The 144,179-nt window shown below is 36.2% G+C and overlaps 1 protein-coding gene across 1 annotated transcript; it reads right to left on the reverse strand.

The window, feature by feature from the left end:
- Positions 1-4,420: 4,420 nt before the first annotated feature.
- On the reverse strand, positions 4,421-69,060 carry PJA2 (praja ring finger ubiquitin ligase 2). The gene is made up of 10 exons (XM_012790252.2): positions 68,912-69,060; positions 49,593-49,710; positions 48,203-48,403; positions 45,887-46,919; positions 33,019-33,201; positions 28,690-28,875; positions 22,650-22,761; positions 11,096-11,210; positions 10,576-10,697; positions 4,421-7,084 (listed from the first exon to the last, which is right to left on the reverse strand). The coding sequence occupies exons 2-10, from the start codon at positions 49,621-49,623 to the stop codon at positions 6,959-6,961; spliced, it is 2,109 nt and encodes a 702-aa protein (XP_012645706.1). The 5' UTR covers positions 49,624-49,710; positions 68,912-69,060; the 3' UTR covers positions 4,421-6,958.
- Between the last annotated feature and the right edge of the window lie 75,119 nt (positions 69,061-144,179).

The raw sequence follows: 144,179 nt of genomic DNA on the forward strand, positions 1-144,179 counted from the left end.
TTCCATTTCCTGGGTAAAACCACATTGGATGCTTACGTGTGAATGCCACAGAGCACAGGGAGTAAAAGGGAAAGGTAATAACAAAGCACAGGATACAAAGTGAAATACTGTGAAGTTTTGCTTCTCTCCATTCTACTTGGTCCCATCTCTAGAAAATTAATTCTTTTTAAACTTCCCTGGTTGTGAGAAGTTTCATGGACTGCTGGAGACCATAAGGCATATAATCTTCTAAGAGATCCTCAACCTATAAATTTATCAACACAGCTATAGATCCTTTGGGCTTGAGGGCAGCTTCTGGTAAAGCCACCTTGGGGCAGCGGGGTCATTCAATATAAATGTTGTTTCTAGCTTGGGCAACTGCAAAAGAGCCTCTAGCCTTCCCCAGGCCAAGACGAAACCCTTCCGATTGAGTGATTCCAGCTGTGTTGGGGGTGGGGGACTTACAATAGTCTCTTCACTACAATGGACATCTCAGGAGGCCAGGATTTTGCCTACCTTGTCCATAGGTTTATTAGAGGAGACACTTGGTACACATTTATTAAATGGAAAGCAGCTGTGAGTTATCCTAATATTTAATTTGATCGGTTTGGTGAAGGTGTTTTTCAGCAGATTCAGAGAGGATGCCAGTTTGATATGTACTAATGTGCTATTTTCATAAGCTCAGTCCTTTAAAATGTTTGAACATTTTCTTCCAGGTACTATTTATTCATTTAGATGTGGGTTGTAACCAAGGTGTTCTCTTATGCATAGTTTCGTCATCATCTAATTGAGGGTAGGGCTTGCTTTCCAGACAAGTTTGATTCTGTAAACTCCCCATCCCTATCTGTATCTGCTTTAAATGTTATTTTAAACTGAAATAAATACTCTGACATTCTAGAATGGCAGCAAATCTAGGATACTGCAATGCAAGGGTTGGGGAATGCTTGGTTCAGGTCAGGAGAAGGAGTTATTTGTTGAGGCTAAAGGTCAGTCAGTATGAGGGTACACAGAGAACCCCCTTCTAACAACTCTCTGTCTTCCAACAATCCCCTTCTGGGGATTATTGAAAGTGGGTTCTTTTAATAAGAAAATGGGACTAGACAAATAAAACTAGGGCTTGGCTTAAATGGCTGGAAATAATTTAAAATTTAAGGATTGAAATCAAAAGGCAAGCCTCTGTCAAGTGCCTATTCCTACTGACAAAACAACTTGGAGGTAGGTTCTGTAGTTTCTGGAGCATCTGCAATTATGGAGGGCAAATGTCCATTGCTTCTTGAGGAAGAAATCCAGAGAGTTTTGAAAAGGGCAGTTTAAATCGCCCATAGACACGTGTCTGCATTAGTTAGGTCTCATTGGTTAAAGAGACAACAGGATGCTACACACCTATTAGACCAGAGACATAGTCTCTGCAGAATAGTTTAAGGATTTCAAATTATCAGGCAATGGTAGGAAGTTCTCATCAGATGTTATTGATGACTAAGAAACTTCACTAACCAGGACCACATTAGAATATTGGTCAGCAGTGCTAAAATGTCTATTAATCACGTTAGCAAAATAATATGACAAGGAAAAAAATATTTTTCGGAATTTCCAACAGACCCCAATTTTTCCCATTAAAAAAAAATCAGAATGCACCTCAAACAACTTACTTAAATAATAGCACTACTCGTATAGGCTGCTCCTACCGTAGAAGGCCGCAAGAAGCGGAAAGAACTCTCAGTGCTTACCTAAGAGCCTCTTTGACCATCTCTGGGACTCATTTTTTTTTATTTGTAAATTAGGACAAAATAATCAACCCCGGAGATTCACTATGAAGATCAGCTAAGACAGAGAACCTAACACAATGCCTAGTATTTAGTAAGCACTTCATAAATAGGAACTATTATAATATAAAAATATATTTTTAACAATGAATTTTATTAAGAATTGCTGTTATAATCAAAAGAAAAGAAATCATAGTGACTGGTAGGATTTTTCTTACTGACAGTTAAGAAATAGTATCTTTCTACAAGGATAAGACCTCCTCTCCACCAATTTTCACTATAAAAACTATATATTGATCATATACTAAGAATATAAGAAATAATAAATTGCTGCCTCTCTTTATTAATATGTTAGTCAGGCCTGTAGCCTTTTAGTAAAATTTGTATTAAGAAAATTATATTTTATTTATTCTGATTTAATAAAGTTCCCTTGTCAAATTCTCAACTCCTGAGAAGTGATTAAGATGTTTTTAAGATTTTTATCTGAACTGTTCATCAATCTCCAAAAAGTAGTACTAAAAACAATAACGGAAACCAAGCACAACGTATTTCTCCATGACTCTGCAAGTCAATGAAAAACATTTTTTTCAAACCTTTATCCATGCACAGATAGTAGTACTGAACCTATAATTTGGATTCATTACTTTATGGAGAAAACAGAAGCAGAGTGATTAAGTGACTTTTCAAGGTCATATTATTTTAAATATCACAATTTTTGAGAGGGGGAAAAAGGCAGATTCCAAAAGTTATTAAAATAAGCTTGACATTGATCACTCATAAAATTCTAAGGCAGATTATTAAACAGATGGCATGTGAGAAGTTAGAAAAGGAGGTAGTATGTTTTCACTAAGAATGAGGCATTTCTAGCTAACTTCATTTCCTTTCTGATTTAATATACTAGCAGATTGGGTTGCTCCCAAAGACGGTGAATCTGACTGCCAAACATGACCAAATTTTTATGGTGTACTTTTTAGGAAAAATGAAGAGACAGGGGTACATGAAGTGACTGGTAGTTACTTCAACAACTGTAGCCAAAGTACTAATTCATGGATCGGTCACCTGGATGGCAGTCTGCATTCTGAAGAGGGTCTGTATTCTATCCTGTTCGAGTCAATATTTATCAGTAAAAGTCACTAAATACCAAAAACCATGCTTTATCAAAATTGGAACTGACACAAAGCTAAAAGGAAGAATCCAAATTCACAAGTACCTTTAAAAATTAAATTTCATGAGGATGAATGTTGTCCTTCAATTAAGGTTAATAAGAAATTGTATAAGATAGGTGTGGACTTGCTTACCAGCAATGCCTGTGAAGTTCAGCAAGAGACAACAATTTGACACACTTGCCTAACAATGACGGTGGTAATAACAACAACATATACCAAACATAACAGCCACATGAGGATCACTTTGAAGTTGGCAATAATGCCCCCAAATTCTGCTCTGTTTATATCACAGAAGACTTGTGTTTAGTTCTGAGCAACATATTTGGAGAGGAACTGAAAGAGCCAACCTGAGGCTGGTCTGGAGTAGGTATCATGTAAGATCTCAGAAAAGTGTGAAACCAGAGGAAGGATATGAAGAGAAGGCCATACAGAATAAACAGGACTTTTCTGTCTAGTTTCACATGTGTGCTATTTAGAGAGAAATTTGGGTGAAATCCATCCCTTGTAGGGGTAATGAATAGCTCCATCCAACAGGGGCTGAATGAAAATTATGATGCAATTATAAAAGCATCTATAGTAGAGATAAATACTGTTGCTGATTCTAGCTCTGTGACTATTTTTCTATCATATGTTTACTCTATTAGGGCAGAATCAAAATTCTAAACAAAAGGATTACTTTTCATCTCATTCAGTGTTATATAATTCATAACTTATCAGCCCCCAATTGGCCCTTTTGCAATGAGGTGGGGTTTTTTTGGTTTCTTTTTGAGACAAGAGTCTCACTCTCTTGCCTGGGCTGGAGTGCCATGGCGTCAGCCTAGCTCGCAGCAACCTCAAACTCCTGGGCTCAAGCGATCCTACTGCCTCAGCCTCTCAAGTAGCTGGGACTACAGGCATGTGCCACCATGCCTAGTAATATATATATATATATATGTTTTTAGTTGTCCAGCAAATTTCTTTCTATTTTTTTAGTATAGACAGGGTCTCGCTCTTGCTAAGGCTGGTCTCAAGCTCCTGAACTCAAACGATCCACCTGCCTCAGCCTCCCAGAGTGCTAGGATTACAGGCGCGGGCCACCACGCCCGGCCTGCAATGAGGTCTTTGAACCCTTTGGGAACCATGCTGAATCTTGCTAAACAGTTATATTTAATAATAGTCCCATGCCTGATTTGGAGAAAACCACTGACATAGGACAGGCTCCCTTACTGGAACTTTGAGAGTTTCTACAGTCGAGAGCTGGTGTGGAAACCAGGCTCTGCTGAAACCGAAAAGATTGCTAAGAATGTTAGGCAGGAGAGGACACGGACTCAGAGCCCCTCCAGCAGCAGGAAGTCCACCAATCACTTCTGTATGACTCTCTGTAGGGCCTTCTTAAGTCACAGTTCAAGGACTTTAAATAAAATCATGTGCTCAGGAGCCTATTGTGGACTTCCTTAATATAGCTGTCCTTTGCCATTAACTCCAAATCCTTCAGGGGTTACATTACAGAAGTGATATGATTACACAATTAAATATTAGAAATGACCACCAAGTATATCCTGTTTATTGTTTATGATTTACACGGAAAATGATGGACTGGGGTTGTAGAACAATAAACCAATCATTACATTTAGACCTGGGCTTTTGAAAAACTTGCATTCCATTTTAACAGTTCATATATATTTAACAGCTTAAATAAAAATTCAGATCACAAATAATCTTAAGAGTTAGTTAGCTTAGAGATAAACAATTAAGAAACACAAAAGAAAACCACATGAATCTACCTTTAAATATTAGCATTCATATTACAAGAAATAAGAAAATATTTAAAAAAATAAAATTATTAGGTCAAGTCACAACATAAAATAGAGAAATAAGATAAACAACATTTCATTAATATTCATACCTATTTCTAATTTACCTTCATATAGTCTTAACTTTTTCAAAAGGATCCAAGATATGATCAAATAGCATTTTGGTGTTTAAACTTCTCAGCCTCAATTTATACCAGCTTGCTACCACAAAAATCCTAAAACCTCAATTTTCATTTTTTAATTTAAGACAACTCTTACTCAACTTTTCTCCTTCATAGCAGCTGTTTATAGATAGTAGGGAGCCAAGAATGAAGGACAGTAACAGATGGAAAGCAAAAAGTACAACAGCTATCTTAAGTTCAGCTTTCAACATTGCTGGTTGAGTTTGGAACCAAAACCTCTTAACAACTGGCAGATAATAGCTAAATCTTAACAGGCAAAGAAGAAATATTTTCTTTGGGACAGCTGCTATCTAGGAGAAAAAAACCAAGGTCCCTTAATACTGCCTAAATATAATGTGTGGCTTATTATAGAGAAATCTTTAGCAATGTAAGTTTAACCAGTAAGTGTCACAACTGACCAACTACTTGAAAAGAAAAGAAACAAACAAAAAATCACACTAGCCACGAATTTCCACAATATACACATGAGAATTAATTTTAATCTGATTTGACTCCTTGACACTAACTGATCATCAATGAAAAATGGTATGGAAAGATCACAGAGTAGAAAACAAGCAAAGATTAGTTTATACAACAGTGACTATATACATCAGAAGGAAAACATGCTAGCTAATGCAACATTAAGGCCTGAATGCTAAGCATTTCCAAAGTCACAGAAGCCCCAAAGAACCCATAAATTACAAATTCACCACATTACATGCATGCAATGTTCACTTTTGTTTTACCCATAAAAGGATACACAGTATTTTGCTGTAAATACCAGACACATTTACAATATATGCAAAAATTAGAATGCAAGTGTTATGTTTCTTATATTTAAGCCTCAAATATGCCAACAGTGAAAATTCATTTATTTTTAAGAATGGAGAAAAGAGACAAAATATAAATACTTAGAGAAATAAGATGTAATTCTGCATTTGGGAAGCCATATAAATATTCCTTTTATGTGTCCAAACTAAATTATCAGTGGACCAATTGGATGGATGTACACTATGTGCTTTACTATTTTACTTGCTCAAATGTGACATTCTAACAGCCACCATTGCCTAGTGTTGATATCAAATCACATTTGTAAGTAAACTATTTGGTTCATGTTTCCACATACTTGTCTGTATGTGTGATCACATAAAAGAGAAGCTGTGCATCTTAGTTTGGGGTTATATAGTTACAAAGACGACCCTCTATACATTTTTAGACTTTCCAAAATACTGCAGAACTAAAATTACCTTAAACTAACTATATCTAATACTTATTAAACAAATGTGCCATGAGTGTTCTGGACTTTCAAGTATAATTTTAACCAAGGAAAAACATGTGAGATAAGAGGTTAGAAAGGGTTTCATAAGGCCATCTAATTCATCTCATTGTACCAAGCACTGAGCACACTAGAGTCTTCATATGCTTTACTAACTTTATGTTAAGCACATCCACTGTTTTATTAAATAATTTATTTTACCACCTAACCATTTGGGGGGGGGTTATGTTTAAGATTTTAAAATTTTGTGATGTTCTGGCCAAAATTTTAGCTTTTGTTTGGCATTTGGAAAAGTTCTAATTTTAAACAAAGATGTAAAAGTAGACACCTTTCTAAAAAACTTCTCAGTATTATGAACCAAGAAGTCTGATGTAGCAAAAGCAAAGGGACCAGTGAAAATGTGTGCTTTAGAATTTGTTTTATTTCCAATGAAACCAAATACTTCTGTTGTGATCACAACCTTCACATTTGATGCAGACAGGAGAGCTTAATTATAACCACTTAGTGACAGTATTATAGATAAAGCCAATGTCTGCCACATAGATGATTACTTTTTCTGGAGAGAGTGAACTGATAAGCTTGACTTTACAATTAATTCAACTAAAGAAAATGGATGCACTGCTTCACTATTCAGCTTGAAAATGTTTAGTACTCTGCAAACTTAAATTTAGTTTAGAAAGGTTAATATTTTCTTTCTAAACTATGGCATATACTATATATAGCATTTTTAATATATTTATATATAATAATTTGCACATCAGCTTTAGAAGGAATTTGCAGATTTACTTTGATAGACTGATCTCATTTCAACTGTTAAAGTTTAGGGCGCTTGTGCGGTACTGTTATTTGAAGAAGGGGCATCAGGATCAGGCTCAGAGGAAGCAGCTGCAGATGATTCAATAACCGCAGGTGGGAAATGACGGCGGCACACAGGGCACGTTCCCGACTGGAGGGAGAAAAACAAGTTAACAGCCACCAGAAACATCTTAACTGCCATACAAGTAACTTAATAAAGAAAAAAATTGTATCATTATCCTAATAACAAATCAAGTATCTTAAAAACACAAACCAAATAAACTTCAAACCAATACAATACAGAAAGACAAAATTTTGGTGCTATTTCCTCTGTGCCCCCAATAAGACTAATTTCTTTGAGAATAAACAATGTCTCTTAATCATGTTTGTACCTTTAAGGTCATTCATCTTTCATTTTTATTAAGTTTTTTAAGTTTATTAAGAGCCTCCACATTCACACTGATGTAGTGGTAGAGGCTGAGCAAAAAATCATGGTGCATGTCTGCACAAAGTCAGAGTTTAGCTCAGCAATGATCTGAATTTAATCGTTATTATTTAATCTATTATGCACATATTAGAAAAATCACACACCTATTTAACTCACACCTAATCATTCCCCCATTGAGCTTCCTCCATTATACTAAAGCCTCACTTTAGTGTAGCACAGATTTGTCAAAACAAAGGGACCTCAGACCTTCTTGATAAGCTATGTAATTTATTTCTAAAGAGATAAATTAGATGCCTTCTAAATGATAAACCAATTAACAATAGACCTGGGAGAGAACAAGAACTGTATCTTGGGAACCTTCTCCCCAGGGGAAACCAGGGAAGGCTTCACACTAAGCAGCTGCCTGACAGGAAAGAAACTGAAAAGGTAATATTACCTTGGATTAAGAAAAGTCAAGTACAATTCAATGCTGTAATTCATAGATAATGTTTACAACTTAAGAATTCAATTAAACAAACATTCACTGTGCACTCACCATATAGATTGGGCCCTAACAGCAACATTTTAGAGTTAAACAGATGACTATGGTCTTGGTCAAACACATACCAGCTGTGTAACCTTGGATGAATAATAATCATTGGAAAGTGGGAATAAGGATACCAGCATATCCTAGAGTTACTGTGAGGATTAAATGGGAAAATATATAGGAATCATCCATCAGTGCTTGACACACAGCAGGCACAAAAGCCACTGCTTCTGAAGTCTCTGAAACTATTGTGGGAATTAAAAAAAAAAGGGCATATTAATGACAGAAGAGGTGGAGTTTAAGCTGGGCCTATCTAGATCATCTAATCTTACAGATGGTATAGGGGGAAGATCATGCCAGGTGTCATGAGCAAATGTACAGAAGAGTAAATCTGAAGACACAGACTGGGGTCTAGACCACAGAAGGCTTTGAAAGCCAACACAGAAACTCTGTACTATTCCACAGGTGACTGGAAGTCTTGGTCTCTCTCTCTCTTTCTCTCTCTCTCTCTCTCTCTCTCTCTCTCTCTCAATTATGAGAAAGGAAGTAACATGATCAGAACTACATTGTAGAAAATACCTTCAATGGAGGTAAGGAAATAAAGTAGGTAACTATAATAGTAGTTAAGGCAAGGAGGGTTGCAGGTCTGATGTGTGGGAGTGCAAGTGAAATGAGGGGATGCACCTCATAGACACAGGCACACGCACAACTATTACGACTTGGTGGCTCTGCATGTTCTGCATGCCCACTAATCTTAACAGCACTTACTTCTATGACTACCACCATCTTGTGCAGGCACTCAAAGTTCTTTTCTACTGAATTTTAACTTTAATTATTAATAAGCTTACCAATACTTTTCCTACACTATGTGTTTATTGTTAATATGTGCCAGGTACTATATTTAATTCATTATGGACTATTTACTTCAATCTTTATAAAAACCCTAGAGGTGAGTATACTGTGTGGTACAGCTATCTAGGCTATATCAACATAATGCCAAATAAACAGGTTAAGAAAAATTATCTAAAACACTATTTCCCAAATTATGTTATAAGGGAGGGAAGAGATAAAAGAAAGCAGTGTTTTAAAAATAATTCAGAATCCAGTATTACACCTTAGTCCAGAATGCCAGGAAGTTTCATGAGACTTGAAACACATATGATCTCTACACAGGCAATACTTATCAAATTGTAGGTACTACTGCCAGGTACTATGGGTTATCTCATTTAGTTCTCACAACATTACTTGATACATATCATCATCAGTATCATTTAACAAATGCTATAAAGTTAAAAGCAAAAAATTCCAGCAGTAACCAATTACACAACTTTTGGCCTCGACTCAAATGAGCATAATATTGCAAAAATGTTTTTATGTATTCCACCAATCTAACTCTAAATATATTCTAGAGCAATCCTCTAAAAATTATGGGTACATTTAATGTAATCACAATTAGAATTCTAAAATGAATTCTTTTTGGGGAGAGAAGCAAATAAATAAAATAATTTAAAGCTCATATAGAAAAAAAAAACTGCCTAAGAATAGGTATGAAAAAAATATAGAAAAAAATAGCATAATCCTACGAAAAATAATTTAAAAAAACCTCAAAGTATAAGAGTTTAAGCAACTGAGAAAAAGTGTGGCTATATATATTCCTGGATGGAAATACTGTTGGCAAGAGGAGTAGTGAGGAAGAAAGGGGAACTGAGAAGTAAGGAAACAAAAGACTGTAGCAAATAAAAAAATATGCAAGTAATGTTTTATAAAAGTAGAATAAAAACTACAATACAAATTGAATATGCATACAGACATAAAATAGAGAGTAACATAAAAAACGAAATGATATATCTGATTTCATAAAGAAACAGTGAATATTTCTATATTGTAGTTCAAAGATTTTAAAAAGAGTTTAGAGAAGGATGAAGTGATAGTAGGAGAAGAACAGCAAAGAAAGAAAATGGGAAGAAGAGAAGGGAGGAAGGAAAGGGGAGCAAAAAAAGATGAAAAGAAAGGGAGTAGTTACAGAGAAGAGAGAGTGCTATATCCATGAGTAAATAAGCTGAGAAAGTGATTTGGGAATTCCTACTGAGCTGGATGGTAAACATCCTTTATGCAAAGTTATAGAGTTCACAGAGCAGATTTAAGTAAAACTCTTATTTAAGTAACTCAAATATATTTAAATCTACTGGGTAAAGATTTAAAGAATATATAAAAATTAGAATAGCAGCTACTTAGCAAGTTATTAAATATCTCTCAGACACATTTTCAGAAACATCAACCCTTATTAGTGGAATACTTGTATATTGTTACAGTAGGTTTGTGTCAAAGGCTTCTTTGCTTGAGATAGTTTAGCAAACACCAAATTTCAGTATAAGTACAGTTCTAATTGATTTTATTTCCAAATCATTTTTTTCAGATATTTGAATCAATTCCTAAATTAATTAAAATTTTATTGTCTTTGTTGTTTTTTAGACAATGTAAATAAAGCAAAATAGTTCCATATGATCCCTGATCCATAGTCATTAAAGGCAGCCAGTTTTTCACACTGTATGGAAAAGTGCTACACAGATATAGTTGAATAAAATAGGCTTAAAAGACACTACTATTATTAACTTGTAGGCCAAACTATTAAAGCATTAATTTTAAAGACAGTGATTCTAAAACTCACCTTCTGTAGCCAAATTGAGACACAAGGTTTGTGAAAGAAATGATGACAGGGCAACTCTGTTGCTATATCATCCTTAATATATTCACTGCAACAGATTGGACAGCACTGCTCCTGACCAATAGCTGAAATCAACAAGTATTTTAGATGTATCAATCACATAAAGTCCAATTTTTAAAAAATTGAAAATCAACATATTATGCTCATGGATAATATCTATGAAAGACAAAAGAACCAGACTTTGATTAATTAATTGGCAAGTATGTTTCTAATACATGACAATTTGAAATTTAATGAACACTAACTACTTTTATAGAAAAGCTGACTGGGAAACATTTGTCTCAGCCTATCACTTGATAAATTCAAATACTTTTCTACTAGTTGAAAGTCTGTCAACAACAGGTTTCCATAGAAAATCTAATGGAAGTTTCTAATAGTCCAGTATTTCATCTTTTAGGTACATTGATAATATACTTAAATATGCAACATGTCCTTTAACATCTGAGATCAACTTTGCCCTTACCAGTGTGATCTTCAAGAACAAGGGTCTCTGGAAGACCATCAATGCTTTCCTTACTGGCTGGTGGATTGGCCACCTCAACATCTACTGCGAGAGACTCTAAATGTGCCAAGGCAGTCTGAAAAGGAAAAGTTACAGTTCTTTGTTAGAAAAAACTTTGAAACAGTAATAGAAAACCATTTCTTAAAGTATTTGCCAAAGTTATATCACCATTATTCTCTTCCTGTTTCTTTTGTTTCATCCAGTCCCTTGCTCTTTTTCCTCTTCCCAAAGGAACTGCCACAATCACCATAAAACCAAAACATCAAACACATTTACACACATAGCCCAACTTTTCACAAGTAAAACAAAAATCTGTCTTGTCTCAATAATCATCTACTTGCCCATCATATTTCTATTTTCTGAGGAGTGGTTAATTCTTCCAACTATGAGTTCCTGTGTGGGATCAATAATATAAAAGAAAGTAAACACTTTAGATAAGTTCATTTCATTAAAATACGTCCGAGGTTACTAAATGTTCACGGTATGGAAGCAAATAATGCACTCCTGACTGGCCATGTCTACTACTGGCACAGACTTAGCACATCCGCATTACCAGTTCACAAGTATTACTAGGTTATTTGGGTTATGAACTTCATTTAGGGGTTCAAATGCCTGTATAAAGTCACTGTTCTAAGGAGGATAGAAAGAACATCAGATCATATGACCCTAAAGGCAATCACGGCAACAACAAAAATAAATAAAAGGGACCTAATTACCAGTTCACAAGTATTACTAGGTTATTTGGGTTATGAACTTCATTCAGGGGTTCAAATGCTTGTATAAAGTCACTGTTCTAAGGAGGATAGAAAGAACATCAGATCATATGACCCTAAAGGCAATCACAGCAACAACAAAAATAAATAAATGGGACCTAATTAAATTAAAAAGCTTCTGCACAGCCAAGGAAACTATCATGAAAGCAAACAGACAACCTATAGAATGGGAAAAAATATTTGCATGCTACACATCCAATAAAGGGCTAATAACTAGAATCTATACAGAACTCAGGAAAATCAGCAAAAAAAAATCAAACCACCCTATCAAAAAGTGGGCAAAGCACATGAACATAAGCTTTTCAAAAGAAGATAGACTGATGGCCAAGAAACATATGAAAAAATGCACAACATCTCTAATCATCAGAGAAATGCAAATCAAAACCACAATGAGGTATCATTAACTTCAGTGAGAATGACTTTTATCAAAAAGTCCCCAAACAACAAATGCTGGCATGGATGTGAAGAGATAGGAACACTGCTGGTGGGACTGACAATTAGTATAAGGTCTATGGAAAATAAAATGGAGATACCTCAAAGAACTAAAAACAGAACTACCATTTGATCCAGCAATCCCACTACTAGGCATTTACTCAAAGGAAAAAAAGTCATTTTATAATAAAGACATCTGCACTCAAATGTTTATAGCAGCACAATTCATAATTGCAAAGATGTGGAAACATCCCAAGTGCCCATAAGTACATGAGTGGATTAATAAAATGTGGTATATGTATACCATGGAGTACTACTCAACCACAGAAAACAATGGTGAACTAGCACCTCCTCCATTATCCTGGATGGAGCTAGAGCCTATTCTTCAAAGTGACGTATCACAAGAATGGAAAAACAAGCACATGTACCCACCATCAAATTGGTACTAACTGATCATCACTTAGGTGCACACATGGAAATACTATTCATTGGGTGCAGGGCAGGTGGGTCGGGGAGGAGAGGATCAGTAAATTCAGAACTGATGGGTGTGGAGCATACTGTGGGCTCTGGCTTGGACAGTGCAAAGACAATATACGTAACCTAAATATTTATACCCCCATAATATTCTAAAATTTAAAAATAAATAAATAAGCAAATAAAATGGTAGCAAACCAAATCCAACAGATTATCAAATAAATAATCCACCATGACCCAGTGGACTTCATCTCAGAGATGTAAGGATGGTTCAACATACAAAAAAATCAATAAATGTGATTCACCACATAAACAGAAGCAAAAACAAAGGTCATCTCAATAGATGCAGAAAAAGCTTTTGACAAAATCCAGCACCCTTTCATAATAAAAAACCCTCAACAAACTAGGCACAGAAGGAACACTCCTCAAAATTATTAAAGCCATATACGACAAACCCACAGCCAGCATCATACTGAATGGGGAAAAGTTGAAAGCATTCCCACTACTAATCAAAGCAAGATAAGGATGCCCACTGTCACCACTTCTACTCAGTATAGTGCAGGAAGTCCTACCAGAGCAATCAGGCCAGAAAAAGAAATAAAGGGTATCCAAATTGGGAAAGAGAAGGCCAAACTATCGCTCTTTGCTGAAGACATAATATACCTAGAAAACCCCAAAGAATCCACCAAGAATCTCCTGGAATTGATAAATAAATTCAACAAAGTCTCAGCTTACAAAATCAATGTATACTTATCAAGCATTCCTATACACCAATAACAGTTAAGCCAAGTGTCAAATCAAAGACTTAATACCATTCACAATAGTGACAAAGAAAATAAAATACCTAGCAATACACTTAACCAAGGAGGTGAAATATCTCTACAAAGAGAACTATGAAACACTAAGGAAAGAAATTAGAGGCCGGGCACGGTGGCTCATGCCTGTAGTCCTAGCTCTCTGGGAGGCCGAGGGGGGCGGATTGCTCAAGTTCAGGAGTTCGAAACCAGTCTGAGCAAGAGCAAGACCCCGTCTCTATTATAAATGAAAAGAAATTAATTGGCCAACTAAAATATATATATAAAAAATTAGCTGGGCATGGTGGTGCATGCCTGTAGTCCCAGCTACTCGGGGGCTGAGGCAGGAGGATCGCTTGAGCCCAGGAGTTTGAGGTTGCTGTGAGCTAGGTTGACGCCACGGCACTCACTCTAGCCTGGGCAACAAATCGAGACTCTGTCTCAAAAGAAAAAAAAAAAAAGAAGAAATTAGAGAGGACACAAAAAAATAGAATAACATATCATGTTCATGAATCAGTAGAATCAACAGTTATTAAAATGTGTACACTACCCAAAGTGATTTATAGATTCAATGTAGTCCCCATCAAAACACCAAAGTCATACTTACCAGATCTAGAAAAAAATAATTCTACACTTTGTTTGGAACCAGAGAAGAGCTTGAATAGCCAAAACAATCATAAACAAAGAGAACAAACCTGGAGGTATCACCAGACTTGAACTATACTACAACACTGTAGTAACCAAAACAGCATGGTATTGGCATAAAAATAGAGACATAGACCAAGGAACAAAACAGAGAACCTAGATAGACAAACATATACATAGAGCCAACAGATCTGTGACAGAGCAGAAAAAAATGTATACTGAATAAAGAAGCCCTATTCAATATATGGTGCTCGGGATACTGGATAGCCACATGCAGAAGAATGAAACAGGATCCATGTCTCTGACCACTTACAATAAATAATTCAAGATGGATAACAGACTTAAATGTAAGGCATGAAACCACAGGAATGCTAAAAGGAAATGTTGGAAAAACTCTTATAGATATCGGCCTAGGCAAAGAATTTATGACTAAAACCCCAATGGCAATCAAAGCAACAACAAAAATAAATAAATGGAACATGGTTAAAAGGTTTCTGCATAGCTAAGGAAATAATTAATAGAGAAAAGAGACAACCTACAGAATGGGAGAAAATATTTATAAGCTATAACATCCAACAAAGGGCTGATAACCAGAATTTAAAAGGAACTCAAGCAAATTGGAAAGAAAAAAAAGTCATTAAGAAGTGGGCGAAGGACATGAACAGAAGCTTTTCAAAACAAGATAGACAAATAGCCAATAAACATAGGAAAAAATGCTCAACATCATTAATCACCACAGAAATGCAAACTAAAACCACAATGAGATATCATCTTACCCCAGTTAGAATGGCTTTTATTAAAAAGCCCAAAAATAATAGATGCTGAAGAGAAATGAACCCTTACACTCTGTTGGTAGGACTGCAAGTTAGTACAAACTCTATGGAAAACAGTATAGAGGTTCCTCAAAGAACTAAAAGTAGATCTACCATTTGATCCAGCAACCCCACTACTAGGTATTTACCCAAAGGGAAAACAGTTATCTTATCAAAAAGATACTTACATTCCAGTGTTTACTGTAGCACAACTCACAACTACAAAGATGTGGAATTAACACAAGTGCTCATCAATGAGTGGGTTAATAAAATATGATATATGTATAATATGTACTACTACTCAGTCATAAATAAGGATGAATTTAGGCCTTTTGCAACAATTTGGATGGAACTAGAGACCATTATCCTTAGTGAAGTATCTAAAGAATGGAAAAACAAACACCACGTATACTCACTATTAAATTGGGGCTAACAGATGAGCACACACTTGCACTTAGCAAAGTGAAACCCAGTGGACATCAAGCAGGTAGAAGGAGGGGGAGGGGATGGGTGAAAACTTACTTAACAGGTACAATGAACATTATCTGGGTGATGTGCACACTTAAAACCCTGACTCAAGCATAACAAAAGTGATATACATAACCCAAAACATTTGCACCCCCTGTAATATTTTGAAATAAAAAAAAGAATGGAAAAGCAAACACCATACATACTCACTATTAAATTGGAACTAACCAATGAGCACAAATGTGCATAGAGGGAAGTCAGTGGAAATCAAGCAGGAGGGAGGAGGTGGAGTGGATGAGTGAAAATCTACCTAACAGGTACAAGGAACGCTATCTGTGTAATGGGCTTACAATCCTACAACACTTACAATTCTAACTCAAGCATAACAAAAGTGATCTATGTAACCAAAAAATGTTTATACCCCTGTAATAATTTGAAATTTAAAAAAAAAACACCAAATTAAGTGAGATAAGCAAGTCACAGAAGTATAAATACTGTAAACCACTTATATGAGGTATCTAAAGTAGTCAAATTCACAAATACAGAAAGTATTGGTGGTTGCCAGGGGGTGAGGAGAGAGGAAAATGGGTAGTGTTGTTTACCTTATACTCTTTGCAAGAAGAATGTTTAAAAATTTTAATGTAAATGGAGTCACAGGGTAACCAATCTACCTTCCCAGTGATCTCTAAACCCACCTTCTTTATCACACGCAGGTAAAAAAAAAAAAAAACAACTTCAAAAGTACTTATGATAGATATATTAGGTCATTAAATATAAAATGTCCAATTTCGAATCAAAAGTGCAGTTTATTATATCTCAAACAACAAACAGTACATTTAATCAAAGTATGTGCCTAAACTATCAACTCAGTTTTGCCATCTGTAGCTTGTTTATGCCAGTGGCGAAGAAGGCTAGAGCGCTAGTGGCAATGAAATTACAAAAGGCATTTTCCACAGGCTGTTGAGAATTGAATATTTTTCCTTGCAAGAAGTGGTCCAAAGCCTGTTAAGAAGTGGTAGTCAGCTGGTGCAAGGTCTAGTGAATACGGTGGATGAGAGCAATTTTCCAAGTCCGGCTGCTATAGTTGGAGCAGCACTGTTTGTGCAACACGTGGTTGAGTGCTGTCTTAAAAGAGGATTGGCCTGACTCTATGGACCAATCTCAGCTGCTTAATCGCAGGCAGCCTCATTTCATCCAACAGGTTGCAGTAGACATCTGCTGTAATTGACCAGGTTTCATGAAGCTGTAGTGAATAATACCAGCGCTGGACCACCAAACAGACACCATTAGCAATTTTGGTGAATATTTGGTTTTGAACTGTGTTTTGGCACTTCATCTTTATCCAAACATTGTGGTGAACGCTTGCAATTGTCAAAAAGAATCCATTTTCATCACTTGTAACAATATGTAGAAATGGTTCGCCTTTATGTTGTGACAGCAAAGGCAAGGTTCAAGATGATTTTTTTTCTGACACTTAATTGATGTAGAACTCACCCATCCAGCTTCTTTACCTTGCCCATTTGTTTAAAATGGTCCAATATTGTTGGAATAGTAATGTCAAGCCCTGCTGCTAATCCAAATTTACTCAAATCCAAATTTACTATTTTTGTGAGCTATGTGAAAATCTGGGCTATTTAAATATTTTCCCTTCTAGCAACTGGCATGTATAGGTTGAGATGCATTTGTTTCCACTATAGCTTCAGCTCATTATTATCTTCCACCTTTGTCTCAGGTTGCCCACGTGGCTCATTTTCAAGATTAAAACCACCAGAACCTAACTTCTCAAACCATCAACGTATGGTGCGTTCATTAGCCACATCCTTACTAAACACCTTGTTGATATTTTGAGCTGTCTGCATTGCATTGGTGCCATAACAGAACTCATATTTGAAAATAACATGAATTTTTGACTAATTGAGGGTTTCATAAAAATTGCTCTAAAAAATTTGAAAGATAATAAGCCAAAACATGTATTTGAAAGACTGCAGATGCACCTTCGGAATAAACAAAATAAGAAGTGCCAAAGTGAAATATCAGAGATATGAACTGTCAAACTTAGTACTTAAGGAAATTGGACATTTCATAATAATCCCAATTTTTTTTTCTTTCTCCTTTTTATTTCTATTTCATATACCAGTTGTTGGATATTAGCTGCAATTTAGTCTTTATATAAGAGAATATTCTGTGTGACTATGACTGAATTTGTGGAGTGATTAGCAGAGCTAGTGATGAATACAATGACTGTTAGGACTATATATCTGCTCAATCTGGGGAAAGGGTGAAAACCTTTTCATTTGTAAGAACAGCTATATCTTGTTAGGTAGAAATACAGTTGTATTGTTGGTGGAAGTTCAAATGTGCATAGAAAGGTGTATATGGAAGCCAAGTCATCAAAGGGATGGACTATTCCAGTTGGAATTATTGCTCCTCAAATCCAAATTTACTATTTTTGTGAGCTATGCAAAAATCTGGGCTATTTAAATATTTTCCCTTCTAGCAACTGGCATGATACTGAGCTTTGTTCAGAGAAGTGCTGAAGAGACACTGCAGGAGGAAAGGGCTTTGCTTTGGATTTCAGTGTGTGTGACAGGTTTCTGTGACATTCGTGGCTTTCTCTAGCACCAGACCCCTGTGGTGGGCATAGCTTCTCCAGCAGCCAGCTCTTCTAAAGCATGTGGGCCAGCAGCACTCAGTAACCAGCAGCTTCCCCCAGCATCCACTTAGAGTTCTGCAGCAGAATATTTCTAGTTAAACATCTCCCCATGAATAGCTTTCCCCAGCACCCTAGAGGGCTGATTTCCAACAAGTTCAAGAGGACAGGTTTCTAGCAAGTTCTGCCAGCACAGCACCACACTGACTTCTGTGCCATACAGTGAGAGCCACAGTTGCACCATTTCCATCAAGGTCTAGATCTCAACCCTGGGGTGGACTAGGGATGCTTCCTTGAGTATTCTAGCTTAGCCTGAGAGGGGGTGGCTATTCCTTATATGTGCTTATCCTATATTCTTTAGAATTAACTTTATTTCCTTCTAGCCAATCTCTTGTTACTCTATTTCCTTGTTTTAGTTAATAATTCTTTATATTAAATTTTCTTATCACAACATAGGAAATAGAAGGCAAGATACTGCTATCTATCCCTTTCATTCTCACATAACTACAATCATGAATCTCCCCTAATTTCCTACATATTACTCAGTATAGAACCAAACTCATCTGTGCTACACATAAACAGAAAAAAGGGATACATTTATAGTAACTTTCATTTGGGAAGGTTATTCCAGGCTAACTATGCTTTGACACGTTTGTTTCAATGGGTTCATTATCCCTTTCTGATAATTACCTGCACATCTGCAGTGCTAATAAACACCAGAAATTTCATATATGTAAAAATAATTTATTGCCTTGATACTGACATGTATTTAGGATGATTTGGGATCACTTATAAGCAACAAGGGCAAAAGAGACAATTTTATAGCCACTTCTATGAAAATGTATAAAAATACAAAAATTTGTCTATATCTTTAGGCAGTACAATATATGTTCAAAAGTTAGTGCAACTAACTAGAAAGACAACTAAATAGCCTAACTAACCCAACCTGGAATACGTCTAGGTTTAAAGTAGCATAATCCTTTGCCAACATAAAATTTAGTTTCTAAAGAATAAAATACAATTTAGTTTTTAAAGAATTAAGATTTATAGAGAATGATTTATAATGAATGATTTAATACTGGTTTTTAATGATCACAACTGAATCCATATTTGTTGGATGAACACCAATTGGTTGACTGCTGATTTGGATATACCTATGACTATACCGTTTACTGAAAGCTTATCTCTGTATCAGATATTTTGCTAAATATTTTTTACACAATCTCACAGTAACCCATGAGATAGATTTGCTTATTCTCATTTTGTAAATAAGCAACCTGAAGCTTAGACAGGTTAGTGAATTATCCAAGTCACATACAGCCTATCTAACACAAAAGCCCAGGCTCTTAACTTCCATGTTATTACCTTCCTAGTGCCTATATCTCAGTGTATATGAGGTGCTGTTAAATGAGTTTGTAAAGCCTTTCCAAGGGGTCCATGGGTACAGACAATCTCAAGGAAATCAATTTCAGTTAACTTTCTTAAGTAATCTTTCCTCTTATTGATCTGTATAAGAATGCACCGGCAGTCAAAGTATTATGCTGGTTCTCTGTTCCTGCATTTCTTTTATACTCATTTTTCTCCCCACTTTTATTTTATAAATAAAAGTGTACTTCTTACCCATTCAGAGAGGCGATCTAAAGTACTGGGGTCAAAGTGAACTCTAATGACTGAATAATAAATCTTTTAAGTGGCTTCCAATCCTTTGATTTCAAAAAAGTTGAAGGAGGGTCTAAACAACTTAAGTTGATGTGATTTTTGGCAAACATCTCAGAAGAACTCAGTGACGCTGCTATGGTAAACTCCTTTTACTCTATCAATTTATTTGTGTGAACAAAATTTTTCAAGCTTACATTCATAAAAATGAAGAACAGAAATAAAATTTATCAAAAAAAATCTATAATCAGGAAGTGGGCAGCAGGAAGGGGGTAGGAGGGGAAGGGTGTGTACTTACACGGTGGGTGCAGTGTGCACCACCTAGAGGCTGGACACACTAGAAGCTCTGGCATGGGTGGGGGAGGGGCAAGATATGTAACCCTAACAATATTTGTACTCCCATAATATGAAGTAATAAAAAATTAATAATAAATTTTAAAAAGGAGAAATAAAATTTATCTTGAAACGTATCTCTAGGAATAAATAAAATTCAAAGAAATTGGGAAGGGAAAAAAGCCTCCATCTCATTAAGAGATGCATTTCTAGTAAAATTTTATGTTTAAATACTTAATCAAAATTTTTAATAGTTTATCTTTGATCAATTGGATACTATTAACTGTAACTCAATTTAAACTAATTTTTTTACATTAAAAAATTTAAACCTTCTTGAAAAGAAGTGGAGGTAAACAATATTACTAAATTTATGCTAAAGATATTTAGATGTCAACATAAGTAAGTGCAAAGGGATAAATATATTTTCAAACTTTGTTTTGAAAACCAGAAAACTTTAATACCATTATTTCAAAAAGTTAAAGATGGTCCATAATGTACCCTTGTCCTCACTCAAATATTATATGAGACAAATGTATACTGCCAATATATTCGTCAAAAGCCACTATCTGAAAAAAAAAGATCAGTCTAGTACTAGAAAAATAATCAATGAAAACTACTTCCAAAAAGGGACAGAGTTGCTTGAGAAACAAATAAAGGCAGGCAATTTGTTTTATTGTTTTTGTTTCACTTAAAGAATGTCAGTGTTAAATCTAAAAGGAAAATCATAAATTATAATTTATTTCAGTTGCATTGTTTTTAAATAATTAAATAAATGCATACTAGACATGGAAAAACAGATTTCTGAAAAATGATAGGAAGATGGAAATATATCAATTTTCTAGGGGTTGAATGTCTCAATCAAATTCAAATAAAATAAAGCAGAGCACTAAAATGTTAGGAAGCTGTGAAACTGTGGAGAAAGAGAGATGCTTAAAGCCATTAAACAGAGGCAGAAGGATAGACAGGTAAGAATAACTTTAAAAATGGCAGTGTTGGCAGAAAGCAGCAATGTACAGGGCAGTAAATTCCCTGGACATACTATCCTTTTGCTTGCTTCTTGTCTTTGTTCATTCTGCTAGTGCCTTTACTTAGCATTGCCTCCCATGACCAAACTCTCTGGCTCTTCTTTTAAGATGTCAATCAAATGTCACATTTCCTACTAGTAATTAATAATAAAACTTATTTTCATCTCAACACTTCTTCATATTGTAGGAAATCATAAACCACTAGCATAAGAATTGAAGATGGTTTAAATAATGTGAAATCAGACCCTAGAATCAATGTACTCCATTGTGGTCAATCAAAACATATTTAGCTCAAGGAAGTTAGTGATCCTTAATCTTTATATATTACATTTCAGATGCAAATTATCATGCTGTATCATTATTTTGTATGTGTCAGAATTTGGCAAGGCAAGTTAAATAATCTAGTAAAAGTCCTAAGTATATCCTATCTCATGATGTTCTGACTTTTTTCCTAGTAATACTATAGTATTACTGCTATCGTCATTTTGATAAAAATATATATAGTATAAAGAATAATTGAAAGCAATGATCTCCATGGAAGATTATATTTGTAAGATAAGGGATGCTAAAGCAGAGCTAATGTGTGTTTGTGTGCACACATATGTACGTGTGTGTGTGTATGTGTAGATAGACAGGTATCTATCATCTATCTACTATCTAATTTATCAATCCAAACTAGACATTCTAATCTCAAAAAATTTAGAGATAAAGTATTATGCTGCTCCTGAAAGTCTTTATTATTAATTTTATTGTCTCACCTTTGGCTCACTTACCAGTTATTACTGTTCCTCTACTTTGGAAATCACTTTGACATAGGGATTTAAAGAAAGACATCTTATAATGAAATCCACTAGCACAGTGGTAGTTCTCAAACTTGACAACACTTGGGCTTTTAACCTTAGACAAATGCATTTAAAAACAAGTTTTTCTGTTTCAGTCAAATAATGAAGACAAGAAGACACCTAGGCAGCAAAATGTACCACATATTATTATAGCATGTGTGGGGATGAGAGGGAGTAAATTTCCGAACTGCATTAGGCAGAAAGACAGTATTTAGGAGCCATGAGAGCAAAAAGAAAGGAAGTCATTGGTAACATATCCTTAGAGAGCTTCAACTTCATTTCACAAACAACCTGTACATGTGTGTATGTATAAACTATTCAGACTCATGCATATTTCAATAGATGAAGAAAGTATATTTTCTAAATGTGAGGAAAACATTATTTATTCCACAGTAAAAACTGAGAAAAAATTTTGAGGCAAACTGGCAGGACATCAAGTATAATTAATATACACATATTGGTGATAATGACTATTCAGCAAGTATTATTAAACTAATGAGAAGAAATTCATTTTTAAAATAATAGTTTAAAAAATCCTTTAAAGATTTATTAACCTTTTATCATTTTTCATCCCATCGACTAATATATGGACATCACAGTTACTAACATACCTCCATAGCCTGGGCTAAGCGTTCTTCTAGTGCCATGTAGGTGAGGAACTGTGGATCCACATAAGAAATAGCTTCAGCAACTCCTAGTCCATCCGCGAAGCCGTCAAATAGGCTGGAGAAAAATAAAATAAAAAAATAAAACCCACAATGATGACTTAGGAAATCTTATGCTAAGGATATAACTATATTGGCATTCTGGACAAGCCAATAAACACACTGAGAGCAGAAAATCTTAAAATATTTTAACATCAAGCTTATGGGGTGAAGAAGGGGCAGGAGGAACCCAACAGAGAAGTTAAATGCAAAGCATAAGTAGTTAAGATTCCACCACCCAATAGACTACCAACTTGCTGCACAAAATTTGTAGGAAAATTCTCTTTGGTGACTCTAGTGCTAACTCCAGAAACTGCTTAAAAGTGTAAGTTGAGCATTCCAAATCCAAAAATCCAAAATCTGAAACCTTTTTCGTGCCAACATGACACTCAAAGGAAATGCTCATTGGAGTATTTCATATTTTGGATTTTTGGACTTGAGATGGTCAGCTGGAAGTATAATGCAAACACTCCAAAATCCAAAAAAATTCCAAATCTCAACACTTCCGGTCCCAAGCATTTTGGATAATGGGTACTCAGCTGTAGTACTTTTCCCCACCCAATTTTTTGCCATATAATTCCCCTTATGTTTATTTTAGTTTCCAATCTGAATGTAGGTGAGTATATGGCAAAGAAAATTACTACACTTATTTTAATTCTGCCATTAGTCAAAGCCTCTTTTTCTTCTCTCGCCTTATATTGTTTACTTAATTACTCTGGGTTTAAAAATATTTTATTTTCTCAAGCCTTTCTCATTAATCTCTCTCCTCTTCTTCTAAGAATTAGGCCACCTCCTTTATTATACAGCTTGAAAAATATCTAGCTCCTACCTGCTCATTTTTATTATTTTCTTTCTAAAGAACTATAAGCTTCTCAAAGAAAAATATGTTTCCCTATGGTCTTAATCTCCTTCCTCCACCCACAGACATACACAGACTACATACACAGACTCCTCCTTTTCTTCTCATCTTAGAAATAGTAAGTAGTTCAAAATTTGGAGACCATACATATGTCCTCAGTCCTATTGTCTCTAATCTTGCTGCCTTGGAAATTATATTCAAGACCATTTCTTTAGTTATCTTCTCTAGAGTAATTCATAAATCTCTGCCTAATTTCAAATTCCCCCGGGAGCTCTTGACTTATATCTATATTTCTGGTTGTCTGTGGGGCACTTTGCATAGATATACTTACTCCCACCACCTCAGAAATCCAAGATTTACAAAACTGAGCTTATTTAGTCTAAACACAAAATTATGTTGACCTCCATATCAGAATCTGAATATCGTAGTCAGAAACATCCATAGTTATACAAGCTAGCTCAAAAATAATTTTGATGTCAACTCATGTGCTATGCTTAAAATTATAACTCTACTGCCAAGAGTTACAGAAATGATTCTTATGAAGAATATACTATAGCTTAGTAGTATTTGGAAATCAGCAAACATCACATGGCACAAATGAACAGACATTTTCAAATAACCACAGATTTTAGAATTACAATTAATACTAACTACTAAGAATTACTGAATCCATCCACCCTTGCAAAACTGGAACTTCTTTATCTGACAGTGAGATGTAGTGTAAAAAGGAAGAGCCCTGGAGTCAGTTGGATAGGGATTTAACTGAAACATAGTTAATTAATTTGGAAAATTATTTAGCTGACATTCTGTTTCTTCATATAACAAATTAAATGAGTAGATGCACAAAGGTCCCTGGCACAGAGATGGAACCATAGTAGACATTTAAGAAACAAAAGAAATATTCCCTCCATATAGAATATATACTGCTTTCTAAGGTGATATGTGCCAGTGTGGGACAGTTCTACTAGAAGTTTAAAACTTATATGAGCACACTATTGGATGATGGACACCTATAACTTTGACTCAAACTGTACAAAAGCAATTCATGTAACCAAACATTTGTACCCTCATAATATTCTGAAATAAAACAAAATTTATATGAAGTAAGATTTCCTACTTATAATTTTTATGCTATTGCTATAGTTCTGCCTGCTGCAGCAATACAAACTGCTCCCACTTTCTCTTTGCAAAAAAACCCCTTCAAATGGTTAGAGAATTTTCTCTCAATAATTCTTTTCTTCTCCAGACCAAACAAACATAAACACTCAAAGCATAATATCTAGCTATAATTTGGCCACTGCAGAATAATCAGTTGATTTATTTTAAGAATATAGTATATAATACATATGACATAAAAAATATGTATTAATTCACTGTTCATGGAATCAGTAAGGCTTCTGGTCAACAGTAGGCTATTGGCAGTTAAGTTTTTGGGCAACCAAAAGTTATATGTGAATTTTCTACTTCATGGAGTTAGCACCCCAGCAAAGCAGGTTATTCAAGGGTTATCTATAAAAAAGGAAAAATGGCAACTGCACAGTAAAGAAACCAGAAAGATAAAACCATGACCAAAAGATCAGAATTAATATTACCAGTAACAGGATAACAAAAGACACCACATGTCTTCTGTTATGTACTGAGAAGGACAAAACATCACTTGTAAGGTGATTCTGCTAAAAATTTGTAATTCAAACCTATTTATAACATCAGACATATACAATCAAAGGGACATTTTATAAAATATTAATAAATGGCCTATGCTTTTCAAAAATGTCAAAGTTATGAAAAACAAAGACTAAGGGAATGTCAAATTAAAAATACTAAAGAAGTATGTTAACTATATGCAATGAGTGGTCCTAGGTTAGACCACAAAAATTTATCTAAAAATTTATCTAAATTTATCTATCTAAATTTATCTAATTTATCTAGATAAATTTATCTAAAAATTTATCTATTTATCTTATTCTATCTGGTAGAAACATTATGGACATTTGAATAAGGTCTTTAGATTAGATAATATTAATAATACTAATTTCCAGACTTTGACAAACTTACTGTTAATTTCTTGACTTTGACAAATTACTATTATCCAAGAAAAGATTCTTGGTTTTAGGAATTTCATAATAGAATATTTGCAGGTAAAGGGACACATCATGCCTTCAAATTACTTATGAGTCAGAAAAAAAACTTTACCCTAAATATAGAGAAAGAAAGGAAAGAGAATGATAACACAAATGTGGTTTCAAAATGTTAACTTTAAAGGAATCTTAGTGAAGGATATAGAATTCTATGTACTATTTTTAACACTTTTCTATAAGTCTAAAATTATTTCAAAATCATTTTTAAATTCTATTATTAAGCCATAGTTATATCCACACAAAAGTGTCAGCTCACTATCTTATTAGGTTAATAATTATAACCCCAATTTCTTACAGGAAGACAGGTTAAGGACTTATCAAAGAATAAATAAATGGATTTGTCTAAATCCAAAAATCATGATTTCTCGATGTCACTTGCTACCACATCAAGCTATGAGACACACTCTGGATATTTTACACTTCTACAACATCAATCAAAGCAAACAAACTTGATAGAGGACCTTTTCTATCTTCCTTTAAACTAAAACAAGGAACCAAAAGGCTTTACATTTTTTTATAAGTGGTCACAAAACAAAACACGTGTGCCAAAATTTGACTTTAGAGACAAGAATTGCTGCTGTTTGCCAAGGCTCTTCCTTTTAAACATGCTATTTTAATATAAAAATGAAACCACATTTTCAACTTATGAACTTTTAGCTACTGCCACATAAATTAATATAATATCACATAAGCAAATAAGGAGTTTTTGACATACCTAGATTCAAAAGAGCAAAAATCAAAACTTGTCTTAAAATCAGTGAGAAAATGCTTTCCATATTAAAAAAAACTACTTTGAAGCTCCACAAATTTTGGGACCATCAGTGAGGTCTCTAAAACCTTAACAAAACAGTCATATCCAAAAATATCATCAGTGAATCAGAACCTAAAGTAAAGGTTTTCTAATTTAAGTTATAATTATATTCAATAAAGACTTACATTATTCTTTCAAATATTTATATAGAACAACCTTTATTAAAAATTATTTGGAAATAGGTATCAAAATCTTGAAAAATACCACATCTCAGTAATGTCACCTCTATTAATCTATCCTAAAAGAATAACCAGAAGTACAGAGGAAGGTTTATGGGGGTGGGAAGACAGTTCACTGTACTGTTTCAATGGGTAGATAATCCATTAAATCTTAGTGTACTTATAGGATGGAATACCTTCATAATGGAGCTGTTAAAAAGTAATTTTTACAAAGTGTACAACATAAAAAAATCCCTCTCATATGAAACCACAATGGCCTCCCAATATGCACAGATGATACTAAACATGATTCTTTCATTTGCTGAACACTTTGAGGAATTACTCTGTATAATGGAGATAGACACTTCAGAATTAACAAGGAGTTTCAGTAAGAAGGTAATAGGGAGACATAAGAGAGGGAAGAAAAGAAGGAAACATCATGGTCAACAAGACTGGGACTAGGTGAAGCCACTGATTTTCCCTAATGTGTGAGAAGCCAGAAAATGGGTTTTGTAGAACAGGAATGTTTAAAGTAAAATTACAAATTGTGTGGTTGTGATGAAATCCCTCTTCCACAAATAGTGATAAAAGTCTGTTCTGCACACAATTCCTCCTGTCCTAGCCCATGGGGAATCAGAACAGGAAAGGGTAGGGAGGATCTCAAGGAGACATTGAGTTTTTCATCTGGAATAATCTGGAGAAGTACAAAAAAGCGACTAGCACACACTAAAAGAGAAACTGAAAACACAAAGGAGGCCTTAAGAATACAAGATCTAAAAACATGTAGAGATATCAGGGGATATGGATGAGTTTCTCTCTTCTTTATTGTTCTAAATTTTTATAAGGGAAGTGTAACTGGAAAAACAAGACAAATTCTTAAAAACATAAGAGGCATAAGGCTAAGGCATAAGGCATAAGGCTAGGCAGGGTGGCTCATGCCTGTAATCCCAGCACTTTAGGAGGCCAAAGTAGGAAGACTGCTTGAGGCCAGAAGTTTGAGGCCAACTTGGGCAACATAGCAAGACACTGCTTCTAAAAAATTTTTTTTAAAAATCAGCCAGGTGTGATGGTGTATGCCTATAGTCCTAGCTACTTGGGAGGCTAAGGTGGGAGTATTTCTGGAGCCCTGGAGCTCAAGGTTAAAGTGAGCTACGATCAGGCCACTACACTCCAGCATGGATGGCAGAGTGAGACCCTGTCTATATCACATGTATTTTTGTACAAAGAAGGAAATGAGGGAAAGTATGTCAAGCCACTTTTTTTTCCCAGAAAAAGTAACAAAAGGGATCAGTTAGAACAAATATCCCTTCTACATCTCAATAATTAGCTACTTCCAACAGGTTATTGCACACCTGAAAGATTTTATAAACCAAAACAGCCACATTCTGAGGATTGTATCATAAGAAACAAATTCTATTATCTACTTCACTTATATGCTACTTTTACTTGAAGCTCACTATTCTTTGTCAGCATAAAGTAAACTTAATATTTTCAACATCTCTGGGAAAGTGCAATTTTATCTTCCATATTTTACATACAGAGAAGGAAAAGGAAGAGCAATGAAGGAAAACTCTTAACGATTCTTCTGAGTGAACTACAGGTTTTTAAATTATTTAGGTAGTATTAATTAAGAACCTATATATTTTTAAAGGATTATGCTAAGTGCTACAGGGCATATAGAGCAAAATCAAAAAAATCAGAAGACCAAAAGCAAAAAAAAAAAAGTATATAAATAACTAGATATATAAGGTAAGCTTCAAGGGAGGTAAAGGTCAAAGAAAGAGGAGGTTGCCATTTGGAGGAAGTAGGAGTACATGTAAGAAGTGACATCTGAAATGAGCTCTGAAATGAGAGAGAGACTAATGAATGGAAAAATCAGAATATTTCTTAGCTACCAGAGATTTAATTTTCCTAATTTAGAGTCATGAACGAATTCTACTCAACAAGCAACTAAACATACTAATAACATCAGGATATATACCTCCAGTCCACATCTAAGTCTTCACTCACACTGGAGTCATCCTCCAGGTTGTTGTTACCATCCAACATGAAAGCTTCTGGCTGTGCAAATTCATTGGCAGGCTCATTTCCCTCATCACTGCTGCTTTCATTGACTTCATTGTACTGTAACCAAGGAATTTCTCCCTCCTCCAAGGATGTGTGTTCCCTAATACAAACATTTTAAAGAAAGAAAAAAATATTATTTAAAAACACATCATAACATTGTTCTTTAAAGAATTCTATACAGTGCAAGTAGACTCTATATTCTTTAAGTTCCAAGCTCTTTGTACTTTTGTGATTCTAAAAACTGTTTTCCTTAACTGCAAAATTATTTCAAATGAAAGGAAATTTGTTATAGGTTATATGCAAATATAAATAGCTCTTAATTATATAGGAACATATTTATTTTTAAATTATCTAAGCTCTTATATTTCTTCTTTTTGTGAGAGAAAAATAAGAAAAGCCCACCCTAGATAATCTGAATTTTTAAATGCTGCTCTTGAGTAATTTCCCTTCCCAGTGAAAATAAAATCCAATTCCTCAACCTGGCCTACAAATTCCTAAGTAACACATGCTTTCTCCCTGTCCCACTTCTCCAATAGTCATCTTTCACCACTCTTCCCTGACCTCATATGCTCCTACTCTTCTTTCTACTCTTGGAATGCATGGAGGTCATTTCCACCTTGCAGCCATTTACTTTACCTGAAATGTTCTTTCACCAGATTTTTACATTACTATTTAATTCTTAATATTCACTTCAGATTACAAGTGACCTCCTCAGGGAGGACTATTTTAACCACTAAGTTTAAGTAGCTCTCTATTTACTGACTTCCACATCACTCTGCTTATTTAAATTATAGAACTTATTTTTACTTATCATTTTCTTATTTGTTTATTGTCAGTCTATTCCCATTAGAATATAAGCTCACAGGAACAGGGACAGACAAAACAATAGTACAGATCAAGTAAATAAGGAGGAGATAAAGGAAACATTTCAAAACAGGAGGAAAAGGACATAATCAACAAGTGGTATTGGGACAAGTGAGTATATACCTGGAGGACAGCACAGGGGTTAAATCCCTATGCCATTGCTTGCCCTTAAATAAATTTCAGCTATACATTTGAAATGCATGCATACATGCACCTTCCCTCACCACCAATAAAATAATAAAGTAGAAGACACAAGAGAACATTTTACAAAAATCAGTGTCATTCTAAGCATGATGTAAAACCTTGAAGCCACAAATAGACTGGTACATTTCACAACATTCATGTTACAGAAAATACTCATGGAAAAGTCAAAACACCAGAAATTTATGCTCAACATCTCTAATCATTAGAGAAATGCAAATCAAAACCACAATGAGATATCACCTAACCCCAGTGAGATTGTCCTCTATCAAAAAAATTTCAAAACAACAAATGCTGGAGAAGATATACAGAGACAGGAACACTCTTACACTGCTGGTGGGACTGCAAATTAGTGCAACCTTTGTGGAAAAGAATTTGGAGATACCTCAAAGAGCTAAAAATAGAAATACCATTTGATACAGCAATAGCATTATTAGGCATCTACCCCAAAGAGCATAAGACATTCTATAAAGACATCTGCACCTGAATGTTTATGGCAGCACAATTCACTATTGCAAAGATGCGGAAAGAACCCAAGTGCCCGTCAATTCATGACTGGATTATTAAAATTTGGTATATGTATACAACGGAATATTACTCAAGTATAAGAAACGACAGTGAGCTAGCACCACTTATATTATCCTGAATTGAGCTTAAGCCCATTATCCGAAGTGAGGTGACACAAGATAGGAAGAATGGGCTCCACATGTACTCACCATCAAATTGGTACTGACTGATTAACACTACGGTGCTCAAATGGTGGTGGTGTTCACCAGGGATTCGGGATTGGGGAGGTAGACCCATATCTTAGGGACAGAGTGAGCATTGTGGAGGGGAAGGGCATACCTCTAACCCTTGCTAGGCAGAGGCAAAGATATAAAATGTAACCAAAATGTTTATACTCTCATATTTTCTTGAAATAAAAAAAACAACAGCAGAAATTTGGACACAACTCAAAATGAGAAAAATTAATTATAACACATGAGACAAACAGCATTTCCTTAATTAATAGAAGCTTAAAATGTAAAAGCAAACAAATAAGAAAAAGATCTACATATATTAACAGAAAGGAGCAAAAGACACAATTAGTTGGCAGAAAAGGAAATTCAACTAACTCTTATATGAAGAGACGCTCTAGCTCTTTTATAATAAGCAAAATGTATATTAAAACAACAGTGCAATTTGTTTCAACTATTGATAAAAATAAAAATTCTGATAATACACTGTTGAAACTTTGAAAAAATGTAATTCATACAGTGTTGGTAAGAAAGTAACTGATATTAATATAATTCCTCTGTAGAAAACTTGGCAATAGCTATAGATTGAGGATGTGCATACTCATTTACCCAGTGATTCTGTTTCTAGATATTTCTCCTAAAAAACATGTACAATGTTTTCTTTGCAGCCTTTATCAAAAAGTCCCCAAACAACAAATGCTGGCGAGGATGCGGAGAGAGAGGAACACTCCTACACTGCTGGTGGGACTGCAAACTAGTTCAACCTCTGTGGAAAGCAATATGGAGATACCTAAAAGCAATACAAGTAGATCCACCATTTGATCCAGCAATTCCACTACTGGGCATCTACCCAAAAGATCAAAAGTCACTTTATGAAAAAGACACCTGCACTCAAATGTTTACAGCAGCACAATTCACAATTTCAAAGCTGTGGAAACAACCCAAGTGCCCATCAATTCATGAATGGATTAATAAAATGTGGTATACGTATACCATGGAATACTATTCAGCTTTAAGAAACAATGGTGATATACAAGCACCTCTTGTATATTCCTGGATACAGCTGGAACCCATTCTACTAAGTGAAGTATCTCAAGAATGGAAAAACAAGCACCACATGTACTCACCAGCAAACTGGTATTAACAGATCAACACCTAAGTGGACATATAGGAGTAACATTTATCGGGTGTCGGAGGGTGGGAGGGGGGAGGAGGGGATGGGTATATACAACCACAATGAGTAAGATGGGCAACATTTGGGGGATGGACACACTTGAAGCTCTTACTCGAGGGGGGAGGGGGGCATGGGCAATATATGTAACCTTAACACTTGTACCCCCATAATATGCTAAAATAAAATAAAATAAAATAAACTGTTAAATAATTTAAATGTCCACCAAAGGAAATTGGAATACTCATGAATTATTATACAGTAAGTCCTCACTTAACATCATTGATAGGGTCTGGGAAACTACAACTTTAAGTGAAATGTAAAGTTGGGTAGCTGCAATACAGACTGGCACATAAAGCTGAAAATATTTATCTGGCCCTTCACAGCAGAAGTTTGACAACCCCTGTACTACAGCATGCACACTTAAAGTTAGGAAAAGACAAAAATGTTTATCATCAGTCACTGATGTTCTGGAGACACTATCCAATGTAATTAGACAAGAATACAAAAACTTCAACTTCTGCAATTAACTGCCTCCATTTCTGTAAATGAATCACTCACTGATTTCTCTTTTGAGGCTGCCCTTTTACCTTGCCACTACCCCCACTATATAGCAACAACAGTTCTAATGCATTCATTCCTAACTCAATGAAAATGATCTTTTAAATGCCCAATTTTCTTTATAAAGTAGAGGTATAAATTGTATCTCAAAAAAATATATTGAAATTACCAATCTTTCCAATTTAATTGCTTTTTAAAAAAATACCAAAAGCATAATGAAAAATCAACAGGTCTTACTAGTCCTATTATAAGGCTTACAAATGCAATTAATAGTCTATCTAATATTTGAATGTGATATATTCTATTTTTGTACAATACACATAAAAATAAAATAGGCCGGGCGCGGTGGCTCAAGCCTGTAATCCTAGCACTCTGGGAGGCCGAGGCGGGCGGATTGCTCGAGGTCAGGAGTTCAAAACCAGCCTGAGCAAGAGCAAGACCCCGTCTCTACTATAAATAGAAAGAAATTAATTGGCCAACTAATATATATATATATAATTAGCTGGGCATGGTGGTGCATGCCTGTAGTCCCAGCTACTTGGGAGGCTGAGGCAGAAGGCTTGCTTGAGCCCAGGAGTTTGAGGTTGCTGTGAGCTAGGCTGACGCCACGGCACTCACTCTAGCCTGGGCAACAAGCGAGACTCTGTCTCAAAAAAAATAAATAAATAAATAAAAAATAAAATAAAATAAATCTCACTGTTAAACATACCCTTCCTGAAGAGATAATTCTTGGTTTTCTTCAGGGCCACTGCTATCACTCTGTAGCTCAGGTTCATTCTCATCTTTTCCTGGCAGAGTCTCCCAGCTTTCATCACTTGAGGACTGATCTTTTTCTGTACCAGAAAATCGATGAGGCAAAGAAGCAGACCATTCTCCATCACTGCATTCTGAACTGCAAATCAGAACAGCAATAAAATAAACTATCATGACATGTTCACTTATTTTTATAATTTGGAATGTTAATCAGAAATCATGTATAAAGTGGACTGCTGATGCCACACATGCTTTACTGGGTGCCAATGCAATTTTTAAAATACTTTAAAAATAAATGCAGAAGTATTATAAATAGATGCAACAGAATGTAACTCTTTCAAACAAATATGGCATATGGTAAGTTATGGAATATATCACTTTATTTTTCCTTTCACTAACATATATAATTCCACAGTATTTAGATACAGGCTTGTCATATTTTAGACATATTTCTAAATAAAAGTTTAAATACAATTTGTTAATCTTAAATGCTATCTGGAACAAACAATAATAGATGTATTGGTCATCTAACCTGACTAAAACAACTTTCTAATTATATATCAACAACTTATGACAGATCCTCCATAAATAAATTTCCACTAAGTACCATAGAGTAAAACCTTAACTTTTTTCCTTCCTTTTTCACGTACAAAAAAGAAAAAAAACTTTGAAAAGAAGGGATATTCAAATTCATAAAAAGCAGCACTGACAGATCTTTGCTGTACGTCCCTAGGAAGGACTATGAACATAAGTTCAAGAAAATAGTTACATAAGGTATAATAAACAAAATTATAACACAACCACACAAAATCACTTTTGATTATATTTAACCTTGGTTAATTTGTTTACATTTAACTATTCTTAGTTTTTAAAGAACTAGTCATCTTATACTACCAAAGGCAAAAATATTATTTATCAATGTTAAAAATTAGTTTGACATGCCCCTTACAATCACATCATCCATTCTGGTTAGGAATCTCCTTAAAGATCTCCCTTTGTTCATGTGACTTTTGGGAAATCAAAAATAACAAATTTTAGGTTACGTTTGTGAAAGGAAGTAATAATTGGTAGAAAATTACATTTTCTTAATATTATGTCATTAATGTCTAGTTAGTGAATTCTTCCTTCTAATATAGGCAGATGAATTCAAGAGGTCAAGATGCTATGAACAAACAGCAACACTAAACAAAGTGTTGAGAAGTTTAATAGAAGCAAAAGAATAAAATCAACTGTCAATTTTCAGTAAACAACAGGTAGGAGAACACAAACATCCTGGAAAAGGAATGCAGTATAGCTAAGGCATAGCAACTAAAAGAGCAGTCCCCAACCTTTTTGGCACCAGGGACCAATTTCATGAAAAACAGTTTTTCCAGATCCAGGGGGTGAGGAGGGATGATTTAGTTTTAGGATGATTGACACACATTACATTTATTGTGCAGTCAAACCTCTGTGGTAATGATAATTTATATTTGCAGCTGCTCCCCAGCACTAGCATCACTGCCTCAGCTCCACCTGAGATCATCAGGCATTAGACTCTCCCAAGAAGCACGCAACTTAGATCCCTCACATGCACAGTTTACAGTAGGGTTTGTGCTCCTATGAGGATCTAATGCCGCTGCTGATCTGATAGGAGGCAGAGCTCAGGCAGTGATGAGAATGGGGAATGGCTGAAAATATAAATGAAGTCTCATTTCCCTGCTGCTCACCTCCTGCTGTGTAGCCCAGTTCCTAACAAGCCATGGATCCATATCAGTCCACAGCCTGAGATGGGTTTGGGACTGATTGTGATACATGGTTTGGGACCCCAGAACTAAAAGGTGTTTGAGTATGAGCCAAAGTTTCTGGTATTCTGTAAAATTTTCTATGACTCAAAGGTATCTAAAATCAAGTAAATAACTGCTAGACTTATGTAAGTGTCAAAATCTAACACAGGAAATAGTTTCAAAGGAGGTCACTAAGTTTCTTTGACTATGAAGTGTCTCAAATTCAAAGCCAAATTACCAATTCCTATTTTGTTATATCTTTAACAATTAGGGTAAAATTTCTATATATATTTGTGATAATTTTATATATATAAAAGAAGACCTTGTTTTTTTTAACATTTAACTTATAGTATAATCATATCCAGAAAGATAACACATGAAGCTTTTTCACTTCTCCAGATTAGTAACAGATGAATTGTCACTAAATTTCAATGTAAGAATGTCTATGATCGATAGTAAATAACTATAAGAAACCTATGTCAAGGATTGGCAAACCACAGGCTTTGAGCCAAAACTGGCCCTGCAGCCTTTTTATGGTCTGTGAGCTAAAAATGGTTTTTCCATATTTATCTTTGATTTTGCCTCTTGGTCAGCAAAGCCTGAAGCATTTACTATCTGGCTCTTAAAGAAAAAGTTTGCAGACCTAAGGCCTATATTATTATTACTCATTATTTATAACCCTCAACTCTAAGGAGACAACTTTTAAATTTACATCCCCAGCCCTGATCACCACACTAAGCTTTCATAATCACTAACTACCCATTGAGCATTTTAGATTTTTCACCCTCCTTTTCAAAATTTGTATTTTTATTATAAAATTCACCTGCCAGATAAGTCCCTTTCTCAGTTTTCTATCTGCTAATGGTATTAATATATTCTCATTCCAGAAAGCACTTATGTTTTGACTCTTCACAAAATCCCCACATTTAAGTCCTTTCTTATTTTCCATTCTTTCTCTACACAATGGTTCTTAAGATCTTAGCACCCTTTTCTCCGTTTCTCCTTAAAAACCCTGGTTCAAATGCTTTTCTCCAAATCTAGACCTACTATACAGTCTATTATTATTTGGTATTCCTAAATTTAATCTCACTCCCTCAACTCTCTTAAAAAAAATATACTGTCAGTAATAATAATAATAATAATAAAACTCCCAACAAAAAGAAAGCCCAGGATCAGATGGATTCACAGGCAAATTCTACCACATGTACAAGGAAAAACTAGTGTCAATTCTACTGAAACTGTTCCAAAAGATAGAGGAGGGAATCCTTTCTAACTCACTCTACAAAGCCAGTATCACACTGATACCAAAGCCAGGAAAGGATGCAGCAAAAAAAGAAAACTACAAACCAGTATCTCTGACAAACATAGATGCAAAAATCCTCAACAAAATACTAGCAAACTCAATCCGAGAGCACATCAAAAGGATAATTCATTACGATCAAGTGGGTTTCATCCCAGGGATGCAAGGATGGTTCAACATATGCAAATCAATAAGCGTGATTCACCACAAACAGAATCAAAAAATATACAATCATCTCAATAGATGTGGAAAACATTTGATAAAACCCAGGATCCCTTCATGATTAAAATCTCAAAAAACTTGGCATAGAAGGAACATATCTCAAAATAATAAAAGCCACAGATGACAACCCCATAGTCAACATTATAATGAATGGGGAAAAGGTGAAAGCATTCCCCCTAAGAACTAGAACATGAGAAAGATGTCACTTTCACTTCTATTTAACACAGTGCTGGAATTCCTAGACAGAGAAATCAGGCAAGAGAAAGAAATAAAGGGCATCCAAATTGGAAAAGGGGAAGTCAAATTATCTGTTTGCTGATTATACGATTTTATACCTAGAAAATCGTAAGGACTCCTCCAAAAGACTCCTAGATCTAATAAATGAATTTAGCAAAGTCTCAGGATATGAAATCAATGTATAAAAATCAGTAGCATTTCTATATACCAATAACAACCAAGCTGAGAATCAAATCAAGAATTTGATCCCATTTACAATAGCTGCAAAAAACAAAAAACCCCTCCTGAATATATTTAGCCAAGGAGGTGAAACATCTTTACAAGGAGATATACAAATGAGTGATGAAAGAAATCGTAGATGACACAAATGAATGGAAAAAAATCCCATGCTTATGGATTGGAAGAATTAATACTGTTAAAATAATCATACTGCCCAAAGCAATCTACAAATTCAATACAATTCCTATCAAAATACCAATGTTATTTTCCACAGACTTACAAAAAACAATCCTAAGATTCATATGGAACCAAAAATGAGCCCAAATAGCCAAAGCAATCTTAAGCAAAAAGAACAAAACTGGAGAGATCACATTACCTGACCTCGAATTATACTATAAGGCTACAGTAATCTAAGCATTATTGTATTGGTATAAAAGTAGATAATTGGAACAGTATAGAAAACCCAGAAATAAAACCACATACCGGCAACCAACTGATCTTTGAAAAAGCAGACAAAAACACATACCGGGGAAAGGATACACTATTCAATAAATTGTGCTGGGAAAATTGAATAGCCACATGCAGAAGAATGAAACTGGATCCCCACCTCTCACCATATACAAAAATTAATTCAAGATGGATTATAGACTTAAATGTAAGACCTGAAACCATAAAAATTTTAGAAGAAAACCTAGGAAAAATTCTTCTGGACATTGGCTTAGGCAAAGAATTTATAATCAAGACCCCCAAAACAAATGCAACAAAAATAATAATAGACAAATGGGATCTAATTAAACTAAAAAGCTTCTGCACAGCAATAAAAAATAATCAAAAAAGCAAACAGACAACCTACAGAATAGAAGAAAATATCAATAAACTATGTATCTGACAAAGGACTAATATCCAGAATCTACAAGGAACTCAAGTAAATGAGCAAGAAAAAACAATCCCATTAAAGAGTGGGCAAATGACACGAACAGGGCATTTTTCAAAAGAAGATATATTAACATAAATGGCCAACAAACATATGAAAAAATGTTCAATATCGGTAAGCAGAGAAATGCAAATTAAAACCACAATGAGATATCATCTTACTTGAATAAGAATGGCCACTAATGAAAAGTTTTAAAAAAAAGATGTTGGCAGGAATACAGTGAAAAGGGAATGTTTAAACACTGTTGGTAGGAATATAAATTAGTACTACCTCTATGAAGATCAGTATAGAGATTTCTCAAAGAACTAAAAGTAGATCTACCATTCAATCCTGTAATCTCCCTACTGGGTATCTACTCAGAGGAAATGAAATCATTATATCCAAAAGATACCTGTACTTGTATGTTTATTGTAGCAAAATTCACAATTGCAAAGATATGTAATGAACCTAAGTGCCCATCAATCGATGGGTGGATAAAGAAAATGTGATATACGTGCACGTGTACACACACACACACACACACACACACACACACCCATGGAGTACTATTCAGCCATAAGAAAGACTGAAATAATATCTTTTGCAGCATCTTGGATGGAACTGGAGGCCATTATCCTAAGTGAAGTGACCCAGGAACAGAAAAATAAACACCACATGTTCTCACTTATAGGTGGGAGCTAAGCTATGGTTACACAAGGACACACAGAGCGGTATAACGGGCACTGGAAACTTAAGATGGTGAAAGGTGGGAGGGGGTAAGGGATGAAAAATTACTTATTGGATACAATGTACACTACTAGGGTTATGGGTACACTAAAAGCCCAGACTTCACCACTAAATGACATATACATGTAATGGAATTTAACTTGTACCCCTTAAAGCTACCGAAATTTAAAAAATGCATTCTGAATATCACTATTGCTTAAATTTATACCAAACAGTACATTCAGAATATCACTCCAAAAATCTTCAACAGCTCTTTTCCTAAAGCAGTATTTCACAAACTTACATTTGCCTACCACCTTCACAACTGTTGCTACAACTACATATTAACACTGTGTCCTAAGGTGATAATATGGGTTGAAGTCAGCTTGCCTGGATTTGAATCTACCACTTACTCATTAGCTGTGAAAACTTCTTTGTGCCTTTATCACCTCACACAGTTGAATGTAACAACAGTATCTAATACCTCATTCAGTTCATGTGAGTGGTAAATAACTTAAAGCATTTAAACAGTACCCGGTAAATAATAAACTATCATCTTTTTTTAACAACTTTGTTTTTACTCAAATACATTTAGTTACCTAACTAATGTAATACCTAAATGTATTCAGTTAGCCATAAAAGCCAAAAGTGATAGCCATTAAGTCCTAGATTTGATGTAGTAGCTATATTTTCTTAATTTCCATTCAAATAAATATATAGTAATTAAAATTAAAAATATTTGTGTACCGCTTAATATATTTCGCCTACTTTGGAAATACTGGCCTACAGAATAAAAGGTTAAACTTCTTTGAATGGCATTTATGATCTACTACAATCTAATCCCAGTACACTCTTACATCCAACTCTTCTCTTCCTTACATAAATGCTCTATTCCAAACACTGTGCATAAAATGTGAACTTTCACCACAGCCACTCCTCTCACCATCAAGTTTTTACAATCATTTCACCTATTTTCCTTTTTTCAGGATCCCATTTCTTTCAAGACACCCCCCCATAACATTGTTTCTTTTTTCAATTATTTTGTGAACTAGACTTGCTTACTCAGTCCAATTCATTATAGCACAGCTGCTTCTTTAACACTGTATTTATTTTTCATATTTCATAAGTACAAAATCACAGTTTCATTAACAATTTGCCAGCAAAATTTCCAAGAAGCCTGAATAGTGATAGAAGATACTAAAGACTGCAATCATGCAATTTTAAATAGAGAAGTTTTCATAATATTATTTTATTTGAAGGGCCAAAAATTAAAACTTTTAAGTACACTCTAGAAAGTAATAGATACTTATCAGATAAGTGACTAAAAGTAACGTATGGACAATTTTCATATTAATATTTCATTATGAATATTATTAACAAAATTCAAACTTAATATCTATTACTAATTTGTAGCTCTAAAGGTCTAAACTGGCTCAGAGGACTAGTCAGAGGAGATTATGCAACTATGACTAAGATTTTCTACTATTAAAAAAACAAAACAAAAAACCTACCACAAGCAATTCCTTACTGAAGAAACAAAGTACTATGTTTAATATTAGGTGAAAGTTCCCTCCACGACTGCCTTTTTCTTACCCTCAGCAGTGGAATACCACATTGGTAAAAGCCACCTTTCAAGTTAGACAGATTTGGGTTAGGATCCTGGCTCAGTTACTTACTAGTAATGCAACGTTGGGTAATTAACTTCTCTAAGCTCACTTTTCCTCATCTGTAAAATGAGGATAGTAATACTTTTCAGGTCTACAGTGATGTTTAAATGAATACTGCAGATAAAATGTTTAGCACAATTTTTGGAAAACAGTAAATATTAAATAAAGGCACTAGTTACTTCTTTCATAATATGAGTGGTGTGCTTATACATTTCAGTTGGATTTGCTACCAGCACACCACTATTTTCCTCTTATCTTTACTAAAGAAAACCTACTCTGTATCTTCTGGTTTGTCTTTATTTAATGATAATATCAGTCTCCTGGTCACTCAACCAACTTTAGTTTTTCTTTATACCAGTGGTCAGCAAATTACATGCTGGCCCATCAGCTAAATCAGGCCTCCTGTTCTATTTTTAATGAGCTGGAAAAATAAGAACATTCTTTTTTTGTATTTTTAAATGGTTATATTTTAAATGGTTATATAAGTTCCAACATAATATCTTAAATTTTGCCTTTTGGTCTACAAAGCCTAAAATATTTCCAATCTAGCTACCCTTTAAGAAAAGGTTTACATACCTCTTGGGTACAAAGAAGAGGTAGCCAAGAAGAAACTAACACAGGTCAATGGAAGAGAAACTGTGGAGATGGGAAGGGATAAACAAACAGTCTGAAAAGTAGCAGAGATGTCAAGGAAAATGGGTACTGAGAAAAGATAAATAAATGTGGAAATTAGGTCAATGTTGACATTAAGGAATATAGAAATAAAACTAGGAATTGGAGTTCAAGGCAGTTAAGAGTGGATAATGACATAATAGTGGCAGTGGGTATGGAATATTTTTTTTAAAATTCAGCAGTGGACTAGGCATGGTGGCTCACACCTATAATCTCAGCACTTTGGGAGGCAAAGGAGGAAGGAATGCTTGAGGCTGGGGAGTTGGGAGACCAGCCTGGGCAACATAGTGAGACCCCAACTCTACAAAAATTTAGAAAATTAGCAGGGCATGGTAGCATGTGCCTATAGTCTTAGCTACTTGGGAAGTTGAGGTAGGTGGACTGCTTGAGCCCAGAAGTTTGGGGTTGCAGTGAGTTATGTCTCTATAAATAATAAGTAAATAAAAATAAAAATTTGGTAGTGTAGGAGAAAACACAAACAGGCAAATAATTAACAGAAGAAACAAGATCAAGTAAAGGTTTTCCCCAAGATTTAGAAAAACTCAAGGTTGAGTGGTAGAAAGAAGCAACCTAGCAGTGAGGTAACAGATAAACTAGTGTCACAAATGACTGTAGCCACACAATGAAAAAAGCTACCTCCTTTGTTGAAGAAAAAATTGAAAATAAGGATACTAACATATTCTAATACAGAGAAGAAAACAAAAAGTTCACAACTGATTACTTCAATATCTCCAGGAAAGTAAGAAACAAAGTTATTCACTATGAGTGACAAGAGTATATGGAACTAAAAACAAAGAGAAAACATTTAAATAACTTTTTAAGGTGAGTAAGCAACAGAACAAACAGGACACAAATAAAAGAATCCTGGAATAGCAAAGATCCATTCATTCTTGATTTTAAAAGCAGGTGAATTCAACATTTTAAAGTTCTCAGAGTAAAAATTAAATTATGTACCACTTTGATATCTTCCACTGATATTGTCCCTGTTAGCATTTAGAGTTATATTCAAAAGCAGACAACTATAACTTAATTCAAATGTTATAGTCTTTACACATTGAACTGTGAACCAAAAAAACTTTTTCACATACAGAATAAAATTACATGTGATTTACAGAAAAAATAATTTAGGTAAAAATCTTAGGTAGAAATAAGATATAGAAATTAAACCAACCAAAAGCAATCTCTCATTCCTAAATTCCCAATGGTTTGCCTTTTCTGGCATTTATCATATCCATGAGAACCTTAATTATGGAAGCATAGGAAAAAGTGAAATTTTAGATAATTTTGTTATCTGACATAATCTAAGAATTTGGACATTTCTCCACTATTAACATTGAACTATGATGTAATATAGTGATACAAATATGTTCAAATATATAAAGCTGTTTAATGTAGTTAATAAGGCCCAAAGGGCAGTGGGTTTTTAATTGTGCCTGCCTGTTACCACTTTGTAGTCTTTTTCCTTATTATCAGGAAATTGTAATCACTTGAACTACCTAGGATAAATGAGGAACAAACCTATTCATTATTAATTTGGTCCATGAACTTGAAAATAAGATAAGAAAAGGTTTGCTGAAATGCTAAAGCATGTACTTTAAGATCTTTGCTTTGGCTGCCCAAAGTTGTTTTATTTGTTGGAGTAGTATCAGGATGTCAGGGGAGCTCTTTTCTTCTCAGCTCTCAGATAGCTTACAAAGAACAGGAAAGTAGCTTAATTCAGTATTATAATAATGATTAAGTATATTTTGTCTTCTTCATAAGGCTGGTGAACACTGCGAGAACAGAGAACGTTCTTATTTGCGTTTACAGAACACCTGGAACAAAGTCTGGCACTTAAAAAGATTTCAATAAATCCATTTTTAATGTATCAAATTGAAATCAACTAAATGGCTAATATTCATTTTATTCTCCTAACAACACCAACCCAAAAATTGCCTGATGTTTTACCTTAAGTAAGGTTTTTTTTGTTTTTGTTTTACCTTTTATGCAAAGGTAAGTCCTAAGGACACAAAAACTCCAAAAGAATCCTCAAGTGCTATAAGAAATGGTCAGCAGATGGCATGCCTCTCTTCAGAACAGTTAGGCCCAAGGTGAAAATGTTCTAATATTACTGAAATGTTTTTAAACTCAAGATCTTGTCCTTAAACAGTTACTAAAGTTCTCAAGGTGTATTTTAAAAGAGCAGGGTACTAACCTTAGCTCTTTGGTCTAATTCCATATCTCACAATTATATGCTGCCTGTTAAAATTCCCCTTGCAGTTCTAATTTAATAAGGTGGTGCTTAGTTCCTGTTAAACAGCTCAGAGCAATGCTATCAGCTGCAATGCTTACCCCATAAAGTATAACATTTCAGATGTTATTAAGTGATCATTTACAATTTTTCAGGGAAGAAGGTGATCATGAATTCATTAAAATACTTTTCCACTTATAAAAATCATACATTCATACTTTTCAACAAGTAGCCAAAGTTCCTTTGTTTAAAATGTCACAATGAATTTTAGTTATGTTCTTGATAAGAGTTCTATTTGTGGCTATCATAATATAAACATGACAAAGAACTTTAAGCATATCACCTTTAAATTTTACAAAGCAAAGCAAACAACTCCGAAAAAAAATCTTAAACATTCAAATTAAGCAGAAGCTCTTTATACTTTCCTTCAAAAAACTTAGGAGAGTAGAATTCCTATTTCTCCATTTCTCCAATCTTCTAATATCAAGAACTGAGCAGGACAACAGTAAAACATCAAGTGGATGAACAAGGGGCAAAATGAAACTAAATAGAGCATACAGCTATTAAATTTTAACCTTCAGCTGGCACCATATGAAAAGGCACTCTGGTAAATGTAATAATTTGCAGGGAATCAGGATAGAGGAACAGGAAACAAGCACAGAAAGAGAATCACTCATCAAAATTACACAGACTATTGAAATGAGGTCCTAAAATGTATCTTAAAGCTCACAGATGCAAATATAAGTAGAACCTAGGCAGAACCATTATTCTTTAGAACTTACCGTGTGATTCTTACAAACAATCAAAAAAACCTAAGTGTTTTTGGGATTTCAATGTCTTAAAGAATGCTCAAAAGTAGTTCCATCATTTTGGCAGACCTGAACTACAGGCTCTATAAGTCAATACATTATTAACAAGTTGAAAGGTAAGTTTCTATTAATTATGAATGTTTTTCCCACCTATATATTCTGTTGGTAAAAAAAACTATCATTGTTCAGATTATTGACATATCACTTAAGAAAAAAGCTACAAATAAATACACTAAGAAAACATCTTATAACCATTAGAAGTCCAGAGTCCTCCTAGGCAAAGAAAATGCTTATACCATTGACACATACACATAACACAAAAATCAATTTAAAAACCAGGAGGTGAGAAAACTACTCTTTCTCTTGGGATTGGCAAACAACATAAAGATTTCATCAATTTCATTACATGACATTAGTCCTGACTATAAAAAGCAAGCAAAAGAAGTTTTTTTATTTCTTCATGTGTCCACAACAGCAAAGGCATAGCCAAGTTAAATGATTTTCTTTAAAGAAGCAAAAATGTAACTAGGGGAAAAAAAAAAAAAGCTACGTTATACTTTCAAAAAGATAAATTATCAGAGACTGTAAGTTTTGTTTTGTTTTGTTTTAAAATAGCAACCTAGAGGTATGATATATAGAGCTTCACAATCTAATCCAAAAATATTAAGGGTGAATATGTTTTGGAATTTAAGTACTATTCTGCCCAGATTTAGAAATACTGCTTAACCACCCCCAAAAGGGCATCAAAATATGTGAATAGTTGAAAACACAGCTTCTTTTTAGTTCAGATCCATATCTGCTATCAAGAAACAGTTAACACATCTCAGTAAGGTCAGGTTTTGTGGCCAATTTCTGTTTTTAGCACTTTGTGGATTTTGGACAAAAGATTGTGGACTTGAGCTGAAAAATCTTTATCCTTAGCTTAAAAATAATAGATCATATAAATATTATCTGTTAATACTTGAAGTTTACAAACTTTAAGGTAGCAGTAAATTATATTTCAATTGTTTTCTACAATGTTATACATACTATAGTGACTTAATTGGTATGCCCAAAGAAAATCAAATGTTTATTATTTTATGACATGAAATAAAAGACATAAAATACATTCATGTTCAAAATGATGAATTTCTTCCTTTATAGTACTTTCTAGTTAAAAAAAGAGAATATTTTTTTCTACCAATTAATAAAGTCTTACAATTGCACTATAACTGAGCTCTGTCAGGATTGCAACTAGCTTAAAAGGACCTTTGGGGTAACGGAAATTTAGCAGTTATACAAAGAAATTATCCATTTCTGTCTTCTTTTGTTATCATATGGTTTGGAAAAATAGAATCTATGTTTGTAAGAGGAATCAAAATGTTTACTATAAGAAAAGTTATATTCTCTTGAAAACAACACAGTACAGTGGTGAAAAACACAGCCTCTGAAGTTAGGAAGTAGGTACTCAAATTCCAAGTCTACCATTTAGTTGCTTTGCGACCTTAGGATGTTATTAGTTAACTCTCTGTGCCTTAGTTTCACCATCTACAAATGGGAGAAATAATAGTACCTACCACATAGAGTTGTTAATTATAATTAAATACTAAGGAAAAAATAAACTTAGTGATATGAAGAGCAATAGAAAGAACAGTTAAAAAGGGAAACAAATGATATTAATAACTATTGGCAAAGTTAATGCAATATCATCAGTCAATAATTTCTGTAATCGTAATCACTTTTTAAACCCAGACTGGCTTAACAAAAAATTTTTTTAATATAATAAATGCTTACCTTGCCTTTTATTAATTAAAATATAATGAATTAAAATATCTAGCATCTCTACCCTTTTGTAATAACTAATAATCATTATCTGAACTTATTATTGCTGTAAACTACTAAAACACCTTAAGAAAAGTTTCTATGAAAAACTCTAACCAGTAGTTTATATATATGGTTAGTAAATAAGAATATTTGGTAAATCAAAATATCTAATTCCCTGATCATATCAGATAGCCCATCATAGTAATAGAAATAAACCACTTTGTTCACTACATAATCTGACAAAGTTCTGGATGAGACCTTACCTATCTTCATCTTTGTCATAGAGCTGGTAATAATTTCCACAGCCATTCCAAAAGGTGTTATCCACAACTTCTTGCCTTCCTGCTGTGGCTCCACTTTTTGATGTTATTTGTTTATTTTCTGTTTCTGTTACTCTTGCAAAAGGTAGATCCAAGAACATACAGTCGTGCTCTCCAGTATATTCTTCACATTTTATTAAGAGGTCATCTGAGCCACCTTCCTCAACTTCCAAAGCCTCCCTCCATCTCTGAACACTTCTCTGTTTAGCCTCATGCCTATTAAAACCTGTTTCTTGGTCCAACTGGCTTGAACTTACCAGTTTTCTAACTTTTGGCCTCACTACCTGTTCAGGAGCACTTTCATGGTTCTTGTCCCTATCACTGGTATTTTGTTCACTACAAAGATGCCCTGGAACACAGGCTGCATTTTCAGCTGAATTTTCTGTCTGTCTTTCCTGGCTAGTATTATTTTGTTGTTTCTTTCTAACAACTTCATCTTGAGAAGAGGAGCTCTGAAATTCCTGGCCGTTCTGATAGACAAACTCAGTACCACCAGTAGAACTTTTCACAAAAGGTGCTGAATCTAACTCTTCAAACTCATCTTTCATTTCACAGCTAAAAGAGGGAACTGGTGGTGAAAGACCAGTGTATGCCTCTCCATTTGCCAACTCAAATATTGTATTGCCTAATGATTCCTGATATCTACCACCTTCTGTGGAAAGTTGAAGACAGTCATTATCTTCTCCACGTTTGCCATCTGGATTGTAAGAGTCAGTATGAACCAATGTAATTCCATTTTGGATGCTTGAAGCATTACAAACTCCTAGAATACACTCTCCCTCAGAGTGATTATGAATATTCGTACTGCTTGCTAATGTCTCCCTGCCCTCCTCACTATGATGTACTGCAACAAAGGATGGACTGCTCTCAATGGTTTGATTTAATGGTGTATCACAAGTGGGAATTTCTGTTTCATCTTTTTCAAATACAGGTTCATTGGGTAAGGAAGAATGAACTTGATCCAATGGACTGGAACCTACATAGAGAACAAAAGAAAACATATTTGGAGGGATTATTTTAGATAAAATTTTATCTAATAACTATACTTTAAGTGGAAATCATACCAATTCCTACCGACTTGAAAGTATGAATGAATTTCTTTGGCAAATGCTTCCAGGCTCCCTAACTTAACTGGGAAAACAGACTGGTTACCTTATGAGTCATTTATCCCAATGTGTAGCCTCGCAGTATCTTCTCCCTCATCTTGTTTGTGCAGACAGTTTTTCACAGAGGTTAATAAGAGGCTATAAAATGGGAAGCATAAATGGAGTCATAGGGTAACCAATATGCCTGCCCAGTGATCTCCAAACCCACCTTCTTTAACACATGCAAGTTAAAAAAACCTTGAAAAGTACTTATGACAGACAAATTAATTACAACAGGTTACAGACCTAAGAGAAATAAGGCTTAAATGAGTTAGCTTTAAATGTGTTATAGCTATGACTGAAAAATAACAAACAGGTTAATATGTCCATTCTCTTTGTCATGGTTTAATTGTGAGAATTCTGAGACACAAGTAAAATTGTTTCTATTCCACAAATTAAGCATGATTATCTTTCATTACTGCTAATAAGAAAAAATAAAGACATCTGAGATTGACAGGAACAAAAATTTATAAATTATAAAATAACTGAAACTCAATCTTGTCATATCAGAAAAATGCTTGTTTAACAGATGACCTTAGGTAGTAATTCAGATTCTCATATATAAATGACAGCAAAACTAATGTAGAATTACAACATTTGCTCAGGACAAACACAAATCCAGTCTAAAAATGTATAATTATAGTATATGGATATCTGCAAAATACTTTTTCAAACCACTGAATAATTAAGAAATTTAAATGAATAAGCCTTACTTGACATTTGGATTTTATACAATGATGAAAAAATAAACTAGCCAAGCTAAATTACTTGGAGATAAAATTAAAAGAAAAAAGTTATTTAAATGCTTTACAGAGGGTAAAATATATATACTCAAGAGTTCACATTAAAAAAAGGTTTTTTTGGTTGAAAGATGATTTCCTGTGGCTGAAGGATGTGACAATGTAATCAGTGCCGTAACAGTACAGTTAATTTTATGACTGGCTGTATTCTATTTTCTTCTATGTTTAAATGTATATACTATTAATATTGAATACAATAAAATGTGGTGTATTTACACTCATAGACATGCATAAACCCACTCAAAATTTTAAATATTACAAGATCAATTCCTATATAACTATTAATAACACTTAAATAATTACATGTTACATACCTGAGGAATTTTCCTTTGGAACATCATCTAATTCCAATACTTCATAGTCATCACCAGCCCGACCTAAGCTTCTTTCATGCCTAGTTATACATGGTTTAAAACTGACATATGCATGTCTTCTTCCATATCTCCTGCCTGTAATTGTCTGATATCCTCCTGCTGGTTTAGGCCAGGCAGCCTTGCCGGATTCTTGATCCATTGCTGGGGGAGGAAGGGAGGAGTAAAAGAAAAAATAAAAGAGACAGCAATGAGCTTTAATCTGGTGAGGAATTATGGGGAAACTACATCAACATATATGCTATTACTTGCCAAATCATATGCTACTGAATATCAATTGCACCTTACTGGTTCTATAAGACATTATTCTTCTTCAAACACTAGAAAATTAAATATGAATTACTATGTAATGAGAGTTAGGGGCCTCTTCCCTCACCCAAAAAAATACCTTTTAAAATTTGATTCCTTTAAGGCAGTGGTCCCCAACCTTTTTTGGCACCAAGGACCGGTTTCATGGAAGACAATTTTTCCATGGACCAGAGGTGGGGGGGTGAGGTGTCGTGGGCAGGGGTGTGTGGTACAGAGCTCAGGCGGTGCTGCGCGGTCTATTTCCTAAAAGGCCATGGCTCAGTACCAGGCCATAGCCCAGGGCTTCGGGACTGCAGCTTTAAGGTACTCAGATTTTTAGAATGTAACATAACAGAACAGATTTTTCATATGCCAAATTACTATATGCCAAAGATCTTTATGGATAGGAGAATGAGCTTCCAAATTATCTAAGTAACATACCTTACATATAAGTGCTCAATACATATTTGATGAGTCAATTACTAGCACATGATATGATCTGTTCAATTACTTTAAGAATGAATATGTTCATGTCAAAGGTGACAGGCAACTTCTTTAAATGGTATCTGTACCATAGAGAATCAACCAGAATACAAAAAAATGTACCAAAGACTATGATCAGATAAAATTCTCTAAAAGAAAACAGTGATGGGCCAAGCCAAACACATGCTACCCCACCTTTCAAAAATACCAATAAATGTTATATATTATGGTAAGAAAACCCATCAACATTTAAGCAACTTGAATATTAAGTTTGGATGACCAAGGGATATATAGTAGTAAACAGTGGTATCTTACTAAGTAGTACATTATTATATATACACACACACACATATATATTAGGTATAAGTTTGCTTAGTCAATTATATATTACATATACTATGCAGGAACTAGACAAAATATTTTTCACAGAATATGACATAGATAATAAATGGAAGTTAATATTTTTGCTTTATTGCATTAAAATAAGAAATATAATCATTTCCAAGTATGAAAAAGCAACATATATGTATTTGTAACACACAATATCAAGTGTAACACTAACCTGCTGGTTCTTTTTCAGTGTACTGTGACATGTGTGACAGTTTCCGTATGCCCACTTGGGTAGAATTATGAATGTGATTTAGTTTTTACTCACACAATGGATAAGCTGCAGAAGATTCCTACAAAGAAACAAAAATATCAAAACTGATACTTCTCCTCGTGAAACTCTTTGTGAGCCTTATAATAACTTAGAAAAATACAACCTGATCTGACAAATCAAGCAAAAAAACCTCAGAACTATCAAGATGGCTATTTGAAATACAGATTTACATCTGCTATTGATGAACTTTGCTCTAAGTTATGGCATCCTTAAGATTGCCAATGACAACAACATACATATAATTTCTAAGTAAATAAGCAAATATATTGGGAGAACTGCTGACTGTGGTATGTGACCAAACTACTTAGGAGTCTACTACACCATGCTATCTTTGCTTCTAATATTGGCAAGAGATCAAGCACTATAGTTCCTTTAGCCCCGGAATTGTTAAAAGAAGTTAATCCTAAGAATACAAACTTCATTTTAAAAATGTGTCATGGCCATTAGTAACTAGTTTGTATAAATAAAGATGTACTGTTTATAAAAGACAATCAGATCGTTTAATCCCAACTAAGAATCTATTCTAAATAAATTAGGGAAAACTATAATTTACCATGTAAAAACACAAAAAGACCTTCTTCAATTTTGAAATTAAATCATTTATTTAGTATTTGAGAACTTACATCCTACTTTTTTCTTAAAGTTTTGTAAGGGCTTAGTTTTTAAATTTAAACATCTTATTTATTTAAACACTTGAGCTATTGCTAATTGACCATCACTAATGCAAAATTATTAGATGATAGCTCTGCAATGGGTTTAATTATATATGTTATCTGTCTACGGATAGATACATATTAACATACATAAGAGTACACACCCACATTCAGCCATTTATACTATAAATTCAGTAACAGATTTTGATCCTCTAATATATCTGAATCAAATCAGATGGTTGCTAGCAGCTAAACAGAAAAGGAATATAAAAAAATATCTTAACACATCGGCAAACATACCGACTCTAATTAACATTGTTTTCATAAGAAAAATAATCTGAAATAACTTCAATCTTCATAGATCACAGTACAATACGTAGCAATCTTAAAGGATGGCCATAAGCTCACATAATGAGTATTTTACCCAAAGTCTTCTCTTTGGAGTAAGGCCTATTTTACCATGTTCCAAGTACTATTTTCAGCTGTAGATACAACAATGTACAAATGGATAAATATTTCTGTTCTCCTAAAATTACAGTAAGCAATGTAGACACTAAACAAAATAATATACATCAGATAATACATTCTATGGAGTAAAATAAAGCAAGTAATAAAGAGTTATTTGGAGTGTATAATTTAAAATAGGTGGTTAAGGAAGGCATCATTTGAGCAAACAGCTAAAGTGAGTGAGGGAAGAAAACATGAAAAGCTAGGGAAAGAGAATTCCAGGCATAATAAACAGAGAATCTTGATGTGAAAACTTCCAGAAGTGATCAAGTAACAGCAAGAAGTCTGTGGTGAAATGAGCAAGAAAGTAACAGATAACGTTAGAAAATTTATTAGGAAAAGTAGAGGGAGTAAAGCAGAACAGATCACAGAGGCCTTTCATAGACTAATGTAAGAAATGTGGGTTTTATTCTGAGATGGAAAACCATTGAACAATTCTGAGCAGAGAAGCAATCTTACCTGAGTTATGTTATAATAGAAACACCGTGGGTATTGTGTTGAAGGGCTTGAAGGAGTACAAGGTCAAAAGCAGGGAGCCCTGTTACAAAGCTTTAAAATAACACTGACAAGAGAACAGGGTAAAAATAAAGTTGTTGAGAAACGGCCAGATTCTGGATATATTGTGAAAAATAGAACCAACAAAATTTACAGATATAGGATATGAAATTAGGTAAGGAGTCAAGGTTGACTCCAAGTGTTATAGCCTGGGCAACTTTCAAAATGGAGTTACCATTAACTGATGTAGAAAAATTTGGGGAAAAAGCAGATTTGGAAAAAATACCTTTAGTTCAATTATGAATGAGTTATGTTTGACCTATCTATTACACATTCAATTAGAAATGTTAATTTAAATAGAAGTCTGGAGTTGATTGAAGAATTCTGAGCTGTTAGTATAATTTGGGAGTTGCAAGTGTATAGATAATTCTCAAAAAGACATGAACTTGGATAAGTGTACATGAATAAGAAGGTAAGCCCTGGACAATCTAGTACTAAGAATTAAGATGTCAAGGAAAAAGAAGTACAGATTGAGTATTCCTTATTCAAAATGCATGAATGTTGAATATTTGCATAAACATAATGAGATATCTTGGAGATGGGACCCAAGTCTAAACACAAAATTCATTTATGCTTCATATACACCTTACACACATAATCTAAAGGAAATTTTATATAATACTTTTAATAACTGTGTGCATGAAACAAAGTTTGTGTTAAATACTTATATGTGGAATTTTCCACTTGTGTTGTCATGTTGGTACTCAAAAAGTTTCAGATTTTGAAGCATTTCAAATTTTCTGATTAGGGATGTTGAACTTATACCAGAAAAACCAACAGAAAAGCCACTGGGAGAATAGAAAAATCCTGAAGTATAGATGTCAACTGAAGAGAGTGTTTCAGGCAGAAGAAATGATCCACTGTGACAAAGGGTAAAGTATGCTTAAGGACCTATAAGTAACTGATCATTAGACTTAGCAACACAGAGGATACTGGCAATCTGGACAAGGGTGCCTTTGGTATAATACTAGGTACAAAAGCCTGACTGGAATGCTATTAAGGATAGGAAAGGATTTATAAAGAGACTACAGGAATCATGACAATCACCCTGCTTCTTAAACTTTTCCTTAATGTGATCTCACTTTTCTTCTTAAAGATATTCTTTTTAGAGACCTCCAACATCTTGATCTAAATTTTGTCTACCTGTTTTCAAAGGTATTTCTGTGATGTCTTTTGACTGTATTCAGTTAAGTCCCCTGGTTTGAATTCCATGTTTTCTTTATTTTGTTTTCTTTCCTAGAAGATCCTCAAGTAATTGTTTCAAGAAGTATATGTAGGGGCTGGGCGCGGTGGCTCACGTCTGTAATCCTAGCACTCTGGGAGGCTGAGGCAGGCGGGTAGCTCAACGTCAGGAGTTCAAAACCAGCCTAAGAGTGAGACCCTGTCTCTACTAAAAATAGAAATTAATTGGCCAACTAAAAATATATAGAAAAAATTAGCCGGGCATGGTGGCGCATGCCCGTAGTCCCAGCTACTCAGGAGGCTGAGGCAGAAGGATCCCTTGAGCCCAGGAGTTTGAGATTGCTATGAGCTAGGCTGACACCACAGCACTCACTCTAGCCTGGGCAACAAAGTGAGACTCTGTCTCAAAAAAAAAAAAAAGAAGTATAAGTAGGAAGTAAATATTGAGTCCATATATGTTTGAAAATATTATTATTATCTCTCCCTCACTCTTTGGTACAAGATAAAATAATTTTTTCTAAACCCTGAGAGGCATTGTTTTCTAGCATCCTGCCAATTCATTTCTCCTTTTGCAGGAAGACCAAATTTTTTTCTCTGGCATATTTAGGATCTTGTCTCAATAATTTATATTCTACAATTTTACAAGGACTTATTTAGGGACAGGCTATTTTAAATTTTTTTCCTACACAGTACTGGAAAGGCTGTTTTAAAGATGACTGTCAGTGCCTCACAGATACCTTTTTTCCATCCTGTTTTGCCTGTATTTGGTCCACATGGATTAATCATTTGTCGTTAAACTTTTCTTCCAAATTTTCACTCTGGAAGATTTCATTCACGTTTACTTCTAGCCTTTCATTATTTTCCATAATAACTTTTCTCTGTTTTCCAAGAAAGAGTCTCACTCTGCTGCCCAAGCTGGTGTGATCATAGCTCACTGCAGCCTTGAACTCCTGGGCTCAAGCAATCCTCTTGCCTCAGCCTCCCAAGCAGCTAGAACTCCAGGCACATGTCATCACACTTCGTTAATTTTTAAATTTTTTATAGATATGGGATCTCACTATGTTGCCCTGCCTGGTCTCAAACTCCTGGCCTCAAGCAATCCTCCTCACTTAGCCTCCCAGAGTGCTGGGATTACAGATGTGAGCCACTGCACCTGGACTTGTTATACTCTTTTAAATATCTTATATTTTCTTGTTCTCCAATTCCTTATTATTATTTTCAACAGTGGTTCTTGTTTTATGACTAAAATGTAGAGTAGAATCTCTCTATAGATACTAATTATTTCTATTTTATTTGAGACCACTATATTCAAGTGTCTATAACAGTGTTATCTTATTTCTATCTCTGAAGTATAAAAAGAAAAAAACAGTGAAAAGAGATGAATAGAAAATAGTTCGCCCATAGTTGTGGGTGAAGGTTAAAATGATTAATTCATCAATCCCAAATTTGCATTAATATTTAAATTGAAAATATTTAGTTTCTGAGATTTTTCTAAACAGACATTTTCTTTGCTGATTAGTTGCTTGCAGACTATTCTCTATTATAACAATTATTCATTTCAAATGACTTTGGGTATTTACATACTTTTTACTATTTGAAAAAAATTATATAAATGTGTTGCTATCTAAGAATAAAAGAAGTGAATCAGTGAAGTATTAATTCTAGATCACCCAATTATTAACCAAGAAGTCATCACTTGATCATTTTAACTAAGATATTATGCCAGCAGCTAAGCATAAACAATAGAAACAATTTTTAAAAGAATACAAGGAAAAGCATGGGCATCAGATATATATTTCCCATAGTAAACTAATAAAGTTAAAGACAAAGATCTTATTTTATTTTTATTTAAATGCATGGAGTCTAGTACATTGTCTACAAATATGTATTAAAAATTACAGAATGAATAAATAGACGAATGAATGAGATAATGTTATGCTTTCTCTGATGGAAATTTAGTAATACAATAGAAAGAGAGGGCTGTTTGGGCAGATCTGGATTCAAAGTTTAACTCATATTTAGGCAAGTTAATAAACTGCTCTCAGTACGAGAGCCCTCTCTTGTGTTTTGTTTCAAATGAAGACAATGTGTGATGTACAAGATCAGGGCATAAAAGACATTTTGGCTTCCTCCTTGCTCTGTCTCAGCTCATTCTTTCTAGAAGCCAGCTACCACATCATGAGATTAATCAAGTAGCCCCATGGAAAAAGGTCTACATGGTGAAACATTGACAGCTCCCACCACAGCTACAAGGAACTAAGGTCTTCTGGCAACAGCCACATGAATGCACCACCTAGGAAGCAGATACTTCAGCCCTAATCAAGCCTTCACGTGACTGTGATCTCAGCCTACATTTTGACAGCAACCTCAAGATTCTGAGCCAAAATCAGCCATCAGGCTGCTCCTGAATTTCTAACTCCATAGCAATTATGAGATAATAAATGTCTGAGCTGCTGTGTCTATTGTAGGATAAAAAGTTATCTTATCCTTCAACTGACAACAAATAAAAGTAATGTAAATTACATGTTTTTAGATACTAAATTTCTTATGTTTCCACCTATTACTAAAACAAAAATTTTCTAATACCATTTCATTAAGGTGTATTTCCTTCCTTTACAAGATCTACTTATTATCAGCATGGAAAGTAACATGGTGAAGTTGACAGTTTCAAAATAAATTATATTAGTCTTTTGCTTGCTGGTAAAGTCAGAATTGCTGCTCGGCACCTACATTCCACCTATGACCCAGCAGATGCTCACTGAATAGCTACTAGAACAAAAACACTTACTTTATGGATTTAAATCTAACTGATTTTAATGAAGGTATAGGTAAAGGGAGAAAGAAATCAACTGAACTTCCAGAGGAAGAGTTTCAACTGATAGTTTGGATCTACACCCTATGACCCACTCTTAATTTTTGTATATTTGCCTTGTATCCAATCATCTTGCTAAATTTACTCATTTTAATATTTTGCTGACAAGTGCATTTGGGTTTTACTTTTTTCCTTTCTGATTTTTACATTTATTTTATTGGATTGAGGGTACTGGTTAGAATTCTAATGAAACGTTGAATAGAGGGAGAAAGACATACTACATATGAATCAATAGTTTTTCGTTTAGTATAGTGTTAGCTACAAGTTTTTTGTTGACACCCTTTAGTAAAAGAATGCTTCCTTCTATTTCGAGTTTGATGGTGCTTTTAAAACACAAACACATGTTGAATTTTGTCAAATGATTTCTCTGTATTTACAGAGATGGCCAATGGATTTACTACATCATTCTGTTAGTGACAGATTACACTGATTAATTTTAAAACATTAAACAAACTTTGCATTCCTGAAATAAATCCATGTTTGTCGTACTGTCCTTTTAACATCCCACTGGATTCTTTTCTATCTATGTTCATGGGAAATATTGGCCTGTAATTGTCTCTTTTTGTCACATTCTTGTCAGGTTTTCCTATCAAGATTATGCTAAAATCATAAAATATGGTAAGAAATTTGTTTTGTTTTGTTTTTTGGAAGAGTCTGTGTAAATCTGCTATATATCTTAACTTAAACGTGTGACAGTGAGGCCATCTGGTCTGGGGTTTTCTTTGTGGAAAGATTTTTTTGACAGATTTAACTTCTTCAATAGATACAGATCAACTCCAATGTTCTATTTCTTCAAATGTCAGTTATGTAAGTTGTGTTTTTCAAGGATTATAAAGTCAAAAAATCATAAGTTGAACCACTGTAAGTCCAGATGCTCTTCAACTTACGATGGGGTTATATCCCAATAAACCCATCATACAGTTGAAAAATCCTAAATAAAACCATTTTAAGTTGGGGAATGTCTACAGTTCTTTTACCATGCATCAAATGATGCAAGAATCTCACAACAGTTTAACCCCATTTATACCCTCATGCTCTTTGTTGTCATTTTCATCTAGCTCACTCTACATACATTAAGCCCCACTAAACATTATCATGGCTGCTTTAAACACCCAATAATTTCCAATATTCCTTTCTAAAGATGTCTATTTCTTATTCCATGTCCATTTTACTACCTATCTAATGTTCCTTCATCCCAAAGAACATCCTTTAATATTTGTTGTAATATGGGTCAGCTGGTGACAACTTCCTTCTCTGTTTCTGTTGATATGAACTGACTTTATTTTTGAAGGATATTTTCAATGGGAACAGAACTTTAGATTGGCAGTTTCTTTTTTTTTCCCTTTTAGCACTATAAAGATATAATTCCATTGTTTTCTAGTTTCCATAGCTTCAGCTGAGAAGTCAGTGTCATCTGAGCTGAATTCATGTATTCAAATACCTACTAATTAAATACAATAAAAATGAGAAAAAGGAACAAAAAGTTGAAGAATTGTAAGGGAAGAAAAAAACTTCTCATAACTGACAGACAACTTGACTGTGTACAGCAAAACTGGAAGAGATAATCTACAGGTAAACTTTTACAATGATAAATAAGTTTTAGCTGATTGGTAGATACAAAGTCAACAAGAAAAAGGTATTACTATATTCCAACATGTAGCTAGAAAACTAAATTGATTACTGATTTTATCTAAACAAGATAAAATTTACAATAGCAAACAAAAACATCAAATCCAGAGAAATAAACCTAATGGAAGATGTAGAACATTTAAAAAGAAATTTAAAAAGACCTAACTGAAAGGAGAAAAATACCATGTTCATTGGCTTGGAAGATTTTTAAAAAGACCTAACTAAAAGGAGAAAAATACCTTTTCATTGGCTTGGAAGATTCAATACTATGAACATTAATTCTCCTAAATTAATCTACAGGTGAAATGTAATCCTAATAAAATTCCAGCAGGCATTTGTTTTATGTGTAGAAATTGATGAGACAATTAAAAAATGTAAATGAGACTGCAAATGGCCAAGAATAGACAAGATAATCGTCAAAATGACCAAGGCAGAAAGATTTAACTCTTCCAGGTTGTCTAAGACACTTTTGAGAATGCAAAATTAATAATTAGACAAGAATGAAAGGCATGAAGTAGAATTAACCTGGGCAACCTAGGATATGTGGCCCTCCTTCTAATAATTTAGATAAATATTAGAGAATAAGGGATGGGCGTGGTGGCTCTTGCCTGTAATCATAGCACTCTGGGAGGCCAAGCTGGGAGGATAGCTTGATGTCGGGAGTTTGAGACCAGCCTGAGCAACAGCGAGACCCAGTCTCTACTAAAAATAGAAAAAATGAACCAAGCAACTAAAAATAGAAACAAACAAACAAAAAAATTAGCTGGGTATGGTGGTACGCAACTATAGTCCCATTTACTTAGAAGACTGAGGCAGGAGGATCACTTGAGCCCAGGAGTTTGAGGTTGCTGGGAGCTTGGCTTATGCCATAGCATTCTAGCAACAGAGCGGGATTCTGTCTCAAAAAAAAAAAAAAAAAAAAGATATGCATAGAACAAGATCTCATGAAAATTCAACTTCTTATTTTCCATTTCCAACAGTATGACAAACAAAAAATTTTAAAAACCTCCCAACTCAAAGCAAATAAAAATGTATTAACTCTAGTTAGCGTAGAGGGTAAAGATAGGGAAGAAGAGACTGTCTTCTCTAATAATTCAAAGCCACAAATTCAACCTCATTATGTTTGTGGCTGCAATCCATACTATCTGCATGAGGCCCCAAGCCACAAGCTGAGAATATTGTTAGTCTTCAGGGTACAGTGTTCTAAGTACCAGATAGAACCAAAGATGTAGTGAAAGTCATCTCACTTTCAAATCAGGTCAGAATTCCCACATATAAAATTTCAAACAACATGAACTCACAAGAGAAAGTTAAAAATACAGGAGAAAAAAATTGATAAGAGTTGGCCAAATAAAAAGCACAGGAAAATGCCTATGGAAGACTTCAGATACTAAATTATTAGATATCAGAATTTTTCTTTAACAGGTAAAAAATAAAAATAACACACTAAAAGTATAACTAAAAAGAAGACATTGTTAAAAATAACCAGGGATAACTGAAAGAGAACAAATAAAATTTCTAAAAATGAAATATATAATTAAAACTAAAATACAAGGGTAAAAGAGCAGATCAGACCCAGCTGAAAAAAGGACTAGCATAATGGAAAACAGATGTTAAGACAATACCCAGGATTTAATATAGAGAAACAAAGGAATGGAAATATGGAAAAAGAAGGTAAGAGACATGGAGGCTAGAATAAGAAGGCAGAATATACTTCTAAGTAGCATTCTCAAAAAGAGAAATGAGAATAATGATATCAATAGTCAAAGATAAAATGGCTAAGAATGTGTCACAACCGACAAAAGATGTGAATTTCCGATCTCAAACAACACAAATAAAAGACTCCCCTACTGAGATTGTAGTGCAAACTGCAGAACACCAAGAGTGAAGGTCACCAAGAGAAAAGACCTTAACAGCAGATGGAGAAAAGACAAAGCTCTAGAAAGAGTGGCTGGGAAGTAGGAGGAAGGCCAAATAATTGATACAGGAATGCCTTTGCATGCAGGACTCTAGATGAAGCAGAAGTTCAAAGATAAAAATAGTATAAATGATACATGTGAAAATTTGAGTGAAATGTACAAACTCCAAAAAAGCTAGAAATTGTCAAAGATGATTCAAGAACAAATAGAAAGCCAGGATGATTCTCAATCATTAAAGAAATTTAAACATTAAAAATCTTCCCACAAGGAAAACACAAGGTTCACAGGTCTTAATAGAATTTCTATCAAAACATTCAAGGAAGAGCTCATTCTAAATGCTAAACAAGCTTCTCCAGCGAACAGAAAAGGATTTCATGGCTCATTTTAAAAACGTGTAGCTCACTTTATGATTATAGCAAAATCTTCATAAAATAACCAGATAAGTTACAAAAATGGAAAATTACAGGTCAATGACAATGATAAGGATACAAAAATTCTGAACAACATATTAGCAGACCAATTACAGCAATGTATTTTAACACAGTGCCACACTAGAAAAAAGAATTTCTTCCTTGGGGCCATGGTGTTTTATTATGAAAATAGAATAAAAACTTCAAAACCAAAATGATCCTTTCTAATTTAATAAAAAAATTATTTTTTATTGTTTCCTACGCATGAGGCAGGATTTGGCTACATGGGGAGAAGAAACAGGATTACTATCCACCTCCAAAACCAAGAAACATAGGGTTTATGTAACATTAAGCGCAGGTCAGGAAGACACAGAACCTTCTGCCTACATCCCCAGAGTAGTCAGCATCAAGTAACAACAGTCTGCTGCCGGGGACAATGAGACCATGTGGAAATTTCTCCACTGAGGTATACAGACACAGAGAAAGCTGAAAGCTAAAGGAGTAAGAACATTTACAAAACTAAGGCGTTTCAGCTGCCCTACTAAACACAAGGTAATTGGCATACTGAAAGTACCAAAAATATCCAAACCCAGCTCAACTAAAGATTAGACTGAATCAATCCCACCACACTAAAGCCTAGAAGATAAATAAGCAGACTCACAGCAAGATATAACTATTTACCCCAATCTCTACTGTTCTTCATATAGCATCCACCATTCAATCAAAAAAGACAAAAAAGTTAAGGGGGAAAAAATGAACAACAAGAGACAAAACAATAAATAAAAAATCAGATGCTGGGACCATTAGAGAAGAAAATTAAAATAACTATAATCACTCTTTTAAAGTCTCTCGCAAAAAGACAGACACGTACATGAACATATGAGGAATTTTAAGAGATAAAAATGGAAATGCATGAAATAAAAAAACACAGTAACAGAAATGGATAATACATTCTGTGGTCTCATCAAAAGACTAGCCAAGGAAAGCATAAGTGAGTTCCAAGATAGGTAAGAAAAAAATTACCCAAACCTAGTTAAAAGTGTTTTTTAAAAAGTGAATAGAGACACATACACACACACACACACACATACCCTACACCCCTGTCCCAAGACAAAGCCTCCAAGAGTTGTGGGACTATACTAAATAAACTACCACATGTGTAATTGGCATCCTACAAAGAGAAAGTAAATAGGGCAGAAGAAATATTAGAACAGAAAATACTGAAAATTTTCCAAATAATTTAAGAAATCAAATCATAAATCCAAAAAGCTCAGTGAGCCCCATCAAAAACATGATAAATACAAAACACATAAAAATGTATACACACTCAGCACATAACATACTGAACCTGCTATAAAAACCAATAATAAACAAAACACCTTTGATGCCTGATGGTAGAAAACAAGGAACAAAGTTAAGAATCACAGCCAACTTCTCATTAGACATTGTGCAGTTAAAGACATTAAATAGCATCCTTAATGCAAGAAAAACACTGTGAACAAAGAATTTTATATTCAGCAAAACCTTTCAAAAGAAAAACTGAAACAAGGCATTTTGGGACAATCTAAGGTATGTTGTTACCAGTAGACATGAACTATAAGAAATGTAAAAGGAAGTTCTTCAGGCAAAAGGAATATGCACTGGAAAAGTGGCTAGTATAACAAAGGAAATAAATGTTAATTTAATTTATATTAACTACTTTAATTTCACATTTATATAGCTACACTGGCTAGTGGTTACCATACTAGACAGCACAGGACTAGCACAAACATCACAAGGTATTTTGGCCTTATAGTATATGAAAGAAGGATAATAACAGCACAAAAGATAGTAGAGAAAAACTGGGAATAGACTTTTATAGAGCTCTAACACTGTTAAAATGTGGTATAATATTGCTTGAATATAGTCTGTTTTTAAAGATATATAATACAAATCATAGAGAAACCAATATTACTTTTTTTTGAGAGACAAAATAAGTACTGAGCCAATGATGAGAATAAAATGGACCCAAAAAAAGGGAAACAGAGAGAAGATAAGTTAAACAAAAAACAATTACCAAGAGTGTAGATTTCTAACATCAATAATTACATTAAACACAAACAGTCTAAACACTTCAATTAAAAGACATATTTTTCAGGAACAATTTAAAAAGTGGGATGTCTGAAGCAAATCCATTGTAAATAAAAAAGGCATAGATTAAAACTAAAAGGGTGGAAAAGGATATATCATACAAATACTAAACAAAAAAGGCTGGAGAGGCTATATTACTATTAGATAAAATAGATTTCAGAATGGAGACTACTATAAGAGATAAAGGACATTAAATAATGATAAAGGGGTCAATTCATCAAAAAGACATAAAAATCCTAAGCATATACACACCTGATAAGAGGTTCAAAATACACAGAACAAAAACTGATAGAACAAAAAGGAGAAATAGATAAACCCACAATTATACTTGGAGAATTCAACTCTTTTCTCAATGACCAATAAAACAAGTGAACAAAAACTCAGTAAGTAAATAAAAGGCCTAAGAAGCACTCTCAATCAACTTGACCTAACTGACATTTATAGAATACTCCATACAAGACAGTAGAATACACATTATTTTGAAGTGTACATGGAACATTAGTCAAAATTGACCATGTTCTGAGCCATAAAACAGCAAAGACTTTAAAAGAAATTATACAAAGTATGTTATTTGTCTACAACAAAAGTAAACATAAAAATCAATTACAAAAAGAGTTATGTAAAAGCACCAAATATCTGGATATTAAATAAACTTCTAAATAACCGATGGGTCAAAGTGGAAGGCACAAAACAACTTAGAAAATATCAACATATCCAAATGTGTGTACAAATAAAGCAGTGCTTGCACAGAAAAGAAGAAAGGTTTCAAATCAATGACCTAAGCCAGGTGTCCTCAAACCACGGCCTGCGGGCCACATGCCACCCACCTAGGACATTTATCTGGCCTGCTAGGTGTTTTTGCCTCCGCTACCTGTCCTGCTCAACAGCCGACTCATCCTGGGCTCACAGTGCGCACTCTCCAACGGTGTGAGGGACAGTGAACTGGCCCCATTTAAAAAGTTTGAAGACCCCTGACCTAAGCTTACCCTTAAGTAATTAACACAGAGGATCTAAACCCAAAGTAATCAGAAAGAAATAGTAAAGAAAGGAAATCAATAAAATTGAAAACATAAAAAAAAAAGACAAGCAATCAAATAAAAAGTTGACTGTTTGAAAAGGTTAATAGAATTGATAAACCTGGTACCAAACTAATAAAAAAAGAGAGGGCACATTGACAATATCATGATGAAAAAAAAACACATCACTACAGATACTACAAGCATTAAAAGGATGATTAGGAAACAACTTTATGACAATGAATAGATGAAATAGACAAATTCCTTGAAAGACAAAAACTACCAAAGCTCATATACTGAGAGGTGATTTCACACAGTGAAAGACTGAAAGCTTTCAAGAAAAAATAGATAACTCTAATATTTCTGTATCTGTTAAAGTAATTGAACTTGTCCTTTAAAACTTTCCAACAAAGAAAACTCTATGCCCAGAGGAGTTTACTTCCAAACTCCAATAAACATTTATAAAACAAATAATACTAATTCTAACCAAAATTTTTTAGAAAATGTAAGAAGAATCACTTTCTGATATAGTTTGGATATCTGTCCCCTCCAAATCTCATGTTGAAATCTGATACCTGATGTTACAGGGCCTAGTGCAGGGTGTCTGGGTAACGGTGCGGATCCCTCATGAATGGCTTGGTGTCCTCCCTGCAATAATGAGTAAGTTCTTGTCCATTAGTTCATGTGAGACCTGGTTGTTTAAAACAGTGTAGCCCTTACCTACCCACCCACCTTGCTCCTCTTGCATGTCACTCTCTCCGTCTCCCCTTCACCTTCCACCATGAATGAAAGCTTCCTTAGGCCCTCACTAGAAGCAGATGCTGGTCCCATGCTTCTTGTACAGCCTGCAGAACTATGAGACAAATAAACCTATTTTCTTTATAAATTACCCAGCCTCAGGTATTCCTTTATAACAACTAAGACACTTCCCAACTCTATGAGGCCAACATTACCCTGATACAAAGAACTACATGGAAAAATATCCTCATGGATACAGACACACACACACAAAAATCCTCAACAAAATATTAATAAATATAATCTACCCATTTATGAAAATTTAATATATCATCACTAAGTGAAGGTTAATCAGACACTGCAAGGTGATTCAACATCTGAAAATAAATTAGTGCAATTTGTCATAATGGACTAATAGATAAGCCACACAATCATCTCAATCAATATAGGAAAAACATGTGAACAAACTCAGTGTTCACTAGTGATAAAAACTCTCAGCAATCTAAGCATAGAATGGAAATGTCCTTAAAATGATAAAAGGCCACTCCTAGTCCATCAGGGCTGCTACAATAAACTACCACAGACTGAGTACCTTATAAACAACAAAAATTTATTTTTCATAGTTCTGGAGCCTGGGAAGTCCAAAATCAAAGTGCCAGTAGATTCTGTATCTGGTGAGTAGCCACTTCCTTGTTCATAAACTGCAGTCATTTCAGTGTATCCTCGTATGCAGAAAGGGGAAGGAGCTCTCTGGCTCCCAATTCTATGAGGCTTCTTTTATAAGAGTACTAATCTATTCATGAGGGCGCTGCCCTCGTGACCCAATCACCTCCCAAAGACTTCACCTCCAAATACCCTCACAATCAGGATTAAGTTTCAACATTTGAATTTTGGCAGGGACACAAACATTCAGTCCATAGCAACACTCCATCATACTTAATAATGAAAGACTGAAAGCTTTCCTCTTAAGATCAGGAACAAGATAAGATATTCCCTTTCACCACTCCTATACATCATACTAGAAGTCTTAGCAATTGCAGTCAGAAAAAAAAAAGGGGGGTTATATACAAATTGAAAAGGAATAAAACTGTTCTGTATTCAGAAATAACATGATTGCCCACATAGGAAAACTAAAAAGAAACTACCAAAAAAGTTGCTAGAACTAACAAGTGAATTTAGCAAGGTTACAGGAGTTAAGGTCAAAATGCAAGAACCAATTGTATTTCTCTATACTAGCAGTGAACAAATGGAAACTGAAATTTAAGAAAATTATCATGTACAACAGTATAAAAAGTATGAAATACTTGGGTATAAATCTAACAAAATGAAAAGAACATCTGCATGCTGAAATTACACAATGCTAAAAAAGAAATGAAAGATGATCTAAATAAATGGAGATAACCTGTGTTCATGAATTGGAAGATTCAATATTAAGATGTCAATATTAAGATTCTTTGCAACATGATCTATGAATTCAACACAATCCAAATTAAATTCCTCTCAGGAATTTTTGTAGAAACCAAAAAGCTGCCTCTAAAAGTTTTATGATAAAGCAAAGGAACTAGAATAGCCAAAATGACTTTGAAAAAGAATAAATTCAAAGATTCACATTACTTGATTTAAGACTTATTAAAAAGTAAAAAATAACCATGACTATGTGTTATTGGCAAAATACAGGCACAAAGATCAAGGGGATAATCCAGAGACCGATTCACTATATGGTCAACTGATTTTCAAGTTAATTCATTGAGAAAAGGAAAATGCTTCCAATAAATGGTGCTAGAAGAACTACATACTCATTTGAAAAGCAAATGAACCTTGACCCATCCCACACTCATACAGAAAAACTAACTCAAAATGGATAATATACCTTGACATAAAAGCCAAAACTATAAAACTTGTAAAAGAACATAAGAGAAAATCTGCACAACTTTGCATTGGACAGAGTTCTCAGAACACACAAGCTTAAATCGTAAGAAAAAACTGATAAATTAAATCTAATCAAAATTAAAAGCTCCTCTTTTATAGTTAGGAAAATAAAAACTTCAGATTGCAGTGTGTTTGTATTTATGTATCTGTATGTCAAATGAGTTGTATAAACAATGTATCAAAAAATGCTTGCAATTCAGTAAGATCCCAATGGGTAAAGGAGCTCAACAGATACTTCACAAAGGAAGACATATACATGAACACATTCTCAGCATCATTAGTCAGCAAGTAAATGCAAATTAAAATCAGTGTGATACTACTACATACCCACTAGAAGCACTAAAATTGAAAAGACTGAAATAACCAAGTGTTGATAAGTATGTGGAGCAATTGGAACTATCATACACCACTGGTGGATATGTAAAGTGGGACAACCACTTTGGAAAACAGTTTGGCAGTTTCCAATACAGTTAAACATTCACTTACCATAAAACCCAATAAATTCCTTTCTAGGTATTTACAAAGAGAAATAAAAACACATTCACACAAAAACTGAGAATGAATGACTATTCATGGCAGCTGTGTTAATGGCAGTCCCAAACTGGAAACAATCCAAATACCCATAAATGAGAGAACTGGTCAACAAATTGTGGTAGATCAAGACCACGGATTATAACTCAGCAATAAAAAAAGATAGAAAAACTAAATATACAAAAACATGGATGATCCTCAAAAACATCAGAGAGAAAAAGATGCAAAAGGGTATATAATACTAAATTCTACTTACATGAAATTCTAGAACAAATGAAAAAAATTTATATCGAGAAAAAGAGGAATGGGACTGAGGGTGAAAGTATAATTGACTATAAAAGGGCAGAAGGGAACTTTTGGAGGAGATAAAAATATTCTATATCTTCATTATGGTATGAAAATATTCCACTCTTTATTGCGGTGATGGTGACACAAGTGTAAACATTTGTCAAAACAAAATAAACTGTACATTTTAAATAAGTACATTTTATTGTACCTAAGTTATCCTCAACAAAGTTGATTTTTTAAGAGGGTGCTCTCTTAGGAAAATATTAATCAGGGAATATTGGTGATGCTCATATATAACTACCTCAAAATATGTAAAAAGAAAGAAAGAAAAAAAATCTAAGAAAACTTAATATCTATTTATGGCTTTTAAAAATGTCAACACTGAAAATAACAATAAAATTGTCTTGGAAAGCTTAGAACAAAATATTTTAACTTAATATTGGCTATTTATCAGAAAGCTTCAGTGAACATCATAATCACTACTAAAACATTAGAAGCATTCCCCTTAAAGTTAGAAACAATACCAAGTTTTTAGCTATCAGTGCTATTATTCAACATTATATGGGATGTATAATCACACAAGTAATGAGAAAAACATGTAAGTTATAAAAATTGAAAAGAAAACCACAAAACTGAGTATTTCCAGATAATTGTCAACTCAATAAAATTATTTGACACACGACAGAGAAAATTCAAAAGCTTTCCTATAACCACAAGAGAAAAGAGAAAAATGTTACTGAAAGCTTCCATCCACTACAGCAATCAAACCATAAAATACTAGGAATATTGAGAAGAAATGTCATACATATGAAAAAACAAACCCTAGGAATATAAAACAAGATGTAATGTAGAGACCACATTTCTAAGGTCAGAGACCCTATACTATAAAAGTCAGTTCTCTCCAAACTAATCTAAAATTTCAATATAACCTCATTCAAAATAGCTAAGGATTTTTTATTTAAATCACCAGTTGAGTCTAAAGTTCACCTAAAAGAAATGCTTAACAAATAGTCAAGAATATTTTCAAAAAAAGTTAATGAGGGAGAAATTGTTATCAAAATTTAAAATATGCATCCCCTTTAACTGAGCAATTCCATTTCTAGTAATCCAAGCTCCAGAAATTAATCACACATAGACAGAGGAAGTTTACTGAATTGTTAACAGTGGTTAACAGACTCTTGGGATGCAGGCAGGTAGGACTAAGAAGGGAGATGGGACTTGCAGTTTTTACCTTATATAATTCCATACTATTTATCTTCTTAAAATCAAGGATGAGTTGAATTTTGTAATTAAACATCAGTCAATAAGTTAGAAAGTTGGCTTCATTGTAAAGCACTATTTATGATAGCAAAAGGAAACTGTAAATATCTTTCAATAAGGGAATAATTATAGCTCAAACTGATGAAATACCACTTACCCTTTAAAAAGTATTAGAGAGACCTATATATAACAAGGAAAGATGTCCAAGATACATAATTAAGTGAAAAAGCAAGTGATATACAAATGTGTTTGGTATAGTATCCTTCAAAAAGAAAAAAACTTTGCATGAATGTGTGTTTAAAAGTGCATCTGTAAAAGCATCTTAAAAGATAAACACCAATATTCTCATTTTACTGAATAGTCCTTTATTTATAATTGTTGACATTTACATCAAGCTTGCATGTCTATAATTAATTTTAAAAATTAAGCGGTTATTTCCTATGGAAATGACATGAATCTCAGAAGACAATTACAACACTGAAAACTATAGTTTTAAACATTTATTTTCGTTATCTTCAAGTTGATTTATATATTCTTCCAATGATCTGTAGTCTTCAGCAAAGGTGACTGCCATTTTAAAGAAATGCGACCAAATATTTCAGATAAAAACAACAGAATATATTAAGCCTTTAAAAAAAAAAAAAAAAAAAAACCTGTAAACTCCACAGAGCCAGCAGACTCAACGCAGTGTCTATGCGGATGCAAAAATTTTTTTAATGCCGGAGAGTGAACACTGTCAGATTCTTCTTCCTTCCTGCAAAAAAGACTTGTTTATCACCTTCCTCTTCTCTTCAACTTAGTCTGAGCAGCTTTAAACTCACCATTTTGAATGTGCGCACAATGATTTAACAGGCAGTAATCGCAGGGAGGCCGACTCAAAGGTGCATCTGCCACAGGCGTGCGCGGAGGTGACTGACACCGCTAACGGGGGGAAGCAATGATGGAATGGAGCTAACGTCAGGAGAACGATTGCGAAGGTTTGTATGAGGTGTCTGCGTGCCCGAGCCTCGGTGACAATCGGGAAAAATGCAAATGCGCGCAGAAGAGTCACGGCAACGGAAGGTTTCTCGGGGGAGGAGGGCTGCAGGCCTGTGGCGTAAGATGGATAAGCTCTATGCGGGGTGACTGGAAATGGGCCGAGAAGGCGGGTATGAGGTGTCGGCGAGGGGGACACTCCTGTACAGTCGCGAGTGTGGGGAGAAAGGCAGCGGGGTCCTTGGCCAAGTCCCCAAGGGCAGCAGGAAGAGGCGGCAGGCCGGCGGAGACCCCCACACCAATCGATGCCAACTGTCCGGCGGGCAGCGGGCGGGCGCGGAGGCCCCGGACACGAGCGCGGCCCCAGGCCGGGGCTGGACAGGGCCCAGGAGGCGAAGAAGGCCTCTCACAGCAATCAACCCCACCCACCATGGCCGGCGCAGCGGGCCGGGGACAGGCCCCGCTCCCTCCCGCGGAGACAGACTACGAAACTGAGGAGCTGAACGCAGCAATTTCCTCGCCCCGACCCCCACACTCCCGACATCAGAACAAGCCCGACTTTCAAAAACCAAAAAAAAAAAAAAAAAAAAAAAGAATCCCCCCCTCCGCCCCAAAAAAACCCTCACCGAAATGTGCAGCGGCTCCGGAGCGAGAATAGCGCTCGAACCTCCACCCGCCACCACCGCCTTCTTCTCCGCCTCCGACTCCTCCCCCGCCGAACGCGCAGCGGCAGGCTGCGGCGGCGGTGGCAGCGCCGGCGGCGGCGGCGGAAGCAGAGGCGGCGGCGGCGGCGCGTCCCGCCCCTTGCGCCGCGGTGGAGGCGAAGGAGCCGCTCACGCCAGCCCCGCCCCCCGAGACGGCGCCGACCAATAGGCTTACGGGGCCTCCGCGGGAGGGGGAAACGCACACACCCAATCGGAACCTGAGGAGTGGGCTCACGTCAATGGTTGGGACGTGGCAGAAAAAAAGGGAAAAATAGTTGGGCTGAATGTACGCCCTGCTACCCCATCGCCCTCAGGGGGCCCTCAGCGATTGGCCGAGGAGCGGAAAGACGGCTGTGCCGCCCGCCCCCGCCCCGTCGGGCCCGCCTCCTTTCCCTGCAGCACTGCGACGTTTGGGGAGGGGGCGGGGCGCGGCGTACGAGCCGAAACTGCGCGGCCTTTTGTGGTTTGGGCCGGCAGAAAAGGGCGGGGTCTCGGGGAAAGGGAGCGGGGTGTGGGGAACTACGGGAAGGACTGGCGCAGTTGGACTTCTTCAGAATTCCAACAGCAACAGCCAAAATGGAGGCATTAAAGTCGATCCTCATTCGTGACTGGAAGCCTGCCTGACGAGGTTGAGGCCTCCTGACATGAAGTTCAATCCATTGCAGCTCAGATAACAACAGACGAAAGGGGCAACGGAAGGCGCGAGCACGCGTTTGCCCACCCTGACTCTGCGCACTGCGTCGTGCTCTCCACCCTCCTCAGGGAGGGGACACCCCTGCCCCCTCATTGCTGAGGAGACCGAGGCGGGCGCGGAGTAGAGGGGAGTTCTGCCTCTCCCCTTCGTAGCCCGGTGCCTGACCAGAGCCTTCCAGTGTGCATCTGGAGGCTGGTCGGTTGTCATGCAGGGAGGGAGGTAACAGCTCCCTGTCACATGCAACCAAAATAAATCCAACAGCTGTAGTCCCCGGACACCTTGCTTAATTTAAACCCGGGTGACAGTTTAGTTAGTTACGTCGGTGATGCAAAATTGTTTTTCGTTCCGCACATGTCCTCTTTTTTTTTTTTTTTCATCCTGAAATATGTCTGCTTCCCTGATTACTGTCCCTCTCTCCTCTCCCCTCCCCATTGCCCAGCGGCCAGGATGCATTTATTGCGTCCCCTCCCCCGAGAATTAAGAGCCCCACTTCTTGCGTTGTCCCCTGACAACTGCAAAAATCTCCTGCTAGTAAACCGAGACTAATTTTTTTCCCCGCTGTTGATGGAAACAAATTATCCGAAATTTACTGTAGAAACTTAGGTTATGAGAATTTGCCAGACATTTTGTGAAACCGCGTCTAATTCCCTGTACAGCGTGTCTTACCAAGAAACCATTCTCCCATTTGGTATTACTCTGCCTTTACACATGTTGCTGTAACAGTTGCAACTCTTCATCCATACAAGTTCCTCCCTCTTTGAAAAAGAATTCTCATTCTAATTGCGTTTCCTTAATTTCCCAATTGGATACATTAACCTGGTTTGGGGGGGAGTCCAATTTCTATCTTTTTCATACCATATCGGTGTATACCACTCACAGTATTATTTTTTCTTTAAATATTTTTTTTCTTCAATATCTTTCAGAAGGAGACTTCATAAAAGTACTGCAAGTGGAAAACTAGTATCATTCTATCCCAAGTTGAAAGTGACTATAAGAAAAGTGAGCATGAAACAATGTTTTTAAATTCTGGCTAGAAAATGTTGCCCACTGAATGCTCTGAGCCTTAGAGCCCACTCTGTTACCAAGACTTAGGCACATATTAAAGACACAACAGTCAAATGATATTTTTATCATGATGTAATTAAAGGATAGAAAAAGAGAATCAAAGTAGCAATCACTTTCTCACTATATGAGTCATTGTTTTTAATCCTGCATGCATGTAATCCAAGGCATTGTAAGTGATCAATGTTACCCTCTGAGAAACACTGGTGTGGAGGCTTAAAGCCTGTACTCTAGAATCACAGAGATATATTCTCATAGGGCTTCAGCATTTATAACTGTGTGCCTCTGGTCAATACTTACCTCTTTGGCCTCAATTTCCAATTTGAATATGATAAAGTAATAATACCTATTCATGAATTGTATAGATAAAATAAGCTAATAAATGTAAAGCATATTATGCCTTGAATGAAGTACTAAATATATTAGCTTATGTATTGTATTATTATATGTATATAAAAATAAAAATTATTAGTTTATATATTATTATTGTTTATTACCAGAGTTAGGAAACACTCCCTAGGGCAATGGGTTTGTCTGGTCAACAGTCTGAAATGTTTGTTCTTCGTATGCTCTTGGCCGAAGAATGACCATACTGAAAGCAAGGTAACCACAAAAGGAGGTTTATTGAGGAAAGAAAAGCAGGGTTATAGAGCAAGAGCAAGACATAGGTTAACAGAGCAAGGGCAAGATACATTCACCATAGATGACGAATGGACCCCTTGTTGTAAGACCTAGTCATGGCCTGGGCTCTTGTTTTATAGTGTCTGGACTGGGCCCTCCTCCTGGTTCAGACATTACCATGAAACCTCTTTGAGAGTTTTATGACCTGAGTCTTACTGTGCATGCACATCTCCCATGAGTCACTCTAAAAACCTATGGGGGTGGGGCAGTGAACCACAGTGTAGATTTAAGGGAATAACGCGATAATTAGCCTTACTGTTGTCCTAGATCACCTTTCAGATCCTACTGTACCTGTGCTGCTTGGCCCACAGACTAAAGAATCCTCTGCATTTTTTTGCAGCTGGCATGCTAAGTTCTGATTGGCGGATTTATAGGGTGTTCCCTCCTCCCCCAGATATAGCAATTGCTCAGGGTGCCTGGGTTTGTCCCCAGGAGGGGTTGAGTTCCCTAGCTCTCTACCTAACAGGTTGGAGGTACCAGATGGTATAATGCAGTGGTTCCTAAAGAGTAATTCCTAGACCAACAGCATCACCATTACTTGGGAACTTTTTAAAAATGTAAATTCTCAGGTTTAACCTTGTCAACTTAAAATTACAAGATCTATAAATTTGTAAAGGAGAGCTTTGTTTGTTATGAAGGGTCATAGTCTGCAGGCTGGCCACCCTGTAGGCTGGGAAGTGTGGCCTCCAGCAGAAACCGAAAGCAAGCACTTTGAAAGAGAAAGGGTGAAACAGGAATTTATGCTGAACAGGTTGGCTAAGTATACATATTCAACAGGTTATAGGAGGAGCCAAGAATATTCATGAAGGGAGGGCATGCACATGCATAGCAAGCAAACATACATGTTACGTATGTCCCATGTTCCTTTTGGGTGGAGATTTAATATTTAAATGATGTAAAATTAGGCTCTATACATCAAAAGGTGAAAGGGAGGACACAGAACCACCCTGTGGGCAGCCGCTATAGACAGCCAGAACAAGTCCACGGTCAGTGGTCTCTTATCAGGAAGGAAGGTGGTCAGTTGTTGTGTCAAAACCAAAAAAAAAAAAAAAAGGAAGAGGAGTTCAGCTGCAGTGTCAGGCAGTTGGTTGAAATCAGTGCTGGGGCAAATCTTTCAAAAGGGCTGATTTCTATTTAACTCTTAGGGAAGAAAGTCTAATGGCAGTTAGTGACACAGTGGGTATAAGGTGGCATGTCCAATTTCCCATCCCATCTTGGCTGGGAACTCAGTTTTCAAGGTTTCTCTGGGGTCACCTTGGCCAAGAGGAGGTCCATTCAGTTAGTTGGGGGACTAAAGATTATGTTTTATTTCTCAACCTCAGAACTGAATCAAAAACTCTAGGGGTGGTGCCTACTATAGCAAGCCATCCAGGTAATCCTGATGTACATAAAGTTTGCCAACCACTAATATAAATAAAAGGAAGATTAGTCAAGGTATAAGAGGATCTGTGTTCCAATCGCAGCTGTAGAGTGATGACAGCAAAAATGGAGAAAATTTTTTCTCCTCTGAAAATTTTTTCTCTACAAAAGCAATGAGAACACTCGCTAAATTGTCAGAACCAACTTTTCTAGAACTCTGAAATTTAACCAAAGGCTTATAGCAATCCAGGGAGCATTAATTCAAGCAAAAATAGCTGAATCTTTAAGAATGGCAAGTGTAGTGGCATTTTGACTTGCCCTATTCAAATAGGTTCTTCCTAGCTTCAAGTGGCTTTGAAAACCAATAGCCCACAATTGTGAAAACAAGCAGGTTGATAGCCAGTGGGGAGCCAGAATGGGGTTGGAGCACCTGCAAAGCCTAACTCTCAGACAACTGTCATTATTTGACATATCTGGGCGTTTTCCTAGAAGATCTCACAAGGCTATCTTTATTTGATTCAAGGCTCAACAAGTAAAAATGTCTTTTTCCCAGGGGGCACTTGTCAAAAGCGATCAGAGGCCATTAACTTTGCCACTACCTTAGCCAATGGAAACAGTGGGCAAAAGACAGGCTAACCAAAAAAACTTAAAATTTAGAGAATGAGACACCCATAGGAACTTTGAAAAGCTCCAACATATTCGTGGGGATCTAAAAGCCTGCACACACTCAGGACTGTGCTAAACTGTGCATCAGGGCAGGAAAGACCTGACAAGGCCCTAAGAATTCACTTAGGCTGACCTTGAGGCTTTGCATAAACAGGAAATGAAGGCTAAAGGAGAGTTGTAAACTGCTTGGTTAAGCGTTGAAGCCATACTTCAATGCATACACACAGACCCTTGGCAAAGACTGGGAGAAGTATTGGTTCCAGGTATTTAAGGAAATCTCTGTCTAATCATTTGATTAACACTAAGCTAACCAAGTAGAAATACTAAGCTAACCAAGTAGTGCCTGTGGCCACACAGGACAAAGAACACCGACATAGATAAGTGGTTCAGAAAGGTGACTAAACAAACAACAGAAATGACAACAGCAGTAGCAACAACAACAACAACAACAACAAAAACTTCAAGAGGAGAAAGAATCTGATTTCCAAAGTTGCAACATTATATGTTTTAATTGTCCGGTCTCAACAAAACCAAAAGTAGATTATTCAAAAAGATCAAAAAAATTGATGAGCTTTTATAGACTGAAGAAGAAAAAAAAAGAGGAAAGATTCAAATTAATAAAATCAGGATTGTAAGAATGGACATTACTGCTGACTTTATGGAAATAGTTATAAGAAAGTACTGAAAACATTTGTATGGCTAACAGGACAGTGGTCCCCAACCTATGGTGAGTTGTATAATTATTTCATTATATATTACAATGTAATAATAATAGAAATAGTGGAGAAAAAAATAATAATAGAAATAAAGTGCACAATAAATGCAATGTGCTGGAATTATCCAAAAACCATCTACCCCCCAACCCCAGTCCATGGAAAAAATTTCTTCCATGAAAATGTTCCCTGGTGCCAAAAAGATGGGGACTATTGGGCTAGAAAACCTAGATAAACTGACAAAAAAATACAAACTACCAAAACTGACTCAAGAAGAATAGAAAAATCAAATCCTAGCCTTTTCGTTTATGAACTGAATGACTTTTGGGTTATTTACTTTTCTAAAGCCTTAGTTTCCTGAACTAGAAAAGAGATAGTAATATAATAGAATACCTATGTCATAGCATTTAAATGATGTGATAACTATAGAGAGGTTTTATTAGTTATATTTTAGCCACTATAATAAACAACAAAAGACTATTTATTAAAAGCCCATTCGGCAGTATGGTTGGGATGCTCTGCTGCACATTCAGGGACCTGAGCTCTGTTTTTAATACGTGGATTTCCTTATCGGTCTGAGCATTGACATCCAGCCAATAGAATGGAGGAAGCATGGAGAAGTTTGAAGAATTTCTGAAGTTTTTATTGACCTAGCATGCAGGTGGCCCACTCATTGTTATTAATAATCATGATCTGCCAGCAAATCACCTTGAACCTGTAGAGGCTTAGTTTTAGGCTATGTTTGGGCTAGTGTATTTCAGTTTTGTCTTTATTGCTAAGATATAACCCTTATTCCTACCATGTGGTCCTGACATGTCACCCTTCTGGGGTCTCAACTGAAAGCCTGGGATATTTACCAAGGTCCTTTCTTGGCAGCACTTAAATTCCTATCTCTGTCTCCCAAGCCATATGACTGCTGAAATCTCTGATCAGCTCTTTATATAGTCTCAGTTGCTGTTTCTGCCTGGTTTCTTGGACTTTTGCTCTTTGCATAAATCATTTAGGAGTCAGCTAACAAGTTGAGGGAAATATGTATAAAGGTTTTGAATTTCCTTCTTTGCAGTTCTCTTCTTTTGGGAATATTTCCTCTTGAGTTCAGCCATTTTGGCAACTTTGTACACACAGCTCTATTCCCTCTGTGTACTAAGGATCCTTGATACATGCCACTTTCTGCTTGAATTCTTCCTTGGCACAGTTTGGTAAATGCTCTTGGGGAAGAAGTCACTATGAATCTGATGTTCACCTCATGTGTTTCCCTTTTCTCAATGAACACAGGCACTCAAGTCTTCCTTGCATTGCTAACTCTTCATGCCTTCAAACATTTGTTTTATATATTTTCCTAGTTTTTATAGTTGCAGTGGGCTGGTTAGTCTGATAGAAGCTAATCAATAGTGGTTGCAACCAGAAGTCCACCAGACAGTTGTTTTAAAGTTTTAATATGGAAGTGCATTTTTTAGTCTAGACTCATGCTTCTTTAGCAATAGAATTCTTTCCAAACCTTAATAAGTGTCTAATATTTTTTTCTCCCAGGCAGCTTTGTGAGTCATTAGCTATATTCAAAATTCTTTCTCAGATTTAATCCTCAAGTCTGGTTTAATTCTTTGCTTCTTTACCTCCATCCTTCCTCTTTCAGTTTTACAGTGACTGCCTTGAGGGCATCAGGCTTGGGTAGGAAAGCCATGCTCTTAAACTATTTTTTTCTACAAAGATTAGTCTTAACTGGTGTTTGTTGATCAAAAACTTTCTTGGTGTTTTATCTCATAGTTTAGAGTCTCACAGTGAAAATCTGCTTTTCCAGTCATCTGAAGCCCCAAACTTTTGGAATCTCTCTGTTTCATTTCTATTTGCAAATAGCCTTTTCTTGCCCGAGCTCATCTCTTTCATCTTGTACTTTGCCAAACAGTCAGTAGCCTCTAATATTCTATTTTCAAGCCTTTTTCTCTGAACATACAGACTCTACAGGGACTGTATCTGACTCCCAAATTACCATCATGGTAGGCAGTATGGATTGTCTCCTATTACAACCTTCTAATATGCCTTTCTATACTGGAGACACCAGAAAGCTAAGAATTCCCCTTCTTAGATTCCTTTGCTGCTGGGCTTTCAGATATAATTTAGGTTCTGTCAATTAGATGCACCCTACATGAGATTGGGAAGGTGACAGTGAATGGTATAAATCAAAGCTGCTATTCTAGTGTTTTGGCTGTTTCTGTTGTAGCCTAGTTTGGAGGAATTGGAACTATTTCTAGCAGATATGGCAGAGATCCTTGTGTCTGATCTTGAGTTCTGTGGCAGTCTAGAATTAGAAGTTGGGACATCCATTTTGTTGGTGTGGATTGTGCTGGAGATGGCGGGGCACTTAAGCTGGGAACTACAGTGGTGTTTTCGTTGAATTGCCAATCAGCTCTTGGTGTTTTATTTTCCTGCTGGTGGTGAGGGCAGAAGTTCTCTTGGTGACCCAGTTTTGCAGTGTGACTGTGGGAGTAGTTCTTGTGAGCTCAAATTAGAGCCTATTTCATCAGTCATACCAACAGTGGTGTGAGGCATTTTATGACAAATAATAAATCTTTTTTTCTGTTAAACTTGCTAGAATGGATTAAGTTCTCTGGAACTGATTCTAAATGATACAGTAGGTAACTTTTTTCCCCCTCTCTGCAAGGCTTTAGAACATTTTTCCTCTATGTTTGTATTCTAAAATTTTGTAATAATTTGTTCTATATTTTTTGCTCATGTGCTAGGCTTTGGGTATATTCTTTCTGTACAGAGACTTACATCTTTAAGCCCAGGGAAATTTTCTCATATTGTTACATTGATAATTTCTTCCATTCTCTTCTCACTGTTCTCTAGATATCTTCTAATTCTTTTCTCTCACTCTTTCATCTTCTTTTTATCCAACTTGCTTGGAGAGTTCTTAAACTTTATATTTTATTCCTTCTGTTGAATTCTTATTTAACCATCAGATTTTTAATTTCTAAGATTTTTTTCCTTTTCATGCCATAGTGCTCTTATTTTATGGATGTATCTTTTCTTGAATATCTCCAAATAATCTAATTAGAGGGATATTTTTTCTTTTTGAAGTTTTCTTCTGTTCCTTGAACTATGTCAGTTTCCTTTGATGTCATTTATAGTATTTTTAAATTTTAATATTCTTCTTTCTTATTGCAAGCTTTCTTCAAATATATGATAATCCCTGATTTTAATAATAAATTAATTGGAAGTTTTGCTGTAGGGCCATTATACTTCTCTACAGGGGAAAAATGACTTAATTTTTCTGCGTAGGAAATAGACACTTGGCTATTTTATTTTTCTACATGGAATTTCATATAGAGGTATGTTTTCCAGTAGAGTAGCCACTAGCCACATGTGGATACTGAGCACCTGAAATGTCGCTGGTCTTACTTAAGATGCATAGAAGTGTAAAATACACACTAGATTTTGAAGACTTAGTACCAAAAAGTATGTATAATATCTCATTAACAATCTTTATATTGATTATATATTGAAATATTAATGTCACATATTAGGTTAAATAAAATAAATTCAAATTAATTTCACCTGTTTCATTTTTAAAACTGGACAACTAGAAAATTCAAAATTATATATGTGACTCACAGTATCTATTGCTCAGTTCTAATGGAACTTTCAATAATCTCTGTTTACAGTTCAGTATCTTACTGCTGCCTTTTGTCACACTAATATCTAGCATTCAGAAATCCTGAAGATCTCTAGGGTTCTTTAAGTTTGCTAGTTTCTCATCTCAGCTACAACTCCTTGTAAGTATCCTTGAGTTTTTGGTTTTTTTGCCTGGCTCCATCAGTTATACTCATCCATTCGAATTGTTTCTAAAAATTTGTTGAAATCTCTTATGTGACCATGTCCTCCCTCCCATTCTCTTTGCCTTTAGGGTTTATACTTTTAAATTTCCTTAACATTATTTTAATGTATTGTAGATTCAGGAGGAAGAGGAGAGAATATGCTGTCTTGAGCATACTCTTTTACAAATAGATTATTTAAGCCTAGAGGACATTCTTTGGGTTATATGCCCAGAGATGTCTTCAGCACTGTCTCTCACAGAGCACTGTGTAAACAGTAGGGATTCATTTAACTTCTAATGAATCTCATACTTGTAAGACAAAGAGACTGTGTAGTCAAAGTGACAGTGATGAATTCTATTTCCTTATAATAGGATCAGTATCAGTTAGGGTTGTAATTTACCAAAACTAGCTGATTAAAGATGAAAAGGAAATTATTGAAAAAATATGGGATATTCTTAGCTTTCTGGGCTATAAAAAAAAAAAAAAACAACAAACAAATAAAAGCAAAGAAGAAACATTGGGTAGCTTCCAGAAGGTTGAAAGAGCAGACTTGGGTAACTGGCAGGAACAAGGAGAGGCTGGGTAAGTGGCACTGTAGGCTACCTAGGCAGGCTGGTGAGGACACTGCTGCCACTCCTCTGATCCTGACCACACAGCCTGCACCAAGGCAGGGTGCTGCCTCTGCCAACTCTGTTACTCAAAATTGGCTGCGGCTACCCGAACCAATTCTTTCCAGACCATGCTTCTTTACATCACTAGCTCCTGAGTTACAGTCCCTGGGGTGGGGGATAGGGGTGGCATCTGATTGCCAGAGTCTAAGTCTAAGTCCACATGCCAGTGGAGGGAGGAGAGCTTACGTTTGCTGCTACTGTACAAAAATGGGAGGCTCTACTTCCCGTTAGGATTTGTATGGCAGGGAATTCCTCAAACAGGAAAGAAGTTCAGATTCCAAGAAGCCAAAAGAAATGATAAAAGTCCATGGCTGGACACCTAGCTAATATCAGAACAAACATTCATCATAACTTTTAAAAATGTGAATGTTTACTACCTTTAAAATATATATTCCAATTTTAGTAGTGACAAAATGCTGAGAAAAATAGGCTATGAGATCCATAACTCTATATCATCTAATTAGCAAAAAGATAAAAATTTCTGAAGAATTAGAAGAGTCAATATTGATTGGTCCAGCTTCTTACTCAGAGCAAAATTCCTTTCCCAAGATCCATTCAACATTTAACACTATTTGGGGAGCTCATTGAGATAAAGTTTCATTCTAACTGTGAAATTCTTAAAATTAGAATGTTAGAAATTTCCTCCTTTGATAAGATGAAATCTTCCTTCTTTATAATATCCACCCATGAGTCCTAGATCTGATGTCTCCAATTATACAGAATAGAGCATAGTAGTTAAGAGTTTTATCTGGAGTCCATATTTGTTTCTCATTAACTGGGTGAACTAATTCTTATTTTCTACACCTGAAAAATGAGGATTATAACAGAACCTACTCCAAAAAGTTATTGTGAGGAATAATGAGATAATTAGAGCCTAGATCAGTAACCAATGCCTAGTGGTTATTCAGTAATTAGCAACAGTGATCACTGATTGGATGATGATGATGATGATAGAATTTCCAAAATAATAAGTCCGCTGCCATGGAAATGCAAAATAATATCGGGAAAAGAACACTGAATTGAAATTTGAGTTGTAATCTGATTCTACCACTAACTTACGCCATATTCTAGAAGAATTTACTATATTTTTTGTATGATGAAATATTTGGAGTACATTATTTTTGTAAGATCCTTTCAGTTCTAAAATTCTGCGACTCTATATACACTTAGGTCATTTATTTTTCATACTGAACATCATCGCCAGTTCCCTCAACTCTAGTAGACGCCCCCCTTATCAGCAGAAGATACATTCCATGAACCTAGAAGCCTAAAACTGCAGATAGCACCAAACCTCACACAGGCATGACTCATTTCATTGTGCTTCACTTTATTGCAATTCGCTGACACAGTGTGTTTTTTTTTTAACAAATTGTGGCAACCCTGCTTTAAGCAAGTCCAACAGTGCCATTTTTCCAACAGCATATGCTTACATCAAGTCTCTGTGTCACAAATTTGGTAATTCTTGCAGTTTTTCAAACTTTTTATGGTGACCTATGAACCATGATCCTTGATGTTACTCTTGTGCTCGTTTGGGGCAACACAGACCACATCCACATAAGACGGTGAACTCAATTGATAAATGTGTGTGTTCTGACTGCTTCATCCACGGGCCATTCCCTGCCTATCTCCCTTTCCTCAGACTTCCCTGAGGCATGAAAATATTAAAATCAGGCCAATTAATAACCCTACAATGGCCTCTATGTGTTCAAGTGAAAGGAAGAATCACAGGTCTCCCACTTTAAATCAAAAGCTGGAAAGGATCAAGCTTGGTGAGGAAGGCATGTTGAAAGCTGAGGCAGGCCGAAAGCTAGGCCTCCCATGCCAAACAGTTAGCCAGGAAGTGAGTGCAAAGAAAAAATCCCTAAAGAAAATTAAAGTGCTACTCCAGTGAACAAAATGAGTGATAGAAAAGCAAAACAGTCTTGTTGGTGATATGCAGAAAGTTTTTGTGGTCTGGATAGATCAAAACATCTATACTATTCCCTTAAGCCAAAGCCTAATCCAGAGCAAGCACCTAACTCTCTTCAATTCTATGAAGGCTGAGAGAGATGAGGAACTTCAGAAGAAAAGTTGGAAGCTAGCAGAGGTTGGCTCATGAGGTTTAAGGAAGAAGCCACCTCCATAACAGAAAAGTGCAAGGTGAAGCAACAAGTGCTGATGGAGAAGCTATAGCAAGTTATCAAGAACATCTAGCTAAGATCATTATGAAGGTGGCTACACTAAGCAGCAGATTTTCACTGAAAGCAAAACAACCTTATATTGGAAGAAGATGCCATCTAGGACTTCGATAACTGGAGAGTAGAAGTCAATGCCTGGCTTCAGAGCTTCCCCAAACAGGCTGACATCCTTGTCAGGGGTCAAAGCAGCTGGTGACTCGAAGTTGAAGCCAATGATCATTTTTCCATTCTGACAATCCATTTCCATTCTGACATTCTAGGGCCCTTAAGAACGATGCTAACTCTACTCTACCTATGCTCTAGAAATGTAACAACAAAGTCTGGATGACAGCACATCTGTTTACACTGTGGTTCATTGAATATTTTAAGTCCACTGTTGAGACCAACTGCTCAGAAAAAAAAAGATTCCCTTTAAAATATGACTGCTCATTGATGATTCACCTAGTTACTCAAGAGCTCTGATGGAGATGTACAAGGAGATGAATGTTGTTTTCATGCCTGCTAACACCACATTCTGCAGCCCATGGATAAAAGAGTAATTTTTACATTCCAAGTATTGCTATGTAAGAAATACATTTCATTATGCTATAGCTGCCATAGATATACAGATCCTCTGATGGATCTGGGAAAAGTAAATGGAAAACCTTATGGAAATAATTCACTATTTTATTTATTTATTTACTTTTAGAGATGAGGTCTTCTTGTGTTGTCCAGGCAGGAGTGCAGTGGCTATTCACAGGCACAATCATAGTACACTGCAGCCTTGAACACCTGGCCTCAAGTGATCTTCCCATTTCATCCTTCTGAGTAGCTGGAACTACAGATACATGCCACATACTTGGCTAGGATTCCTCATTTCAGATGCCATTAAAAACATTTATGATTCATGGGAGGAGGTCAAGATAGCAATAATCACAGGAGTTTGGAAGAAGTTGATTCCAGCCCTCATGGATGCCTTAAAGGGGTTCATGACATTGGTAAAAGAAGTAACTGCAGATGTGGTAGAAATAGCAAGAGAACTGGAATTAGAAGTGAAGCCTGAAAATGTGACTGAATTGCTACAATCTCATGATTGTACAATCTCATCTCAAACTTGAGTGGATGAGCAATTGTTCCTTATGTATGAGCAAAGAAAGTGTTTTCTTGAGGTGGAATACACTTCTTGTAAAGATGCTATGAACAGTGTTGAAATGACAAAAAATTTAGAGCATTACAAATGCTTAGTTGATAAAGCAATGGCAGGATTTGTTAGGTTTTACTCCAATTTTGGAAAAAGTTATACTTTGGATAAAATGCTATTAAACAGCATTGCATGCTATAGAGAAATATTTTGTGAAAGGAAGAGCCAATTAATGTGGCAAACTTCATTGCTGTATTAAGAAATTGCCACAGTCACCCCGTCATTCAGCAGCCACCACCTCTATCAGTCAGCAGCCATCAACACAGAGGCAAGACCCTCCACCAGCAAAAAGATTATGACTTACTAAAGGCTCAGATGATCATTAGTATTTTTTAGCAATAAATTATTTTAAATTAAGGTATGTACATTGATTTTTTAAGACATAATACTATTGCACACTTAATAGACTACAGTACAGTGTAAACATAACCTTTCTATGCACAGAGAAAGCAAAAAACTGGTATGACTTGCTTTATTGCAATATTTACTTTATTGCAGTGGTCTGGAATAGAATTTGCCATATCTTGGAGGTATTCCTTTATATACTAAAGAGTGAGTAGCATATACAATGTGGATATGCTGGACCAAGGGATGATTCATGTCCCAGGCCACATGGAATGGGATGGCACAAGATTTTTATCATACTGCTCAGAATAGTGTGCAATTTAAAACTTATGAATGTTTGTTTCTGGAATTTTCCATTTACTATTTTCAGCTGACTGCAGGTAACTGAAACCATAGAAAGTAAAATTGCAGATAAGGGAGGACTACTGTATACCATATATAACATGTATAGGAAACTACAAAGGAAAACAAACTGTTTCTTCTACCACACTCAACACTTCCAACACTTCTATGACCAAATATGTCAGGGTTTTTCCCACACTGACCAATTTCCCAGCACCAGCTTGTATCCTACACTGCAATTCAATTCTGACACTATCTACCTGGAGTTAATGTCAGATCCCACAGGTTAAAGGCTCAGTTCCACAAGACTGCCTCCAACTTCAGGTGCCAGTTGCAAGTGGTGGGTCCCCAGATCACCTATACTTGTGTCCCAGTTGGCTGCAAATCAAGGTTTTCACAACCCTCTCCACATGTTTGATAATTTGATTTGATGGCTCACAGAACTCGGGGAAACATGTCTGTGGTTTATTGTAAAGGATATGATAAAGAATACAGATGAGCAGTCAGATGAAGAGGTACATAGAGCAATGTGTAGAAGAGTCCTGAGTTCAGGAGCTTCCATCCCGTGGGGTTGGGCTGCACCACGACACATGAATGTGTTCACCAACCTGGAAGCTTTCAAATCCTGTACTTTAGAGATTTGTATGGAAGCTTCAACACATGGGCATAATCAATTCTTAACTCAATATTGCGTCCCTTGCCCCTTCCTGGAGAATGGGGTGGTGGTGAGAGGCTGAAAATTACAAGCTTCTAATCATGGCTTGTTCCTTCTGGTGGCCAGCCCCTATCCTGAAGCTCTTCAGGAGCCCACCAAGACCTGCTTCATTGGAATAAAAGACAGTCCTATCACCCAGGAAATTCTAAGGGACATAAGAACTCTGTGTCAGGAAGCAGGGTCAAAGACCAAATATTATAACAAAAAATGTTCCTAGCATTTCCCTATGGCTTGGGAAATTAAGAGTTTTAGGACCTGTGTAACAAGAACTGAGGATAAACACTACATATATATATTTCTTATTATATCACATATATTAATTACATAACTTGATTGCCAGATTCATCCTAACCTTCATCACCTTTCTTTAGCAATGCTTGTCAGTATTGAGGATGTAGTATTCAGGTTATTATTGTATCAGTAGGCTTGTTTCTTCAAATAACTCAACTTCTTATCCATATTTCAAAAATTAAAAATAGAGCATCAAGCTGTAACACAAAATACAACAATATAAGGTAATGAACAATGTAGTTTACATTAGTTCTTTATGAAAGAAAGTGCTCTAACCTTAGACAAGCAAGTTTTGATTATCTATAACACTGTAAATACATGTTTCATTTCTAGAAATAGGTATTTATTCTACATATATTCTATATATTTTATCTCAATTACCTATTAACTCTAGAACGGTAAGATGTATGTCTCTTTTCTTTACCATTTTATCCTGGTGTTTAGCAGAGCTTACACGCACACATGCACACACGCACACATGCACACACACACACACACACACACACACACACACACACACACTGAATTGAAAACATCCAGCATTTGAGCAACCCTAATTCTACCTACAATCAAAACCTGGCTTTACCTTTTAGAGGATTGACCTTGGTTTTGGGAAGTGGTTTTATTTATAATTTAGAATGGCACTTCAAAAAAACACGGTGCTTATATTTGATAAATTAATTTAATCCAATATTCTCAGCCATCACCAAACCTTTGAAAAGTTAATGTTGCCTGGAGTGTCTATTGTCAAAAGTTTGGAAATGTTGACTGAGAGATGGGAATAAGTAGCCAGAAATTGCTTTTGTAGAATACCCCCTAATTTTGTTTTAGAGAGAGACTAAGCGTGGATCAGGACACTGAGAATGAGAGATATTTTGGACTGTATGGCCATCATTATGCAGATAATATTCAGCTTTATTCAACCATACATCTCCCTTTCCTTTAGCCCAGATGGTGAAATGACTCATCTATTCCAATGGCCAGCAAAACAAGGGAGACAGAAGATGAGTTGTTATAATCCAGATAAAAATGTATGATGTTTCAGAAGCAAGGGAAAAATATTTTAGGCAATGATGATAGTATATTGATAGTACTTGTTAATACTTTACACTCTTTTTCAGATTCACAGCTTGAGTATCACATTGCTTCCAGGATTCCTGAGGAGTAGATCTGACCAGGAATTCTTTTTATCTTTGTCATGTATATAAGTTGTACATATTTTTGATCTTTAAATAACTGACTTTGGTAATTTCTTTTTGTGAAGACTAAAAGATTACCCTTCAAATGTGTGACTTTTTTGTTACTTTCCTTGAAAATCACCCAGCAGTTTTATGTGGTGTATATTCTAGTTAAGGATGTGGCTAGGATGAATATATAATTACTTTACTGAATAACTGAGGGAAATCCCTGCTGGATAGGAAGAATAATGGGAGAAAATTATGGGGTCTACAAGACAAAAATGAAGGGTAGAATAAGGAAAGTTTTTTACGTGCCTGTTTCTGTGATTGTCATTATATGAGGTTCTGCTGAGTCTACGTACAGGAATTTTTAGATATGTAGTCACAGAAAACTTTGAATCTTGCCTCCTTCCCTAAAGATCTGAAGAAATTATTGATTTCTAGGAAAGCAGACTAGTCTTTCACTAACCAGAAATTCAGTTTCTAATACAAGAGAGTGGAAATAACTAGGTAAGATTTGTTCTTAGCTATTAGTGGCCTAACTGTACCTCTGAACCTAACTTCCTGTTCCATTTGCTAATAAAGCCATTCACTTGAGCTTCCCAAATGACAGTTCCAACCATATTATTCCTCTGTCCTAAAACATTTCACACCTGCCTATTCACTTTTTGACATTGGGTGAAATCTTTTTCTTGGATATCCAGGGACAGTTCTACGTAGTAGAGCCCACTTTCCTGATATCCTGTGAGGGTTATTTACATGTTCCATGCTAGCCAAACTAAATGTGTTCATAAAAATATATAATTTATTAGGATTCCACTACAAACCAGCTGACACTGCTCTTATTACTCAAAATGCCTTTCTCTAGTGTAGTGAGAATCTCTGGGTTTGCCTGCCTAACATGCATTTCCTCTTCTTCTGGTAATAATATTAATGTCTAGATTTTTTCATTGAGGAAAAACCTCCTCCCATTGCAAACAATCTTGGTAGGTCCCTCAGTCAAGGTGCTCATCTCACCCCTGGCTGGTATACAAAAGTGGATACATTACTCAAGTAAACCAGCCAGATTCCATCTCTCCCTCAACTCGAATCTTGAGCAGCATAAGAATCAGCTCCAAATGGTTGGAGCTGATTCATCAAGATAGTAATATTTATTGAAAAAGATTATAAATTATCTCCAGATTTCACATCCCTTACAACACAAAATTATTCAGCTTTTCTGTAATTCTATCAGCTAAGCCTTTTTCCATCTAATAAATTCCCTATCTGCTTAAGTTAGAGACAATTTCTATTGCTTGTAAACGAATAATATGGAACGACCCTGTGGTAGGCAGAATAATGACTCCCCAAAGATGCCCACATCCTACTCCCCAGAACCTGTGAATATGTTATGCTACATGGCAAGGGAGAATTAAAGTTGCAGATAAAACTGCTAATAAGATGACTTTAAGATGAAGAGATTATCCTGATTATCCAGGTCCAGTGTAAGCCCGCAGCACTTAAACAGAGAAGAGAGAAGCAGAAGAGTCAAAACCAGAGATATGACATCATGACAAAGACATGCCTACCCACTGCTGGCTTTGAAACTGGAAAGATACTATGAACTAAGGAATGTGAGCAGCCTCTAGAAACTGGAAAAGGTAAGAAAATATATTCTACCCTAGAGTTTCCAGAAAAGAACATAGCCCTGCTGACACCTTGACTTCAGCCCAACAAGATCTGTTTCAGATTTCTGATCTTGAAAATTGTAAGATAATAAATTTATGTTGTTTTAAGCCATTAGGTTTGTGGTAGTTTGTTAGAGCAGATATAGGAAACTAACACAGATCCACAAAATATAACTGCATAAATCCTATATTTCTTAAAAGGCAAATACTACTTTCTCCATGTGGGCTTTTATTTTCAATTGTTTTTAACTGTGAAATATTTTTCAAAGATTTATGAAAATTTAGAGAAATTTACCACTAGTATACATGTTTACTATCCAGTTTTTTTAAGATTTGCAATATTTGCTTCAATATTTTTAAAGGTAAATAAAACATAGATATAAAGTCCCTTGAGTATAGTTTTCTTGATTTTATTTCCCTCTCAATTTCCTAGATTTAACTTCTAACTGGGTTTGTCATTCCTGTCAACGTTTTTAATAATTTCATTATTTGTACATAAATATGTAATTTTTTTCATATTTTCAAGCTGACATAAAGGACATAATTCCATATAAATTATCCAGCAACTTATTTTCACCGAAAATTGTTTTTAAATTTTATCCATTATGAAATATGTAAATCTAACTTATTTCATCTAATTTTGGTATCTAGTAGTATATAGCTAAGTAGCAATAACAAAACCCCTCAAAATAGAGTGTCTTAAAACGAGATACAAGTTTTCTTTCTTATGTGATAGTCTAGCAGTGAATAGAGCAAGGCTGTTCTTCTATCCTCAACACAGGGCTTCCATCTGAGGGATGAAGATGCTTCTGCTCTAGCTGCTTCCATTTCCCAGCATGAAGGGGAAACGTATATGAGAGTAAAATACTCTCATTCTTTTCTGGCATGACTAGGAAGTGACATACATCCCTTTAGCTCACATCCCATTGCCAGAACTTAATCACAAAATCATGTTCAGCTGCAAAGAAGCTTGGGCATGTGAGCTCTATCTAGCAAGGCAGCAAAATACTCGGTTATAATTAGGAAGTTCCATTGCTAAAGAAAGGAGAGGACATTTCAACACTCCTCTCTCATAAAATAGACCTAATAGTCAGAAAATCATCAAGCACAGAGAAAACCTGAATATTATCAATCAGCTGAATCTGGTTGCATACCACACAACAACAGCAGAATACACATTCTTTTGAGGTGCACAAACATTTACCAAGATAGACCATATTCTGGGTGATAAAATGACTTCAACAAATGTAAAAGAATTGAAATAATGCAAAATATATCCTCTGATCATAATGGAATTAAACTAGAAACCAACAAAAGAAAAGTAAAGGAGAATCTTCAAACATTTAGAATTTAAAATACACTTCTAAATAATCCATCAGTCAAAGAATAATTCTCAAAGGGAATAAAAATATTGAACCAAATAAAAGTGAAAACATAACTTAGCAAAATCTATGGGATGTAGCTAAAGCAGAGCTTAGAGAAAATTTATGGTGATAAATATTTACATAAGAAAATAAGTTTCAAGTAAATAATCCAAGCTTCTACTTCAAGAAACAAAAGAACAAAATAAACCAAGGCAAACCTGATGAAATAAATAATGAATTTGAGACCAGTAATTAATGGGACTGAAAGCATAAAAATAATAAATAAAATCAATAAAACTATTTGTTTTAAAAAATTAATAAAATTGATAAACTTCTACTAGCAAGACTGCCAAAGAAAAACAGGGAAGACACCATTTACCAATAAAAGGAATTCAAGAGGGGATAATATCACTACAGACCCTGCAGAAATTAAAAGGATGATAAAGGATCACTACAAAAAACTCTCATACATAAATGCAACTCGAATAGAATGGAAGAATTCTTTGCAAACCACAAGATGAAGTATATAATCTAAATAGTCCTATAACTACTAAAGAAATTGAAATTGAATTTAAAAGTCTTCCGAAACAAATCTCCAGGCCCAGGTGTTTTCACTGGCAAAATCTACCAAACCCTTAAAGAAGAAATACCACAAATTCTGCACAATCTCTTCTAGAGAAACAGAAGAATAGGGGACACTTCCCAACTTATTCCAAGAGACCTTAGAATTATATCTTAGAATACCAAAACTAAAAAAAAGAAGGCTGCGTGCCAATGTCATTTATGAACGTAGGCACAAAAAAAAATCCTCAACAAAATACTAGCAAACCACATCCAGCAACATATAGAAAAGATTAAACACCATAGCCAAATGGGATTTATCCCAGATATGCATCTGAAAAACAATTAACATAATACATCATATCAGTAGAATAAAGCACAATAATCACACGATCATTTCAATAGGTGTAGAAAACTCAGATTCTCAAAAAAGAATGAATAGTATCAGCAATGATAAATGGCTGGATAAAGCCAAAAGACCACATTTGCCTTTTTTTCCCTTAAGTCTCTAAAACTGTTTAAAGAGAGAATTTCAGCATTTTAAATACATGTAGATCTAATATGTATCACAACTTTAGCTTACTGGAGGGGGAATGGATATAGACCTACAAAGTTGTAAAACTTCCTGATTTTTCATGAAATTGTACATTTTAACTGTGGTTGGACTATGAGAAGTTAAGGGTATACATTTTAATCCATAAGATACTCATAACAAAATAATTCAAAGAAGTATATCTTAAAAGCCACCTGGAAAATTAAAGTGGAATTCTAACTAATATTAATATATTAAAGTCAATAAAGGAAAAATAGAAGAATAAAAGACAGAAGAATAAAAAACAGAAGAGACAAGTAGAAAGAAATATGAGATTCAAATCCGTGTATGTTAATAATTACATTAATAATTAATGAACTAACCCATTATTTAAAAAGCAGAGATTATGTGGATAAAGTAACAGGATCCAACTGTAAACTGTATGCAAGAGATGCACTTTAAACAGAAAGGTACAGAAAAGTTGGAAGTAAATGAATGGAAAGATATGACATGTAAAAAGTAAGCATTAGAATAAAGTGGATACATTGATGTAAGATTACATAGATTTGAAAGCAGAATATATTACTCGAGAAAAGGGACATTTCATAAAGTGAAAAATATCAATTCATCAGGAAGACATAAAAAGCATAAGTGTTATGGGCTATATAACAGAACCTCAAATATATGAAGCAAAAGTTGCAAGAATTAAAAGGAGAAATAGGCAATTCCACAATGATAATTGGTGATTATATACTCCTCTCTTAAATTTATGGAACAACCAGACAAAAATCAACAAAGATATAGAAGATCTGAATACTGTCAACCACCCTAACTTAATTAATATTTCCAGAACACTATCGCCACTAAAAGTATAATATACATTCTTTTCAAGTGCACATGATAACTTTCTCAGGATAGATCATATTCTGGGCCATAAAAGTAGTCTCAATGAATTTTAAAAAATTACACACATACAGAATGTTTTCAGACTAAAGTGGAATTAAATTAAATTGAATAAAAATATGGTGATAAGGAAAACTCCAACTTTTGGAAATTAAATACCATACTTTTAAAGTACAAAAAAATTGGAGATGTAGTCTACATTTAAAATTAGGGAAGATAGAATATATTTAAAAAGTGTGGGAGTCAGGCAAAGCTATGCTGACAGGGAACTGCATAATATTAAATGCTTATATTAGAAGACATGTCTCAAGTCAATTATCAGGAAAAAATTTCCACCTTCAGAAAATAAAAAAAAAAAAATGAAAGAGGAAATTCCACAAAAAACAAGTAGAATAAGGGAAATAATAAAGGGGCAGAAATAAAAAGAAATAGAAAACAAAAAATGAGCAAATCAATGAAACCAAATATTGGTACTTTAAAAATCAATAAAATTGATAATGCTCTTGCTAGAATTATCAAGGGAAAAAGAAACACACAAATGACTGATAGGAATAAGAGAGAGGTATCACTGTAGATTATAGACCCCATAGACATTTAGTATATACTAAGAAGATGTTATGAAAAATGATATTTAATAAATTTGTCAACATAGACAAATCTCTTAACAGACACATTGTCATTAAATTTAAATTACTTAAAATACAAAACTGTCACGAGAAGAAACAGAAAACTCGAACAGCTCTGTATCAATGAAAAAAATTGAATTCATAATTTAAGATCTTACCACAAAGAAAACTCCAGGTGTAGATTCTTCACTGAATTCTCTCCAACATTTAAGGAAGTAACTCATACCAATTCCACACAAATTCTTTTTGAAAGTAGAAGAGGAAGAAACACTTCTTACCTTATTTTATGACACCAGAATTACTTTGATGCCAAAACCAAAGAATAGAACTATGGAGAAAAATACCATATTGAATATAGAGATAAACATCCTCAACAAAATATTATTAAATCATATCAAACAATATATAAAAAGAATAATACACAATGACCAGATTAGTTTATCCTAGAAATACAAAGTTGATTAAACATCTGGACATCAGTCAATGTAAATTCTCTGTATTAATAAAATAAAAGACAAAAGCCAAAAATATTAAAATGGTATTTTAAAGTCAAGACCATTTTATGATTTAAAACTTGCAGCAAACTGAGAATAGAAGGCACCTATCCCAAACTGACTAAGGATATTTATGAAAAAATCTACAGCTAACATCATTATAAACGGCAATAGCCCCATTCTTTGTATCTATGATTAGGAACAAACTAAGTTTGTCCTTTCTTACTGCTTTAACATTGTACTGGAGGGCCTTGCTGATATACTTTGTAAGCAAAAACAGGGTAAGAGCTATTGAAATTGAAATGGAAGAAATAAAGTTGTCCTCATTTGCAGATGACATGATTGTATATATTTAAAAAAACTCTAAGGAATTTACAAACAAGGTCCTTGAACTATTACAGGAATTTAAGGTTTATAGGATACAAAATCAATATTTGTAAATCAGATTTCTATATATTAACAACAAATCATGAGAAAATGAAGAAATTTAAACCCTCCATTCACAACAGAATTAAAAATATTATGGAACAAAGTTAATGAAAGCTGTGCAAGACTTGTATATTAAAATATAAAGAATATTGCAATGGGGGCCGGGTGCGGTGGCTCACGCCTGTAATCCTAGCACTTTGGGAGGCCGAGGCGGGTGGATCGCTCAAGGTCAGGAGTTCGAAACCAGCCTGAGCGAGACCCCGTCTCTACCAAAAATAGAAAGAAATTAATTGACCAACTAAAAAAATATATATACAAAAAATTAGCCGGGCATGGTGGCGCATGCCTGTAGTCCCAGCTACTCGGGAGGCTGAGGCAGTAGGATCGCTGAGCCCAGGAGATTGAGGTTGCTGTGAGCCAGGCTGACGTCATGGCACTCACTCTAGCCTGGGCAACAAAGTGAGACTCTGTCTCAAAAAAAAAAAAAAAAAAAAAAAAGAATATTGCAATGGGAACTTAAAAAGACCTAAATAAATGGAGAGTTTTAACTATTTTTATGAATTGGCAGACTAAGTATTGTTAAGATGGCAATCTTCCCCAGTTGATCTATATCCTCACTGTCATCTTAATCATAATTCTAACTGGCTCTTTATTTCTGAAGAAAATGAAAAGTTGATTTAAAAAATGTATATGAGCCTAAATGTAAGAAATGAAATTATATGAATAATGGAAGAAAACATCGGTGAATTACTCTTTAGCATCAGTGTTGCAAAAAGCTTTCTAACTATAAGTCAAAATGCAGTAAAAGAAAAGATTGATACATTTTATTACAGTAATATAAAATTGTTTCCATATCGAAAACACCATAAATAATCACAAAAGACAACTCACAAACTGTGAGAGAACACTTATCAGAGATAAAGGACTTATATATCCCAAATATATAAAGCACTCTATATGTTAAATAGAAGGGAAGATTCCCCCATATCAAAGAGCACACTCAGCATCCAGATCATGGTCTCTAACACCATTCTCCAATAACAGAAGCCCCGGATCCTTGGGGAAATGGCTTATTCTATGACTTGGGCAGGCAATATACAAGATAAGCCTGGAGTATCTTGTAATACTAGAAAGTCCTGAAATGCAAAGAGCACACACATATACAAAACAAGCAAAACACCTAAAACCCACATTGATGAGGATGTGTCAAATGAGCACAGAAGCCAGCTGAAAGAGCTCCTACTGGCCAAAGCTATTAATACAACAATTTGAGCAACAAGATGAGCAAAGTAGGATTAGATTATAGCCCAAACTATAAAATAAATATCCATGAGTCATTACTGATATAAATAAATGACTGAATAAAAAAATAAATGGTGGAGAAGAGACAAATCTGTACCAAAAAATTCCAAATAACTTATGTATTAATAGCTACTCCATCCTCAAGGAGATGGGGCATAATTTCCTATCCTCAAAGCATGGGCTGTGCATAGTAACTTCCTCCCAAAGAGTAAAGCATAACAAGAGGGGAGAAAAGAGTAATTTGGCAGTAGAGAAACCTGACAAACACTACCTCAGCCAGGAACACCAATATTCATAAATCATTTGTTGGTAGAAGGAACCCTTGATATGATGTGAAAAAAATGGCACTTCCCCTATGAGGTCTTCCTCCCTAAAGCCAACAACCCCAGTCTTATGAGAAAAACATCAGACAAATTCCAATAGTGGAACATCCTATCAAATACTTGACCAGTGCTTCTCAGAACTGTCAAGCTCATTAAAAACAAAGTCTGAGAAACTACACAGCCAAGAGGAGCCTAAGGAGATATACAACTATATGTTATATTGTATCCTGGATATGATCCTGGAACAGAGAAAGACATTCAGTTTCATAGATACTTAGAGAAACACAAATTAAAACATTTATTTTGTCTTTCCAGAACCTTTTCTATATTGGAAACAGCGCCCCCTTTTGTTGAAAAAGTGCTCTTTCACCTCCCTCCATCCCAGTGGTTCTAGTTAAAACTGCTAGTCATAACCACTTGCCATATATTAACCACTCAGTTATTGTTAGTTAGTAACTTGCTTGGCTTGTGGCAAAACCCCACACTTGAGAAAATTTCTATTCATGGATGACCTGACCTTGAAACAAGGTCCCCTCATTGGTCTGGGAGGTTGAAAAGCAGTTAATAGTCACTACAGTGGGCACTGTGGAGGCAGCCATGCTGGCAGGGGTTTTAAATGTATACCAGGACATATGGGTGCCCTACTGGGTCTGGCCCAGGATATATGCTATGCAGCTAGATAGGGAGGCCCCTTGACTCTCTTCCTTTTTTCCCCACTTAAATGATCAATACCTATCATATTGGTCTCTATACTGACATATTTGGGCTGTTATTAGTTTGATTTCTAAGCCAACCATCAAGAAACCCCATTCAGAGATTCTCTCTCACACACACACTATTTGTTAACGGTAAAATTAAAAGTGGGTAGGGAAGAATATCTCACATCAGAGGCCATTTGAACCAAATTTATCTCTGTCCCAGGCTCTGAGAAGATGCCCATTTGCAGGTTTTAGATGATTAGGTCCTCTAGACAGTGGTAGCTGGTGAAATCCAGTTGGCAATATCAGCCATTCCCTGGTTCTTTTATTCTTAGCAAACTGTGGGTTCTCACTTTGTGTATAGACCTTTTCTGGTTTCTAATATTGTAGCTATGGTGGCTTAGTTTCCAGTTGCAGTATAGAAATTTCCAATAGACCAGCATTTGCAAGCGGGCTTAGGGAGAGGCTACTAATAATCATCAAATTTTAGGAATCCTGTGACTCTGATTAAACCTAAACTACCCAGGAGACTGAAGGAGACATCAGAATGTGAATTTATTGACTTATAATGAAAAATAACTATAATGGGAAGTAGCAGGCTCACAATCAGAGTGAAGAGCTTATTCTCACCTTGTAATCAAGGTTCATGTCATTAGAAGGTTATGTGGTGAATATAGAAATCTTACCAACATGCATTAGATAAATCAAATGTTTCCTACTATCCTGGCTGATGTGTCCACATCATTAATGACATAGTCCTGCTGTAGGGACCAGGGTACTAAAAATATGATTTCTAAGATTCCTTCTCATCGAGGATCTGCCAAGATGGATACTGCCAACATTATCCTCTACGTCTCCCCTTTGTGTGTGCTGGGAAGGGTACCAAATTATCCTCCATGACTTTCTTTCTCTGGGCTTCCTTGGTTGATCTGACAGATATATGGAAACATCATCTTTAAAAGCCTAGGAAGTTGTCTCTTTTGTAGGAGAATTTGCCAATCAAATATCTGGTAATTGTGCTCATTTTGCAGTTCAACTCTAATAAAGCATTTCATTTTTAGGTACTTAAGGGCCACCTGTATACGTAGTTCTCAATACACACCACATCTAGCTTCTGACAAGCATAGCATCTTCAATTTGTTGCCATATGGAGGAAAAACTTGTGAGAAACTTATGGATGATAACCTTAGAAATTTCTCTTTATATTATGAAATGCAGTAGACAGGTACAAAAATATTGAGTTGCTAAGTTAAATTAACTATAAAAGATATATCCATAAAATAATCAAAGCAGAAATTTATTCTTAGCCTAGATGGCATGTAATACTTTTTGGACTATTCCTTGTGTTTTCTGTGACTTAATTAATTTTAATATTTGATGCTTATTAATCTTGATAACTATGTAGCAGTAATCTGTACCACATGAAGATGAGTTTATTTTTAGGATGAATGACTAATGTTCTAAAACTCTTTTGTGAAGACCATAGCCCCTATTCTAGTAAAACTCAAACATAAAGTTAACAATATCAAAGGAATTATATTATCAACTAAGAACTGTTCAAATGCTGGTGTCTGCACATTATTTTTCTTTTCTTGAACTTTTCACACAAGAGGTAGTGAAAAATATCAGTTATTTTTCAATTAAGCAAAGTCTAAAATTATGAAATGTCATCAACTCATTGCAGTTTTACATTTTGAATATCTGCCAAGTTAACTTCTTTTTTCACATAGCCCTTATTTTAGAGCATTTTTTAAAAAGTTCACAGTATGTTAGTTGCATGAAATAACTTGTCCACTGGAAGATGCTTTAAAGGAAGACATCCTTCTGTCTTGTTATCAGACCATATTGACCAATATTGTGACCCTGGAAAGGAACCAAGGATGGGGTAAAAGCCATTCTCCAGGTGTGGATAACAGGGCCATTGGCTTTGTATTTAAGCCAGTATCTCCTCTAAGCAGTCACTATAGGGCCCTGGTTGGAGAAGAAGGTTAATTGATCTAACAAAAGATCTAAAACTTTCATGTAGAAATTAATCTCAGCCCTAGCTCTCTCTCCCCCCTCTCCATTTCTAGGCAAAGAAGGGGCGAGTCTTCCCATTGTCCTACTTGTATCTTCTAAAATCTTTTTGTGATGTGTGTTCCCTCAGGTTTATCCCTCAATGCTTGCCTTGACCTGGTTTTATTTAAAACATAAAAACTACAGGAAACACAAGAAGAAATAAGTAGAAACTAAAAATAGAAACCTTTAATACACATCTTTCAATCCAATACAGATGAAATTGAGAAACATATAGTAAGAACATAAAATTACAACCAATAAGACAATACTTATAGATAAATTGAACTGTGCATAGTAGGGACTATATTTTATTTTCAATTGCACAGGGAACATTCATGAAAATTGACCATATCTTAGGCCACATAAATACACACACACACATACACACACTCTCAATAAAGTCCAAAGAATAGGAATAATATGAATAGCATTTTCTAAACATAAGGCAATAAAATTAGAAATTAATAATATTTTAAATATCCAAAGTTTCAATAATTACACTGTATTAAACAACTCTTAGGTCAAAGGAAAAATTTAAATTGCAGATTTTTAAAAAGAAAAATAAACTAAAATTGCACAATAATATACATAAACACTTCTTGAAATTAAGTACGAGAAACCTATTCTTCAGTTTTAAATTGCTAGTATACTTTAGAAGTGTTCTAATTTGTGAATAATGCTGACTGTATTTTTTCTTTCTCATACTTTTAGCTGGGTTGCTCAATGTGTCATTTTTTAAATGTTTACAAAAATATGACCTTAAAAACAGTCTACTATCTTATGTGTCAGAGCACAAGAAATAAAATTGAACACCATATGTATGTGTATACATACGTGAAAAGCAGTGTGAAGTGGTACCACATCCTTATTAGAAATGGCTCTGAGTGGAGCCACCAAAATTCTATTCTTTCACCTCTGTCTGCTTTTGTTTCTTACTTTTTTGCTAAGAGCAAAACAGTTTTTGTTCCCAAAACCAGATGGCAGATGAGGTATGATTTTGCATAATGCTACCGTTCCTGGCTCAGCAGGATGCTGGGGTGGATTTGCACACAAGATGGCCAGGGGTTTGCAGTAATGCCTTGTAGCTCGATGAACACCGGGGAGGAACAGGTAGAGATGACAGGTTCAGGGATCTGGTGGAACTCTGTAAAGACCAGGGTGGGGTTCTGTGGTGGACACTGGGTGATTTTACTGTCAGGGCCCGTTCTTTCTTGATTGATAGACCTATTATCAATTCGCATGCTTGAAATGGGACTAGCTCCAATGTCAAGCTCTAGAAGTCGGCATGTGGCAAATCAGTGGTTCCCAGTTCAAGAGAGATTTTTTCTTTTTGAGACAGAGTCTCACTTTGTTGTCCAGGGTAGAGTGGGTGCCATGGCATCATCCTAACTCACAGCAACCTCAATCTCCTGGGCTCAAGCGATCCTATTGCCTCAGCCTCCTGAGTAGCTGGGACTACAGGCACGTGCCACCAGGCCCAGCTAATTTTTTGTATATATATTTTTAGTTGGTCAATTAATTTCTTTCTATTTTTAGTAGAGACGGGGGTTACATTCTTGCTCAGGCTGGTTTCGAACTCCTGACCTTGAGCCATCCTCCTGCCTCTGCCTCCTAGAGTGCTAGGATTACAGGAGTGAGCCGCCGCGCCAGGCTAAGAGGGATTGTTAAACCACAACATATGACCTCAGCCAGGACCATGAAAGTTAGATCTGAGATTTTTGGCAGAACATATTTAAAGACTCTCTCTCTCTCTCTCCCTAGAACTACTCTTCCTGGCATCCGTCATGTTTTCTGACCCAGCACCTTTAAACAAAATTCTCAAGTTTCAGAGAATTTCTTCCCCCTAAGGCCTGCTTCACCAAGGTAAAACACAGAAAACTTGCTATCCCAGTTTCTTTAGCAGCAGGAAACAGATATGTCCGCTAGATGCTTTACCAGTCACCCAGTCATCTGAAACTTTGACTGGGAAGTCAACAACTTAAGGAAGGAAGCTCGGAGGCACTACTTAGGATAGCAGCTCAGATGTATGGCTTTTGTGGGTGACAGTGGTTTCATGGTTGAGTTCCTGGCCCTGGAATGGCCTTGACCATTTGAGCTCTTGACCTCAGTGTAAACAAAGCCCTCAATAGGAGTTGAGGGGTGGGGGTTGGGTGCAACAGTAGCACTGATAATAGTTTCTTTAGACCATTCATTTTGGAAGCCTGGCTGTAGACAAGGTTCTCCAGCCTTTAAAACAATTCTGTAGCCTGCAAAGTAGTCTTTCAGTGAACTCCTGTTCAATTTAACCCTCAGAGTCAGAGTGTGCAATGACAAGTAAGAACTCAGCCTATAATGTTGTAAAACTGGTAGACATACACCTGGAAATTTTGGGGGCCTTGAGATAAAGATTGTTTGAAAAGGAAGCTAGCATAGAAGAAAGCATGGTTGAGAGATTAAGAGTTAGAGGCAGATTGAGATTTGAAGAATACAGGATCCAGCCTTGCCTGAAGCTAATACAAATAGATATATAAGTCAATAATTTTTTTTCTTAAGTCATTTTGGGTAGAGTTATCTGTCATTGCAATTGAAGGCATTCTGATTAATAAAGGCTCTTAATTAATGTATAAATAATATGTTATTATTATTATAACATCCTTCTACATTGTACATAAATCCATTCCCAGACCCATAATTAGATACTTTATGCAGACTAACTGATATCAGTGTCTTGTTAGTCCTATAGCAAAAGACATAGAGGTTTATAAGATTTCTTGCTGACCCAAGTATGTTTTGCTTTTTCCTTTATCTTTAATTTGTTAATAAAAATACAAAAGCTGATGTAGAGGTGACAGGAATATCCACCCACATAACCAGGACTCATTGATGCCATGTGCTGTTAATAATATTGCATAGAACAGGATTTCCTCACACCAAAGTGAGAATTGAGTTCAACCATAACTATTTCTAAATAAATGCATACACCTTGATCCAGCACTTCTATGCCTACAACTTTCTAAGAAAATAATCATAACTGCCTGCAGAGATTTGACTATATGTGAACATTTACTATAAATATATATATACAGAAATTTCTAAAAAATAAAAGCAACTTAATAATAATAGTAAATTATAATTCTATGGTGTTTACAAGCTGCCTATGATAAGGTTTTTATGTATATTAACTCTGAAATTATCTTTAAAAATCCTGTGAAATTGATATTAATATCTTTCTCATCTTACAGGTGAAGAAAGTGGGGCAAAGAAACAGGAATACCTTGCCAAGATCCCTGCTTCAGTTATGAAGCTCATCATGACCTAGCCTTGGAAGTCAGGCCAAGTCACTTCTGATGCAGTCTCTTCATTAAAACTGAGTCAATAAGCCCAGCCAATATTCCAGGGAAGAGAATTAGACTCCACTGTTTGGTGGGAGGAGTGTCAAAGAGTTTTTGGCTATATTGTAAAACCATCATAAAACACACAGCTGGTCAGTGACAGAGTTGGGATTCGAACCCAGGAAGTCTGAATCTTGTCTCCTATGCTGAACGGGATCTGTAAATAAGAATATAATGCATATATATGCGCCCAAAATTACAGATGTTAAAGGTGATATAGAGCAGTGATTGGCAATTTTTCACTTTAGCATTAGATCCTTCAGACAAATAAGTAAAAAATATACATAAAGCATATGTAAGCAAACTTAAAAAGCCTTTCTATTGATGAGGGTAGACTTCAGAGAGGAGGTGGAGGATGGAACTCTGTCTACTCAGCCAAACTCCAAATCCTGAAACTCCCCAGGCACCTCAGTGGAAGCACTGGGTTTCCTCAAAGTGGCATTTGAAGCTGGTTGTTGATTGGACATGAAAATTCAAGGATATGTGAAGATGCTCAAAAATATAATGTTGACAGGAAAAGCAGGTTAAAAACTAGTTTGCGCATTATGGTCCCACATACACATGAAAAAGAGAAGATGAGAAAACACATGGAAATATTAACAGATTGCTGGGTTATTGTTATTATTATTGTTATTAACAGATTGCAGGTTATTGTTATTATTTCTATTTTTTGTTATACAAGGTTACCTTGTATAAAGAATATCAAGACTTTTTCTTATTAAATTTCACCTTTCTGTGTGATGACTTCCCCTGCATTTAAACCCCTTATCTCACTACTTTAAAATGATGGGTTGACAAACCTTTGATTGATGCTGCATCAAATTATTTTTTTTCAGTTACGAGTAAACTTCTTTTAAGTTATGAGACATAGTCAGTGATAGCTGGGAAGTTACGCATTTGGCCTGTATTAACATGCTGATACTTGAGTATTTCAATCCTGAACCAAATTTAGAATTCTTGGTTCTTGCCTTTTGTTCTATTGAATAGAATCCCCAAAATTGCTTCATAGCTTTTAAACTAGCCAAAGAATATTTGCCTCTTTCAAAAACATGGCATTGAATAGACATAGTGGCTTTTAGATGCAAACCTAAGTCATTTATTCAATATAGAGACCTCATCTCCTCCCATCTTAGCTCTCATCAATGCCTCTTGCAGTCTCCCTGAGATATGTGTGCAGGCATAGTTCATCAGATCTGTTCTGGTTCAGTGGTGGGCAAAATTAGCCTATATGCAGATAGCATCCTTCCACATTTGCATGAAAAAGAGAAAGTCATTATCAGGACTTTATTAGCAACACTAAAGATTTTGCCTCTTTGACTAAAAAGTTTAGTTTTTTAAAAGTCACTGAAAAAGATGGAGAGACTCAAACTCAATTATGTTCCCCCTCCCTACTAAAAAAAAAAGAAAGAAATTATATAGTTTCTTCCTATTTTTTTTTAGTTAAGACAGGGGTCTCCCTCTTGCTCAGGCTGGTCCTGAACGCCTGAGCTCAAACGATCCGCCCACCTCGGCCTCCCAGAGAGCTAGGATTATAGGCATGCGCCACCACATCCGGCCACGGATTCACATATTAAAGACAGCTAGAATTAGAAAAAGCATAGTGTGTTGGCCTTATGTGGGATCTCAGAGATCAAATAGGCTTGCGCTGTTGCTAAGGAAACAGACACTGCAAGTATTGTGACTTGTCAAGGTTACACAGCACCAAGTGTAATAATCAGGCTAGAATCCAGCTCCCCCATTTTGGGGCAGTTCTTTTTCAATCATACCACACTACTTCTTGTTATGAGAAGACCTTCCTGAAAATTTCCAAATGGATTTGAGACCTCTGACATTTCCACATAATGATTTTTTTTCCCATTGGAACATGGGTCATGACCACACTTCTTCAGGAAAGTGGGCTGGGGTCACTGTGCCCTTTTCTGAGAGAGAGGAGGCTACATGTCTATAGTGAGGGTATGTGAGTAATGTCTGTAAATCTCCTGCCATGAAGCTATAATTGCATTTCTCATTGGTGTCAAAGTTTTGGCTTGGGGAAAGAGTAAAAAGGATCAATCCTTCCTTACGTGGGGGCTCCCCACAGAGACATGGATTTAAAACTTTGGAAAAACTTCTGTCATCTGGTCCCCAATTGCCAGCTAAGAGACCTCAGTCCTTGGGGCTCAAGATGGTTGGATGAAGATTCCCACCTTTAGGCAAAGAACCTGAAGCAATCTAGCTATTATTTATCATTGCACCACATAGGGAAGGAAAGGAATGTGAAGCGCTCTGTCTGTTGGTAATCTGCTATTTCCATCTCATTGCAATAAAAATCAATTTAAGTATGGTACCACCCCAAACAAGAGGTAAGTCTAAGTTTAGGATATCTCTACAACTGTATGATAGCATTCTATGGTTTTTAAAGCAATATTATTTTATACGATTCTCTTATAAGTTCTGTGATGTTAGCACAGATGAGACAATGGGGTCCAGAGAAATGAAGTGACAGGACTGTGACCACAGTTCTGGTTCTGTATGAGGAACCAGTTCCTCGGGTTCCTGCCTAGTCCATTGTAGGCAGAGGTCTAGGAACCTCGCAGGCATGGAAACAATCAACCTAGAAGAATATAAAGGTTTAACCACAGAAAGTATTCTGCTGAACACAAAAATCCTGGGACCTAGATAGTCTAAACGTAGTCCTCACAGGGGCAGGAATGTTCTTTAGCTACAACATATGCTGAGAGTAGCTTCTTTTCATTTTGGCTTTTGGACGTGAATTTTAACCTTGGGAGATCATTCTCTTCTCTCAGCTGAATAAGAAGTCTAAGAAAATAAAAATATTTATTTTTTTAAATTGCATCCAAAAAAGAAAGTTAATGCTTTTCATACTACTTAATGTGTCATTGGGTGTTACATTGGAAAGCAACTGGGTTTTGACATGCCCTTATTATGGCTGATAGACTTAAAAAGCAGTAAAAATGGAAATAAATGAAGGACTTCCCCCCATGTGGCAGAGTGTACTTTGAAGGTCTGCTGCAAACGGTTTTACAGCACCTTGAGACAGGTTCACAAATTGTCAATCTCCAAGGCTGTCTGGACAACTGGCTGTCGGTAAAAATCATTATTGCATTTGTTAATTATACTCTATAATTATACTCTATTGGAAAGCAGAGGAAGTTTTTCAATCCATTTAAATTGGGAAACATTTTATTTGTATTTTAGTAGTTAACCGTCTCTGGCTCTCAGTCAAGCAATCAACATATTCTGAAATCCTATAAAGCATATGCTTGGTGCTAAAAAGCTTCTGGAATACTTTCTTTTTCTTTCTTTCTTTCTTTCTTTTTTTTTTAAGTAGGTAAAGCACCCCAGAAATATAAGATTTAACTGTACCTAAGAAGGGATCAAATCTTTATGTTCATCATGGAATTTATTTAAGAAAGTAAGAATTTTTAAAAGACAATTTTCCGCTTTGGGAAGTGAAGTAATGAAAATGATAAAATTATTCTGGTTCCTAGGCCGGGCGCAGTGGCTCACGCCTGTAATCCTAGCACTTTGGGAGGCCGAGGCGGGCGGATAGCTCAAGGTCAGGAGTTCGAAACCAGCCTGAGCGAGACCCCGTCTCTACCAAAAATAGAAAGAAATTAATTGACCAACTAAAAATATATATACAAAAAATTGGCCGGGCATGGTGGCACATGCCTGTAGTCCCAGCTACTCGGGAGGCTGAGACAGGAGGATCGCTTGAGCCCAGGAGATTGAGGTTGCTGTGAGCGAGGCTGATGCCATGGCACTCACTCTAGCCTGGGCAACAAAGTGAGACTCTGTCTCAAAAAAAAAAAAAAAAATTATTCTGGTTCCTAAGGAATATTTGTCAAGGTTTTAGTTTCCAAAAGATACCATCAGGTAGACCAAGGATGTTTTCTTCTTGATTTATATGTGATAAATTCTATTATTATGGAGATTTAGTATTGCCTATTGAAATACTTTTTAAAATGTATTGGTCACATGCAAGTAACTTTTGTGTCTTGAAACTTTCAAAATGTTTCTATCCCGTTTGTTGCAGTCTGTACCACTTTCTGTATCAAAGCCCCTTTGTGGGAAAAATTGAGTCCATAGCTATCTTAGAATGACATCCAATCTGTCATATTCTCCTTTTTGGACTTATTTATAGCTAAATAAGAGATTGTTTTTCACTGATTTTACCTGAAAAGCCTGAAATAAATTCCAATTTTTAAAAAATTTTTTAATAAAAATCCAGTTAGGATTTTTTTGCCAAACTCCCTGAAGTTCAGTAAAAATAATAGTATTGTACCTATTCTTTTCAAGAAGCATTATAAAACATTATTTTCTTATATATAAACTTTTCTAAAACTTCCAAAAAGATTTTCTAAGAACTTGAACCATTTTAACCTTTTTAAATGTAAGACTTTCTCTGAAAATCTATGGCTAAGTTTTATACTTTTACCTAAGAGAAATCCTAAATGGATGTGTACTATATTTCAATTTAATAATTCCAAAGATTCAGAGAGAGAGACATGCTCCATCTTTATAGTAGCCTTGCCAAGTCTAGTAGGCACATGAGAGTCCTTAAAAACATGCCAGAAGCCCAACATTTGATTCATTCTCTATTTTAAGCATAAATACAATTTCTTTCTATGTCATTGAAACCATAAATACAATTATTGTAGTATCATAACCTATATTTTATTAAATAAAAGAGAAAATATAAACTTATTTTCACAATTTTGGCTTTCTCTTTCAGATCAAGTTCTAATAAAAAAAAACTTTTTCCATTATGTATATTGAAAATGTGTTTCTGGATTGTGATAGGACAAGCTAGGCTATCCTGCACTAACAAACTAATCCCAAAGTCTCTATGATTTAACACAGCAGAGATTCATTTCCTGTTCATAAAAATTCTGATGCAAGAAGGATCTGTCTGCTGTGTGGTGACTCAGGGATCCAGGCAGCTTTCAACTGAGGCATTGCTAGCTCAGCACATGGATTCCATTGCGGTGGCAGAGGCACCCTTCATTCCACTTATACACCACTGGCCAGAATTACTCTCATGAGCTCCAACCTAACTGCAATGAAAATTGTGAAATGCTATTTTCTTTTGTGTTCAGGAAAAAAGAAAATGAAACAGGACTAGGTGAACACAAAGCATTGCCTTTGCCATAGTTTTAAGTGTAGATCCTTTGAAAATACTTTTTCTAGTAGCAATTACCCTTGGAAAAGGGGAACCCAATTAGAGCGGTTACTCATCTCTGATTCCTTCTGTTCATGATGGAAAATGTTTCAACAAAGCACGTACTCTTATACAACTGGGCATCCGATCATGGAACTTGTGAACATCCCTAGCTTATTATCGCCTTGAAGATGTAATGTCACGACTCATTTTATTTTAATTGGATATTGCAAATGAGGATGGACTGGAGATATAAGAACAACATTATCAGTTCACAGTGTTGCCAAGCAGAATGAAAATTTCCCATTGTGACTTCAGTTTAGCTTTTTGAAAATATTACCGTGGAAAATGGTTTGTATGTCTCTGATAATATATATGGTCTTACAAATTTTACTGCATTAGCATTTGATGGAGTTGAGGACTTATATTAACAAAAATAAAATTATATCTAATAAAAATACTCTATAAATGTCACAAAGATAAATGAGGTATTTTCATAACTTAAAATTGTGTCTCTTCTGCAAGCATTTTAAATAAGAGCCAAAACTTTCCCCAAATTTTATAGTTTCAGGCGATTTTGAACTCCACTGGAATGGTTTTTTTAAACAAGTTTCCCTTCTAAACTTCAAAATGTAGTCAGAGAAGGTTGAACGATTTGCTGTTGGTTTGCTTTATTAATGTGAAGACATCCTGAGTACAAAAGAGAATCAATGGCTGTATATCTAACATACCAAGACTTTTCCTTGGCACACAGGGTATTTAGAAGGGGCCATGTAGCTGTCATTTGAGGTCTGTGGGTTGACCTACTGAGTACAACATAAGGGTTATATATGATGGCTGGCCTGGCAGGTCTGAGCTTTGCTACAATATTTATGAATTCCAGCATAGTCTCAAACCAGTAACAGGTGAAATCCTGAAAAGTAACTCTACTGTTACACATGATGCAAAATCTTACTTTAGCCAAAAATAATAAACAACCAAACAAGAAAGCAAATAAAGCTTTTTAAAACATTTCACAGAAGATATTTATCTCATTGCTATTAACAACATCTCATATTGCTATTAACAACAGCTACGAATGAAGGAGAAAAAGGGAGGGGAAGCACATTTTGAGCTCTTAGCTCCCATTGATTCAGAAATAGGGAGGTGAAAACAAAGATTTTGTTTAATTTTTGCTTGCAACTTTTTGTTACAAAGCAATGATTGTAAACCAGGAACTTAAGGTACAATTTTTAATGAACGAGGAAGAGAACTCAGAGAATGTAGCTCTTTTCTGAAAGCTATTCTCAAAATATGGGAGAGTAGACACAGCTTTTTGCAGTATGTTGAGACCTAAACCACATGGCCAAGAGAGAACCAATCATAAAACACTATGTGGCCATACCAATCACGGGACCAGATTGAGTCAAGGATGCCCATGGCCAGCAAAGCCATTGGAGTCAAGATGGGCACTGTGATAAGAGAGACCTGGGAAAAGTCTGAAAGTGTCCTTAATCTTAAGCTTGAAGAATAAGTCATGAACCTTCTTTCTGGTGGCCCAAGGTTATGGTCCCTTGAAAGATCAGGTACCTGTAGAAGATATATTAGCTGTTTATTAAAAATTGTGTGTGTGCATGTCTTGAGAATCTTGAGTACATACATGCCAAAGTTAAAGAATTAATAAAAATAAACATATTTATCCATATTTTGACCTTATTTCTTCTTAGTCAAATATTGTTTTAAAAAATTCTAAGTCATAAAACCACCTCAATTATTACAAAAAGAGAAATATCTCAGGATGAGTGCCTCAAGTATTGTCTTGAATATCAGAAATATTGAGCAGGAAAGGACAGTATGGGAAGGTAAGTCCAGCACATAGTGCTATCACATGTAGATGTCCAGAGAAACTGCAGACACTAGAAGACTGTGTCATATGGCAGTGACAAAGAGCAGTCCTGCAACCAAAGCTAGCAAATCTCCTAATTATTTTATTTTATTTCAAGAAAATATGAACGTATGAACATTTTAGTTACATTTTATATCTTTGCCTCTCCCTAACAAGGGTTAGTGGTATGCCCTTCCCTTCCACAATGCTCACCACATCCCTAAGATGTGGATCTATCCCCTAACCCCCAAATCCCTGGTGAATACCACCACCATTTGAGCACCATAGTGTTAATCAGTCAGTATCAATTTGATTAACAGGTACTGAGCAAATGTGGAGAGAAAGGCTCAAAAGCATTGACCCAATTGGCAAGGACAAGTGTAGGATTTAGGAAGGGGATGAGGTAAATGACAAGGACATACAATGAAGCATAACTGAGGACTTGAACTTAATCACTCATGGTTAGAGAGTTTTATTTCCCAGGTAAGGTGGGATTAATAGTTAAGAAGATGGTACCAATAACAGACATGTTAGCTGTCTTCATAAACAACTTAAGAATGTTTATAAACATCCTAGGGAATATTTGGGAGATACAAATACACACACACACACACACACATCTCCATATAACTAAGTTGGCAGTTATTAAATGTTTTTTATTATTTTCCTTCCTATTTTCCAAAGTTATGAATTAACCCTTTGAGATACCATAAAAGCCAAGCCACCCACTTGACCCAGATAATCTATGGTCCTGATAATGTTCCATAGTCAGGGATTGTTCCACAACAATCAATAACAATTGTTCCACCCTTAGAGACACAGGTCCCTCAGTGGCTTCTGAGCAGAGGTTAGGCCAAGCTTTGACATTAGCCTAGTGTTGTAACTGCAAAGAACGGCTTTGACTGACCAGTGATGCAGTAAGTAGAGTAACTTCCACCAGACAAGGACTTTTTTCACCCATCATTTTATCCATTCAGGAATATTTATTGAGTGCCTACATTGCACAGACATTTGTCTGAGTAAGACCTAATCCTTGCCCAACAGATGGGTATAGCTTAGAAGGAAGATAAATGGTCAATGTAAAGCAAAAGTGGCAAGTAATTTGAAGGAATGAACAGAGTTAAAGGATTCAGTTGTTAGGAAAATCAGCTATATTTTGGGAATTCAAGCAGGCAGGGATGGTGGAGTGAAAAGGAGTATGTAACCAAAGAGCCCTCTTGAGGAAGGACCTATGGGCTTATCTACCAGGACTCCTTTAGTGAACCTTTCCACTCCAGCAGAACTGACCACTCCCAACTTTATTCCCTGTTGACCATGAACAGCCTTCAGTACAAATATCTTTAATTCTGTTGCTTTATATTGGTTTTTTTTTTCCACTCAAAACTCTTGTATTGTTCATCTTTGTATCCCCAGCACCTAGTGTAGTATCTGTTTCTAATGGGGATTTAGGTGCCAGACTATGCCATCTGTCCTAGTAATCAACATTATCCTGGTGGTTATCCAGACTTCTAGAGTGTGTCAGGTGTAAAAGTGTCTGGAATCATTAGGTTGGCTCCACACAGATTAATGATTCCTAGAATGCATTCTTTGTCTAAGCTATAGTACTTTATACAATGCTCTGTAAGGATATAGTTTTTGCTTGACACACGCACTATTACTTGATATTTAGACAAGCTAAGTCAAATGCTAGTGCTTGCTTAATTCAACAGCTAATCGTTGCTCTTTAAAGAGGATGTAAAAGATGTGAAAAGAGGGTAGACAGAAAATATATCATTGGCTTTTAGGTATATGGAACAAATAATCTTATTCCTAATAAAATTAATTAAGTTAAATTTCATGAAAACCATACTGAGATATGATTTTTGCCTACTAAATGGCAAAGATTGGGAAACTTAATAAAACTATCTTCAAGAATATGGAAGTGTAAAACTAGTACAAAGCAGAATAATAGTTTCTAGAAAGAAAGTTGGTAAGAACTGTGACAATTACAAATGCATATACCTTTTGTTTCAGGAATTCCATTTCTAAGGATGCTAGGATCAGTATGCTCAAATGTGTGAAACGGTTAGTCAGCAAAGTAATTTGGTGCAGCATTGTTTATAACAGCAAAATATTGGGAACAGTCCAAATGTGAAGTCAGCAGGTGTCTCGCTGAATAAGTAATAACACTATGGTGGACTATTATGCAGCTTTAAACAGAATGGAGATACTTTCTTCTTTGTGTGGGTGGAATAATTCCTAAAACATGCTAACGAAAGACAAGAAAGATACAGAACAGTGTTATAATTATGCTATCCTCTTGTAAAAGAAGAGAGAAGGAAGAGTGTGTGTGTGTGTGTGTGTGTGTGTGTGTGTGTGTGTGTGTGTGTGTGTGTGTGTATGTGTGTACACTGTATCTTTGGAAGATAACAGAAGAAACTAGCAACATTGATTTGCCAGTGAGGAAGGGAACTGGGACGCTGAGGAGAAATGGGAAGAGTTTTCACTGTGTGCCCTTCTGTATTTTTTGAAATGTAGAACCTTATGACTACTTGGCTTATACAAAAAAATAAATAAAAATAAACACAATAAAGCGGTGCTGTGGCTCTTGGCAGGGAGCCACCGTTGCCATGGTCACTGGCTGCAGCTGTTCTACTGGTGTGGTCACCTATAGTGACATCTGCTGGTGCTTCCCAGCAGGACAGTTAAGTCAGCTTTTTCAAACTGCTGGTTTGAAAGTGGACCATGAATCAATTTTTGAATGCTCGTTCAATCAGTGTTCAAAGAAAGAAAGAAAGAAATGGAATGAGATAGAATAGAAGATATCAGAGGACATAACAAGTGGTCAAGGGAAATAAGGGTAAGTACTGTTGTATGAACTTCTGTTTTGATTTTTAAAATATGCGATGTGTTCTGATATAACATGTCTTTCTTACAGTGCTCAAAAATGTTAGAAAGCCACCTCAGTGGTGACCTTTCTCAGCTGATCTAGTCTTCCACAGGTCTCCTTGAGCACCCAAGATATTAACAGGGAAGACTTGAGGTTCCCATGCTGTGTGAGCCAGGATTTTAAAACTGTGAGTGTGAACGTGGGCTCCCCACCTTTGAAGGCTTATGTCTCTTAACCACTATACACTCAGAATCTCTGTTCATGCAGGCTCTGGGTCATATGTCTCCACACATGAAAGCACATCCATTATCCTTAAGAGTACTTCCCATGTCATGGAATACTGTGTAGTCAACCAGGCTGACTGGAGTCTGCACACTGTGGCTAAGACCAGAGACTCAGCTTGGAGTTCTTCATGCATCTGGGCCTCAGAGACCCTGTAGCCATTTTTGTTTTCAGATAGACCCCAAGGCTTTGGATTATGAGCTACACCATCATCAAAGCCCCTGTGTCCATCTCTGCGTACTCCAATCTAGCATCTTTCAGAATCTTGCCCAGGGCTACGTCTTCCATGGGACCTTCCTTAATTCCCTCAGCCCATAGTGATTTCTCATCATACTCACTTGATTGCAACTGAATGAAACTCAGCTCCAGCTGGGCTTAAACAAAGAGGAGAATTGTTGTTTAACTAATTTAGAAGTTCATGAATAGGTTGGATACATAGGCTAAAAAATATCAAGACACAGTCCTTTCTCTTCCCTTTCCTTTCTTTTCTCTCTACCTTTCTCTCTCTCCCTGCTCCCTCATCCCTTGCTTTCCTCTGTGTTGACTTAATTCTTGACTTAATTCACCCCCTTCATGGTGACAATATGTCTTCTGGGAGCTCAATGATTATATCCAAAAGGATTTAATTCAATTCTAACAGGAAGCTAAACCTCATTGTTTTCAATGATTCTATTGAAAGTTCCAACAGTGTGTCTCATTGGCTTACCTTGGGTCATTTGCTCCACACTGAGTCAACACATTATAGCCCATGGGATTAGAATCCACTGACCAGCCAATCTCAGATCACATGCTCTCCCCTAGAGCCCAGTCTATACTCATAGAGAACAGGTGCGTGGAGTGTGGAAAAGGGGAGTTTCCTCAAGTGTACATGTTAAAGGTGCTGTCTCCTGAAGGAGGGGAATGAATACTGGGCAGGCAAAAAATATATTTTCTTGTGTTAATACCTTCCTATGTGCTATGGTTTGGACGTTTGTCCCCACCAAATCTCATGTGGAAATTTAATCCCAATGTGGTGATGTTGGGAGGTGGGGCAGAGTGGGGTCAAGAGATGTTTGGGTCATGGGGGCAGATCCCTCATGGATAGATTAGTGCCCTCCCTTGGGGGTGAGTTCTCAATGGATTACTTCCCTCCAGAGCTGGTTGTTTGAAAGTGCCTGGCATTTACCTTTTCTCTTTCTCTTGTTTCCTCTCTTGCCATGTGCTCTCTGCACAGGCTGGCTCCCCTTCACCTTCTTCCAGGAGTAGCCTGAGCCCCTCACCAGAAGCAGATGCTGGTGCCATGCTTCCAGTACAGCCTGCAGAATTGTGAGCTAAATAAACCTCTTTTCTTTGTAAATTACCCAGTCTCAGGTATTCTTTTATAGCAATACAAAATGGTTTAAGACACTGTGTGAGGATGAATCGTTTATGATAAAATTGTCAGGCAAGTAAGACTAACATTTCAATTCTCAAGTTACCTTATTCAATTGTTCTACGTTTTCTAGGATTTTCCATGATCTGTTTTCCTTCAGAATTCTATTTAGCTCTCCCTCTGACCAATTCTAATGGAGAACCAAGCAATTCATCAGTTTATAAAATCCATAACAATTATAAAAATATTGAATTCACTGTTATTTGCCCCACTGATTTTCTCCAAAGATTTTAATCACAATAAAAAATTTAAATTTATGAAAAGAAGACCAAAGTACACTTTGAGGGGGCCATCTCTCACTTCTGCTTTTGAGCAGTCTTTCTCAGGAAACAGAATATATTTTCAAAGAGAAACATCTTAACACATCTGGTGTGATTTTCTAGTTATACAGTTTAAGCCAAAAAAAAAAAGTGGTGTCATCTGCTTTTCTTTTATACGTTTTGAAACACAAGCCTCTGAAAGCTATTTCCTAACATATGTCAATTTAACATCTGCTGGTTCCTAACTGATAACCAGAAATAGCCATATTGGCAGCTCCTCTGATAGTGCCAAGGTATTTCCCATTAGAACTGTCTTCACTTTGGAGTTGTCAGTAATAATTTTACTCTGAGGTAGCCTATTTCCCTAACTTGAAGGAGACATACTAATGCAAGCATGGAGCAGGAAGAATAAACAGAATGTTATATTTACAGTTATGTGGCAGAACCACAGAGAAAGCTTTCAAAAAGAAATATTAGATAAGAAAGTCAATGTCATAGGTCATAGATTAAACTGCTTCTCCTAGCAAAGCATGCTTCCCTATACCACATCTTAATTCCTTCTTGTTACTCACTATCAAGAGTATTTGAAAGCAGAATTAAAATGTATTAACCATATCTAAAAGTACCCAACCATGTCCAAAGCTTCTCGTACATTTCTTTTCCTTTTTAATCCTTTGATGCAATTTAAAGTGCATCAGTGAGCTTCAATTTCTTTCTGGGAATTCACAACAGAATGATATTTCAACATTTATTTTTGAAAAAGGGAGCCTAACTATTTGTCCCAGGAGAAATCAGTATTTTTGCCTGCTCTAAAATAATCTAGTGCTTAATAAACAGTTAGCAATTCAACAATTTTCAGACTTGGCAATTTGGAGCCTCTGAATGATTGGTGTCATTTATGCCCTTTTATACATTTTCCCTGTCCCAATAATATTATTGTATTTTGTCTCATTGGGCTTTAAAGTAAAGGTATCGCTGTGGGCTTGTCAAAATCAAGGCTGTCTGCAGGTCATTATCACTATATTTCTCAATGTCAAGCACAGTGCTTGACATGCAGGCCTTAACAAAAATAGTTGCCATCATCCTCCTGAATCAATCAATCCAAGATTGATCAATCAGCCCAAGATTCTGAGGTCCAGTGGTTTATTATTGAAGTCTTCCAATTGGAGTATCTTGAATAGTCTTACATAAATTATATAAATCATCAAAATGACTTTAGTAAAGAAAATGGAAATGAGTTCTAGGACTTGGACTTCCACAGGAAAACTTTGATGGTAGTTCTCTCTAAATAAATTTGGGAACTCGTACTATACACCGAATACCGTTTATGGTGATGGCCAATCAATAACTTTTCAGTGAAGACAGTGGTTCTGAATATAAGTGTAGGGGTTGTGGAAAAAGAAGGAAATTTGGAAACTGATGGTCTGGAGTTGAAATTCTAGATATCCTGGATCCATTCCTTATAAAATTATTTAACCTCTACTTTCTTATCTGCAAAATAGACATAACAATACTACTGTGTAGGGCTGTTGTAATAGATTCAGAACAATAACACTGCATACAAAAAGCTTAGCAAAGTATCTGGTACTTAGGGTCAATCACTAAGTAGTAGTTATTATGATCCTTATTATAACCACTCCTGATATCAGCTATGAAATGTATGATTTCCTTAAGTACTAAGTTTGACAGTTGATATCGCTAACATTTCATTATTATTGTGAAGGTACATCCTCAGTTTTTCACATGCACATTTTGGCTTGTGGTTATCTTTCAAAAAAATTTTTAGAGCAATTTTTGTGAAACTATGGATAAGGCAAAAATCTGTGTTATTTTCAAATATGAACTCCATTGTGGAACCAATGCAGTGCAGACAGCTCAGAATATCAACAAAGTTTTTGGGAAGGATGTGGCTATTGAACGTGCAGTATGTAGATGGTTTGAGAGTTCTGTTCTGGTGATTTTAAGCTTGAAAATGAGCCAGATGGGTGACCCGAGACCAAAGTGGATACCGATGAGCTGAAAGCTGTCGTAGAAGCGAATCCATCTCAACCTAGTGTGAAGTAGCAGGAAGGTTGAAGTTACTATTCCAACAATATTGGCCCATTTGAAACAAATGGGCAAGGTACAGAAGCTGGATAGATGGTACCGCATAAATTAAACAAGCGTCAGCAGATAAATCATCTGGAAGCTTGCCTTTCTTTGCTGTCACGACTTAAAGCCGAACCATTTCTAAACCATATTGTTTCATGTGATGGAAAATGGATTCTTTTTGACAATCACAAGCATTCGGGACAATGGTTGGATAAGGATGTGCTGAAATACAGTCCAAAACTGAATATTCATCCTACAAAGCTAATGGTGTCTGTTTGGTGGTCCAGCACTGGCATTATGCGCTACAGCTTCATGAAACTGGGTTAATCGATGACAGCGGATGTCTACTGCAATCAATTGGATGAAATGATGAGGATGCTTGTGATTAAGCAGCCGAGATTGGTCAATAGAGACAGGCCAATCCTCTTGCAAGACAACACTCAACGACATGTCACACAAACACTGCTGCTCACACTACAGCAGCTGGACTTGGAAAGTCTCTGTCATCCACCGTATTCACCAGACCTTGCACCACTGACTACCACTTCTTCCAGGCTTTGGACCACTTCTTGCAAGGAAAAATATTCAATTCTCAACAGGCTGTGGAAAACATTTTTCATGATTTCATTTTCACTAGCTCTCCAGGCTTCTTCACTGCTGTTGTAAATAAGCTACCATTAAGATGGCAAAACTGTAGGAGCATACCTTGATTAATTGTACTGTTTCTTGTTTGAGATATATTAAACTACATCTTGATTCAGAATAGGACATTTCATATTTAATGACCTAATACATAGTACAAAAAACAGGCTCAGTTACATCTAACCCAAACCCTTTAAAGCTTTATAAGTTAAAGATAAACTGTACCAATGCTGTGTTAGTCACTATAGCAGAATGGTAAGCCGTGTTCCTCCTTCTATCATATTTTCAGCAGCAGGACTTAGCAAGGTCTAGATTTTTGGCATGACTATTAGAGGTGGACCTAATAAAAGTGATGCCATGAAGCCTGTAAAGCAGTCCCAGATAGCATCTGCAGTAGTGACAGAAGAGACACACTTAATATTTCAACTTAGGTTTCCCTGTTGGAATTATATTTTCCCAATCTACAACATAATACCCTATAGGTACATGCATGCCATTTTCTAAAGAAATTGTAAATCAAGGCTCAGCAGAAAAGTCTCAAGTTAATCTTAGTGTGATGCCAACAGATTTCTAAAGGAACCTCCCCCACCCTCCTTCTTCCATACTAACCTCCCTTCATTTCTCCTTTCTTTTGTAAGGTGTTCCAGGCACTGGACACACAAACAATATTTACAGTTCATGTTATAGCAGATGAAAAAAGATTCTGATTTGACCTATTGTGAAAAAGGTGAAAGCCATTTCATGAAAAGTTAAGTACTATAAAGATACGTTGACGTTTGGTTCACAGGAGAGATGCTGTGAGTTATGTCCTTAAAACTTTTTGACACATGAAAAAAAGTTAAATAATTTCAATTTCAACTTTAGTGTCCATTTACTGAAGCCGTTTAAAAATATAGCTGCCTTAACAAAGTGAGTGCAGTACAGAATGCAACCCTTCCATACTGAATGGGGGTTTATGCGAGTCATTTATTGGAAACGATTTGGCAGTATGAGCTATAAGTAAGGGTGAAAATTGTAGTTCTTCCCAACTATTTATCCTGGTTTTTTTCTTTAAAGGCAAGCACAAAAATGAGGTTTATTGAAGAGAAAAAGATACGATTACAAAGCAAGAGCAAGATATAGGTTTACAGAGCAAGATACATAATGCCACATGATGATCAGACTCGTTGTAGCAAAAGAGGGCAAAAAGAAAAAAGCTATGTATCCTCATGTTATTCAGTACTAATTTTTTCTCTAAACTTTGGATTAAAATGTCAAATTACTTGGGAGTTTTGCCTATTTTTGGAGGGAATACAAGGCCTACAATTATAATGGGGGCACATTTGTATGACCAAGTAGAACATTTAAATGATATGTACATATAGGCATAATTCCAGCCAATACCTTTTAATAAGTATATCACTTGATTATGACTATATATATTTATTTTTCTGAAATAAAAGAATTCTTCCTTGAGATTCATTTTTGAGATCATACACTCTCATAAGAATAACCTCTGCAGGACATTGATTGAATGTACAAAATCTGGAAACCTCCTTAAAGCTGCCAGGAAAAAAGAGAAAGTCAAGCTAGTTTTGAATGTTGCTTCATGCACATTAAGATAATTTACTTTGTGGGAAGAATTGAAGACCAAATTAATCTTGTACATTATTTGCATAATTCAAATTTTGTTGAAGGTCATTATTGTGTACTATCTAGTCAAATTATTTAATAAGGGATCTAATATTTTCTCTCCTTAAAAGCTTCCACTCTCTGCCATGTATTTTCTCAAATAAAATTGCAGTTTACTCTAAATTTAATTGTATTTCAGGTTTTTATAGAGCGTGATGTGATACCCTGGCTAATAAACAAGACTAAACCCAAATTATAATTTTCACTGGTCTCCAGCAATAATCTTCATACACCCAGGTTTCCCCCACTATTCCAATAAAACGTTCTATCTTCTCCCTCCTTTTCTTTCCTAACAGGAGTATTATCCACTTGTTTATTCAGACTTGAACATGAAATTTGTTTTTCTTCTTTGCCCTTGTTCTTTCTTCAGTAATCTATTGCTGCATAACAAACCAGCCCCAAACGTATTAGCTTAAGACAACCATCATTTATTAATTTTTATTAGTTGTTCACAAATCTACAGTCTGGGTAGGTCCAGAAGGGACAGCTTTTCTCTTCTCTGTATGGTGTCAGCTGATATGGCACAAGATGGCTCAGTTGTATCTGGCAAGGCAGTGCTGGCTGTCCACTCGGGACTTAGCTCGGCTGTCACTAGGGGCCTTTGCTCCTCTCCACATGAACCTACCTCTGCACAGGGTTCTTTGGGCTTCTTCACAGCATGGGGGCTGAACAACAAGAAGGAGTGTTTCAAGAAGCCCAGGAGGAAGCTGCAAGGCTTTTTATGACCTAGCCTCAAGTCCCAGAATGTCACTTTTGCAGCATTGACCAAGCAAGTCACTAAGACAGCTTAGATTCAAGGCAAGAGGAAGGAGTCTCTCAATGGAAGGAGTAGCAAAGAATTAGAAGACATTTTTAACTTACCATGTTCTGTCTTTATCTAAGTCCTGCTGAATCTATCAGCACGACATCTCTCAAATCCATTCCTCATTCTTTCATCCACCCAAATCTTACTATGCAGAGCAAAGAAAACTTCATTGGCAGAGCCAATGAATCAACGAATGTGGGAAGGAGATAATTTAAGATCGTGGCAGTAATGTGTTGGTCTGATTTAGAGTAGCCACAAAAGCAGCTTTGAATCAACTGAGGCACAGGGAGAGGTTAAAAGGATAAGATGCTTTCATAGGAGGTCCCCATCATTGTCATTGTCATCTTTTTTCTTATTATCATCCATAAAATCATTCACTGAACTTTTCCTTCTCCTCTGTGGAGTGATTTTGATTTACTGTATATGGAAATTTCTAAAGGAAAATGAAATAGGAGACACAATTGGGGATTCCCTGTTTTTTGTTTGTTTGTTTTTAAAGATCTAAGCCAACAAAAACAAATTATCCTCCCCTTTGAAAGTCTTTAAAATGAAGAGAAAATTAAGCTGATTGAATTTATTAAACTCATTTATGGTCAATGTATTAAAGTTGAATTTGATTTCTTTTATATGCTATAAAGTATATTTGCCCATTGTATAATCAATGTAGATGGAAGCCTCCTGCCCATTTTATAAGATATGGATTATGATTTTTACTGTTTATAATTATCACAGATGTATCTCATTGTTGAATCTTTGTTTTTATGGCAAGTTAGCTGGAAATAGCCACAGTTTTGTTTGCTTTTGTAATCTTTGTTTAGGACCATGACCCTCAGTTGTGACACTGGTCCTGGTGGGTGGGGGTGGGGGTGTGGTCTATGTTACCACAAATCCTCATATGGTATGGTTTCCAGGAATGCATTGTAGACACAAACAAGGACTGCCTGTGCTGTTCCAGGAACTGGAAACAGTACAAACTAGCACCTGAGTGAACACTGAAAGGCACTCTGAAACCAGCCACTGGATCAGGGTACAAGACAAATAATGGTTCTAATGTAACTTGGGGGAAGAGCATTAAATGGAATTTAGTATATTATTCCCTGGCTTATCTTTGTTTATGACTCTATAGGTGGCAAATTGTTTTCCTCAATCCAGTGACAAAAGAATTGGAGGGGACAGGAGAAGCAAGAACAATTTGGCTTCCAGTGAATCCTCAATGAATGACGTATTGCATTGTGACCAATTAAATATTTTTAAACTTAATAGAATTGTTTTAGACAAATGATTTTTGAGAAGTACTTTCAAGCCTGAATTGAGTAGATAATTTCTTAAACTGATTGCCTTATATTCAGCCATTGTAATCAAAGATGACTGGAACAGACTTACTGACTTCACTTAAAATTTTATTTACATTTTGTTCAATTTTCAAATTTGAAAACTTTTAAACATTTGCTTTTATTTAATATGTTGTGCTTATAATGCAATGGTAAGTGAAAACATTAAACTATATTTACCAAATTTTCTGTAGTAATCAGAAAGAGATCATATATAAATAATTCCACAGGTGACTCTTAGAGTGCATCTAAATGGCAACTTTGGCTCATCATTAATCACAACTTAGCATATCATGTAAACCAGAAGCTGCAAGAAGATCCCTCTCATGTTCTCCTAAACCTTACCCACAGTTGAATAGCTGACATCAACATACTTCTCTAGTAAGTGAGTATCACCTAAAAGCAATTCTTAAAGGGAAGGGAATATGTCTCTTTCACATAAGCACCATCTCCCTTAGTGATTCTCATACTTGCCTCCTTTCCTTACAAATTTCTAGATGGGGGACAAAGTTAGCATTTATACTTTAAAAATTTTCCCTTGATCAGATTAAAAGTTACGTTAATTCCATGATTTGAGGAACAATAACACAGAGGATAGTTGGACTTAGGGTGAGAATAGTATGAATGGATAAAAATGTCAGTCTTATTTCTCATGAATTAAAAATTAATCCCTAAAAGTTTCGTCCCATTACTTCAGGTAACTGGGGTATAATTTGGGGAAAGCTAAAAGCAAAAGACAATCTCTTGCAAGTTAATTTTGTTTGTTGAAGACTAACAAGGGCTTGAGAAAAGTAGTTCTTGTCATTTGGTCCAAGTTCCTAGGCAGCTATGGCTAAGATAGTCTAGGGTAGCTGCAAGATGAGTGGTTCTGATAACCAAGCAAATAACAAAATATACTTTTTAAAACTTCCAGTGAGGCCGGGCGCTGTGGCTCACGCCTGTAATCCTAGCTCTTGGGAGGCCGAGGCGGGCGGATTGCTCAAGGTCAGGAGTTCAAAACCAGCCTGAGCGAGACCCCGTCTCTACTATAAATAGAAAGAAATTAATTGGCCAACTGATATATATATAAAAAATTAGCCGGGCATGGTGGCGCATGCCTGTAGTCCCAGCTACCCGGGAGGCTGAGGCAGAAGAATCACTCGAGCCCAGGAGTTTGAGGTTGCTGTGAGCTAGGCTGACGCCACGGCACTCACTCTAGCCCGGGCAACAAAGCGAGACTCTGTCTCAAAAAAAAAAAAAAACAAAAAAAAAAAAAACAAAAAAAAACTTCCAGTGATATCATAGGACTTTGGGTACATGATTTTAATAGTCTGCATGTCTCTAGAGGTATCATTGGTTTTCAAATGGAAAAACCAAAATGATTATTCTAGTTCCAGTGGAAAATGCTAGAAGTAATTATTCTAAAAAGCTCTCCCCTCAAAGAAGACTCACTTTGCTATTTTTGACAAGTATTTCTCCCTAAATATAAAAATAAGATAGCATTGTAAAAGTGGCTATGAAAGCACCCAACTATGTGGCTATTAGGATGGCTGAACTGCCATGTCAGGATACTTTTCTTATTTCTTTAATAAAACTTGAATATTGGAGTAAAAAGTTTTCTTTAAGACATTTTAAATATACAATGAATATGCATGTACTTGCTACTCAACTTTTTTGAATCTCAACATATCACACATTTTGCCTATTTAAATTTTTTTTTTGTAGAAGAAATGAAACAAAATTTTCTGTCGTCATTCCCACCCTCTCCAGAAATAGCCACTACCATGAATTTTGATACTTATAGTTTCCAAGAATTCTTTTGTAGTCCAGGGTTTGTCTTTTCCTTTATTTGTGATATCTTTGGATACACAGAAACTTTAAATTTTAATATGAAAAAATTGATCACATTTCTTGGTTTTGTGCTTTTGGTATCTTATTTAATAAATTCTTTCCTGTCCTGAGATAGACACAATAAACTTCTATGTTTTTTTCTTATAATTTTAAAGCTGTAGTTTACAATATCTAGGTTCTTAGTTACTCTGGCATTCATTTTTGGTTTATGTGAGATAAAGATTTAATTATATTTAGATTTAATTTTTTTCCCCATGATTAACTAATTCTCTGTCTTTTCTCTGATTTGGGGCATGCCACTATGGATTTTTTTCCTGGGATTTATATTCTGTTTCATTGGTCAAGTAAAGCAAGTTACTCTCATATTTTTATTCTTCAAATTGAACAGTCTATTTTAAGTCCTGTGTTATTACATGTGGATTTAATATCAGCTTGTTAATTTATACAATTATATTAGATACAATTACAATTAATAGTTATTTTTATAGATTAATTTAGAGAGACTATTTAGTAAGTCCATCCATGAACATTGTATATCTCTTCACTTTTTCAGTGTTCTTTAATGCTGTTTAATAATGCCTTATCATTTTCTGTATAAAGGCCTTGCACATCTTTTGTTAGAATTATTCCTAGGTACATTATATTTTGTATCTATTACAATGGAATAATATCATAGATCATAGATTTGTCAATTGGTTATTGTGAGTATATATAGTAATATTATTTTTTGTATGCTCATTTTGAGAAGAAAGATATTAAGGCCTATAATATAACTTACAATATTTACTAGCATATACATTTATTAAATAAATTTGGCATTCAGTCCAATTGAGTGAAAGTCATGGCTGTTTAGAGATGAGTTAATAATTAACTACATAGAAGTGCTGATTAAAAAGTTAGTCAAGGTCATTATGTTATATTGGACCCAGTTTGGTAAAGATTTAATGACCCCATCTAGTGGCAGTTTGAAGTTCTAAGTGAATTGGAAAATGAACTCTCAGTTACTGCATAACTATTTGTGTTTAAAAAATCATGAGAGCAATCAATGTCCTTGTTGGAAATAGCAAGAATTAATTTGACACATCAAAATTAATTATGCCTATAGTTTTTAATGTTGCTGATTTCAAGATTAACATGAAGTTATACTTATGGAGAAAATTACCTACAACCTCCCATACTAGAGCCAAATTGTGTATGTGGAGACATAATTTTCAATATTGTTATTCAGAGAGTTAGAATAGGTCGTGTTTACAGGGTGTTTTAAAAAAATAAAATTACTAACACCTGGCCAGAGTCAACCCACATGACCTTTATAATAATACAACCCTAAAAGTTTACACCATGAGGACTACTTTATAGTTAAGGACCCTTTAAAATGAGGTCAATTTTTATACCCTACTAGAGTTCTTTTTTTGTGTTGGAAATAATAAAATATTCAGTTTCAAAAAACATTGGGAGAACTTGTTAATCACTTTGAAAAAATTATTAAGCTTAAAATACACCCAAGATGGTTTAAAAATGTAAATGTAAAAGTACTCTTACACTTTAAAGGGTAAGAGTAAAATACATATAAAATTATTTAATTTTGGGGGTAGAGGACCTCTTTAATGATAGATGGAACTTCTTAGAGTAAAGGTTGATAAAAAATTCTATAGAACATTTAAAAATTAAAACAACTATAATATCACTGGTGAAAATTTTAAAATGATGGTGATGCTCTATGTTAACATAAGTTAAAGGTAAAGACAGCATACTTATATTGCTACTTGGGAATATATTTGGTAAAAAAAACTTTCTCAAGGGAAATTTGACAATGTTATGGAAAGTCTTAAAATATGCATAGCCTCTGCCCCAGAAATCTACCACTGAGAATAATTATAGGGAGTCAATAAATAAATGGTTATACGAATGTTCTTCATAGCACTATTTAAAATACTAAAAAATCAGAAACATGTAAATGTCCATGAACAAGTTAATTGGGAAACCAATAACAGCATATACTTACAGTATAATTCTACGCTGTTATTAACCCTAACATTACAGAATAGTTTTTGAAGACATTTAAAATACTTCTTATAGATTTAATTACCTAATTACTCAATTAGGTGGAAAGATATTCTCAGAATAGTGTTAAATGAAAAGCAGAAAGTAAGTTACAATTCAGTATACTTTTCCTTTGTACAAAACCTGTTTCTGTTCTTTTGCAAAATACAGAATGGAAGCATTCGACAGGGGTTATATACTGAACTTGACGTTATAGGCTGAATATTGTGCCTTCCACAAATTCATATGTTGAAGCCCTAACCACCAATGGGAGGGGACCTTTGATTAAAGTTAAAAGAGTCACAGGACGGGGGCCTTTGTGATAGAATTAGTGCTTATAAGAGACTCAGCTGAGCTCCTGAGCACAGTGCTCTCACTCCCTCCCCCGACCCTTATCCTTTCTTCGCCAGGCACTGTGGGAGAATACAGCAAGAAGGTGGCCCTCTACAAGCCAGGAAGAGAACCTGCACCAGGACAGAAGTGACTGGCACCTTGTTCTGGGACTCCTAGCCTCCAGACTGTGAGAAAATAAATGTCTGCTGTTTAAGCCATTCAGTCTATGGTGTTTTGTTACTAATGCACATGAGGTGATGACTGATTTCGTTTTTTTGCTTATCTGTATTTCTACATTTTCTGTAATAAACATACTACATTTTAATTTGAAAAGATACTTTAAAATCTATTAAATAATATTAGAGAAACTCTCCAGTGTCTGAAGATGATTCAGTGAGAAACTCATTAGTTAAATCAGTTATTCAAACCTGGTTTGTGATTACCTTGACATATCTTTATTAATTCTCTCCATGCCCAAATTATTCGGCTTATAATTAAATTTATGAAAACAGATCGAATCCTTTTCAGCTATGAATATCAATAATTGGTAAGGTTTCTAAATATATCACTGAAGAATAGGTTTATTTTCCTCCCATCTAACTATTCTATATTTGTTATTTGCAAACAGTGGCTATATTAATCATTATATTTTCAATTATAGTGAGTAATTAGCATTCTGCTTTAGGATTGCATGCTAATAATGGTGGAATTATATATTATTTTCTTGCATTACAGACATTTTATAATTATCTTACCCATGCATCCTAATTTCCTCTTATACCACCAAATTTCTAAAAAACAATTTATCCCATTTTCTGTTGTTTCAATTATATCTAACCACATACCAGAGGTAAGGTCATTGGTAATTCCAATGACAATATGTGATGCTTAGTAGTACATCTACATACACACACATGCTCTCTCTTTTATCAGTTTTATTTTCATCTTCTAAATACGCCCATGCTCATGCCAGGTATGTGGAAAGGGGAGGAGTGGAAGAATCAGGGCTAGGTGTTTCATGAATAGCAAGTTTTCTCTGTGGTAGCAAAGGGTTTGAATAATCCTGGGATCTGGGGAGTGTGGGGGCCCATCATCAGCAAGTTGAGAAGTACTTGACAGCAAGAAATTTCTTCTCAGAGCCAGAAATCCCCAATCAGTATATACAGAACACTCAAGATAATTGACCCTATAATGTCCATTCATCCACTTGAGCTACTTGACGTCTTTGAACACTCCTTACACCATGGTAATTTCCCATATTAGTGTCTCACCTTCCTAAAGTGGAAGCCAGAGAATTTGCACTCCCAGACCTCTTGCATTAGGGTGTAGGCATGTGACTTGCTTCCTTTAATCGGACTATCTTTGGGAGACAGACTTGAAGGGACCACATGAAGAGGCAGGCACACCTAGGAAAACCAGTCTTTCTGCAAGCCAGATGTGGAGGGGTCCCATATCAGGGGCTTGGGGTCACAGTGCTTCTGGAATTCAGTTCTGGGCATCATGAAGTGCCAAGTGCCAGCCTCCATAGTGTTTCTGCTAGAGAAAGAATGGTTGGCCATTGCTCATGGATGCTCAGATTTATCATTTTATCATCTGGCTCTACCAGATATATTCTGGGAGCTATTTCATATACTTTCATCAATTCCATTTCTGCTCAAATTAGCAAAAGTGGATTCTGTAGATTTCAATTAAGAACTCTCCCCAAAAATAAAAAAAAAAAAGAACTCTCCCCAATATATCATCCCAATGATAACACTCCCTTCCTCCTCAAAACAAAACAAAACAAACAAAACAAAACCCAATCATAGTAAAATTTCACTGCTTGTTGTTCAATTATCACCAGGACTAACCATATTTATAGCTACAAGAAAATTTAATATAAATCAGTGCTATTTATTTATTTACAGAGCTTTAGTAATTTAAAAAAAGAAGAATTTTCCAGCCAAACTCCCTCCCCCCTGCAGTGATCAGCAGCATTCATTCTTCCTGTTTCCTTGGTTTCACAAATACCTGAAAATTCAAACAGAACTTGTGAAGTTGACAATTTCCTCATTAACACATGTTTGATCTTTGTAAAGCCTCCATTCCTTTACTGGGTCCTTAACCACTAATTTCCCTGCTATGTAAACATCCTGAAATTCTACTTCATATTATATGCAATATTGACTATCATACCAAAACCCAGGGATCATCTGACAAATATCCTCAATGTAAACATTAATGCTAGCAGGGGAATATTTTTATTAGCTGTACTGGAGAGAAGTGGTATCCAGGATGAAGGAAGGAAAGGACACAGTGGGAATAAACTGAACTACATTCCCACATGCAAGGACTGTAATTAGACAGCGAGGTCACTGCTCTCAGGGACAATAGAAGAGCATCAGACTCAAGTGGCTAGAATTGGAGTCTTAAGAGTCTGTGGGTGCATAATAAGCATTTCATCATATATCAGAGTGGCTACATCACAAAAATAATTTTTATTTTCCACTTGACAGACTACCATACCACCATAAACATTTATGTTTTATAAAGGTTATTATTTTTAGCTAGAATTTATTGGACATTTAATATATGCCATCATTAAGACTTTGCATCCTTACCTAATTGTCCCAGCCCGCAGGACCTTCTGTAACTCGTGGGGGTCAAGGGGGACTGTGCCTGAAAGAGATGGTCGAGAGAAAGGAACGAGACCAAGCAAATGGTTGTCAAGGTCTACTTTACTTAGATTCTTAGTAGGTTTTATAAGCATACAGAAACAAGGAAGTAGAAACAGAAAAATAGAGTGGGGTGACGATGAGGCTTGGGTTTGGGGCAATCAGCCCCAATCAGCGTCTTATCGGTATTGAAGCTGTTTGTGACTGATTACTCAACCCCAACCTGGCAGGTGGTCGGGAACAATTGCAGTTAGCACACCCTGGAGCATTTCGCGGTCAGCACGTCATGGAACGCATTCTTTTCGGAGCTATAGCTGGAGGGTGGGGTGCTGTTTTTGCCCTAGGAATTTTCCAGGGCGAAGCCCATGCGTAGGACAAGTCATAGGGGTGTTGAGGGTCCCAGTTTCTAACATTTCCCCCTCTCTTTATTAATATGAGGGAGATTTATATAGGTTGGTGGAGAGCCTATCTTAGGCTACTCGATGGGCTTCCGCGACCAGCACCCTAAATATAAGATTGGGCGATTGATGTGAAGGTGAGGCCTCTGTCTTAGGCTATGTAGGTGGCATCCAGCTCCGGCACTTCTGATTATGAAGTGTGCCCCCGGGCATGGACCTACAATATTCCCGTCATGGAGTCACCTCACCGTCGGCGGGATGTGCATCTGGTACACGGCATCGCGATAATCCCGTCATGGGCGTCTCCACAGCTTTTGGAACCAACTGCGTTCCATGTCTGATGCAAGGTCTGAGAAATTTAGACCTTTAGTGGGTGTATTGGGAGACTCTTCATGGAGGTCTTCTCTGGAGCCGCTTAGTTCTAGCCATTGGTAAAACACAGAGACCGATTTTTGTGTGGCTGCGTCTACCTGTGACTTGACAAAATCAGTTAGTTTTTTGAATGCCCAAGGCCCAAAGGTGAGGAGTAACAGAAAACCTACAAGCGGCCCTAAAACACTGGGAAGCAATGTGGATAGCCAGGGGGATGTGGAAAACCAATTTTGATACCACGCTTCACTTTGTTCTCTTTGTTTTTTTCTATCTTCTAGGCTCTGTCTAACCCTTTCAATGCTATCTTCTACCAGACCTGTTTTCATCTGCGTAGAAGCAACATTCTTCTTTAAGTGCTGCACACAAACCTCTCTCTTGGAGGAACACTAAGTCTAGGCCTCTTCTGTTTTGCAACACTACCTCAGAAAGCGAAGCGAGGGATTCTTTGAGATATTTTAGGCCCTGCTGTAGCTCTCGGAGATCATTATCGATGGCAGCAGAGAGCTGCAGGTATTGCTGGTTGGAGGTGACTAGAGAGGCTATGCCTGCTCCAGCCCCTGTGGCACCAAGGCCTAGAACAACTACGAGTGTTATGGCAGTGATGGGCTCCCTCTTTTCCCGGGGCATTGTGGTGCCGCGCTCCCAAAATCTGAGCAATTTGTCAGCAGGATGTATAGTGAGTCTGGGGAAGAGCATGACTAACACACAATATTCTCTATGCTCAAGAAACGTCGCAGTGACTACATACGGGGTAAGGCCGGAGGAACAAGCAAAATAAGAGGTGTTAGATGCCTGAATATACTGAAAGGTGGAGTCGACAGTAATTGACTGATTGCATATTTTCTCTAAGGGTGCGGGGGGAAGCATTTTTGGGCCAAGAAGGCAAAGGCCTAGGCCTGTGACTTGGCTGAGTGTCAGGCCACCATGGGTCTCTAGGCCCCATTTGAGTCTGCTGGTGTTGTTAGTAAATAATAGTTTATCAAATGTAGCGACACCCTCATAGAAGGGAGGCCGGGGGGAGTAGCATACCCAACACTCCTGATATTCTGAATTGTTGGCCTCTCGGATGGTCCTGATAGAGGCGTTGACTAAGGTGAGAATTAGTTCTGCAGAGGAGAGGGGCAGACCTGAATCTTTTCAGGGGACAAGCGGAGGCCTCGAGCTTGTAAGGCCGAGACAACCTGCATGGCAACTTGATGTAAGGTTGCCTCGTCGGCCCCGGCGAGAAGAATGTCATCCATATAATGAATTATATATAGCTGAGGATGTTGAATTTTAAAAGAATCAATTGTCTGAGCCACATATTTTTGGCAAATGGTGGGGCTGTTGGCCATGCCTTGAGACAATACTCGCCATCGGAAGCGCGGAGAGGGTCCTATACAGTTTATCACCGGGAGACTGAAAGCAAAGCATTTGCAGTCATCTGGGTGCAATGGTATGGAGAAGAAGCAGTCTTTTAGGTCAATGACTATTTTATAGTAGCCTTTGGGGATAGCTATGGGCGAAGGCAAACCAGGCTGGAGTGCCCCCATGGGAACCATTGTTTGGTTAACAGCCCGTAAGTCTTGTAGCAGTCGCCATTTGCCAGTCCTTTTTTGGATGACAAAAATGGGGGTGTTCCATGGTGAAGTAGAGGGCTCTATGTGTCCGGTAGCTAATTATTCCTGCACCAACGCTGTAGCTGCGGCTAGCTTGTTACACGGGAGGGGCCACTGATGGATCCAGACTGGGGAGTCACTTTTCCAAGTGATTTTATCTGCCTGAAGTGCAGGGGGATCAATGGCCCTTACAAAAAATGGTCTTTGAATCCTAGTCCTGATCTGTCTGACTTAGGGAGGGTGGTCAAGGGTGTTTTTTAGTCCCTGACCCTTTTTGCCTAAACCCTGTCCTGGGAGGAATCCCTGTTTAAGCATTTGGCTGGTTACAACTTCATTGGGGCTGCACATAATGACATTCATTTGTGCAAGGATATCACGCCCCCATAAGTTAACAGGTAGGCTCGGGACTACAAAGGGTTGAGTGGTACCTCTGTTTCTCTCAGAGTCTTCCCATGTCAAAATTTTTGAGCTCTGGAGAGTCTCTTTAGACTGTCCTATACCTTGTAAGTGGGTAAGGGAGGGCTGCAGTGGCCATGAATCGGGCCAGGCGTCTTGGGCAATAACCATGGAATCAGCGCCTGAATCAAGAAGGCCTTCAAAAAGTTTACCATCTAATTTTAGCCGCAGGGTGGGCCGTTCCTTGGTGATAGCTTGGACCCAATAGAGATTAGAAGAGCCAGGGCAGGAAGCACCTCGGTTAGAGGCGATGGCTAGGAAGGATGTATTAAGGGGCAAGGGTGATGCCTGAGCTAAGCGCTGTCCCTTAGAGACATACACAGGGCCTGTAAGCGCACTGGCTAAGATGTTAATTTTCCCGGTAAAGTCACTATCTACTATGGAGGGGTGGACTATGAGCCCCGCAAGAGTGGAGGAGGCTCGGCCCAGAATAAAAAAGAACATATTAGCGGGGGGGGGGGGGTCCAAAGGAGCCAGTGGGCAAAATTTGAACACCATCCTCAGGTCTTAATATTGTGTCGGAGGAGGCACACAAGTCCACTCCTGCGCTCCCTGTGGTTGCTCGGAGGAGTCTAAAGTCTGAGGGCTCTCTTGTCGGCTGTTCCCCGAGGCCGACTGGAATTGAATAGGACGGGGGCCCGGGGCTGGTCCCTCAGGCCGTTTCCCGAAAGGGGATGCAAGGGGTTTCCAAGGACATCGGTCTTGGAGCGGCACTGATTGGCCCAATGCTTTCCCCTCTTACAGCGAGGACAGAGGGAGGGGGGCTGGGCTGGCCTGCCTGGTGGCTCACTGAGGTTAGGGGTAGCAGAGGAGATGGCTAGGGGGCACTGCCTCGCAAAGTGCCCTGGTTGACCGCATTTAAAGCAGTCCCTCTGTGCCGTGGTCCCTTGGATGGCGGCCCCAACTGCAAGCTGCATGGCCTGCGATACCTTATGGGTAAAGGGGTCAACATCATTACACATTCTAATCATGTCATTAAGGTCTTTGTTTTTGAGTTTGCCTCTAAGAATGGCCCTACAGGTGCTGTTGGCATTTTCATAGGCTAACTGTTTAATAAGCCTATTATCCTCATCTTCATGTCCGAGGGTTCGTTCAGCAGACTCTAAAAGCCTGCCCACAAATTCACTAAAACCCTCTTGAGCTCCCTGGGTGATTTTTGTCAGGGGAGTAAGAACAGATCCCGTAGAGGGAAGTGTTCGCTGGGCGCCGAAGGCGGCTGCGGCGGTCTGGGACAAAAGTCCAATTGGGAGTCTCCTTTGGCGCTGTTCAGTGGCAAATCTCCCCTGTCCGCTAAGCTTTTCAAGGGTCCAAGATGCAGAATTGGGGTTTTTTAAATTATTAGCAGCCGTGGTCTGACAGCGGTCGAGAAAGTCGGCCTTCCAAGAGAGGAACTGCCCGCGAGAAAGGACCGCCTGTACTAGTTTGATCCACTCTCCGGGGAGCAGGTAGCTGCCCCCTGAGGCTGCCTCCAGGAGGGAATAGGTAAAGGGTGCATTGGGCCCATACACCCTAACAGCAGAATTCAGTTCTTTTAAGGTTTTAAACTTTAGTCTGCGAAATTCAGTGGGCTCTGAGTCTGTTTCTTCTGGGAGGTCATCGCTCTCGCTTTCTCTTTCCCTCCCTTCCGTATCTTCATTATCTGAATCTTGGGGCGGGGACTGGCTCGAAGAAGGGGCGGCAAGGTCTCCTCGCCTATTAGACCGGGTAACTACTGGGAATGCTAGGGCTTTATGGGAGGACTTTAAGGATTTTTTATTTAAGGTGGCGTGCTACTGGGCGGTCTCATGACGTGGGTGGCTAATGAAGACAGACTCTTTAAGCGTATTTTGGAGGGAGGACAAGTCTTTTGAAAGCTGGGAAAATTCTTTTTGACGTTGTAAGACATCCTTTAATTGCGTAACCCTTTTTTTGGCACGCAAAAGCAAGGGCATTGTAAGGGGAGGCATTAACGAAGGTGCGCAAATCTGGGGTGCATAAGGAGGCGGCCATTTGGGATCGTGATATCAGGCTGCTTCCTCTTCGAGGGTTGCCTCTTGTGCGGGGCCGAGGGACTCTCGGAGGGGTTGTTTTTTGAATACCGGGTAATTGAATGCATGAGGGGCTGTACCCTCGGGCAAGGGAGGGTAGAGGGTCTTGGTGTCTGGCCTACTAATCGGGGGCTCGTCCCTAGATGTCTGGAGCTCAGCTGAGGGGTCCTGAGGGGGCATATTAATACAAACCGAGGGGCAAGGGGAAGGGCATGTTGGTCCCTCAGGATTATTAGGGGAAGTTGACCCTTCAGCCGCCTCTAAAGACGTTCTCGAAGCGGACCGTGACACGGGTCGGAGACAAAATTCTGCTACCGAGAGCAGTTGCTTTTTATTGGGGTCTGAATCTGATCCCTCAACAATATCTCTGATTAGTCCCCAGTACGAGAAAACGGATACAGGGATGGCATCTGGGCCTTGATTCAGAACTAAATTGTTTAAATCTCTGCCTACCTTTTGCCACTTGCGTGGGTGAATCTCAGGTCCACCAATAATGAACCAGGGACAAGCACGGTCAATGAACACAAAAAACTTTACTAGGTCCTTTTTCTTAACTCTAATTCCTCTCTCTCTGAGTGAGGCCTTGAGATCCTTGATAAAAACGGCCTCTTTAGACAAAGAATGGCCCATCTTGATGGGATGACAATGTAAAAAATTTACTCACCAGACCGTCGATTCTGTGAGCGGCAGAACGAGGGTCTCTGTAGGGTTTCCTTCGGCCAAAGAGCACACCTCGGCATCACCCGACAAAGGTCCGTACCTCGGGCCCCACATTGGGCGCCACTTGTCCCGGCCCGTGGGACCTTCTGTTATTCGTGGGGGTCAAGGGGGACCGTGCCTGAAAGAGATGGGCGAGAGAAAGGAACGAGACCAAGCAAATGGTTGTCAAGGTCTACTTCACTTAGATTCTTAGTAGGTTTTATAAGCATACAGAAACAAGGAAGTAGAAACAGAAAAATAGAGTGAGGTGACGATGAGGCTTGGGTTTGGGGCAATCAGCCCCAATCAGCGTCTTATCGGTATCGAAGCTGTTTGTGACTGATTACTCAACCCCAACCTGGCAGGTGGTCGGGAACAATTGCAGTTAGCACACCCTGGAGCATTTCGCAGTCAGCTCTCTTTTCGGAGCTATAGCTGGAGGGTGGGGTGGTGTTTTTGTCCTAGGAATTTTCCAGGGTGAAGCCCATGCGTAGGACAAGTCATAGGGGTGTTGAGGGTCCCAGCTTCTAACACCTAATTTATTACTCCCATCAGCATGCTGCAGATATTGTCAACACTATTTTAGAGATAAAGTGATTCCCAGAGAGGGTAATTAATTGTCTCAAGTAATACAGCTACTAAATGACAGAAGTGAGACCTAACCCCGGTCTGTGAAAAATCAAAAATCCCTACCCTGAATGGACGAAGGTTCTGCAACAACACTGAAATGTTGCTCATGATTTTATAAGTGCCCAAAGAAGAGTAGAAAATAGTATGCAGCTATGTGAGGACTCCATACACATAAGGAAGGATGCACATATCAAGTGCCACTTGCTTTTGCTTTTGTGTCCTAGAGACGAACAGAATCAGGAAACAGTTCATAAAAGCAGAAGGAAAAAAAAGATTGAGTGTGGATATGGGTTTGGGGGTGTGTGTGGTTGTGCAGGGGTGTGTGCAATAGTTTTAATGAGGCAAGCAAAAGAAGTCAGAGAACTTGAATTTATTTACTAATCACACAGAACACCCAGGATCAGAACTCAGACTATTCGCTATGCATTTGGTAATGGGATAGTTGGAGTTTTTTCCCCCCAGTATTTTCAAAAACTATTGTCAAAAACTGCTGCATTGTTTTTCTTTTTTTAATAAAAAGAGAGATAAGAATAAACCATACAGAGAAACAGGTTCAGGATGTTAGCCCCTGAGTAGTGCTGAGCAAGTAAAGACTGAGGAAACCCAGGAAGGGTGAGGAAGCTGGGGTCAGTACTGCCCCATTGCTTCCTGGGCACCTGCTAAGCTCTGCCTGACACAAGGCCAAGTTCGGGTTGCATCCATAAGGTCACTGAGCAAACAGCTTTGAAAGATCATGCTGTCTCATTGACAATCTCGGACAACAGGAAGGTAAACATTTACTGGTTCCAGGAAAGGAAACACATTATCATAGGATCCTAGGAATGAACTCTTCTTATGACTGTTGCAAAATGTGTGATTTTTTTTTTAAATGAGTGATTTGGGAGTCTTTTCACTGGTGGGGTTTTTCACTAGGTTTCACCATGGAACAGACTGGCTTCCAGTACTGCTTCCTTACCTCAGTGAAACATGTCTTGACGCAGGTCTGTCATATGAGCAGAGGCTGGTGCCTTCTTACCCTCTAAAGGGTAAACAATGGGAAGAGAGAAGTATAGATGAAGTGCAAATGCAGCTCAGAGAGGGGAGGGATGACAGATCAGGGATGGCTCCCTAAAGGAGGTACCCCTGAAGTTAGGGCATGAGAAAGGATAAGCACACATGGGGAAGGCTATTCTGAATGAATAGAGACATTTGAGCAAAGACCCAGTGGAAAAACAACTACGAGGCAAGTATTTCTCTAGCATCATCTATGGATGATAATCGCAATTACTTTTGGCTTATAGAAAATCAGGATGACATGCTAGATGCTGTATGGTCAGTTCCAGACATGTGATCCTTGAGTTCTAGCAGCTAATGCTCTTCAATAAACATATTGCAGTTTACTTGGAGGAACAACAGACAAAAAGCCTTAAAGCATGCATGTTATACGTAATAGGGTAAATGTTTTGGGTTGTGCTTTGAGAAAGGAAAACTTCAGCGTTATAGAGTAGTTTAACAATAGTTTAGCCTGGAAGAAACAGAAAAATAGTGACAAACTGAAGCATAGTCATCAATAGACTCAAAAAGTCTAGGAGTAGCCGGGACAGAAGAATGGTTAGCCACCAGGGGGTGTGGTAGGCAGCCTCCAAGCCGGCTCCCAAAGTGCCCTGCCTCCTGGTGGGCACACCTTTGTGTAGTAGCTTTCCACGTTGTACCAGCAGTAGTCTGTGTGAATAGAATATGGCAGAAATAATGGTATGTCACTTCATGAAAGACACTGTGGCTTCTGCCTCACTCTCTCTCACTTTCTTGGATCACCTGTGCTGGGGAAAGTTAGCTCACCTATTATGAGCCGTCCTATGAAGATGGTGAGGAAGTGAAGACTCCTGCCAACAGCCACATGAGTGAACTTGGAAACAGATCCTGCAGTCCTGGCCCGCAGCTTGGCTTTGCAGAGAACTCATGAAGAACCCTGAGAAACGACAAGGCCAAGCCACTCCTGGATTCTTGGCCCTTAGAAATGGTGCGATAGTGCATGTTTGTTGTCTTATGGTGCTGAGTTTGGGTCAAGTTTGTTACCCAGCGGCGTGTAACTAATACCAGGGAATGGTGGGCGCTGTGGATCCCCACAGGGGCTACACTCATTGAAGTCATCTAAGACAGAGAGGAACAGGCAAGGCACACAGCAGAGTTACTATCTAGAGAGGCCGAGCTCACGTGCCCTGACACCCCTTCATGAACCTCTTTTAAAAAGATCTACCCTGGATCTTCTACCAGAATTTAAAGAGTGTTCATTTTCTGTTGTTTCAGATTCTTGTCTCACGTGACATCAGAGATTCAGACCCTCGAATGCCTGGACTTTGTTCTGGTGCCTCTAAAAGTAGGTGTGTGAGTGGGTCACCCTTGTGGGCAAACACTCTGAAATGAATCCTGACTACTTTATCTGAACACCATAAGCTTTGACTGAGAACCTGGTGGTTCTCACTGTGGTTCCAGAGTTCCCATGGGGATTCAGAACTCATCTTCATAACTAATATTTAGAGTAACTAACATTTTTAATGGCTGTGCTACTGATCCTGTGCTCAATATTTTGTATGAATGTTGTTATTTAATCTATGATAATCCAATTACATAGGTATTATTGTAATCCTCATATTAGAGATGAGGAAACTAAGGCACAGAGAGATGATACAGTGTCCAGGGACATACAGTTCTTAAGTTAAAAAGTTAAGGCACTAGGAATCCCACTGCTGGGTATTTATTTACCCAAAGAAAAAAAAAGGCATTTTATAAAAGATACCTGCACTTAGATGTTTATAGCAGCATAATTCACAATTGCAAAGATGTGGAAACAACCCAAGTCTCCATCAACACATGAGTGGATTAAGAAAAGGTGGCATATGTATACCACGGAGTACTACTCAGCCATAAAAAGATGGTAAACTAATACCTCTTGTATTAATCTGGATGGAACTGGAGACCATGCTTCTAAGTGAAGTATCACAGGAATGGAAAAACAAACACCACAAGTACTCACCATTAAATTGGAACTAATTGATCAATACTTACATGCACATATGAACATAACCTTCATCAGGAATCAAGCACAAGGGAGGGAAAGGGTGGGGCTGGATAAATTCATACCTAACAGATACAACACTATTTGGGGGATGGTCATATTTATGATTTTGACTCAAATGGTACAAAAGCAATTTATGTAACCAAAACATTTGTACTCTCATAATATTCTGAAATAAAATTTTAAAAAGATAAAAATATAAATAAAATAAACTCTTAAAAAATGACACATTTGAGATTTGTTTCAATGTAATCCAGTAGGTGGTAGGTGAGGACTGGGTGGGATTATGGATTAAACAAGATTGGGGTTCATATACTTTTCTTTCTACTTATATATGACTGAAATTTTCCATAATAAAAATTTTCTTTAAAAACTCAAAAAAACTACTATTTTATTATCATTAAGGCAAATTATTTAAAAAAAAACCCAAAACAAAGTTATGTTGTAGAAAAGATTGGTTTGATTATAATATCAATGTTCTAAACTACTATGCTATAAATGCCTATAGGTGGATTTTTGCCACCTGAAGCCCATTTTGGGAGGTGTTTGATTATTCACACAGAATCCTTCATCTTCTCTGGTTGATTGCAATATTTAAGTTGAAGCATTCTAAAATTCAACTTTATTGAATACATGGCTTAAAGCATTCTATTAAAAGAGAATGGTATTTCATTTTTAAAAACATAAGCAGGGAAATATATGGCTTTCTCATTAACATGCAAGTCTCTTATACCTCATCTAAAATTGTACACTTTGCTGGATCCCTTCATGTTTTCTCCCATTGCTCTTGGCTTTATGATGGAATGCTTTAATTTGCTCCACATTTAATGTCCTTGCACCACTGTTTTCTGTAATTTATGCTACATGCTGTCCACTTTCTTGTACTATTTTATTTGGTAAAGCACTTTGGATACCAGTGTATATGAAAGATGTTATTTGAAATGAAGTTATATGGCAAACTACATTAATATAATTTCCTTCTTACTTTGGGTCTACTTCATCTTATACAGTTGCCAGATGTTTGATGCAGCGGTGAAATTTAAAGGGAAAGAGTGTTTGGAATTGATACTCATGTATTACTTATTTAATCCACTGTCAGAGCAATCTATTATCCAGTTCTAAGTTTTCGATATAGTCCAAGGCCTGCTCCGACATCCATCTTACTTGTTTCACGGGGAAAATCTGCACTATGTACATTGTTTACAAGTATAAGTGCAATTTGTTTTGTCTTGAGGATAACATCACAGTGTACAACTTAATAAAGCCAATGATTATGGGTGGTGGAAAGACACAATTATTATGCGTGGTGGAAAAGTTTGTCAGTTCTCAATTATTCAGCAACTAATTGCCTTGGTCCTTTGCTTCTGTTGTTTTTCTATTCTGTCCTTTTGTCATTTATTTGTTTCAATGTTCTTGAGTACTTTTGGAAGGTAGACAAAGAGAAAAAATATTGAACTGGCCATTTGAATGACGTTGGCAGATCTTCATAACATAACAACATAGAATAAAACATTATTTTGAAGAGAAGGGTGAAGCTGGTGTCTAAACTTTGCATGCTGTATGGATTTGTGATTCTCAATGGATTTGAGCATACATGTTAATCATAAGTTGTCTAACTATTTTGCTAGGAGGGCTACATTGATAGTTAATAATAATACCAGAGATGCAAGGATGGTTCAACATATGCAAATCTATAAATGTAATTCACAACATAAATAGAAGTAAAAATAAAGAACATATGATCCTCTCAATAGATGCAGAAAAGCATTTGATAAGTCAGCATTCTTTTATGATAAAAATGCTTAACAAAATAGGCATAGACAGGACTTACTTCAAAATTATAAAAGCCATATAACACAAACCCATAGTTAATATAATACTGAATGGGGAAAAGTTGAAAGCATTCCCACTTAGAACTAGAACAGGACAAGGTTGCCTACTATCACCACTTCTATTCAACATAGTGTTGGAAGTCCTAGCCTGAGCAATCAGACAAGAGAAGAAAATCAAGGGTATCCAAATGGGCACAGAAGAGTTCAAACTATGGCTCTTGGCTAACAATATGATCTTATATCTAGAAAACCCCAAAGATTCTGCTAAGAGACTCCTGGAATTGATAAATAAATTCAGCAAAGTCTTAGGTTACAAAATCAATGTACACAAATCAGTAGCATTCATATATGCCAACAACAGTTAAGCTGAAAATCAAATCAAAGACTGAATATCTTTCACAATATCAACAAAAAAATAAAATGCCTAGGAATATATTTAACTAAGGAGGTAAAAGACCTCCACAGGTAGAAGAACTATGAAACACTGAGGACTAAAATAGCAGAGGATATAAACAGATGGAAAAACAAATCATGCTCATGGATCAGCAGAATCAACATTGTCAAAATGTCTGTACTACCCAGAGTGATCTACAGATTCAATGCAATCCCTATTAAAATGACAACATCATTTTTCACAGATCTAGAAAAAAATAACTCTACTTTGTATGGAACCAGAGAAGACCTTGTATAGCAAAAGCAATCTTAAGCAAAAAGAACAAATTGGGAGGCAGCAATTTACCAGACTTAAGCTATACTACAAAGCTATGGTAACCAAAACAGCATGGTATTGGCACAAGAACAGAGACCTAGACCAATGGGTAAGAACAGAGAACCCAGATATAAAACCATCATCATATTTGCCATCTGATCTTTGACAAAACAAACAAAAATATACACTGGGGAAAAGAATCCCTATTCAATAAATGGTGCTGGGAAAATTGGATAGCCACATGTAGAAGACTGAATGTACAAAAATCAACTCACCATGGATAACAGACTTAAACCTAATGCATAAAACTATAAGTATTCCAGAAGAAAATGTTGGAAAAACTCTTCTATGTATCAGTCTAGGCAAAGAATTTATGAAGAAGTCCCCAAAGACAATCACTCCAACAACAAAAATTAACAAATGGGACCTGATCAAATTAAAAAGCTTCTGTACAGCCAAGAAAACAATCATTAGAGTGAATAGACAGCCAACAGAATAGGAGAAAATATTTGCATTCCATTCATCTGATAAAGGGCTGATAACTAGAATTTATAAAGAACTCAGGCAAATCTGCATGAAAAAAAATCAAACAACTCCATTAAAAAGTGGGCAAAAGACATAAATAGAAACTTTTCAAAAGAAGATAGACTAATGGCCAGAAAATATATGAAAAAATGCTCAATATCTCTAATCAGGGAAATGTAAATCAAAACCACAATGAGATATCATTAACTCCAGTGAGAATGGCTTTTATCAAAAAGTCCCCAAACAATAAATGTTGGTGTACATGCAGAGAGATAGGAATACTTACATTGCTGGTGGGGCTGCAAACTAGTACAACCTCTATGGAAAGCAGTATGGAGATAACTCAAAGAATTAAAAGTAGAACTACCATTTGATCCAGCAATACCACTATTGGGTATGTACCCAAAGGCAAAAAAAAAAAATACATTCTATAAAAAAGACACCTGCACTTGGATGTTTATAGTAGCACAATTCACAATTGCAAAGATGAGGACAACCTAAATGCCCATCAACACATGAATGTATTAATAAATGTGGTATATGTATACCATGTAGTACTACACAGCCATAAAAAATGGTGAACTAATACCTCCTTTATTAACCTTGATGGAACTGGAGACCATTCTTCTAAGTGAAGTATCCCAAAAAATGGAAAAACAAACACCACAGGTACCCCTCATTAAATTGAAACGAATCGATCAGTATTTATGTGCACATATTGAAATAACATTCATTGGAAATCAAGCAGGTGGAAGGGGGGAAGAGAGGGTGGGTAAATTCACACCATTTGGGGATGGCCACACTTATAACTCTGACTCAAATGGTCCAAAAGCAATTTATGTAACCAAAACATTTGTACCCCCATAATATTCTGAAATTAAAAAGAAGAAAAAGAAAAGATAATAATAGTAAAGATGAAATAATATCATTATTATATCATTTACAAGAAAACATTTAATGTCTCTTTGGTCCAAAAGAGATATGCTAATAAGGTAGAGAGCACTGAGGTTTTGCTGGGTTATCATTCTTCTGCTCCCTTGCTCCAATCTCTGAGTGTTTAACCCATTCTGTGGTTTAAGGCTTAAGGTCACTTCCCTTCTCTAACTCCCACAGCAATTTGTCTGTGGTGCTTTTCTGGCAGTGGATATTTACATATCTTGCCCCACACTAGGGCATGCACTCTTTAAGGGTAGAGAGAAGTTTTGGTTCATCTTTTGTTCTTCCCAATATACTTGACACAATTTCTTGTAGAAAGCAGGTGTCAGGAAGTACTTTAGTCAGTAAATGATTTTGTTTTTTGTTCCAAGTATTATGCAATTTATTAGTAAAATACTATTGACGTGTCAATAACATCAGATTATTCCAGTGAGTCTTTGAAGTCAGGGAAGATAGAACTAGAAGGGATCTTAGAAAACACCTAACCCAATCCCAGATTTCATACTAAGGCTGTGGGCTAGAGATCTGGATCTGACATCTATTATTGGCATAATCTTGAGAAAGCCATTTACCAACTCTGAATTTAAATTTACTCCATTAAAAAATGAATATCTACACAGTTTGTGTGATCATTAAATGAGATGATGGATGCAATAGTGCTTTATAAAATTTTAACTGCTCTAGCAATGTCAATCCAGGAAACTGAGGCCTAGAGGAGCTAAGAGCTGACTCCATATATTTTCCAGACTGTGGCAAAGCCAGATTTTTTTCAGGAGGTATAGCATAACTAAATAAGAATTGAATTTGGAGTTAGAAGGAAGGTACATTTCAAGAAGATCATAGTTTTGTTTGGAATGTACCCAGAATACTCTTGCCATGTTGGTTAGTACGAATTTTAAATATAGCAAAGTTGAGCATGTTGAAAAATAAAAGTGACCTCAAGTTACTGCCATTAGGCAGCTGAACTTGTTCATGATATGTCGAATGGGGATGATAAGATCAGCTCTACTTCCCCTATGCAGACATTGCTGTGTCTATCAAAGGGGAAAATGCATGTGAAAGTATTTTGGTAAATAGTAAGGAGCTATGTAAATGTCATTATTATTGTCTCCTGCTTCTTCCATGTAACTTTATATTGAATTTCTCACATTAGGAAGAAAAAGATAATTCTCATGCAAATTCCACATTAAGTCACTGGAATAGCTTGGTATAAAACTTTTGGGAAAATAACATTGATTGATATTGTTTTAAGCATGATGAGCCCATTAAATCTTCCTTTTACGATGCCTGTTTCATTTCTTGAAAGTTTCTTTATCTTAGTGTCTTATTTTTCCCTCAAAGACCATTAATGCATATTATTTTTTGTGTCCTACCCATTCTACTACTATTAATCCTTTTGTTTGTTTCCTGTCATTAATCTTTACCATACACTCTTTTTCCCCCTACTACCTGAGTGAATCTCTTGTCCCTCTACATGCGCCAACCTTATAGAGTCTTACAAATAAGTGCTCTGAATTAGGACAAACTCTCGCAGGAATTCTTTAGTTGCCCCTTTGGCAAAAAAAAGGCCGATATTTTAACACTTGTGTTTCCCTTTAAGAGACTTCCTATAAAAGAAAACTGTCCTGAATCATAACTCTTACTGCTTCCCAATTTATAGAGCTCCTTCTGCATAAGGAAAGAATGCATACAGAGAGAATCTCAAATAAACACCTAATAAAAGAAATTCAGCTCACATTAAAATACTAGAATAACAGATGGTGGAATTTAAGTATTATTCAACTACTGTTTATCCTACCCAGAGCTCATTTTAAATTCAACATTTTTGAGAATTATTCATGGAGCCACAGTTGTATTTCATGCAGATAACAAGCTTAGTTTGTAGTGAATTACCAGAATGCACCCATAATTTCCATACTTCCTTGGTTATTGTTAATTTGGATTGCAACTATTAGTTAAAGTTGAGAGGCTTTCCAAAGCAAATCGGCATCAAGCTATCGTGGACATTAATTTGTTCGGCAGTCTGCGGGGAGGGCAAATCATTAAATTTTACAGGGTGGAAGAACACACCAAAGAATGTGATGTTCCATCTGCCAAAGCTGAAAAACACAACTGTTTGATGAGCATGCTTCCTCCTTTGTAGCAGACTGCCTACTGTGCAGGCAGTTATTCCTGCTTTAATCTAACGGCTGCGGTGTAACTTTTAAGTGAATATAAAAAATAATTTCATCTTCCAACACCTCTCCATGTGAATGGATAAAAGATCAACAGAGCTGTCTGTAACACAGCACAATCCCCTATGTAAAGTCACAAGACCCTTTGAATTGATCAGTGGGACACATATCGTGGCAAATGTAGATGGCTGAGCTCCTCTTGACTCTGGGTCCCGCCACATACATGTATTTTAGTCACATTGTGTTAGAAAAGAGGACAAACTTTCCCTCTCCGGCTCATTGAAAGAAATATTAGGAGACCTTCGAAAAGAACAACATCCATTCCATTGCTGAAAGCTAATGCTTTGATAGCTGGAAGGGTGTTTACCCCACATTTAAAACTAGTGTTTGAATGAAAAAGTTAAATCGAATATGACACAGCCCCAATGCCTGAAAAAGTTTTTACAAGGAAAAACAGGGCTCAAAAATGTCCTTCTGGTTTGATTCTTGAATTTCGGAATTTTGAAAGCAACAGATGTTAAAAGTTCTTCGCTAACAATCATCCTATGATGCATCATTATTGTTCTCTATTGTTGAGCATTTATGTGCCAGAATACGGTGCTGGGAGCCTCACATTATCTCATTTAACTCCTGCAATGACCCTGCAAGGAATTCTCATTTCACAGATGGGAAAACTGAGTTTCTTAAAAGTTAATGAGCATAGACTGGAATCCCAACTTGACACTGTTTGATTCAAGGCTCATGTTTTTTCCTCTGAAGCATACTTCCTCCTTGAGCATAGTAGGTGTGAAAATTATATCTGGAAGCTAATATTTACTCTTTAAAAAAAAGATCTCAGAGAAGAAAACACAAAATATTTTTCGAAACACCTAATGAAAACCTACCTTTCATTGAAACATGAAACACCTATCTTTCATATGCCCCAGCCCCACTCATTTATAGTTTGCATGTTCACACGGGTGCAATTCATGACACTTTATGGGGAGTATGTTTCATGTAACAAATTAAGTGAACTTGTAAACACTGAAACACTGCCATAAAAAAGCAAGTACCTTTATGCCTTCATTGAAGGTCCCTTCAATGCATGTAGTTCTAAGCTTAAAGTTCTTCATTTGTGAGAGGAATAATGATAGCACCTAATCACATTGGGAGGTAATTCTCCATGGTGTGTCTCAAATTTCTGTAAGTCTTGTGAGCACATATACTAGCTGCCTTGCCTCTGGACTATTTATCCAAGTATAATATACATACTTTATACCAAGTATGTATAGTAAACAGCCTTGCAACAGTGTCTCCCTCTGGAGCAAATAATAGCATGCTTGCTGTCTATTTAAAAAGATTTGGGTTCCCTAAATTCAGAGTTCCTAGACTATAAGGCAAACCACTGTTTGTGTAAGTGTCGCTGACCCTCTTCATGTTGCCCGCGGGAATTGGGGCTTGAGGAACTGGTGCAAGGAAATACTGATACTCTGGTTGCTGCTATTTCTATGGATAATTAATTCCTTTGTTTCTGACCCAAGAGTCTCAGGTCTTTTGCAAGCATCCATAAAACCGGAGCAGGCTAACTTGCTACCTTGCGAATAGGGTAAAATCTCAGACCCTTGCCAATTCTTGATGCCTCATACACATAATATGGGTAAATGAGATAATCTGTGTAAAGAACTTAGTGACTGGTACATAGAAAGTACTAAACATGTACTGGCTATTGATGCTATTACTGTCCCAGATAAAAACTATACATTAATAATATAGATATTTGGATATTTTACATGGATTAACTTCCAATTGCTTTTTTCCTAAATGATAAATTAGCTAATAGTGGTGTTCCTTTGTGTATGCTCTAGTTGGGTTGGAATTCTTGGAGGGTCAAATAAACTCTGTAAAGTCTGGATTTATGAATATCTTGCCTCTTATGGCTAAGGCAGGTAACATAGAAATAATTCTGAAGTTGTATTTTACAGTGTAATTTGAATATAGATTTTGTGATATTATAATTCAGTGTTAAAGGAAAATTAATAAAAACAAGTGGCATTCAATAGTTTGCCAAAATGTAATGACTCAAAACCCCCAAAGCCTATAGTTTCTTATGTACTTGATCTGAGGAACACTGGAAGTGTAATTTTTAAACCATCTGTGAACCATATAATTTACTGATATAAAAATGAGTTAAGAAATACAAATGATAATGTAGCTCTGATAGTTGTGGAGTCATCTAGAATTCCTTCTGTTTTACTTTGCATCTTATCCATTTATTTTAGCTCTTCCCTCAAATTATTGAAAAGAAGAAGGATTTTTTTTTTTGGTACTAGTGGCAAATTGTTTGACTTCATTCCCTTTTGAGGGTGCATTTGGTTTTACCTGCTCTAAGTTTAGCAATTCTAAAATTCTCTACTTTCAGGTTATCACAACAGCCACCAATCACTCCTGCTTTCTGTTGACATTGCTAGAGTTTTCCTATCTATGGATTAGGTTTGCCTTTTCTTCAAAAGTGAGATGTTAAGTGGATAAAGTTTAAAGAGAAATAGGACATTTGCATTATATCAAAGTATATCTTATCATAGGTAAATACTTACTAATTACAAGTGGAAAATGGAAAACAGTGGAGAAGTCTGACAGACACAGCCTTTGCCAAGAATAATATCACCATTGAGACATAGCTACATTATGTACCTTCTGATATGATACAGTGATGATAGATATATCATTCGTGTGGTCTTCTTCTAATAATGCACATCTCATTGTAAGCATGAGAAAATACCAAATAAACCCAAATTGAGGAACATCCTACAAAATAATTGACCAGTAAGTACTATTCAAAAATGTCAAAGTAATGAAATGCAACAAATGACCGAGGAACCATTTAAAGATTGTATCACACTAAGGATAAATGACAAACCATATGCAATGTAGAATCTTGAATGAGGTCATAGAATATTTTTAAAGTAAAACAGGGCATTAGTAGAAAAACTAAATCTGAACAAAGTCTGTAGTTTAATAGCATTGTACCAATGGTAATTTCGTAGTTTAGAGATAAGTGCTTTGGTTATGTAAAATGTGAACATTAGGGGAAGCTAAATGAAGGGTATATGGGAACACTCTGTACTGTGTTTTTAAACTCTTCTATAAGCCTACCGTCTTAAAATAAAAATACTTTTTAAAAAATAAAAAATAAGCTATTTATTAATCATTGTAAAACTTTGGTTTTTTTGTGCTAAAAAATAAAGTGAAAGAGTACAAGAGATTACTCTTCACAAACAAGAATTATGTAATATAGAGACACAGGATGAAATGAGGTCACTTATGGGAGACATTCAACACAATAACATCCACTTTACTTTGTTCCCTTTCAGTGTGTAGGTGAATGAATAGGCATAATTTGCCTCTCAAAATAGATTTTAAGACCCTTTACTTTTAATTTTTCCATTATCTAGCTCAGAGTTTTATACATCCTAGATGTTCAATAAATGTTTGTTTTGGTTGTTCAGGTTGATATCCAAGTGCTCCCTGCTGGGCTCAGATTTCCCACACATTTTTCTGCATGCTGAATGTCTGTTCTAGAGACTTTTAAGTTGCATATTTAATATAATATCTGAGATGACATTTTTCTATGTAAACTCAGGGAAAATATCATTTTTTCTTTTATTTCTAATCATAATTTTTCAGCATTATCAAAATGCACTTAAGAGATTGCATAACACATTTTCTTTATCTAGTGACAAGAAAAATGTTTCATTTCCCCCCACTCAATTATGCTGAGTGTTCATGTTAATGAATTAAGGATTGAAAGGGATAGATGAGAGTTTATGTTCATGGTGATTTTTTTCTTTTGAGAGGCTGGAAAAAAGGATGCAAATTATATTGATGTTAATTCAAAGGAATTCTTACTCTACTACCATCTTTTCTTCATTTTTCTTTTCCTTCAGAAACCCTGACACAGTTTTTCATCATTCTCATCAAAGGTGTTTTTAAAGCAAGTTCTTTACATATCACTACAACAGGGATGGACAAAGACATGTGGCCTCTGTCTTCAGGATCTTCTAAAATTGAGACTATCAGGTGTCCCACTAGAAAACTTGGCCTGCTCTTCTGAGACTGTAAACTTGAAATATCTCTCTTATTAAACTGATAGTTAAAATTTTACCACTGGAATTTCATTCCAAGTTTGCTTCCTTTTCAAATGCAACCAAAACTCTAAAAACTTAATACACTGTGAATTGTATTACTAAATCCTTTCTAACATGGTAGCTGGCTGAAATTCAATTTGAATAGGAAAAGCTCAGAAAAGAGGGGGCACCAAGAAGCAAATAGAAAA

Source organism: Microcebus murinus, chromosome 11 (assembly GCF_040939455.1).
Source record: "Microcebus murinus isolate Inina chromosome 11, M.murinus_Inina_mat1.0, whole genome shotgun sequence".
In the NCBI taxonomy this organism is placed as follows: domain Eukaryota; kingdom Metazoa; phylum Chordata; class Mammalia; order Primates; family Cheirogaleidae; genus Microcebus; species Microcebus murinus.

Bases quoted from the DNA above. Each gene is read 5' to 3' on its own strand.
- PJA2 (XM_012790252.2), bottom strand. From the start codon at position 49,623: ATGTCACAGTACACTGAAAAAGAACCAGCAG. The intron at 33,202-45,886 runs GTAAGGTCTCAT...TCTGATTTGCAG, and splicing joins TATGACAAAGATGAAGATAG to TTCAGAATGCAGTGATGGAG. The intron at 28,876-33,018 runs GTATGTTTAACA...TGTTTGTATTAG, and splicing joins GAATTATCTCTTCAGGAAGG to GGAACACACATCCTTGGAGG.